The sequence below is a fragment of the Electrona antarctica genome (assembly GCF_951216825.1).
Source record: "Electrona antarctica genome assembly, chromosome: 13".
Taxonomy (NCBI): domain Eukaryota; kingdom Metazoa; phylum Chordata; class Actinopteri; order Myctophiformes; family Myctophidae; genus Electrona; species Electrona antarctica.
In genome coordinates this window covers 42,257,442-42,401,268 of record NC_136794.1, presented here as the reverse complement: position 1 = coordinate 42,401,268, position 143,827 = coordinate 42,257,442, and the positions used below count along the sequence as shown (strand labels likewise).

Genomic DNA, 143,827 nt, shown 5'->3' with positions numbered 1-143,827 from the left:
TGAAGAATAAAGAAGCATTTGTGAAAGTATGGAATAAGTAAGTAATGAATAAGTAAGTAAGTGATTTCCTCTGTGTTCAGGATGTGCCGTCACGTGCGGGGATACGCCGATGGAGCTGGTGTTCGTCATCGACGGCTCGGAGAGCGTTCGCGAGGAAGGCTTCGAGATGATTAAGCACTTTGTCTCAGAAATGGTGAAGCACTTCACGATTGGCCCCGCCGCCACCAGGATAGGCCTGGTCCTCTACAGCCAGCGCGCTGACCTCAAGTTCAACTTGAACGGCCAGCTGACCAAACAGAATGTCCTAGATCACATCAAGGCACTGCAATATATAGGTGAGCGGCCGTGGAAAGTCATAACTAAGTACATTTATTCAAGTACTGTTTTTCTTTTTCTTTTTTTTCTTTTCTTTTTCTTTTTTCTTTTAATGATGTTTAGGACACAAGAAACACTTTCCTGGGGTTTTTATGTGTGTAATATAATATATTTTTTAGATATTACATATAGTTTTTGGGTCCTTGATATGAAATAGTTTGAGAACCACGATATAGAAACGAGGTTTTTCAGAAAACTGTCATGATTTAGAAGACATTTTCTAAATTTGTAATCTGCCTCAGTCCCAAATGGGTTAAGTAAAACACACAAGTACTTTTTTCCCCACCGAAGGCGAGGGCACCTACACCGGCAACGCCATCAGAACGGCCACCAAGGAAGCTTTCTCCCGCTCCCGGCCTGGAGTGAGGAAGGTAGCCATCGTCCTCACCGACGGACAGACGGATCCGGGAAAAGACTTAGAGAGGCTCAAGGAGGCCGTGCGGGTCGCTCGCTTGCAGGACATCGATATGCACGCCGTGGGCGTTTTCAATGCCTCTCACCCTGAAATTGACAATTTCATGCAAGAGCTCACACTCATTGCCTCGGACAAAGAACACGTTCACCACATCGAGGACTTCAGTCATTTATCAGGTGATTATGTTCCTGTACTGTTCAGATTTGTGGTTCGTTACAAGATGTATAAATGCTGTTGCACAATATAGGCTATGTGGTGTATGTAGCTTTGTTCTGATGCAAATCTCAACACGCCTTACGTGAATATCTCTGCTCTCGGGGGAAAAAAACACATAGGCCTACTGTAACTCTAAAATGTTCATTGTCAGGAAATGAAAAATATATTTTTTTCAGGAAATGAAGAAAACCTTATTTTTAAAACAAAGCAATACTGCCTCATCAAAGTTGGTATTGTGACTTTATATATTGTCAATTACATGCATGAGAAAGGGAGAGGTGGTGGAGTTAGTTGCTTTAGCAGACAGTTTGAGGTAACCTGACTCCGCCAGATTGCGGCAGTATTGAGTTCACAAGCCATCAGCTGGCGGAGTCAGGTTAAGTTTGAGGGTCCACTCAAACTGTTATTAAAACCTAAAAAATGGAGTTAGGTGGTTTCCTCCCGACAGCAACGACATATGAATTGGTTGACCTCAAAGCGATCTAAAAATGTTTTCTATTGTGTTTTTCAGCACTGGAGTCCAAACTTCTCAATAAGATCTGCGTGGAAACTCATGTATATGAGCAGTTACAGGTAATTTACAGCGGTAAAATATCTACTCGGACTGTTTTACAGTCCGAGTAGATAAGTTACAAGTAAAAGTCTAGTATTCAAATAATGTACTCGAGTAACATACCAGTAACAACAGTACTCATTTCACAAAATAATGTATTCAAAATATAAACTTTGTAACGTAACAAAAAATAATTTAAAAAAAAGTCCAAACCTCAGTACTTCGAGTCGATGTACATTCCACCACTGACCATCATCTACTGCACGTACCTCTGAATTTTGAAATCAGGATCAGCCGCAGGGCGAATATGGTGGCTTTATCCGTCGCCACAGCCGCAGGCATGGAAAAACATCATCCCCGTCATCACCATCATCATCATCACCGTCATCATCATCACCGTCATCATCTACCTCTAACGAGATTCAGCCTGGGCTGACTCCTGTCCTGCCTGAAGGTAATAATCGGCAGCTTGAATCAAATTATCAAAAAGGAGAAAAACACACTATTTCATTCACACTATTTTTTCTCCATCAGTGTCAACTCCTGCTGCGTCCCGCTGTGACCAGCCCGTGAAGCCTGGTCCTTGTCGTCAGTACACGGCCCAGTACTGCTATCTCAAAGAGACCGACGCCTGTGCACAGTTCTGGTATGGAGGCTGTGGCGGAAATGACAATCGCTTCAAGACGAACGACGAGTGCAGAAAAACATGCGTTCTATCGAGAACAGGTAAACCTTGTGATCCTTGGTTTTTGCCACTTTTAAGTTGGTGTCCGAGTTATTATTATTAATAATAATTATTTATTTATACGGTATCCAATTTGCCTTGTGGGTGGACGGTGGACGTCACAAATGCGCATCAAATGTAACATGCCCATCCCCCCCCCCGCGCGCGCGCGTGCGCGACCCGATTGTGGATACATGGTTGAAGATAGATGGATGAATGGATATCCCTTTAAGTCCTCAAATTAATTTTGTTTTTGTTTTCCTTCAGCTTGAAAAAACATATGAAGAGACCCCGGAAGGCAAACCATGGGAGTGGATTCTGTGGACTCTCTACTTCGGTGGAATAAATCCGAGTCAAAATCCATACATGGGTTACCGATAAGAAACTATCACTACACCTTGGTAAAACAGAATCTATTCTTTTCGGATCCAAAAATATTCCCTTACTATAGGTTAACGTAAATGATTTCAAGGTGAAACTTGATGACATAGTAATCTCCATAACATAGTAAAAAAAGAAGAGATTACATATTTATTGGGCTGTATTTTTGACAACAAGCTGACAGGTGAAAGCATGGCAACAAAGGTGTTCAAAAAAGTAAATCAAAGAACAAGATTCCCGAGCAGAATTGCCTCAACAAAGTGCTCTAAAACTCTAGCGGGAGCTCTAATTCAGCCCTCCTTTGACTATGATTCCACCTCTTGGTTCCTCTTGGGCAAAAAAATATATTTTTTTAAATCTGTAGTCTTGCCACTCAAACTAAAATTGTTCTATAGGCCATTATCTACAAATTAGAAGTGAAAGGTAAACTTTTACATGAGTTGTAAATGACGGTAAATGTAAATAACTCTGTTGCTGTTTTTACATTTATGTCTAATAAACGAATCAATCAATCACTCAATCAATAATTGTATCACTTTCACCTTTGTTTGTTAAACCATGCTGGTTTCATATGCAAATGAATTATGGGTCCCTTTGTCATCCTACAATTCTTGTAGGGATTTAACAGTGCTAATGGGAAATGAATTCATAAAAAGCTGCTATATTATCACTGTTTATCTACAACTACTACTAAAATCACTGTGGAATTGTACAGCCGCGAAGAAAATATTCTGGTAAATTGGAAATCTGAAAAGTCACCTTCACACAGAGACACTGTCTGAATGAAGTTTCATCATACTGTACTCCAGAACAGATACTGTACAATGTAAGGAGAAAACTAGCTACTTATGAAACGATCATGGGATAGGTTCTTTGAGGTTCTACCTTCAATATGATTTTACTATCTAAGTTGTTATTTATTCTAGATTTGTTCAGTGTGTCTTGTCTTTTAGTTTTGTTTTTCAGTACGTCTTGTTTTTTTTTTAAAAGAGAGAGATTCTGTGATGTGATAATGTGTACATTGTCAATAAATACATCTTTAAAAAGATTGCTGTAGTAGAATTATTATTATTATTGATAGCGATAGAATGCTTTATTAACATGTTTGTTAACAGTACATGTTGTACAGTTGTTTGACAATAATTTAACTTTTGAGAGCGCAAAACCAAATGGGCCTGTATGGGTCCATTTGGTTTCAATTAATTTGACACTCTCAAGAGTTAAAGATCTATAAGGGTCCATTTAGTTACCAAAACTCTCCATCATTTAGCTGGGGGCCACCTGGAACCCCCTCAAGGACCACTGGTTGAAAACCACTGCTATACATAGAATAATAGCCACACCTTTTTTTTGTACCGTAACAAAGAAAAAGGAGAAGTAGTCTATTGGCATTTTTGAGAGCCCAATGCATCTTTTGGTCTGAGTCACAAAGTGGTAGCACCTTCTAGGTGGTGTGTTTGGAAATTCAAATTTGATCTGAGAATCTGCTAGTTAGGTAAAGTTACCTTAAGTTGTGGCAAATCTGGGAAAAAAATGCTTACCACTAGCTTTCTTCACAGATGTGTTCATAGATGTGTTCCAACCCAACTCCCTTGGGAAACTTTGTGACAGCTGCTGAAAGTTGGGGTACCATTATCAACCAATATAAGGCAAAACATTCCAAATTTCATTATACTTTAAGTAGCATGTTACATGTCAAACTAGGGGGTTTTCATGATGCTGAATCCATTGCAAGCATTAGTTTTGCACAAAAAAACACTCCTTTGCCTAAAAATGCCCATAGCTGTCATCACAAATGTGATGAGGTCAGCACATTTGGGCACATTTGGGCAAGTGGCTATGGCTGAATTTAGCCCAAGGAGTATTTTCGTGCAAAACTAATGCTTGGAATGGATTCAGCATCATGAAAACCCCCTAGTTTGACATGTCACATGCTACTTAAAGTATAATGAAATTTGGAATTTTTTGCCTTATATTGGTTGATAATGGTACCCCAACTTTCAGCAGCTGTCACAAAGTTTCCCAAGGGAGTTGGGTTGGAACACATTTTTCTGTGATAGTAGACACCTTTATGAACACATCTGTGAAGAAAGCTAGTGGTAAGCATTTTACTTAAGGTAACTTTACCTAACGATATGCTTTGACTGAATTCCTGAATGACCTGAATTCCTTCTCAAGAGCAGAGCGCAATCACATCCATGTGACAAGTCATTAATATCCCTGACCCCTGACCTCTCCTGCACCCCCCCCCCCCCCCCCCCAAACACACAGAAATGCATGCATGCATGTGCCAGAGCCTGCAGAAACAGCCTACAATGAATTGAATACACACCGCACACAACAATGTCTTGTCTATTTGCTTGTATAGGATACCATGAACACATGATCCTTTGGAATGGGATGTACTGTATAGAAAGATCCTCTGAAGAATTTAATCTCCATGTTACGTATGACTTTCCTCCTTAGGAATTACTTAGCACTGTGTTATTAAAACTACATTTAAATAGAACTGCTCCAGCAGTACATTGGACTGGTAATTACCAGGTATATAATCAATTATAAACGTACATCCATTGTAGCCCAGCCTACATTCTTCGCCAAGTTTTCTGTAATCTCACAAACGATGTACTTTTGCCAAATTAATCTTAAATTTCCACACATCTTGGTTTAACTATTTGACATTCCCCATCAAATAATGAGGCATAGTGTATGGTTACAAGTAGAATTTATAGGAACTTGTGAACCCTAGTATTTTTCATTTTCAAAAACATGAATTAAAAAGAAATGTAAAAAGTAATTGAAAACACATTAACACATTAGGACACCATCGGTCACCAGAACCAATATGTTTTCGATGGGTCTTACATGGTTAAAATTCCGTTTGACGTTCAATTGGCATGTGTGTCTGTCTTGTCTGTCTCAAATTGTTGTTTATACGTTACTACAGAGATATTGGTATAGCAATACGAATACATGTAAAGGAGGTTAGGGTGAGATTAATCACTTTTTAACTCATAAACCAACTAAATGGAAAAACGGCACTCCAAAATAAAATATGCAAGACTGGCTCAGATGCAATTTCTCATGTTTATTTGAGAACGTGTTTTGTATGAATCTGATCATACAATGATTCCCATGATTCTATAATCTTCATAGAATAGCAATTGTCCAAATTAACTGAAAACACTTTCTCCCTCTACAGTAAGAAAGCAAAGTGGTGTAGCCAGCGTAAGTACTTAAGTAATATTTTAAGTACAAGTAACAATACCACAATGTAAAAAAGACTCAAAAAGTAAAAGGCCTGCGTTTACATTTTTACTTGAGTATATACTTAAAATACCAAAGTAAAAGCACTCATTTGTCCAACCTTTTCAAACATAACAGATCTATAAGCTTGTAGATCAACTATTTTCACCAAAGTAACTTGATGTATCGGAGAAGTATACAATATGAAAATAATTAATACACAAGTAAAGTAAAAGTCCCTAAAAATTGTACTTAAGTACAGAACCTGAGTTAATAATGTATTTAATAACCTTCCACCACTGGAGATAGCTACAATCATTTCTTACTCAAACCCAGTTGCTCATCTTACCCCATAGCCATAGCTACACATACACACTGAACAAATAAATGCCTAAGAATCACATCTCAAATCTATAATAACCTGTTACTAGCATAAATAGCCTAACTAACCTAATACGTACTTTTATCTACTTTCCCAGGAGAATCATTCTATCAGAAGCTCAATAAAATCACTAAACATGGCAAAAAAGGTGAGGTGAGATAATGTGATGACGAAGATGACGAAGTGAGATGGCGTTTTTATCATCATACATCGTCCCATTCCGGCCAATCTTAATGTTTGTGTCATGTATGGTCAGATGTCCAGCTCAGCATTGCGTACAGACATGCCCTCGACTCTGGTCCATTATGTCCCTATTGCCCACTCCCGTCATGGGTGGGAAATGGAGATGTAATAATAATGATAATGGGGCGGCAGTGGCTCAGGGGTAGAGTAACCGGATGGCAACCGCAAGGTTCCCAGTTCGAACCCGGGCTCCCCCAGGGTTAGTGTCGAAGTGTCCTTGAGCAAGACTCTGAACCCCTAATTGCTCCTGATGAGCACGTTGGTGCCTTGCATGGTTTCCTCCACCTGTAAAGCTATATAAATGTACCATTTATCAATGATACAAATAAAATCACAGTTGTGTGAAGCGAGGAGCACCGTCCTTTTATCACGATGAACGTGTATTGTGATGAAGTCACAGGGGGCACACACACAAAGCCACATAATTAAGGGTCTAATAACTAATAACGGCAAGTATAATGCATTGCACACCAATCATTACCACGCATTGACATGTCACAGTGGTACCCACCCACTGTGGCTGCCACATGACGTTGCGCGGGGCACGCACAAGCAAACATAAAAAAGTCCATAGACTTGGCTGCCACATGATGTGGCACAAAGCCAGGCCGGGCGTAGCCCCTCCAGCGCACAAAGCCAAGCGTTGGAGGGTGCTCGCACCCCTCAAAAAACCCACACCATGATATAATATTACGATAACAAGTCCACAATACAGTATTTATCACAATGCATAATAATAAAATAAATTAATAAAGAAATAATGAAAGAAATTGTTACAAATGTTTACTTATTATGCACAGGATATGGATGCTTGTTTGAGGCTTTGTGCCACATTTAGCTATAGTGTCTCTTAGTTGCTACCATTTATAGCACGACTAGTTTACAATTTACAATTTACTTAGGCATTTCAGACGCTCTTTAATCCAGGACGATTTACAATAAAGCAAGGACAATACACAAAGTAATGCACTGAACGCATAGAAATAGTAATCCAGGAATATAAGTAAACCAAGAACCTATCATCGGTCTAACAGTATAATATCCAAAAACAATAAAGTCAATAGTCTGTACATTGAAACTATAAACACTATATGATGCCAGGTCAACAATGACCCGATCTACAGTATAGCGGAGGGAGAGGTTCCATACGGGGCTAGTGAATAACCAAAACAATCAGCGAGAGAGTTGCTAGAAAAGTATTGGCAGGCTGTTTCACTCTCATTACTCCTCTGCTGTTCAAACAAAATGTTAGTTTTCAGGCTGAATAACTGTGGTAGATGCCATCCTTGGCCCACGATAATATTGAGACATTTATTATTATTATGATAACACGATAATGGAAATATTGTTAAATCCCAAGTGGAAAACAACAACTTATTTTCTTCACCCAAAAAAAGGTTGCTCCAGCTTAATGTTTTTTCTCTTATATAATTATCCTGCCCTTGTTTTGACTCTCCAGTTTCTTGTTTGATTGAATACTTTATTAGATGAAAATGTAAACAGCACGGAAGTAGGCTACAGTAACACACTTGTCCTGGGGACTTGGTTTACATTGTGGTCCTATTCAATTCATCAACAGAGCAAAAAATATCATCACATGAATAGGCCTTCATGTCATTGAAAAATACAAATATCGGTAGCTATAGTTTACAAAGGAGAAAATACAGGAAAAGGGTAAAAGGCGGCTTGAAATATTCTGGCAGATGCTTTTTCAGGCCAGAGATTCACATTTTTTGAAGGATGATGTTAGGGACTGTAATGACCATGTTTGTGCTAAATTTGGGGGTACCAGATCGGAGGAGCTCCCTCTGGTGTTCTGCCTGTGGGTGTCACTCACTCTGGAGACGTAGTTAGAGGTATGTGAGCGCTGATCCTCAGAGTATCTTAAAAACCAATCCAATTGACATTTGCTTAATCCTGTCTTCTACCCTGTGCCATCCCAAACTAGCAAAGTGAGTCGGTGATAGGTGAGTCATGGTCTCGAGGCCGAGTAGCAGTCGTAGCAGTTTGTTTTAGGTCTTCAGAACAGTAATGCAGCTTCCAATTTGAGGCACTGCAGATCCTCATTCCTCAGCCTAGACTAGAAGCTTATCAATCTGGATGTCGATCCAGAGGTCGGTACTGGAGTTTTCCATTCTCTTTATCCGAAGTCTCATTTTCTCCGGCTAGTCTCTCTCTCCCCTTGTCCACTTTCTCCTGTGGCATGATGCGCCAACAAGTTTCTTTGGTTCCTCAGCTCGTCCAACACCAACTGCAGTTGGTATTGGAGTTGCTCATTCTTCTTAGCCAAAGCGTCCTTTTCTCCAGCTAGTGTCCGTCTCTCCTTCCCCCATTTCTCCTGCTCCATGCTAAATGCCAAGAACCATTGAGTCTCTTTGGTCCGCAGCTCCTCCTGGATAAGGTCCAGTTGTTGTTTGAGCTGTCTGTTCTCTGTGGTGAGCGTTTCTTTGTGAGAGCTGTCGCTGCTTATTCTCCACAGGCCTATCAGCTGCTCACATTCCTCTTTCCAGGTGTTGTCTTTCTCAAACAAGCCCCTTCTGTTGCTGTCCTCTATCTCAATGCAGTGATGCTCTTCCTCCTTCCCTTCCAACCTCTTTTGGAGTTGAAGGAGGGCCATGTCCATCTCCTGGAACTGTTGCTCTTTATCTGTATTCTCCATCTCCATGGCTTTGATCATTTGCTCTGCAGAGACTAACCTTTTAGCCGATGTCTGCAGCTCCTCAACCAGTTGTGTTTTCTCCTCATCCCAGATCTTCTGCTTTGCAAACATCTCTTCTTTGAGGCTCTCTAACTGGCGTTTCATCAATATTTGATTATCCTTAAACATTAAAATGTCGTTGCCAGACGCGCCGTGACGAGCAATCCGTTCGGCCACATGTAGCAGTGTCGTTATATATATGCTTCGAAGGTGACGTAACGAAGACAAGCGCAAAACCTATGCCCAAATATGGACGTTAGCAGAGGTAGCTATGTTTCACCCATTTCAATTTATAACGTGCACGCCATCAAGGGGCCGCCGGCACTGACTGTGACATCCGAAGGGCCCGAGTTATTGTGTGCAGTGTGTGTGCAGAACTGTTCCCGCATGCAGAAGGTTTGTACGGCTCACATTAGGCAGCCCAATCGACAATGAAAGGTTGTCATATAGAGCAGTGATTCCCAAAGTGGGGTCCGGGGACCCCCAGGGGTCCTTGAGACTGAGTTCCAGGGGGTCCCCAGCTAAATGATAGTTAGGAACCAAATGGATCCATGTACAGATGGACAAATGGACCCGTTAGGTTAGGGTCCATTTGGTTCCATTTGTACACGCTCAGAGTTAAATTAACATTGATTTTAAAATATAAATTGGGGTCCCAGAGATAGAAATTACATTAAATATGGCATATCTCTTCAAATGGGGGTCCGCGTTATAATTAGTGTCAATTTGAGGGTCCTTGACATGAAAAAGTTTTTTTAGCCTATAGGCCGGCCTAATGACAAAATGAAAACCATTTGAACGGACCCCAGCATACTGTATTCTGAGGTGAAGATTAGCCCAAAATAGCAGATACACACAAACACATGCACGCACACACACACGCGCGCGCGCACACACACACACTCACACACGCACACACACACACACACACACACACACACACACACACACAGTGATGTAAATAGGTTTTCAATGTAATGAGTCCCGGGATGCAGGGATGGTCTTTTAGATGAGTCCCACTTCAACGACGTTAGGAGTCATATTTTGCCATTTACAAATTGCAGCATTTAACTCCCATTTCATTTTATATGGTTATAATGTGGTTATATTCATGTAGAAAACAGAAGAAGAAATGATTATTATAACTAAAGCTAGCAAAATAAACTAGAATAAAAAACTGTTTGGGACGCAACACACACGCACGCTCTCCTTACGTCATCACCTAGTGCCTGCCCGTCTGCGATTGCGTCACAATTGTGCGCACGTTATTATTGTTTGGTTGCTTGCTGCAGGTTGCCATTATTTTTGTCTCCGTTTAAGAAGTAATTTAGAGCGTCACATTTATTTATTTAAAGACATCTGAAAGAGATTGAAGTTGGTCGGTGGCGTGTGTTTGAGTTTAGTTTAGTTCATTGTTCATTCTCACATCATGGCAAACGAGAGACTGCGGAGTCTGGAGGAGGTGGAGAAAGAGATCGCCACGACTCTACAGTGCGCTGGTTAGTTCACGTTTCACACCAATTAATGAGATTACATCCATTAACACAGTGGTGGTGTTCAACCTTTTTCATCTCAAGGACCCCCAAATTGTCACCAATTAGCCCGCAGACTCCCCATTTGAAAAGATATGCCAGGGACCCCCCATAAGCCATAAGAGAAGATTTGTGTCAGCAGTGATTGTCAACCCGTTTAATTTCAAGGACCTCCATCCATGCAGTTTACTAAGCACTGGACCAGGGCTACATGCAGTTTGACATGCATTAGTCTACGGACCCCCATTTAATTGTATTTCTATCTCTGAGACCCCAATTTATATTGTACAATCAATGTTAATTTAACTCTGAGAGTGTACAAATGGAACCAAATCGACTCGTTTGGTTCCATGTGGCAGCGGTGGCCGAACGGATTGCGGAGCGGTCTTGATACCGGAAGGTCGCCAGTTCGAATCAGCGGTCCGACACGTTAAAATTACCACCGCTGAAGTGCCCTTGAACAAGGCATTGAACCACTACGATGAAATGTTCTATGAGCAGGGCCTGGCTGGAAACAAGTTCTTGAGCTTAGCCCAGATACCCTGGGTAAATATAGTAATCATTTAATTTCATTTCATTTAATTTGTACCTTAGAGTATATACTCTGAGATTTGTAGGCTACACTCAAGAGTTATAGACCCATAAGGGTCCATTTGGTTCCAAACTATCATTTAGCTGGGGACCCCCTGAAACTCCCTCAAGAACCCCACTTTATGAACCACTGCATTAACACAGTGATTTTCAACCCTCTTCATATCAAGGCCCATTATTTATTCTGCATTTGAGCCACGGACTAGCTCTGGTCCATAGCTCTAATGCGTTGAAACGCCATTTGGTTACCAACTCTCCATCTTGTAGCTGGGGACCACCTGGAACTCTAGCTCTGGTTCATAGCTCTATTGCGTTGCATTTAGAGCTATGTTACTCTCGACTTCCGCCGCTCGCATGAATGCAGACCAGCCTCTCGTCTTTAGCGTAAATAAAAATAACCTTTTCGCTACTCCACAAAACAAAGGCGGGTTGTGTCATTAGAATGCCTACTTTCCTTAGTGGGAGCACTCTGAGCCCCCCACCACTCGTATAAACGGTACTTTTTGGTCAAAAGGGGATTTTGTTTCCAGCGGGAAAGAAATACTTTGTTACTCCACTGCGCCTTCTACCGATATTGCCCAGAGAATTGCCTCAGAGAATATTTTTCCTCCGGTGAAAAAGAATCCCTTTCTGGCCAAAAAGTACAGTTTATACGTGTGGTGGGGGGCTCAAGCAGCCATTGAATTGAATCACTTGGGTCGACTTGCGTCTCTCTCGACCCATTGGTGTGCACTGGGCAAACAGAAATACAAATTTTAACGTTCCAGTGTTCAAAACAAAATTAAATCGTTAATCACAATTATTTGTGTCATTGTGTGTCAACTTAAATGTGTAATCGTGACAGCCCTTGTAGATCAGAACGCTGACTGTTTGTGCTTCCAGGTAACATCGTTCTGGAGCTGTCCAAAGACAAACACAATGCCAGTTTCCTGGACAGACAGCTGGTGCAGTTCCAGAGCTCCATCAACCGGGTGGAGAGTGAACTGAGCTCTCAGATACGATACCTCACACAGGTAGGCAATTATTATTATTTTTATAAGGTATTTTTTGTGGCTTTCACCTTTATTTTATTTTATAGAGGGATAGGTATACAGTAGGCTGACAGGAAATGGGGAGAGAGATGGGGGGAGACACGCAGTAAAGACCGTCGGGATCGGGAGTCGAACCCGTGGCATCCTTTCCAGGTAGAAAATGTTCACACTTTTTCAAATGTTTTCCAAAAATAGTAAACATAGCTATTTCAGCACAGACACAAGGAGACGTTTTATGTAATGTTTTTATTTTATTTTCTAATATCAAAAAGTGGACCCAAAACAAATTAGATCAACTTAAACAACAGAACTGAACAGCACAGCCGATATAACCAGAATGACAGATATGTGTATATGCCATAGTGCAGGCCACTGCAGGGGTTCTCAACGTTTTTGACTGGGGACCCCCGGAAATGCTTTGGCCATGTCTCGCGACATACTGAAATACCAAAAAACACATTTTGTCCAAAACCTAATGACAAAAATCAAACCTATGAACCCTTGCCCCTCCCTATGGTGCAGCAGAGAGAATGTGGTGCAGACCACCTGTCCTCATCAGAGCGGGCCCTCAGAGCAGGGCCCCAGAGCTGGCCCTCAGAGCAGGGCCCTCAGTGCGGGCCCCCAGAGCGGGCCCTCAGAGCAGGGCCCCAGAGCGGGCCCTCAGAGCAGGGCCCCAGAGCGGGCCCTCAGAGCAGGGCCCCAGAGCGGGCCCTCAGAGCAGGGCCCCAGAGCGGGCCCCAGAGCGGGCCCTCAGAGCAGGGCCCCAGTGCGGGCCCCCAGAGCGGGCCCTCAGAGCAGGGCCCCAGAGCGGCTCTGAATCGGTGAAGTTGAAGTACATGCACGAGCAAAATAGCGAGCAGCTGAGGTTCAACACAAGGCAGCCGTTCATGAATCTATTCAGGTCGCGTTCATGGAGCTTAGCACTTCCGCATTTGGGCACCAAATGGAGCGTTCTTCCGGGTGCTTCAAACGCCGGCCAGTGAGCAAATTCCATTGAAATGAATAGCTGGGGGCGGGGCAGACCGCCCTCTAGTTTATATGCATAAGCTCTTTTATAAGCACATATGGAGCAGCTGGTTCCCCTTTGGGCACGGGCGGACATAACGCTTCAAGTGATGTCAAGTTAGTTCCATCCACTCTCACTGTCTCACTGTGTGGCTGCTAGGGTGGCCATCACAATAATAATAATAATAATTAGGGATACACCGATGTATCGGTCACATATCGGTATCAGCCGTTATCGTTCAATATCGGTATCGGCAAATAAAATTAACCGATGGCAGTAGCCGATATTTATCTGTTGTTGATAAGCATAGATTCTGAACATTTATTTCTTGTATTGAAGATTTGTTATTTGTTTCCCTGGCACAAAAGGGGGAAATAAAAACAACAAAAACTAAAATAAACATATCGGTACCAGTATCGGCTATCGGCTAAATTGTTATTTTCGGTTATCGGCCAAGAATGTCCATATCGGTGCATCCCTATAATCGATGAAATTGAATGGATCAGTTGGATTAAGTGCTGCACCCCTACCTACTCTCGCCCCGACCCAGGTGGCTACAGGTCAGCCTCACGAGGGCTCCACGTATTCGGCCAGGAAGGACTGTCAGATGGCCCTGAACCGCGCAGAGTATGCCAAGGTCAAACTAGGAGAGCTGGGCTGCACCTGTGAGCTGATGTTGGACCAGCAGACGTGAGACAGAGAAGGATGGAGGGGGGAGGGGGGGTCGGTGTGAAGAAGTCTTTCATTTTGATACATACATGGGCAACTGGTGGCCCGAGGGCCACGTGCGGCTCCAACCCTCACTTAATTCGGCCCTAGGGTTAATATCAGACTACTGATATATTATTGATTTCAGCTGTTACAATTCCAAATATGCATGCATATGACCCGCTTTGAATTACTTCAGTATTAGTAGAGAAGTATTCAAATTGTCCAATTTATTTGTATTTAGTTCATTAACATAACTATAATTAAAGGCATACATTTCAGGATTCCAATTCAAAAATACCAAAAAATAATTAAGAATTTCAATTCAAATAATAGCAAAAATAGCTGGTGTATTACTGGTGTAGCAAAAATATCCGATCTACAAGCGCCGCACAGCGGTGCATTTTGAGCTTGTAGATCGGATATTTTTGCTACACCAGTAATATGCAATGTGGCCTTCTGGAGTGAGTGTGGAACTAGAGTGGCCCTCTCCATCGTGCGCATGTTTCAATCAAGAGGCTATACTGCAGCTATCCATACTCAAATGGACATGTATACATACATGGACCGTGGACGGACGGACGGACAGACATAGCTGTTGGTCACCATAGACATCATAAGCCCGCCCGTCTGTCCGTTTAGAGTATGACCTATATACCCCTTACGGCCTATTGACCTCTGCAGATGCTGGGCCATTCACACCATGCACTAACCCATTGACCACTGCAACACACACACACACACACACACACACACACACACACACACACACACACCCTGTGCTTGACTCCAAAGGCACCGCTCGACTTCACATTATGGTGTGATTTATTTTTTATTATTTTTGCTGTTTAGTTCACTGTAGTCCTGTAGGAAGTAGTGAATGAGTGACAGAATTTGGACACAGGCAAATGGCAGACCCAACTTGCCCCGGCACAAGTCCTTTGTTGTAGCCGTTGGGACCCGAAGAAAAGTGATCTTGTTTTTACAGCACAGAATGCATTGCATAACGTACAATACAAACTTCAATAAACCGGATGGTCCTGCGCGATTCAGTGTTTAGATACAATATGTACAGTGCATGGTTTAAAAGAGTTTTGCAATGTAGCAAATTTGTATTTTTTTTGTTGTTGCAGATAATACAATTGTTGTTGTTTTTTACTCTGGGAAGAGTTTAAGGAACTTTTGTATGCTTTTGAAAAGGAGTTAGGAATCCAAAATTGGTTTGATGTAAATACATACATTGTATCAATTAACTTTTAAATTAAAACTGCTTTAGATTAGAAACTATTAAATTCATGTGTTTTTTGGAAATCAAAATAAAAAAATGCCAACAAAATAGCCTTTTGCAAATGATTTATTAAAATAAATTGGAGGTTTTGCCTATATTCTTCCCACAATGCTCTTTGTGTTTTTATAATTTTTATAACGCATTTGTAAATGTATAAAATTACTGTCCTGATGTATGAAAATCAATGTTCTTGAACAATGCGTTTGCCCACTTTGCCGATGTATGTAGAAAAGACCACACTCACTCCAGAGGGCCACTATTGTTCCACACTCACTCCAGAGGGCCACTATTGTTCCACACTCACTCCAGAGGGCCACTATTGTTCCACACTCATCCAGAGGGCCACTATTGTTCCACACTCACTCCAGAGGGCCACTATTGTTCCACACTCACTCCAGAGGGCCACTATTGTTCCACACTCACTCCAGAGGGCCACTATTGTTCCACACTCACTCCAGAGGGCCACTATTGTTCCACACTCACTCCAGAGGGCCACTATATTTCCACACTCACTCCAGAGGGCCACTATATTTCCATACTCACTCCAGAGGGCCACTATATTTCCATACTCACTCCAGAGGGCCACATTGCATATTATTGTTGTAGCAAAAATAGCCGATCTACAAGCTCAAAACGCATTGCACTGTGACACGTTTTTAGCTTATAGATGTAGATCGGCTATTTTTGCTAAATCCTGAATAATTCTTTGCTATTTTTGAATTTCAAATGCATTTAGTTATAGTTATGTTAATTTTATGAATTAAAGGGGCATTCCACTCATTTTCAACATTTTACTATGTCATTAATATACCTTAGAGCTGTAATTATGAAAAAAATCATTAACATGGTGAAACACATCTTGATGACATCATCAAGATGTGTTTCACCATGTTAATGATTTTTTTCAGACCTTTAGTTCTAGGAAACACAGAATGGGGGAACCTTTTTATTATTTCCACACAACAGCTCTAAGGTATATTAATGACATAGTAAAATGTTGAAAATGAGTGGAATGCCCCTTTAAATACAATGACTACACCAGGTGATTATTTGATACGTTTATGGGTTTCTTATAAGTAGCATAAAAGAACATTGTAATTTTGTACATTCTCTACTGATGTTCAACAGCAGCCCACACTGGGGGAAGAGGCAGTTGGTACGTCCTTCCTGGCACTTAAAAGGTTGACCACCACCTTTTGGGGGTTTGCCCCCAGCCAGGCCATTACTGTGGCACCCGGCCGCTTCATGTCAAGGACCCCCAAATGTATTATGTTAACTTCTTCTTTTAACTTCTTCTTTTCAACCTTTGAAAAGACTAGGAACCCCCTCCATTTGAATATTTGGCAAGATCTGTCTACATTTATTTTGAAATAGACCTTGCAAAAGAGTGTTGCAAGGTCTTATTTAGTCTGATCAGCTATGTCAGTGACGTCACACACTAACCATAGTAACCATGCTCACCTTTGCACGGACACGTAGGGACACAGGTACACAAACATACAGACAAAGCTGGTTGTTGGAGTGGTTTGCACCACTCAAAAATTAACAGAACTTTTTGATAGATACATATTTAACAGTTAAACTGAACTCTACTTTATTTAATCACTTTTGTATAAGTCCTATTCAAAACCTTTAAAAATAAATTGCGACACATGAGATTGTAGAATAGATCTTGCTGATCAAATGCTGAAAAATACAGGGCCTTGATACGAAAAAGGGTTGAAAACCACTGCACTAAACTACAATTACAATTTAGGCATTTAGCAGCAAACTATACCTCTAAACGCCTCCATTCACCTTGATAGCGGTGTGTGTGTGTGTGTGTGTGTGTGTCCCTTCTGGCCCCAAAACTGTGGAATGCACTCCCCGTTGCAGTCAGAACTGCAGCATCACTCCCAATCTTCCGCCGTAGTCTGAAGACCCACCTTTTCAGACTCCATCATGGCCCATAGCACTTATCCTACCCCCTTAGATAGCACTTTTTAGACTTAGATAGCATTTGAAACAGACTTATAGCATGTCATGTAGACAACACAATAATTGCATTGTATATAGTCATAGCACATCATAGTAGCCTACATATGTATAGCATAGTATATATGTATAGTTAATATGTATAGTGTCATTATATAGATATGTTCTAGTTACGTTCTTAGCTTACGCATGTTTCTTGATAAATGCATTTTATATATGTGATGTATTCCCATACTTTTGTTCCTGCCTAATGTAAATCGCTCTGGATTAAGAGCGTCTGCTAAATGCCTAAATTGTAAATTGTAAATTGTGTGTGTGTGTGTCTGTGCTGGGCAGGAAGCACCGTCGTTACCATATAAAGACAAAACATCTTTCATTCCTCTTTCTGAAGTGTAACGTGTCACTTCCTTCCTCGTAGAGAGATTTGAATAGATGCTGTGCTGCTGTGGCCGCACTGCACCGTGCCTGTCAGTCATACGTATACGTACGATACGTACGGGGAGCAGCGCTTCAGCCGAGCACAACGCACCGCGAGGGAGCTGAAGAGCACGCACAGACGGACATTCGACAGGGCCCCACCACCACAACGCACACCCAGCCAACCCAGAGCTCAACCCAGCCTCCTCATCTCACCTCTCAGGTAACTTAAAGATGTGACACTTGTCTGTCCGTCTTGGCCCTAAGCGCCTCGCAGAGGAGCGCTAATATTGTGTGTGTGTGTGTGTGTGTGTGTGTGTGTGTGTGTGTGTGTGTGTGTGTGTGTGTGTGTGTGTGTGTGTGTGTGTGTGTGTGTGTGTGTGTGTGTGTGTGTGTGTGTGTGTGTGTGTGTGTGTGTGTGTGTGGGGGGGGGGGGGGGGGGTGTGGGTGGTTTACAGCTTTGAATAAGTTTATAGGCTTCAGCAGATGAGAGAGAGAGTGTGTAAATCAATGTGATTGCACTTCCCCTTGACGGGACACTGTACAATCCAGAAAGTTATAAATGGGGTTATGGTGATGGTTCATTTGGTTGCATATGTACATTCCCGTGGTTAAATTGACACTGATGGTCATTACTGTGTATAGCAGACTGTGTGGTTTGTTGAAATAAGTGCTGTAGTAAATTAACCCAGACCTAATCTAGTGTAACTGCGACCCACACTGCGTATATTCTCAAATCCTGCTACATATAGAACGGCAAAAACGCTAATGAAAGACAAAAAATGTTAAGAATTTGGTTAAAACAATAGAAATAAAAAAGACATTCGGCAGTCCTAAATATTAGAAGAAGCATGGAGGCCAAATACAACCACCCCAGTTGTAAAATGTAATATTATATTAACATACTCGATACTAGATTTGGCAAAACATAACATTGTATTCACTTCACACACAGAAAAGGTTACGTAGAAGGGCTTTAAAGGAGAACGGGGCCCTGGAGAGAGAGGAGAAGTGCGACCATGCTGCAATGAGCTCAAGAGGAAGTTTGTGGGCAGACCTCTGTTCCAAGTTCCAACTGCTAACACACAATCCAAACGCGTATACCAGAAAACGCACTGTTATGAGAGCTTAGCCTTCCGTGTACCATGCACTGACAGATGACGTGAAGGGATTAAAGACGCATTAAGGCAACGAATGAGACCAAAGCCTTATTGTGCATAATTGTGCTGATAACTGCGATTTGTGATTGCCTATGCAAAGGTTTCCCATCATGCAAGCATGCAGCTCAAACCACGGCAGATGCCATCTTGTTGATAAGATAAGGCAGGCACTGTGCTGTTTTTATGGCCCACAAGTACCTATACTGCATGTTGTGTAAATTACTGTTATAAATTATCTCAGTCCTTTATCCAATTTAGGCCTGACTTCGAAATAAAAACAAAAAAGTGAATATATATATTCAAAGATTTGTGCCGCATTTTCACGATTTTTCAAAAATAGCAGACCTACAAGCTCGTAGCGCGCCACTCGGTGGCGCGCTATGAGCTTGTAGATCTGCTATTTTTCAATAGCTAAAGTATAACATAATGCTTAGTTAAAACACCAAAAGGGGTTCCCGCCCAGAATGGGTTATACCTGGTGTAAACTATTTCTCTGTTTTATTTTATTAGTTTCTTGAACAGGGGCCATGCACAACAAGTATTTATTGGGCCAGAGTTAGCCGTGATATAGCTAATTTGCATCTGCCAGTCTCTGGGCAGGAAGATGTCAAATGAAATACAATAAATACAATACAAACAATACAATACAGAGTAGACAATTTAAAATAATTACAGTTAACACAGTATACATACTGTACACCTATAAAACAGAATTATGCATTACATAATTATTCTCCATATTGGAGAACAGTTGGTTCCATACAAGGGTTTAGATTCAAGTTAGAGCAGTGGTTCTCAAGCTTTTTCAATATAATGAATAGAGTTTTACTTTTGGACCACGGTACCTCCATCTGAAAATATTTTGTTCCAGGGAGGGACCCCCATACAAGATTTGTGGGACCCCACTCTCTGAGAACCACTGCTTTAGACTAGTGATCAGTGATCACATGTGATGTGACAATAAAGCTGAGGTTAACTTGAAGTTGAAGAATTACACGGGTCAGTTTTAAATCAGTGATGCACCGAGTAAAGGCCAGTCCACGCCAATGAACATCCTTGCAACTATTATATCCCAATTTCAGTTGCAAGGAGTTGCATTGGTGTGTGGCCTTAAAACTGTTTTGTTGGAAGGAGTTACGACTAGTAGTTGTTGAATTGGTGCGGTCTGGCCTTAAAGGGAACACTTTCCTGGGGGTCTTTATGTGTGTAATATGTGGTTTTAGATATTTTAGATTTTAGCAGTGAGCCCAGTGTCTCTGATGTCATGGACACTGGGCTCACTTACTTCCTGGACTACAATTCCCATAATGCTTTGGTGCACTGCTCCTCCTTGTGGGTTGTCTTACTGAGATGTAGTCCAGGAAGTAAGTGAGCCCAGAGTCCATGACATCAGAGACACTGGGCTCACTGCTATATCTAAAACCACATATTACACACACGAAGACCCCCAGGAAAGTGTTCTAAATCTTCTAAACGTCATTAACATATATATTGTTCCCTCAGCCATATATTATGTTCTCTGGGTTTACGATTAGGCTTGGGGTTCTTTAGGGCTGAGGGAAGTAGGGAACTTACAGTAGGCATTAGGCACGCTCCCCAGTGTGCTTCTGATGTACAGTAGGTCTATGGATTGAAACATTGTACATCAAGCTACCTCACGCTTTTGTTTTTTGTTTTTTTGACAGAAAAAAAAAATGTACATCACATGTGTCACAATACAAAATTGTCACAATATTGATATCAAGGTATTTGCTCAAACATATTTTGAATGATATTTGATTTTGTCCATATTGCCCAGCCCTAGGTTTATTGTGCATTTCTATATGGTGCTGTGGAGGTAGTTTTAGCTCGTCACCAGTCTGTTCTTTCAGGGTTGTTGGCGTGTAACAATGACTGTCTGTGACTCATTTCTGTTCTTCACACCTTTGAGGACGCATGGGCCTAGTTTAAAGTCTGCTTTTTCTCACATGTGGTGTGGTTGTGGTTGGTTGGGCGCTGGAGAGGCCCAATAGGCCAGTCAATCTAAGCTAAAAAAGGGGCACGACCAAAAAGAAAATGCAATAGTAATCGTTCAAGCTTTTTTATGATCCTTAGGATCATCCAAATAACATTTAAAAAATGTGAATGAAATATTTAGTGGATCATGGTAAATTGAGGGGTTGAAAGTTGGGGGTACCAGTCCATTAGTCTCTCAAGACAGACTGTTGACTCACATCATTTGCGATGGGATTCTCAGATTGGGGTACCATTAACAACCTATATAAGGCAAAAATGTCAACATTTCGTTATGCTTTAAGTGGCATGATGTGACGTGTCAAACTAGGGGGTTTTCATGATTCAGAATCATTCCAAGCATTCGTTTTGAACCATTAACCCATTGATGCCTGGTGCAACCTATACGTTGTTCTACCCTTGATGCCGGCGCTCTCTCTGTGTCTCATCAGCTATTGTTATAATTTAGCTATCGAAAAATAGCAGATCTACAAGCTCATAGCGCGCCACCGAGTGGCGCGCTATGAACTTGTAGGTCTGCTATTTTTGAAAAAACATAACTATTTAAAAAGATAATGAATCAAAATTTGAAGGTTTTCAGAAACCTTAGGTCAGGCACTAGAAGGCGTTCCCAGATTCAGCCTCAGGTATCAATGGGTTAACAAACCTTAGATTGACTAGCCTACTAGGTATAAAAGTACCTGCCCACCACCGTGGAGTCCATGGGTTCAAATCCACCGCGGTGCATCCTTTGGCCGGGTGTCTATATCTACACACAACCACAAGTGGCTCTGTGGCTGTGTTCGGGGGACAGAAGCTGTGTTCATTTATTTAGCCCAGAGAGCGTAGATTGTAACCAAATGGACCCGTTAAACTAACACTGAGTATTTTACTGTTATGCATGAGTTAGCAATGCATAAAAAGCAAAGCAAAGTTACTATATTTACCCAGGGTAACTGGACTAAGCATCAGATGCTTGTTTACAGCCAGGCCCTGCTCATAGAACATTTCATGGTAGTGGTTCAATGCCTTGCTCAAGGGCACTTCAGCCATTTTGCAGGGTGCTGCAAAAGAAGATGTGTAATGTATACTGCTTGCCAAAGTAGAATCATAGGGATGTTAAAGAGTGCTCATACACAGTGACTCATACACCATGAATCAATCATCACATACTGAAACGAAAGAAATGTCTCGTCCATCATGTGACCACCAACCACTTCCTGTACGTACAATACGACCAGGCAGCACTTCCTGCTCTGCTCCGCATTGCTTCATAACAGTGCGTTCCTCATCTGAGGTGTGAAACCTTTTGCCTCACGCTTCTTGCATCATGTTCTTAAAAATGATTTGTCACATAATATGAAGAGTGTAACTTGGCTGCAAAGTGAGAAATCATTGACGTGTATCGTACACATGCGCTGTGAGTCCGGTTGCTGCAGTGTAGTTTACTCTGTACAGAATGTCACACTATTATCATATATTTTTACCTGGCCACCGATGCTGTTTTATCCCCCTGCTTCTCGCGCTCATAGTAAGCAAACTGATCTGTAGTCTAAACTTTTAACCATAATTGTAAAAGGAATAGTTTGTTTTCCAGAGATATTGGCTATAGGCTGTGTTTTACCGGCCAAAAGAAAGAAAGGTCATAATCAACAATGAAGCCCCCCACTTATATCTCCCCTTGCAGGAAGTTAAACAAGACCACGCCAATGGGTCGCCATGCAACTCCTCGCAATCGTTTGGTTGCAAGGAGTTGCATGGGGACCCTTTGGTGTGGTTTGGGCTTTACACACCAGGAGCGGCACAAATAAACACTCCGAAAATGCATCATCATCAACTATTCCCTGTGTCCGGGGGAGAGAAGCCAGGCAGCTTATTTGACCGGTGTCTCCCAGGGTCTCCTGCTTCTATCCCTCTATAGCAAATCTCTTTGTGATCTTGTACTGTAGATCTAATTTGGTCTTAATGTTCACCCCCAGAATGGGGACACTCACTGGGGTTCAAGGGTTTAAACTAAACCAACTTGTTCCTCTGTTGTGGTGGTTTCAGATCCTGCTGATTTAATCAAGACTTTCAAGATGGCTGCCACCACCACGCCCATCTCTCCAGAGGAGATCGAGGAACTGAAAGAAGCTTTCACCAAGATTGGTAAGAAACGCTGCTGACCAGGAACAATGCATGCACGAGAGACCCCATTCCCTTTACTGAAACCAATATAGAAGAATTGAATGGATTCATCCATGCAACTTTAACTCTGCCGGTGTTATTGTATAGACAAATTGACCATGAACATCTATACATACCTTATAGCTTTTAACAACTTTATCCACAATTTCAAACTTTAGCTGTTGAAAAAGCTGTTGAAAAAAGATCTACAAGCTCGTAGCGCGGCACTCGGTGCTGCGCTATGAGCTTGTAGATCTGCAATTTTTGAAAAATCATGAAGATGTGTGCAAATCTTTGATGTTTGAATATAATATTATTTCACAGCGAACGTTTTTAACTCGAATATTAGCTTCTGAGGGGGTTCCTGGAACAACATATTTTCATATGGGGGTCGGCGGCCAATTACATATAATCTTTGGGATCCTTGACATGAAATGGTGTGAGCACCACTGACAGAAACATAGGTTTTTCAGAAAACTGTCATGATTTAGACGACTATTTGTAGAATCTGGTTTTAATGGATTAAGCACCTATATACTTTGCCGTTTGATGAAAAGCAAAAGAGCATGGGTATGTTTGTCAATTGTCACCATCGTCACAGTGCACTCACCCTTGAACTTTGACCTTTTCATCAAAGAATCAAAGAAGAAATAATCTGCAACACTCACAAAAAGTCCTTAATTACTCTATTAAGATCAGAACGAGCAACATGCAATGTGGACTTGGATCCATGCATTTTGGCAGAGGAAGTCTGCTGAAATGCCGTTTTAATGCTTTTCGTGAGTTGATTTTTGTGCCTTGATGAACTTGTTTTTGAGCCATGTTACTAGTAGCCAGTAGGGCAAACAAAATCCATTCAGGGATATATCATGATTTTTAATGCCACGATATTATTATTATTTTTTTTTTTCAGAAAGACTGACTGACTGATGTTGTTTGGTTGCATTGAAGTGTATGATTAGACTTTTCATGGTCTATATTGTTTAGAATTGTTTTAAAATGTTCTAGTATAATAAAGGCAAAGTAATGTGGGAGAAATAATGCAATAAATCACAATATCGAATCTAATCGCAATATATTTAAGAATCGCAATATAAATCGAATCGGCACCCTAGGTATCGATATCGTGAGGTGAATCGTGAATCGTCCAACCCCTGTACTAGCCAGTAAGTGACTAATTGGTGAGACATGAGTTGCACTCCTCCTACTTCTTCTTGAAGTCGTTTTAATACTTTGACCTTTTCGTCTCGTCCCAGATGTGGACAGCAATGGCTTCATCAGCAAAGATGAGCTCAACGCTCTCTTCAAAGCCGCCAACCTGCCGCTGCCCGGCTACCGCGTCAGAGAGATCATTCAGGAGCTGACCAAGACCGGAGACCAGCTCACCTTCGACCAGTTCACTGAAGTATGGTACCTTTGTTAGTACACGTACATGACCAGTTCACTGAAGTATCGTACCTTTGACCTTTGACCAGTTCACTGAAGTATGGTACCTTTGTTAGTACACGTACATGTATTGGGGTGCAAGCAACCAGTGTTGATTTCAAGATTGAATTGATCGTTAAATCACAATTTTACAAGAGTAAAAAAAAAAATAGTTCACTCAAAAACCTTATTGCCTTGAGGAAGATGCTATTTCACAGCCTACTACGATTACCAGGGGCCTTGTGGCTGCGAAGCCACTTGCCAAGTGGCATTAGGTGCCTTTCCATCAAGACTGTATATGCATTTTGAGGTGTTTCCATTTTTCCATCCATTTTTTGACATTTTTAACCATGTGATTTGCATGTATTGTCTTCAGGTTGTTCATGGACTGAAGAGCTCGGAGGTGTCTAAAACCTTCACGAAAGCCATCAAGAAGAAGGAAGGGATCTGTGCTATTGCAGGAACGTCTGAGCAGTCTGGCACACAGCATTCTTATTCAGGTCAGATAACTAGTTGACATCATGTATGGGTTCAGAGCAGTCTGGCACGCAGCATTCTTATTCAGGTCAGATAACTAGTTGACATCATGTATGGGTTCAGAGCAGTCTGGCACGCAGCATTCTTATTCAGGTCAGATAACTAGTTGACATCATGTATGGGTTCAGAGCAGTCTGGCACGCAGCATTCTTATTCAGGTCAGATAACTAGTTGGCATCATGTATGGGTTCATAAACTGCTAGCAGTGCCACTACAGGACAATCCATTTTGTAACGATTCACTGAGCAAATGGTTGTTCTCCAAAGCACCGCCAATGAGCTACATAACGATTGGCTTCCTGTTTTGGGCATGAGATTCCACTTCTTTGACTTGTCTTCTTCAGACTAGTCATTGACCAGATATTGCTTCAGTTGAATTACCGTGGGCTATGGGACTCTCCATTACCTGCTGCCTCATGACATGCAGGCGTAGCACAGCCTCTCGACTTCTGCAAAATACAAAGACAGGGTTTGTGATGAAAAAGCCTACTTTACCTGGTGGGTGCACTCTGAGCCCCCCCCCCCCCCCCCCCCCCCCCCACATGAAAATGTGTTTAATTTTCTGGTCAAAAAGTGCATTTTATACGTGTGGCGGGGCAGGCTCAGAGTGCGTCCACCGGGGAAAGTAGGCATTTTTTCATCACAAAACCTGTCTTTGTAATGGTTCTTTGTATTTTTGCAGAAGTCGAGAGGCTGTGCTGCATGTCATGCGGCGGCAGGTAATGGAGAGTCCCATATAGCCCTAATAATGCAAAATGCAACGGCATTAGGGATATGGAACAGAGCTACCAAAATGACCAATACTTAATGTTTTCTCTCTTTCTACAGAGGAGGAGAAGGTGGCCTTTGTGAACTGGGTAAATAAAGCCCTGGAGAATGATCCCGACTGTAGGCACCTTCTACCCATGGACCCCAACAACGACGACCTGTTCACTGCAGTGGGAGACGGAATCGTTCTATGGTAAAACTACCAAAGCTTCATGTCTCTTGTTTTAGGAGAATGAATGAGAAACGGACATCTGGTTCTCTCATCTGGTTTTCACCCTTTTTCATATCAAGGCCCATTATTTTTTGGGGGCATTTGAGCCACGGACCACCATTTGATGAAATGTTGCCTCGTAGACCGAAAACTAAAGAATGTTGTCCACAATTCCATGCTGTATTGATGTTGGTATTAGGAGAGACAAAAGGCAAACGTTGACCAAAATGTAGACTTCTTGTAAATTAAGTAATGCAGTTTAACAATAATTTAACTCTTGCGAGTGTAAAATGAAACCAAATGGGCCCATAGGGGTCCATTTCCTAATCATACATGAAGACATACAGACAGACATAGATAGGGACAGACATTGCTGGTCATTACGTCCCAAACTCTTCTCCCTTCTGGCCCCAAAACTGTGGAATGCACTCCCCGTTGCAATCAGAACTGCATCATCAGTCCCAATCTTCCGCCGTAGTCTGAAGACCCACCTTTTCAGACTCCATCATGGCCCATAGCACTTATCCTACCCCCTTAGATAGCACTTTTTAGACTTAGATAGCATTTGAAACAGACTTATAGCATGTCATGTAGACAGCACAATAATTGCATTGTATGTAGTCATAGCACATCATAGAACATATGTATAGCATAGTATAGTATATATGTATAGTTAATATGTATAGCGTCATTATATAGATATGTTCTAGTTACGTTCTTAGCTTACGCATGTTTCTTGATAAATGCATTTTATATATGTGATGTATTCCCATACTTTTGTTCTTGCCTAATGTAAGTCGCTCTGGATTAAGAGCGTCTGCTAAATGCCTAAATTGTAAATTGTAAATTGGAGCGGCTGCACCACTCAAAAAGAAAATAACAAAAATAACCATTCTACAAAGGATGTTATTATTATTATTATTATTACGTACTATTTCTGTTTTTTCCTAAAGTTTTAGGTTATGGAATGTTTCTGGCTCACCCTTCGTAGTGGTAAAAGAGCCATTATTTATTGAAGTGTGTTTTCTCTTGCTTGTGTGTTTAGTAAGATGATCAACCTGTCAGTCCCCGACACCATCGATGAGAGGACCATCAATAAAGAGAAGAAAGAGAAGAAACTCACACCCTTCACCACACAGGTAAATCCTAGTGCTGATCAACGGCTGGTGACAAGACGATACTGTTTTTGAGCGATACTGTGTCGCCATAGCTTTTAACCACTATGGCCACTATGATCTACAAGCTCGTAGCGCGGCACTTGGTGCCACGCTACGAGCTTGTAGATCTGCTATTTTTTTTAAAAATCTTGAAAATTTGTCTTTGATTTAGTCTTAGTCTTATGAATAACACACAGTGGCGTGCACAGATAGACACTAGGGGGTGCTAGAGCACCCCCTGCCCTTTTGGCAATGTGCCCTTTTGAAAAAAAAGGGGAAAAAAACTTTTTTTTTTCTTTTTTTTTTTTCCCCCCCGAAAATAGCAGACCTACAAGCTCATAGCGCGCCACTCGGTGGCGCGCTATGAGCTTGTAGATCTGCTATTTTTCAATAGCTAAAGCATAACATAATGCTAACACCAAAAGGGGTTCCCGCCCAAAATGGATTAAGGCAACCGGCCGGTTCCACGCGCTGCACAAGGTGCCCTTTTTTAACTTGAGCACCTGCCCCTCTAAATGTCTGTGCACGCCACTGATAACACACTATAGTCTCTAGTCCCATTTAGTCTTCTGAAATTATTTAGTCTTAGTCTAGTGTTAGTCGACTAAATATCAAAAACCTTAGTCGACAAAATGAACACTGAATATATATTCTTTCACAGCAAACATTTTTAACTCATATCTTTGCTTATGTGGGGTCCCAGGAACAACAGTGTAACAGTGTTTCAATGCTGCCGGCCTAAAGTCAATTTTATGAATATCAAAGGGCTGCATATAAAAACAATCAGTAATAAAACTAAGTACTGCAATACAACACCTGACCTACAAGTTCACAATGTGTTGCAGATGCGATGATGCGGGTACGTAATTTATTCTAATTGTTGTTATTGCAATTTACGAGCTGCGTTCGCTTCCCACGTTTGCGTCTTACTTGTAGTAGGGTTGTCCCGATCCGATTTACGTGACAAAACTGCAGATCTACAAGCTTGTATTCAATATTCTATATCATCATGATATTAGACTGGATATTGTCTGTGATTTTGGATATGTACTATTGTGATATGGCTTAAGTGTTCCATAAAAATATAAATATCGGATGGGGAAAAATCTGTATCGGCAGATACTCAAAATCAAATGATCGGGAGCACAAAAAAAAACATGATCGAGACATCCTTAGTTGATAGCATTCATTTGGAAGAGATAGATGTAGTCTGTAGCTTGAGGGACTATTAAATATACTGTCCTGTCCACTGTCCCCCTAACAGGAGAACTTGAACCTGGCTCTTAACTCTGCGTCAGCCATCGGCTGTCACGTGGTGAACATCGGAGCTGAGGACCTAAAGGAGGGCAGGCAGCACCTGGTCCTTGGTCTGCTCTGGCAGGTCATCAAGATCGGACTGTTTGCTGACATCGAGCTCAGCAAAAACGAAGGTGTGTGTGTGTGTGTGTGTGTGTGTGTGTGTGTGTGTGTGTGTGTGTGTGTGTGTGTGTGTGTGTGTGTGTGTGTGTGTGTGTGTGTGTGTGTGTGTGTGTGTGTGTGTGTGTGTGTGTGTGTGTGTGTGTGTGTGTGTGTGTGTGTGTGTGTGTGTGTGTGTGTGTGTGTGTGTGTGTGGGGGGGGATCGGCTATTTTACATTTCAGTTGAATTTCAGAAGCCAGTAGCATCCCTTATGAGGCCAAGATTGTTTCTCCCTCATTCAATTCTATATGATTACAATTGTATAGATTTAGATTGTCATCATTCTATATATAATCTGTGTGTGACAATGCCACATAAAGCTACTTAAATAACTAAAGACAAAATGTATTTCTAGTCGCTTGAATCACTCCACTTTGGTCGCGCTAGTCAGTGTTGTTTGGGATTTTACAGCTTGAGAGAAGATACAGTACAGAGGCGGCGGAACGACTGGAGCTCTGCAACACTGTTAATTTTGACAGCATATTCCGATTTAGTCATAGTCTTTTGAATAACACGCCATTTAGTTTGAGTCCTATTTAGTCATCTGAAATTGTCTAGTCTTAGTCAACTAAATTCACACACACATATATCATATACCGATGGCAGAGGAAACCATGCAAGGCACCAACCAGCACATCGGGAACAGGATCTTGCTCAAGGACACTTCGACACTAAATCTGGGGGAAACGTGCGGTTCCCATCTGGCCACTCTACCCCTGATCCACCGCCGCCCCATTTCTTAGTCTTAGTAATTAACACTGCTCTGCAATGTTGCAGCAAGTCTCGTCTTTGTATAGCTTCCTAGCATGCGGGTAATGGTGTCGCTCAAACAAATATTTGATCTTTTCAGCTCTGATCGCCCTGCTGCGTGACGGCGAGACTCTAGAGGACCTGATGAAGTTGTCCCCAGAGGAGCTGCTGCTGCGCTGGGCCAACTATCACCTGGAGGAGGCCGGATGTCCCAAGCTCAACAACTTCAGCTCTGACATCAAGGTAACACAGGAGGACACGTGCATGTTGTACTCTCCTGTAAACATATAACATATTGTATGTGTGGGGTATGTGTATGGGGTATCAACGTGTTTATGGGGTATCAACCTTGGGCCCGGGGACCACCAGGGGTCCAAACTGGATCCTGTAACTCAGAGAGGAGACCCATTAAGGGTCCATTTTTGTTCTATTTTGTACACTCTCGGAGTTAAATGATCACTGAGGATGTTACAGTGTAGATTGTGGCTCATGCCTAGAAAGGTGCTATATAAATAAAGTTATTATACTGTATCAAAGTAAGGAGTCCGTACCGTAGCATAAATGTTTAAAGTGGGTTCCTTGAAATTGATTAAAAGGAATCACTGCAATATGTCAAGACATACAGTGACACGCATGAATTACTGGTGGGCGACTGTGGCTCAGGAGGTAGAGCAGGTCGTCCAATGATCCATGGGTCGGCGGTTCAAATCCCGGCTCCTCCTGTCTACATGTGTCCTTAGGCAAGACACTGAATCCCAAATTGCTCCCGATGTGCTGGTTGGTACCTTGCATGGCTTCCGCCGCAATCGGTGTATGAATGAATGTGTGTGAATGGGTGAATGTAATGCACAATCTATGTAAAGTGCCTTGGATAAAGGCACCATTTACCATTTTACTGTTGAATCTCAAGATAAGAGCCAATAATGTGTTTAAATTGCAGGACTCTAAGGCTTACTACAACTTACTGAACCAAGTGGCTCCCAGCGGAGATGAGGAGGGCATTCCACCTATTGCCATCGACATGTCAGGAATCAGGGTAAGTGTGCAAGTTTTTCACTTTAATTCCATGATGGAAGTCAAATGGGATCTGATCAGGCTGCAATGCCAACTTTGTCCAAATGTCAAGATCTATATATGAAGCCACGCCGGTGTTTATAGTTTATTTATCTACCTTGATTTCATAGATTGTAGTTCTGGTATTTTTGCTATTTTTCTGTTATAGTGTTGTACGGCCAAGTATAAAATAGGGCCTACGTGGTTAAACATACTGATTGTTTTAGTCGATTTTTTCTTTCACGTCAATTCATTGATATATCAGAGAATCTCGCTTCTCATTTAAGTAACCGCTAGAATAATCGCTAAGTATTATAAATCGATGCAGCCCCACATATACTGTAGGACCACATTGGAAAGCAGTGTCTATCCTGGTTCTAAGTGGCGTTTAACTAGTAGTCTACTTGCCAGTCCATAGAGCCCCAATGTGAACTCGGGCATTTTGAGTACCCTAAAGTTTTATGTTAGAAATGTTGAGTATGGGTCCCCAGCAACTAGAAACTGCCGGATGCTAACTTGTATAACGTTGAGCAATTTCATCATGCTTTAAGTAGCATCTGACGTGTCAAACTAGGGGGTTTTCATGATTCTGAATCCATTCCAAGCATTAGTTTTGCACAAAAAACACTTTTAGCCGAAACACTGTTTAGCCCAACGAGTGTTTTATGTGCAAAACTAATGTTTAGAATGGATTCGGAATCATGAAAACCCCCTAGTTTGACGCGTCACACGATACATAAAGTTGTTAATGGTATGGTCACATATTTGTAACATAAAACCTTAGGGTACTCAAAATGCCGGGGCTCACATTCTGGCAAGTGGACTATTGTATAATTCTACTACAGCAGTGGTTTTCAACCAGTGGTCTGGGGACCACTAGTGGTCCTTGAGGGGGTTCCAGGTGGTCTCCATGCAGCTAAATGATGGAGAGTTGGTAACCAAATGGAACCTTATTGATCTTTAACTCTTGAGAGTTTAAAATTAAACCAAATGGACCCTCACAGACGGGTCCATTTGGTTTAATTTTACGCTCTGAGAGGCTAAATGTCATCAAATGGTGGTCCATTGCTCAAATGCTGAGTGTACTACAGAATAAAATCAATCAATCAATCAATCAATCAATACCATTGCAGGAGCCAGATGACTTGCAGAGGGCAGAGTGCATGCTGGTCCAGTCGGAGCGGCTGGGCGTGCGTCAGTTCGTCACAGCTACGGACGTGGTGCGTGGGAACCCCAAGCTGAACCTGGCCTTCGTATGCAACCTGTTCAACAAGTACCCAGCGCTGAAGAAGCCAGAGAACCAGCCAGACATCGACTGGAGCTCCATTGAGGGTGAGTGCAGAGCAAGCGCGTATGAGGCGCAGATTATAGTTTTTTTTTCTTTTCTTTTTTTTAAACGTTTTTTATTTGTATTTTGTTCGTTCGCGTTTTTGTTAATTTAGTTATTATCAGTGGGCTGGTCATTTCAGTTTAGTTCTTTATAGTTTAGAAATATTTTTGAAAGTTTCAGTGTTAGTTTTAGTTTTTTGTGGAGACGTGAAAATCCAACATATGCACCAATGCCTCTTCATTCATGCTTTGATTGACGATTGTCCAAATTGACAATTACTAAAAAATATATGTTTATTCCGTTTTGCAAGTGCACAATATAATTTCTTCTAACGTCTAGTTTTCAGTTTTACCCCCCCCCCCCCCCCACATCACATGCATCTCATTAACGTATTTCCCATGGTCCTTTTTTCCTGTCAGGTGAGACCAGGGAGGAACGCACCTTCAGAAACTGGATGAACTCACTGGGGGTCAACCCTCGTGTCAACCACCTCTATGTGTAAGGACGCTCATTTAAGCGATATTGCACGAGAGGGTGTTCTTCTGCGATACCTTTCGGAACTTCCTACGGCACCGCAGGCGTGCATTAGGACTAGTTGTAGGAATTCAGCAATCCAGTCAAACCCTAGTCAAACACACAGACTTCATTATTATTCTGGCCATAGGGTGCACATTTCTAATTGTGCTACTGTTATCTACTAGTACTATTAAAATTGAGTGACAACAGTTTCTTAACTTTCTTCCAGCGGTGAAATGTCACTTTAAGAAAGAATCATGGTGGCAGTTATTCACAGGAAGTTGCTCATAACATAAATAAAACGTCTGGGTTTCCGAGGCTACTCATAACATGACAACAACCGCTATATGGAAGTTTGTGAGGGCCAGAATAAAAGGTGTTTGTCTACTTCTGTATTACTTCATTCTGTATACATCCATGTTGACTGTGTGTGTGTGTGTGTGTGTGTGTGTGTGTGTGTGTGTGTGTGTGTGTGTGTGTGTGTGTGTGTGTGTGTGTGTGTGTGTTACAGAGACCTTGATGATGCATTAATCATCTTCCAGCTGTATGAGAAGATCAAGGTTCCAGTAGACTGGGACAAAGTCAACAAACCTCCCTATTCTAAACTCGGAAGCAACATGAAGAAGGTACAAGGGAATCTAGTAGGGGTGGGACGATATGGGTACCTCCTCACGATACGATATATATCGCGATATTAGGCCCTCAATAACGATAATATCACGATATTCAATATATTGCGATATTTGCGATATATCAATATATTGTATGAAATTTCATCAACGATATATCACGATATCTGCAACTACAAAATATTTGGAACTGAAAAAATGCAGCATTTTGTATTCCCACAAAGCTGTTTGGAGACTTTGGACAAAATCACCATCCAGTAATTCAGTACTTCTGGTTGCTGTGGAATCTGAGTGGGATTTGCTTTATTTTAGCTGTCATTTCCTCCTTTTCTAAACATGTTGTTCATCACTTCATGATGAACAACATTTCAAATTTCAAAAAAAAAAAATATATATATATTCTTTCGCGTGGAACGCGTGTGTCGAATTTTAAGTTGGTGGTGTTCTCGAGTTATGTGCATTGCAGACGTACAGACGTACGTACAGAGACGTGTTGCATTTATAGATAGATAGATGCCCTCATGTTTTAAATATTTTGTTCCTGTTTCCTGTTTAGATGTTTTTAGTGGTGTGATGTTTCTTCTGTTTTTATGCTTATGCATTTGCTCATTGTAGCACTTTGAGTTTCTGTGTAAAGTGTAAAGCGTGATAAAATCCATTATTACTAATATTCATTATTTGTACAGTATACATGTGTGCTTTAGTACAGGGTTTCTCCAACTTTTTATGCCAAGGACCCCTAAATTAATGTGTATGTGGCCGCGGAACCCCATCTGAAAAGACTTTGTGCCAAGAACCCCAAGATTTGTGGTGCTAAAAATGTCAAAAAATATTCTAACATTTTCAAAGAAAGTCATTTTTTTGGGGAAAATAAATAGATGTATATAGGGCCCTGGTGGTCCCCGGACCCCACTTTGAGAACCCCCGCTTTAGACCACATACCACCATAACTCTGAAAGCGTACAAATGAAAGTGTACAAAATCATTTGGTTCTAGCCTGACATTTTCATTATTCATCGACTGAATCGCCAGGACATATTTTTAATGGTAGCGATTCAGGGCGGGAGCCAAGCTAATTTGGTTCCATTTGTACACTCTCAGTTACAGCCACATCAGTGTCCATTTGGTTCCTATTTCTATAATTATATCCATCATTTATCTGGGGGCCCTCTGGAACCCACTCAAGGACCCCACTTTGAGAACCACTGCTTTAGTATAAATCAGGCATGAATGAACCTTGACCCGTCCATGTCCTGTAGTTGGAGAACTGTAACTACGCGGTGGCGCTGGGCAAGAACGAGGCTAAGTTCTCTCTGGTGGGCATCGCGGGACAGGACCTCAACGAGGGGAACCGCAAGCTCACCCTGGCACTGCTCTGGCAGCTCATGAGGAGGTAAGAACGTCGCTCCCGCCCGCCACTTCCTAATCACCAGTGTTGATTTTGACAGCAAATTTAGATTTTAGTTTTTTTAGTCTTTTGAATAGTTTTAATTTTGCTTTAGTCACATTTTAGTCACCTGGAATGTTTTAGTGTTGGTCAAGTTTTAGTCAACTAAATATAGTTGATTTAGTCGACTAAATTCAACTAACAATAAGATAATGTTATACGGAATATGATGCTTTGCTATTGTCACACCAAGCACAGACACAGATCTTTTTTTTTAAATGAAGCAACCAACCAGCAATCAATTTAATGTTTCTCTTTTGGTGTCTGGTTAAACCCATAATATAAACAAAGAGGTGAAGTTTTTCTTTAATATTACGGCGTCCACATGTTTAATTTAGACTCTTATCATAGGTGTCGGTGACACGTTGATAACTTGATAACTTATATTTGCTGAGTGACACCATCTTATGTAGTATAACTGAGGGACAGGTGTGTAAGTGATACCTTTTTGTAGCATTGAGAGAGAGAGAGCTGGCTCACTGGAGCAAAGTAATACATTACTTGGATTTAGGCACATAACAAGCAGCAGACCAGTGCATAGCCTATAGACTTTGTGCACCAATATGGTCACTGGTCAATGAAGTGCAGAAGTGCTTAAAACGTTCTCAACAATTGTGTCGTCAACAACCCACAGTCAGTGACATAATTAACCAATCGGCGGCCTGGGCCATGGCTCAGTGGTCCAGGCACCTTGGCTGGCAACCCAGCCTGGCAGTGTGCCGCGGGTTCGACTCCCGATCCCGACGGCCTTCACTGCATGTCTTCCCCCCATCTCTCTCCCCATTTCCTGTCAGCCTACTGTCTGTCTCTCCATAAATAAAATAAAATAAAATAAAGGCGAAAGCCACAAAAAAAAAAAACGTATTTTCTTTACCAATCGGCGGATGGGGACTTTTACAGTTACGTGGTCATTCTCATGCATTTTCTTCTTCAGTGGCTCGGTACAGTACATCGATCTGAAATTGATTTTATTCGATTTATTTATTTTATTTTTACTTTCACCAAATACAAAACATATGTAGAAAATACACAAAATACAGTAGAAAAAGTTTCACAAAATTACAGAAAGAAAATACTATAAATAAGGGGAGGACACAGCAACACATGATAAAAAGAGGGGCATATGGTATTAAAAGGCCAGGGAGAACATGTGTGTTTTTAATCGAGATTAAAAAAAATTGCCTATTGGCCTAGTGCCTGGCACTAGGCCACCCCACTAGCCTAGTGGAGTCGGGGGGATAGATGAGGGCAGATATATATTAGGGAGGTGCCAGGCCAGGAAGGGCTTTAAAAACAAACATTAAAGCCCTAACCACACTAAAGGGTCAAGGCGGTTTTAGCGTTGTCCCAGCGGTGTGATATGTCCTGTTGCACGTTGACCCACGTTGACCCTAGTGATTCAACTGGTTGAATTCAATGTCTCAAACCACACCAAAGGGTCACCATGCAACTCCTTGCAACCGTTTGGACCCAAGGAGTTGCATGGCGAGCCTTTGGTGTGGTTAGGGCTTAAAACCTTCAAATTAAATCGCAGGTCAGTGTCCTCTGTTACTGAATGCTGTCCGCGTCTCCTCAGGTACACACTGAACATCCTGGAGGACCTGGGGGAAGGGAACAAAGTGAATGACGACATCATCGTGTCCTGGGCCAACGACATGCTCACACAGGCAGGAAAAGCCACCTTCAGGGGCTTCAAGGTGAGCTCCTTCTGCTGATGCTCCCTGTTTTCATGACGATTATACAGTAATATTCTGTCTCTAAATTCAATCTAAGAGAACACAAATGAAACAAGTTAAATCTCATGAAAAGGGCGTTGTGGGATTGTTTTTTTTGGGGGGGGATTAACCACTTTAATCCTACAGTATATAGACATAGTTGACACGGGGGGTCCCTGACTGGAACAACATATTTTCAGATGGGGTCAGCGGACAAATACATATAATTCTGGGGATCCTTGACATGAAATAGTTTGAGAACCACTGATATAGAAACATGATTTAGAGGACATTTTGTAGAATCAGGTCCCAGACCTATCCGGCTGAATAGCTGTGCATTTCATTCTAGGTACACACAGTAAGTAACATCCCGAGTGCTCATTTATTTTACGGATCACTTTGTATGAATTTACACTCACGATTGTTACTTTGTGTACTTCAGTATGTGTCCCTCGGACCCCATCAGCACCATCCGCCCTGGTTCTTAAAGGTGATTTACTGTATACTACTGTACGTACCAAAGACATGTTTTTGTATGTGTGTATAGGATGGCGCCATCAGCAGCAGCATGCCCGTTCTGGACCTGATAGACGCCATCCAGCCTGGCTCTATTCGCTACGACCTGCTGAAGACAGAGGACCTCACGGAGGAAGAGAAGCTCAACAACGCAAAGTAGGTGTACTACTGCTAGCCGCTCCTATAGACTGCTTTCTGCGTTTCTGTGTGTACCACGGAATTGAGGATACAAAAATCACACCTCACGTACGTCAATGGGAATTTAATCTTTGTGTAGGACAAAAATGGCCGATTTGCTTGTCTACATATGACGTAAATTCTCCATTCATTGTCAATGGCATTTAATGTTTGCGTTAGGACAAGAATCTACAGTATAGCTGAATCTGAATATAGGAGGGGCTAGCACCCCTCAAAAAGTGAGGACAGAAAAGTGAGGATGCCAATTGTGAGTGGCCGGATAGTGACGATGTAATATGATGTACTGTATGATGATAAGAGCACCCCTCACTTCACTCAAGTGTGCTTTTATTCTTAGGAATTGCAGCAACTTTTTTTTCCTGTCTTAATGCTTAATGTTTTATTTAAAGCACTTTGAATTGACTTGTTGAAATGTGCTATAGAAATACACTTGACAAAGTTTTTGGAGGTCAATAAAATGCCTGGAAACATGTTTGTGGACCTGTCTACTGCTTGGAGCCTCCGACCATCGGCTGGCATCACAGTTGCCATGCCTTACTTTAAAATATATATACAGTGTATGTCCCTCTTGTTTGCCACTGCTAGCTATATATATATATTCTCCCCCATTTAATTGTTTTGTATACTGTATGTATATCTGCCCAAGCCTGCAGTTTGACCAAACTGCGTGATAGATTTGACGATGATAAAAGTACACCCCGATGTAGTAATGCACTAACGCCTGAACGTTCCCCTATCCTTGTGTATCTCGTTGCCACTAGGTACGCCATCTCTATGGCGAGGAAAATCGGCGCGCGGGTGTACGCTCTGCCAGAAGACCTGGTGGAGGTGAAGCCAAAGATGGTGATGACGGTGTTCGCCTGCCTGGTGGCGCGCGGCATGAAGAGAGCATGAGAATGTTAATAAAGTATTCAATCAATCAATAAATAGCATTTACTCTTTTCCAAGTGTCTGTTTTCACAACTCAATGACTGAATGAGATGAGTACACACATTAAATATGTAGATTTGTTTTTTTGCTGGTGAAAACTGATTAATCTGTATTATTTTGAGACGGCATTTTTATGGCCGATATGGCTAATTCCGATTATGCTACCGATTGATCGTGCATCCCTAGTTAGTCCAAACATCAAAACATCCTCATAATGTGCAAAACGAAGGGAAAAAAAGAGAAAGTGGTTAAGTGTGTGTGTGGTTATATTTAACCCATTCAGGACGGGAACCCCTTTAGGTGTTTTAAGCATTGTTATACTTTAGCTGAAAAATCGTGAATTTTTTAATATATATTCTTTCAGAGCAAACCTTTTTAACTCAAATCTTTGCTTCTGGGGGGGCGGGGGGGGTCCCTGGAACAACATATTTTCAGATGGGGGGTCAGCAGCAAATACAGATAATTCCGGGGGTCCTTGACATGAAAAAGGTTGAGCACCAGCACTGACATATAAACAGGTTTTTCAGACAACTGTTAGGATTTAGAAGACTTTTTTTTTTAGAATCGGCCTCAGTCCTAAATGGGTTTTAAATACATTGGATCCATTTGGAACGCAGGTTATTTTTTTCCATTTACTGAAAAGTAACCGTTTTGGACGTACTACAGTAGGTTTCCATACGACAGGGACGATATGTTAAAGGACCACTTCACCACTTTTCAATTTCAACCCATCTTCATATAATTGGTCCATGATAAAATACCACAATTCGTTTCCTACTCGGTCTGTGTCTCATAGGAGGGGCGGGCTGTGGGCAGTTCAGAAACCCGTCCACCAGTGACATCGTTAGGCAGCTTTTTTTTTTTAAACAAGATTTAAAAAATATATTTAGATTATTAGGAGAACGATGGCTTCCATTTTCGTATTGCAACTTTTCAGGAATAGAAAGCCTGTGGTTTCTATTAGCTTGGATTGCCCATCGAAGATGTGGACGGGTTTCTGAATTGCCCACAGCCCTCCTATGAGACAGACTTAATAGAAAAGAATTGTGCTCTTATTTATCATGATCATTAGTGAGAACCAATTATATGAAGACAGGTTGAAAAGTCGTGACGTGGTCCATTTTGGGCGGGAACCCCTTTGTGTTAGAATTATGTTATGCTTTAGTTATTGAAAAATAGCAGATCTACAAGCTCATAGCGCTACAAGCTTGTAGGTCTGCTATTTTTGAAAAATCAAAGAACGACTGACATAAACATAGCTTTTTCAGAAAACTGTCAGGATTTAGAAGACATTTTTAGAATCTGATCTCAGGTCAAAATGGGTTCAGTGGCAGAGAGCATTCCTCTCCCTGTCACGCTCCCACTAATCTCATAAGTAGTACCATTGGAAATAAGTCTTTGGGTGAAAGATCACATAAGGTGTTGAAACAAAGTGATTGTGTCCACGCAATTATTTTTCATGGGACATCTTCCTTGTTTATAGGTCACTGCCGCCATTTTATATTGTTTAAAGATTCTTTGGCCTACTACTTCCACTGATTTATGCAAATGTGAAATAAATATGTTTTCTATTAAACGGTGCTGATTTGTTTCCAATGATCAAAGGATGACCACGAACCACCACATTGACCACAAGCCTCCCAACACCTGAATCACTAGGTCCATTATTACCTGCCAAGGGCGACTTTGACGACTTTTTTTCAATGGTGTCGGAGGAGCAAAAAAGAAAGTGAGGGGTGCTCTTATCATCTATTGCTCCGTTAATGGTAATTTAATCTTGTGTAGGACAAGAATACCGATTTGCTCAGACACAGCATCGACGTAAATTCTATTCATTGTCAAATGGCATTTAATGTTTTATTGAAGAGTTTGTTGTTCATTTAATTGCTGACCACCCAAAAGTTCTCCCGTCAAAGAGTTGACATCAACAAGGTTCAAGTGATTGTTGTATTTATTTCCACATTCCAGAAACCATGGTTCTGTCAAAAACAGGGAAAAATGGAGCATATCAATACTCAGCGTTTAAACGATAAAGGTCAGATGTTGGAATAAATCAAAGAAGTCAAAACATATAACTCAAAGCATAATAAAGTACTTAAATAATACAATAAAGAAACAAGCTTACGTTTTGATCAGTAAAAGCAAAGCAAAGTTCTTTGTTTACCCAGGGTAAGTGGACTAAGCTCGAGATGCTTGTTTACAGCCACGCCCTGCTCATAGAACATTTCATGGTTGGGGTTCAATGCCTTGCTCAAGGGCACTTCAGCGGTGGTAATTTGAACGTGTCGGTCCGGGGATTCGAACTGGCGACCTTCCGGTTTCAAGACCGCTCCGCAAACCGTTCGGCCACCGCTGCCACTGTCGAACGCATGGCTTGGGTCTGGAGCGGAGAACTGTATGTGGAGTGAGTGTTTGTAGGGGAGCACCTTAGCTGACAGTGGCAAACAGCCCAGAGTGCTGATGGCAGACACCTGTGGGTGATTGGTGTAGGCCAGAGCCTTGGTGTAGGCTAATAGTGGTGGTGGAAGGGGAGTTGAGTTGTGAATGGGTTTGTCCACCAGAGGCTGCCATTTGTATTGCCTGAGGAAATTCTCAACAGTTTGTGGTCTACATAATTATGATGTAAATTATCCATTCATTGTCAATGGGAATTGATTGGAATTGAATTGTGTAGGACAAAAATACAGATTTTCTCCGACACGACGTAAATTCTCCATTCATTGTCAATGGCATTTCATGTTTGTTAGGACAGAAATCTACATTTTAGCTAAATATAGGAGGGGCTAGCACCTCTCCTATACAGGGGGCGAAATAAATGTGACAGTCAAGAGTTCTAAAAATATCGGTGACTTTGCACTTTGTGCACTCATTTTCCATCTAACTAATTCTAACTACTAAAGATAATGTAACCACTTTCAACCTTGCATTCCTTATTTGAGCAAATTATAGGCAAGAATTTTACATTCAAATGCTTTCACGAAAATACCCAATCTACAGCTCTACAAGCTCAACGTGTTGCATTGAGGCGTGTTGTAGGCTTGTAGATTGCTCTTTCACAATGAACACAACTGTGCCTTGAGATTTACGATGGCACCCAGTTTGAGAATGGCTGGTGTAGTGTAAGTATATTGAGGTAAACCAATGGAAGCACAAGCAAGCAAGCTGAAAAACACTTCTTTTCAAGTCTTTGTTTAATGTAACAATAACATAGGCATCAGTCTCTAAAAGGAGAGAAAAAAAAAACTTTCAAATCAAGTCCATAGTTTTTCTGTTATTCTTCCAGATAAGGGATAAGTAAAAATAGTTAAGTTTTGAATGGAGCTGCAAATGACTTGGGAGAGAACAGTAAGATCTGAGTCTGATGATTATTACAGTAGATTACTAAATATTTACAATATTGAGCCTCACTTCGGCTAGTGTTCCCCCCCAACTACTGAGCTCTCCAAAAGCATCTGAACTAAAACATTTATTTTTACTTGCATGAGAATAAAGCCCTTAATCAATATCAAAGATGCTTAGAGCAGTAATTCTCAAACATTTTCATGTCAATAACCCCCAAGGTAATATGCATTTGGCCACGGACCCCACATTTGAAAAGGATTTTGTTGCCAGGGCCCCCCATAAAATATCAGTTGTAATGTTAGATTAGTTTAAGTACATAATTCTACAGTACAACTGTCTAGTTAGTGTACAGTAGGTGGAGAGACCTGTAATCTGAAAAGTCATTCTTATACAGTACATTCTCTCGCCTTCCAGCTGGTAAAATTATAGTGAAATTAACCACTTTGAACCTGGGCGTCCCCATTTTGGACAAAAATATTCAAAACCAGTGAAAATAGTCGATTTACAAGCTCACGTGTTGTGAGCTTGTATATATCGGCTATTTTGGGGTATTTTACATAGGACTTAAGTGCCGTGGTTAACCTGTTGCTGTGGAACACCTTCAAGGACCCCTACGGGTCCTCTGACCCCTCAAGGACCCCTACGGGTTCTCTGACCCCTCAAGGACCCCTACGGGTTCTCTGACCCCGCATAGAGCAGTGGTTTTCTAGCCTGGGTTCCAGCCTGATTCGCTGCGTGCCGCGGATCTGAAAATATCACTGCGCTACTCAGTCTGGACAGTCTCCTATTCTCCAAGGTAGGCGAGGATCATGAAAGGTTGAAATGGAACCATGGCTTCCGATTGGTCTGTGGTGCGGGTTGAGGGAAAACACCAGTTTGACGCCGTATCAATGCGCACTGCGCAGCTACTGCTGTTGCCCTGCAACGTGCGTCCCCTTATCATTCACTAAAGTCACCCCACACAGCTACTGCTAGGTTTTTACTCTCGAGTCTCGAACGGCGCTATTCTTTTCAACAGTGAAAAGCATGGACAGAGTGGCGCTGGCTGATGACGTATCAGCAACAACGGCGCTACGTAACAGGTGACGTTATGAAATGCGACTCAAACAGCCTCTGTCCACACTGAGTAGCGCAGTGACATTTTCAGATCCGTGGAACGCAGTGAATCAGCCTGGAACACAGGCTAGTGGTTCTCAACCCTTTTCATATCAAGGTCCATTATTTATTCGCCATTTGAGCCACGGACCACCATTTGATGAGATTTAGCCTCTCGGACCCAAAACTAAAAATAATATTTTGTTGTGGTTGGATACGATTGTGTCCACAATTCCATGCTGTATTGATGTGGTACCGTAGGAGAGATAACAGGCAGACCGAATCGAAATAACAAATTCTCTCTCTCTAATTGTGTGTAGACTTCTTGGACGCGTAGGGTTTGGTTTCATTTAACACTCAAGAGCTAAAGACCTAATAAAGGGTCCATTTGGTTACCAACTCTCCACCATTTAGCTGGGGACCACCTGGAACCCCCTCCAAGGACCACTGGTTGAAAACCACTGGCATAGAGGAAACCCAATAGTCACCGAGTGGATGAGGGGGTGTAGGGGGGCCTACTGTACGTGCCACTGTGTGGGCGTTCTCAGGGGGGGCATGAAAATAATGGCAACTATAGGGCCCACTCTTCCCGCCCTCTGTAGGGAGCTTAGTTATTTGACAGGCTTGGCCCCTTCCGTGGGGTTGTCGCCCGTGTCCAGGGTCTTGAGGAGGCGGAAGAGGCCGGCGGCCTCGCGGATGCGGCTGAACTCGATGCAGAAGGCCTGCACCTCGATGAACAGGTCCTGCACGTTGATGATCTTGTTGCGAATCAGCGACTGGAGGAAGACGCACACCAGGCGCACCAGGCGGTTCTGCAAGGAAAGGAAAAATATGAAATTGATTTCACCTTTTTAAATGTACTTTTGCCTTGTTGTATGAGACTTGAAGCGGTCCTGCTGTTCTCCTCACCTGCATGTACTTGTCTTTGATCTGCTCACATGTGGAGATGCAGTTGGAGATGTAGAGGTGGATGAACTCTGGAGGGAGGTCTACAGCTGTCGTCAACCTGAAAAGTACACACACACACACACACACACACACACGCGTAAGAAATTCAATAAAAAATGTTATTAAAAAAAAAAAAAAACAGGTCCCAGACAAACACACCATGGTGTAAAAAATGTTTACGGCCTGGGACCAAAGGAGTCCGTCATCTACAACATTTTGTCTGCATGGCATGCGCCGCCAACTTTTTCCCAATATGGGAGCTCCACAAGTCATCAAATGTGTGCCCAAAAAGGAAAATGGACAGACATACAAAATCAATAAGTTTACCAGTGATTTTTTTAATACTAGTTTGTGTGCTAGCGTCGTAGATTGTATGACAAGGCACACAGCCATGTATAAGTCAGGCTTTCTTTACTTGTCCCACTACCTCACTCCCAATCTTCTGCCGTAGTCTGAAAACCCACCTCAGATTCCATCTTAGCCTGTAGCACTTGCCCTAGCCTCGACGACCTTACAGGCGTATGCAAAGGCTCAACTTATGTAACTTAGATAGCATTTTATGTAGACATAAATATTTCACTTGTTCTTAGCTTACGTGTGATTCATGATGACTATTTTTATGTACACTGTATATTATGTATTACCATGTTTTTGTTCTTGCCGCTCTGAATTAAGAGCGTCTGCTAAAGGCCTAAATTGTACCTGTTGACCACCTCCATGGAGTGCAGAGACATGTCCATGTTGACCAGCACAGAGAAGTACTCTGTGATCTGACTGCTCTGCATCAGTTTGAGCAGCATCTCGATGGCCACCAGCGGGTTGTTCTCCACCAGGTCGGGCAGCTTGGCCGGCGACAGGCCGATGTGGTACACCAGCTTAGGGTCCCTCTCTAGCTCACCCAGCAGCTGCAGGGGGGAGTGGGGAGAGGAAGGAAGAGGTTACATTTATTCTTTTATTTAAAGTCTAACATCCAAACTTTTCAGAAACGATATACTGTACATTCCGGACACATTTTTGTTCATTCCGGACTAGAGACCAGCGGGTGGCAGATTTAGCCGCGGTTGCCACGGGTAACTGCAGTTTAGGGTGGATTTGGGTCAATTAAATATATTATAAATTAATATTAGATAAACAGCGGGTGAAATAATGCGGGAAATAAATTAATGGCAACTATCTATATGCTTATTAAATTATAGCTTTTAAAACTCAAAGAATATGCTGTATGAAAATACGTTGCGATGTGAGAACGTGGACGGCTTGTTACCATGGAAATGGATATATACAACCGCTATGTAACATTGGTGGACTGTCGAGAGTGGTGAGTGACATATTGTTTATACAAGTACGTATAAATAGCCAATCTACAAGCTCACAATGCGTCGCAGCGACGCGTTATGAGCTTGTAGATTAGCTATAACGTATACACTTCCCTGCACAGCGGATTGCGGGTGGTGCAGATTAATAAATTGGATGAATTAATTAATTCCGTCAAAAGCAAACAACGGTTGGATTTCTAAAGGCATCAAATTGGTGTAGAGGGGAACAAAAGGAGAGATGCATATGGTTATAATACTGCACCGGAAATAGCATATAAGCTGGTCGCGCTGCAGTGCACCCTACCTGGCACCCATACCCATCCCTCCCTCCCTCCCTGTACTAACCTGAGACTGCTGCTGGGCAGACAATGGGCTCTTGAAGGCCTTGGACATGATGCGTTTGATCTCCACTCCGGTGCTGTTCTTCACGCACATGGAGCGGTCCCACTGGACGCTGTGGTCCGGCTCCGTGGGGTTCAGCCACGCCAGCTCGTCCTCGCACACGTGGAGGGGAGGGGGCGGCCGGATGAACTCTGGACGGAAGTGGCCTGGGGAGGGAGACAGATGGTCGTCAGATTAGAACTGCAACTATCGATTACCCTATTGTGCTGGATATAAGACTATGTTTTTTTCCCCCAATGGAAATATGCTAAAAGAAAACGGGGTCGTATTATAATCGGGGACTAGACTATTTGACATTCAATGTTCTTTTCCCACAAATGAGTCTTGAAAAATGGGGGTCGTCTCGGCACAATACGGTATTTTTCTTAGCGATTAATGTTATCGATTACTTTAGCGATTAATCAGGTTCATGATAAAAAAAAAACTGGGAAATGGCAACAGCGTCAACCACCCATTTTTGCGACCATGTCTCGTCACTCGTGTACATTCTTTTGTCCAACATTCTTTTGTTAATTAACCACTTTTCTCCCTCTATATTCAGTAAATGTAATACTTTGCTAACCGGGGTCGGCGCTGTACTTGGTCCGCTAGCTAAAAGGGATGCTGCTAGGTTCTAAGTGGTTAAAAGCTGACAGCAATGCTCTTTACTTACTTTCTAGTGGAGGGCGCGGCCCCGTCACCAGAGACTCTGTGATCTGATTGGCCACTGAGCTGTCGAAGCCCGAGTTGGACGAATCAGGATCGGGGTCGTTCAGGATGCTGGGGAAACTGGCCTTGCTCTGTGTGGGAAGCTCCGACTGGCGCTCTGTGTGTACGAGCGCACCCGCACACGCACACACACACACACGCACGCACACACACACACACACACACACACACACACACACACACACACACACACACACACACACACACACACACACACACACACACACACGATTACAAACCTGGACAGTGTGAACTATGCTAAATATTTAGCGAAACATTATAGTGTTTAACATATTAAATATTATTATAGCATTATTAGTGTCAGGTAGAAACCGTGTACCTCCATATTTCACCTTTTTACGTGTTTTTTTTTGTTTGCAAATGTAATCCCATGGCCTACTTCTTCATACAGTGTCACACAAATGTAGTGACAATATCCAATAATGCTCGCGTCGCATGTATACGAAAAACAAACAAAAAAAGTTCCTGCGTGTTAAAAAAACAAAGCAAAGTCTGTGTTATTTGAAAGGGTTCAAATTGACCCTTACAGGTCTGTGACTCTGAGGGTGTACAAATGGAACCAAATGGGTGTCTGTGGACTAACTGATACCAAACTTGGGGTCCTTGAATTGTTTTAAGTTTGAGAACTACAGCTTTAGATGTTTAGTTCCATGTCCACTGATCCGTCTATTCATGTATTGTACAGTACCTGCTAAGGCTAGCTGTAGTCCACTGATGTCTATTCATGTATTGTACAGTACCTGCTAAGGCTAGCTGTAGTCCACTGATGTCTATTCATGTATTGTACAGTACCTGCTAAGGCTAGCTGTAGTCCACTGATGTCTATTCATGTATTGTACAGTACCTGCTAAGGCTAGCTGTAGTCCACTGATGTCTATAGACTGGGGCATGTTACTGACGTCCATGCAGGACACCTGCCGCGGCGTCTTCTTAAACAGCTCTCTGGGTGGGGCCAGCATCAGCTGGGACAGGAAGAACTTCTCTGGCTGGGTGATGGGTGGCAGGAAACCTGGAAGGGATCACACAGTCAGTTACAAAGGGAACACACAAGTTGAGCCCGCCTGATGCCAGATTGAGGTTGGCCGATGCCGATCCCGATTTTCAAGGTTCAAGGTTCAAGGTTCAATGTTTAAGCACAGAACAAAATTTGTTTACCCAGATCCTGGTCAGGCAAAAAGGATAAAAGTAAATAAAATCTTTTAGCGTTTGGAGAGTCCTTAGACTACAGATTACCGATATTTTGTATAAAGAAAAAAAGACAAACTCTGGTTCAAAGTTAAAAACATTTCACTTATAAGCAAAACATAAATAACAGCTACTAAGTACTAATAGCCAATCTACAAGCTTGCAACGCGTTGGTCAGCAACCAATCTACACTGATGTTTTCCAAAAAGTGACATAATGGCTTGTAGATCTGCTATTTTCACCAAATATCCGTACCAGAATAGGGGGATGCTAGGGTTCAAGAGGACCGTTAAATCAACATTAAGGATTCTGTAAGAGCCATTCTGACTTCTGTTATACTAATTGATGGCATCACAGCAGAGCATGGTCAAGGCCAAGCTTGCCAGGGTTACGCAGGGTATACAGTGTCCCTGATTAAGTGCAGGTGTTGGGAGGCAAACAGTTTTTCGACTGCGTTTGTTAGGCTGGTGGTCTAGTATATACGTTTGTGAGGGGCGCTTGCCCTTCCTATGCCCAGCTTTCCGGGTTTGTGTAAACACAAACATTGAAGACAAAAGGAAAACGGAAAAGGGAGGACGCAAATTGTGATAGCCGCAAAATGAGATGATGTATGATGATAAGAACGTCCCTCACTTCACACGGGTGTGATTTTATTGTATTTATTTAGTATACTGAAGTATAGGGCTTTGGACAGAGAATAAATAGCATTTAATACCAACTGAACGGAAACGTTTTGGACATCAGTTCTTTAAGCACACGCCTGAACCTTAATCCCTAGCCGTCGCCAACCAGTAGTGCCAGAGTTTAGGACTTGGGCACTACAGATTCTTTAGCATGTCTACTTCTACACATAGATATTAAAAACAATATATAGATGCCTCATTGGCCACTGCAGTTCATTGGAGCGATGTCTGTCTCCAACGGGAGGAGGAAATCAAGCGGATGTGTGGAAGGCACGCTGTGTCGCTGCCACTCAAATGACTACTGGCCAATCACAGCGCGTCTTTTTCCGGGACTTATCGATTCAATCCAAGGGAGCTTATTGGCACGAGGAAACAAACGTTTACATTGCCAAAGCAAGTGCCGCTGGGAAAGAGTCGCCTCTGATTGGCCTACCGAACCTCCCCGCTCATGCTTCCGCTATGCTTCGCAAGGAATCTCAGGGAAAGCTTGCCTCCCCTTGAGAGACACACGCCCCAGAGCCGAAGGAGGCGTCTACCTTTTTATGTCTATGCTTCGGGTACAGGCTTTAGTCCCGAGATACTATTGGTCCGACTGTCATTAGACAGACAGACACCCTACCCAAAACCCTAACCGCAAGCACGGCGCAACGCATGTCGGACCAACGCATTGTCGGGAGCGACGGGTGACTTCCGCATGTCGGATCTGCATGTGCATCCCCTATGCTTCTACATGGCGTTTTCTTCTCAGACCTCACCAGAGTGCACCTTCTCGTGCTCCAGATCCCCGCCGACTGGCGAGGGGTTGAGCAGGTGGGCAAACACGGCGGCGAAGGGGTTGGCGGCGAGCGGCTCTGTGCGGTACATCTCCCACAGCAGGTAGAGGGCGGTGAGGCGCTGCGGCGAGCTGGGCAGCAGGTCGGGCTGCTGCAGCAGCATCACCAGCACCGAGCCCACGCGGAAGTGCTCCGCCTTGCCGAAGTAGTGGTGGAAGGCCGACGACAGGCTCTCGAAGGTGTTGGTGCAGGCCTCCTCCGAGATGATGCCCAGCAGGTTGGACAGCTCCTTGGGGGCGAGCGTCATGTCGTCGACGACGGTGGTGGTGGTGGTGGTGAGCGGCGCTGTGATCATTCAACACTTTGGTTGGAAGTCATAACTGTGTGTCACTTCCGTCCGCCTCCACCGCTAGCTACGTGGTCATCACAGCGTCTGTCTGGTGTGCGCTGCGGTTCTCAATGTGGGAAGGGCAGGGGGGGGCGGACACTCACTGCTAAAAATAAAGAGAGAGAGAGAGATAGAGACTCAGTCTGCAACTCCTGCAACACAACATGTAGAGTTATTAGGAATGAAAACAAAGTAGCGCCACCGGAAGAGGAGGGCTGAAGCAGTCAATGGGCCGACATCCAATCTCTAGTACACTGTGAGTTTGGCGATGGTTTTTTTTTTGCTGATGGGTTCCCAGATTGTTGCTAGTATATTTACTTTGCGCACTTATTTATCTATTATAATCTAAAGTACACGGTCATTAAAATCAGCCCCACCTTGACCAGCTTCAACATCAAAGTGATGAACACATGAATCCATTATATTACAACCCAGTAAGATGCCATCCTGCATAATGAATGAACTGCATGTACACTGTCATATCAATGCTTTTGTACTTTTACCCAAGTGGAAGTTTGTATTTATTTACACATTGTGAATGTGGTGGTATTGGTAATTTTACTTATTAAAAAGTACTTCTTAAGAGTACTTCTTCCAGCACTTTGCTAATCCTATTAAAAGGCACTTCCCCCAAACAAATTTACAAACACTCTATAACAATGATTACTGAATAGTTTACCTTTTTAACTTTGTTTTGTTTTAAAAAAAAACACACACACACACACACACACACAATACAATACAACTTTATAATAATAGTACTTACAGCACATTTAAGTGCAGAGGACGAATTTCAAGTAGTATGTGTAAGTAATGTACACTGATAAATAAAATAACTAAAGATCAACTAACTATATACAATAAACAAGTTAACAACAGAGATATTCTGCCCTCCACACACTGGAAACACATGTCAAAAAAACTCCATTCCATTCATTCATATTTTTATTTTTTGAGCACAACGTATAAAGTTAGCAATAGCATAGCTAGCTAACTCTTGGAAAACCAGGGCGGTCATTTTTGTGGCTGAAATCAAACCAAATCGTTATGACAAAAGTCATAACCGATCAATTCAAAGGGTACATAATAGACTTACAAAGCCGATACGTGTCCACCTTGAGGCGTTTTGGGACGATTTAAGTCAATTTCGTAGCTGTCAAAAAGGTATAATAATGTTCGGTCCGTTCACAACACTATGGCTGTCTGATAATGTCCGCGCTGCGCGCAGCGAAAATAGCATATCTGTAAGCTCACAACGCCTGGCGCTGCGACACGTCGAGAGCTTGCAGATCTGCTATTTTCGCTGCGCTACACACCGGCGCGCGCGCAGTACTGCATGCGACCTCTCTCGTTCGGCTGCGTGGCATTGTGGGAAATGCAGTCAGTGTAGTGGTTGGCTCCGTAGTCCTTAATCGCAAAATAAGTTAAGTTTGTTTCAATTTAGTAAGGACGTTGACACTTCCGACTGTGCATCTAAAATGGCACCTTTAAGAATATTTAATAGTATATACTATCTTTAATATTTAATACTGCGAAAAGGCATTTAAAGGGCCAATGGTCCGCGTTGCTTTCAGGAGTATATTGAAGAAGGAGATGTATTTGTCATCATGAATCAGAACACGGTCTAAGGGGGAATTATTTCCTGGGCCACTCGTCGTTCTGAAAGGGGGCGGGACTGATACGCTTTATAGAAATGGATTTATTGGAGATTCTGACTTTCAATTGTACACGTGTGAATTTTGCTTTGATGGTATTGTTCCACTTTTTGCTTTGGCAATGTAAACATATGTTTTCTCATGCCAATAAAGCCCTTTGAATTGAATTGCATCTGGTTGCATCTGGTTAGGATGCCTCTCGGGCGTCTCCCCAGGGAGGTCCTCGAGGCACGTCCCACTGGGAGGAGTAGCCTGGCTAATAAGCCAGACTCAAATCACACTATCGTGTGGTATTTGAGTCTGGAGATGCTGTGTATGGATCTTGTTTCCCGGGGGGGCGGGTTCAAACATTTTCTCTTTGACGCAATTGGTCAGAGCTACTGTCAGTCAAAGGTCTCAAGCATTGAACGTCACTGTACGAAAGCCCGCCCATATTGCATACCGTGTCCCGATTGGCCACACCAGTTCTCTGGTGTAGGAAATGGGCGTACAATTGAGCCTCTCCAGACCGTAATCCGTAACCGGCAGGCAATTTTTTTTGCCAACGGCTGATTCGGTCTGGCTTATTAGCCAGGCTATGGGAGGAGACCCCCGGGGCAGAGCAAGGCACAGATGGAGGAATCACATCGACTCACAGGCCTTGGAACGCCTCAGGATCCCCCAGGAGGAAGTTACTAATGTTGCTCTGGAGAGGGAGGTCTGGAGCACTCTGGTGAGCTGTAAGAGGATAAATTGAATTGAATTTAATTGAATTGAATTGAATTGAATTGAATTGAATTGAATTGAATTGAATTGAATTGAATTGAACTGAACTGAACTGAACTGAACTGAACTGAACTGAACTGAACTGAACTGAACTGAACTGAACTGAACTGAACTGAATTGAATTGAATTGAGTGTGACCTCTCCTTCCTAGCATACTCCTTGGGAAAAACGCGGAAACATGGCGCTCCTCCTCTCTCATCATGGTTGGTTGGTGAGAAGCATCGCTCCAGTCCTCCTCCTCTCTCATCATGGTTGGTTGGTGAGAAGCATCGCTCCTCCTCCTCTGTCATCATGGTTGGTTGGTGAGAACAGAAGCAGCAGCAAATGTGGACGATCTGGACCATAGACATATGTTCATATAAAGGCTAGATGGCTCAAGGCGGAGTCGCCAGAGTCTCTGACGTAGTTCACCCGGCGGCCATCTTGCTTCGGTGCCACAGTACAGTATGTTTTATGGCAGCTCAAACAAAAATACTCATAACTCGCTCAAATCTTGACGGATTTACAAACGGCTTGATTTATTACAAACGTTATCAACGTGGCTATGATTCAGGATGCTTATCTGCTAAATGGTATTATTTTATATGAACGTCATATATAAAAGCATATAAGTATGCGGACGTCTCTGACGTTTATAACAAACCAAATCGTTTTAAAAAAATGGGTTGAAAATTGAGCAAGTTATGGTTATTTAAAAAAGTGCATGCCCCATATACATGTTATGCTGCACCCCAGCAAGATGGCAGCCACGTAACGACGTCGCTCTCCATTGGCCAGCAGCGCGGGTGAGTCATCTAGCCTTTCTTATGGATCTGGATTCTGGACGCTGGACGGACGGACGGACGGGAGGGGAGGAGACAGACAGACAGACAGACAGACAGACGGGAGTGACAGTAGAAACAGAAAGCATGAACCCACCACCAGCACACCGCTGCTGCTGGAAGAGGAACTACCGCACACCGTATCATGGACGTCCCGTTGACTATTAGACTATATAAAGGCGTGTTCTTCTGGAGCGGCTGCTGCTGACAACAACAACAACAGGAAGATTTGTTTTACTTTCTTGCTGTCGTCTCTCTCCCTCTCTTCCTCTCGACTCTCGCACACGCACGCACTCTCTCTCCCGTCTGGTCTGTGTGTGTGTGTGTGTGTGTGTGTGTGTGTGTGTGTGTGTGTGTGTGTGTGTGTGCGCGTGTAAATGGTTTCATAAAGTAATATGTGGCTCAATCCGGAGGAAGTTTTGCTGAAGAACGCTCTGAAGCTGTGGCTCACGGAGAAGTCCAACGATTTCTTCCTGCTACAGCGCAGAAGGGGACATGGGGACACCGGGGGGAAGATCTCAGGTAGGCTACAACTAACAAAAACAAACCACCTCCCTTCTCACCTCAACCCCTGTCCTGCATGTTCCCATATGGCAACGGTTCCCAAACTTTTTCATGTCATGGACCCCCAAATTGACACTAATTAGCCCCGTGCCCCCATTTGAAAAGATATGCCAGCCCAGGGAGACCTTATAAGAGAAGATGTTTACAGCAGTGATTCTCAAGTCTCAACCATTTTAATTTCAAGAACCCCCAGTTTGATATGCAATAGGCTACGGACCCCCATTAATGGCATTCCTATCTCGGAGATCCCAATTTATATTGTAAAATCAATGTTAATTTAACTCATGGAACCAAATGGACTTGTTCCATTTGTACACTCTAAGAGTTACAGACCCTTAAGGGTCCATTTGGTTCCAAACTATCATTTAGCTGGGGGCCCCCTGGAACTGTCCCCGGACCCCACTTTGGGAACCACTGTCCTACAGTACATACACAATGTGCATAGGCCAAGGACCCCCATAACTCTGAATTACAGACAGACATGTAAAGCAGTGGTTCTCAAAGTGATGTCCAGCCATCCAGGGGCTCTGCGTTCACTGTTACAGCCGTAAAAATCTTCTCTTTTGGGAGTCCTTGGCATATATTTTCTAATGGGGGTCCGTGGGCTAATGAGTGTCAATTTGGGGGTCCTTGTCATGAAAAAGTTTGGGAACCACTGCTCTACGGCGTTCCTTGATGAGGATCTAAATGTCATGTCTACAAGTCTATATCTGTAACTCTGAGAGTGTACACCCTGACGGGTCCATTTGGTTCCATTTTGTATTCCTTAGTAGTCCTTAAATTGTCAACATTGAGAACCACATGCTACTGCTGTAAATGGTCCATTATTTGGTTCCTAACTATCAAGCTGGGGAGTGTGGAACCCCCTCAAGGACCCCCGGGGGTCCCCTCCTTTGGCTCTTTGGTAAACTTAGTTTTTCCAGGATTCGAACCCCCAGGTGGGTGGTAGAGCAAAGTATATACGTACTACCGCTTTGCCAAGAGGGAATGGGAGATGTGTTCTTTCAGGCAGGCAGCTTTCAGACAGTACTTGTCAACCAGTTTCCAAATCCTACCCGACACTTGGGTCAGGAAGAGTAGGGAGACCACTACAGATGGTCTACTCTATACCATAGACTAGACTAGATCATAGAATGTTTAAAAACAATAACGTTGTATATTGTCTTTTATTGTAAATATTTGTCTACTAGAGAATACCTCACTCTACTTTGTCATGTAATTACTTTGCAACTCAAATATGTATATTTTACTCATTGCTTAGCTTAACTCACAGGTCAGCCAGTTTCCATAATAATAAGGCCCTTGCATTGTATTGTATTGTATTGTATTGTATTGTACAAGTTGTACCCTGATTCTCTCTCTCTCTCTCTCTCTCTCTTGATCTGTGTCTGTCTCTCTACCACTATAGCCCTAGTCTGCCAATCTGCCTACAGTATTAATGGATCATCATTTGAACTGATTGTTGTTTTACTTGTTGAATTAGCCTACACGTGATGATAACGTTATAATACTGTACAGTGTAGAGTATGCTGACTAGATTCACAATCACTGTAGGTGGGGAGATAACAGTGGTGAGTGTGAAAACTGTGTACAGTTACTTACAGCTGGCGATAGTGAAATTGAACTGTTCCTCATTTTTGCTGGGGATTCCCCAGAACCTCCTATCCTATCCTATACTATGGGGATCCTGGGGGTGCCCCCAGACGCCACTTTGAGAACCACTGGGCTAGATAATCCATCCTGTTTTAGTCTTTCCTTCACCGGGACTTCCCTCATCTCGTAAAGGAGAATAGTAGCTCTTCCTGTTCAGGGACTGCATTGTACTGTATGCATGTTTGTCATGATGGTTTCCACCAGGGCTGGGCAATTTACCAAAGATTATATATATCAAAACCGAAATGCATAAGCTCAAACCGACTTAATCTTATTCATGTAGGTTAATCGAATAACCGAGAAAATGTTTTTTGGTTGTGTTTGTTTTTGCATGCATATCAACGAAACGTTCCAATAGATCTGCTATTTTCACCAGATATATTTTTTTATACTCCTTCGTTAATCGTAATCGAGGCAAAAGTGTGAATAATTGATATAATATAATAATTGGGATATTATTGATTTGACGTTTCGCCAAGCCTTAGTTTCAACTACTGTTTCACAGGTCAAAACCAGGTGACATTGGCGGTGTCTTGAAGTTATATTTTTAATTTGACTTTGTTTGTGTAGAGTTTCTCATTGTGATTGTGGTAAAAGTAAATATTGATGCCAATACTTTTGTACTTTAACTGAAGTCATATTTGGAGTACACTACATAGAACATATTCTACATAGAAAAACTATGTAGAATATGTTCTATGTAGTGGCATTGCTACTTTTACTTAGGTATGTAAAACATCTGAGTAACCGGTTATCACAGTCGGCATCAAAAACACTATTGGCAACGTATGAGACTCATAAAGGGAGTTTTTCTCCTAGTGCAGTGTGTGATAAGCTGACATTAAACAATTAACAAAGGAATACAGTTATATAGTTCATGGACAATACACACACAGCGGGAAATTGCAGAACTGTAAACCTTACAGTGCTAGACCACCAAATACTAAAATGTATAGAAGTGGTTAAATAAGTACAAATAGGTGAAAATGTGTTCATATCTTCACATATTTTCCATTTCCCATCACACCAATGATAACACATTTCAGGGCAGGGTTGGACAAGAAAACATCTTTGACTATACTCTTTCATCTCAACACTGTCTTCCTTATTGCTTCTTCTCATTTCAAACAAGGCAGGAGCCTAGATAACTGTAGTCATCTACAGTATTCTGTACTGTGTAGGCCCAGTCAGGTTCTCAAAGTGTGGTCCTGGGACCCCCAGGGGGCCTTGAGGGGTGTTCCAGGGGGTCCCCAGCAAAACTAGGTGATATACCATCAAAATGAGTTGTTATGCCATCGAAATCAGTTTAACCACTTTAATCTGAGAGAATATAGATAAGATGGGGCTATTTCAAAATATTTGATGGACAAGCTCACAAAGCAAATCTGAGGGCGATATAAAAAAAGAGAGAATGTGAAAATTGTGGAATATTATTTGAAACATTTGAATGCAAATGTTAGTGGAATAGTGGCAAAAAATGCATATTCGGTCGAGCACCGAAGTCTGATGTCAATATCGGTAGAGGGCACAAATCCACAGGTTCATGTACTTTTTTGAGTGGTGCAACCACTCCCTTACGGAGCTATGTGTGTGGGTGGCTGGCTGGGTGGTTGGGTGGCATTGCGTCTGAGCACGAAAACAGCATGGTTGTTTTTCACCACATGTGTGCAACCTAACACACACACACACACAAACACACACGCACATATTAACTGTATATATGGTGATTTCGGGTGTGACAGTACAGTACAGTGACAGTAGAGGGACCCCCACACGGTAACTCTGTCATTTCTCAACCGTTTCGGACGTGGGGCGGCTCGCCGGAATCGGGCCGGCAGCCTGGCTGCGTTCCTGTGGGTCAGTACAGTCAGTGACAGTACAGTACAGTACAGTAGAGGGACCCCCACACGGTAACTCTGTCATTTCTCAACCGTTTCGGACACGGGGTGGCTCACCGGAATCGAGCCGGCACCATGGGTTCCTGTGGGTCTGGAACTTCCTCCCCCCACACCCACAGGGAGTTGCACCACTCACTTCACACGGGTGTGATTTTATTTGCATTGTAATCCCCATAGGGGGATTTTAGATCGCCTCATATAAGAACGGTGTTTGAAAAATAAACATGTCATCCCGGCCGTTACACTCATATGGAATCTACTGACGCTATTGTTACTGCTGCTGTTACATTTTCGCTAGAAGCAGACTGTATCATATGAGTCACTAACGGTCGTAAACCATACAGAGACACCTCCCTGACAATAAGCAGAGACGGCTTGTTTATTTTTGGACCACAATGCTTATATGAGAAGATTTTAAGACGAGCCCATGTTATTCTCCATAGAGAAATGACTTCCGTGAACCAGGGAAATCGAGGGGATGAGAGAGTGACGTCAGGACTTCGCCGCTCTATTCGGTTCGGTTGGTTTTAAGAGCCCGAAACCATATAGTAAAAGAACCGGGGTTACCAATAGTTTCGGCCAAGAATTTCTCATTTGGTGCATCCCTAGTTGAATGAGACGAACCCTTACTGTAGGCACGGAGCCAAATTCCTTAGCTGCACTTTATTCTTTCTTCAATCTTGCACTTTTCTTCCAGACTGTTGTGAAGCCATTCTAGTTGGCTGATGGGGAGGGGGGCGGCAGATTTAGTGTCAACATCTCCACAGTGATAGCCCCAACAATGTCCCTGTATAAGCTAGTGAGCACAATGATTTCTAAAGACTGCCTTGCCTTTCTGGATAGTTTATGGTACTGTGCGGTGGAGTGGTTTGCAGGGTGGGAGACGGGGAGCTTTGTGTTGTCGTCGGGTTGGCAGACTTCAGATGTGGTGTGGAACGGGCTGCGGGACAGAACCGTGTGTGTGTGTGTTTGTGTTTGTGATTATACCTGTGAGCAGGGGTTCTCAACCTGGGGGTTGCGACCCCTTGGGCCCAGGTTGAGAACTCTTGGGGGGTCGCCAATATTATTTTGGGGGGGGTCCCCATATTATTATTATTATTTTATTTTTTTCAACTGCATGGCTGAAAAATAAATTTCAGAGTTTACATAGTACACATAGCACATGCATAAACATTCCTTAATGATTATATCTGGTTTATTTATGATGCATTTTCTCTATTATTAAGCCTATTGTAGCGGTCAATTTGTATTGGGTGTGGAAGGTGTGGAGCGGGGGTCGCAAGACATGGCCAAAGTAGAACATGACCTGTACCTGTCTCAGAGGCACTTGCCTCTGAGACCTTAGTGTCAACCCCTGTGTTGGTGTACTTGTGGAAAGGTGGAAATGGGAATGCTAAACACAACACGGATTGATAGTGATCTGACTCCAAGGCTTTTACTCACAGGGGGGCCGGATGACTAAAATGATAGAGGATGATGAAGGTTAAATGATTGCCGGCGAATATTTTGCATGCTCCATTCATACAGGTTGATTCAGAGTGTATGAACTCGGAAGAACCAGCAGCATCGTCCCGAAATACAAAAATTGGCGCGTGGCACAGTGGTAAATTACCTGCCATGTGCCCACCACGTGGAGTCTAGGCAGGGTTAGAATCCTTTTAAGTACCTGCCTAGGCATGGTTAGAATCCTTTTAAGTACCTGCCTAGGCAGGGTTAGAATCCTTTTAAGTACCTGCCCACCAACGTGAAGTCTTGGCGGGCTTCGAATCCATCGCGGTGCATCATCCGGCTTTGTTGAGCGTCTGTACGAACGAACACGACTGGCCCGTAACTTGGGGGAGAAAACAGAAAAGCCGCCGGCCGGGTGGGGAGGGTGATATTTATCACAACACATAGATGGACATGTACCCTTAGAGTATATATTAATAGAGACGTCACCGAGAGGAAACACTGAAGCGAAAAATACATGGTGGCCGAAAGTAGGTACTGCAGCTCGAGCGGCATTTGGTTCAATCACATGGACGTGCCAAGGCGGCCGAGCCAATACACAACAACGGCGACGCTCGCCCATGACTCACTCGCAGTGCACGCACACACGGTACTGACTCGTTCATGTGTTTGGCCCAAATGCATCCCAAAATGCACTCTGTTCCATTCCCGGAAGAAGGGGTGAAATCGCATCATGCACTGGGTGAGCAACTCGATGCAAGTGGATGGGAGGAGAAATCCGGTGACGTCTCTATTTTATATAACTCTATGCATGTACCCTTTCGGGCCGGGGAGGCAGCTGTCAGCAGGGAGCTGCTCTGCATTCTCCCTGACAACACACAGAAATGTGTGTGCGTGTGTGTGTGGGAAGGAATCAGCTGGCATAACAACTAGACTGGAGACTGTATAAAACATATTAGCTACTCTAAAACAAAAATAAATTCATGTTCTAACTTCTCTTTTTTTTTTTTTTATATATTTTTTATCCCACGATTTTGTAACCCATTGTTCACCTGTGTCTATTATCTAATGTGATCCTGGGCTCTACACACCCTCTGCCAACCTTTACACCTAACAGGGGAGTTTCCCTGGTTGGACGTAGCGCGTGGAAGGAACACGTTATTCCAACCAGTTCCTTTCCACTCCATCAGGCGCCCCGGCTGGCCAGGGGGAGGCAGTTTAGAGACCAGGATTATGTTCTAACTTCTAATACTTTTGAACTGCTGTTTATATCATGATGAACTTCTAATACTCATCATGATATAAACAGCAGTTCAAAAGTGTCTGGGTCGCACAAATAAGTGCCTCTGGTGTGTATACTAGACTTTCAGTCTGTTTTACACATTCACTAATGGGTTCAGGTTCAGAGCAAGACAGAAGACTCGTAGGAGTTCAGTGTCTTGCTCATGGACACTTCAACAGTGTTCCAGAGACAGTGGGGAGCCGGGGATAGAACCGGGAACCTTCCGATTCAGCCTGCCGTCTCAGGTAAAGCTCTCTGGAAGACAATAAAGATGGCCTGTTTTTCTACAGGCTTCTTGAAATGTTCATAATGGACATGATGGCCAGACATGGTCTGGAGACTGAGGACATGTATTTAGGATATAGTGAACAACGGGGCTGAGTGTGCTGCAACTAAGTTGTGCTGCAAGTCTTTGCTCAAGTGGAAAAGCGTGACGCTTATTAGTTGGTGGCTGAAAGACATAAAGGCAAGCATGATGAGAGCTGGCTCTGGGAAGGGAGGTTATTATGCGATTTGTATTTTTGCAGAGGTGTGGGTTTGCATGCGCACATGTGCCCATTGTGTCTTTGTGTGCATGTTTGGGCCGTTTGCATTTGTTCCATGACTTTGGGCAGATTCCTTGCAGTGTTTGTTTGGTTAATAAAACCATCTCTTCTCTGTAGTCAATTTATGCTAAATTGGTCGCTGGAGTATCTTTTATTTGTCATGCCCAATTTCACATTAACTAACTGCTGTTTTTAAATGAGACTCGACTAGATTAGTCCGAGAAAATCACCCCTCCCCTTCTCTCTGTTTCTGCCCTGTCTGATGTCCTCTACAATGGTTCTGTCATTCATTGTGATTTAGATTATGTATTGATTTGCGCCATATATGTCAAGTCTTTCTGTTAATGTTTAAAATCATGTCCCTTTATGTCACAATGCATTATTCCCTAGACTAGGATTGTAACAGCCACAGAGCTGGCAGTGACTCTATTTTCTTGGAGATGGATCATCGACAGTCTGTTGGAATCGCTGATAGGTACACAGTGATTGATAGGCTTGCTGCTGGTGCTCATGTGGTGTTGACTGTTGATCGTTCAGGGCTACATGTGATTCTGAAGTGCCTTTACTACGAACCATATTAACTCTAACATCCATATTCCGGGAGGCAGAAATTGCCTCCAAGCAAATTGTTTTGTTTGGAGGTTTGCTAGTATAGAGGGGAAAGTAGGAGGGCTAGTATAGAACTCTGGGGGACCCGGTCAATAACTACACTGTACATGTTGTTGTCGGACAAATCACGACCCACTATGATCATTTTAGATTCATAATTAACGGACAACTTTAGTTTTTTTCAACCAAGGTTCAGGTTTTAGTTTGCTATTAGAGAAAGTAAAAGATGAGTGTTATTTTGTTTTCATTTGCTGCTTTCTTTCGTTTTAGGGATTTTAGTTGTTTTTGACAGGGGGGCGGGGGCATTCGAGCATGGGGCTAAATATGTATTCTTTTACAAAATATTATGGCGATTTCTTTTTTTTATTATTTACTATAGTCCTACTAGACCTCAGGAAATTACATCTGGCCACAAAAGATCACAGGATCTATACTGAATGTGAAGGAGGCCTACTGGGGGGAAGCCACACTGTCATAGGCTCAATATGTCAGTTTGACACATTCAGTAGATCTCGTGATATTTTGTGGCCAGATGTAATTTCTTGGGGTCTAGTAGGACTATAGTAAATAATAAAAAAAATAAATCGCTATAAAATTTGGTAAAAGAATACATATTTAGCCCCTTGCTCGAATTCCCCCGCCCCCCTGTCAAAAACAGCTAAAATCCCTAAAACGAAAGAAAGCAACAAATGAAAAGAAATTAACACTCATCTTTTAATTTCTCTAACAACAACCTAAAACATGAACCTTGGTTGAAAAAAACTAAAGTTGTCCTTTAACACATTGAGAGCCCACGCAATACTGCCCAAAATCACTTTCACCTAGAAAATCCATTCACATTTTTTATAATTCAGCTGACTGTGGAGACACATGCTGGAACTTTTTACTTTGAAATGTTTTATAGTTTCTGAGTTATTTAATTTAAACGCCAAATGCATTCTCAATGGCAAACACAAACTTTGGCACCATGTGTTTTTTTGAAAGACGTCCACAGACGTCTTGGGCTATGCACGTGCGGTAATACCCAGGACGTCCACAGACGTTTTGGGCACAAAATGTGTTAAAAGAGATGAGGCATCTTGCAAATCAAATCAGTCATAATTTACATGGCTCGGACCAGACTCGAAATAATGCCACCCGATCTCCCAGTTCTAAGAAGGTGAAGTTCAACCCCTGCCTCTCTAACATCAGGCTGTGAAATGTCTTTCTTCTCTGTGCTCTGTCAGAGAGCTGATATGATAATAATAGACTCCAGTGTTGTGGCTACATGTGAACACTATTGATTTTGTGACTCAAGATGACTCCCTGCACTCAATGAGTCTGTTAGTTTCACATTTTGCGTTTGTGAGACACTCGACTAAAGATGAGCTTGAGTGCAACTGCAAAAACACAGCATACATCAAATGTAAATTGTGTAAAGTATGAAGTAGAAACAATTTAGGACCTGCCAATGAGTTTCAATTGGCAGGTCCTAAATTGGGTAAAACATAATTGGCTACTCTTAACAAAACAAGAAGTTACATAGTGCCCTATGTTATACAAAATTAGTGAAAATAGCCGATCTGCAGTCTCACAACGTGTCGTGATGCGACTTCTGGACAGCTCAGTCCCTACTGTGCCACGGCACAAAGTAGCAGATCCTTTTTCCTATTGGGAAAATGAAGAGGGTGTTTGTAAATTGTGACCGATAGCGACCCAGGTTCGGTCCCGCAGACCGGCAGGGAAAGAAATCTGGGTGGGCCAACACAGAAGGCACAGAACCCGCTACTGCTCCCGTGTAGTTGCTCTGCTCAGTGGTCAACAGTATAAGACTGCGGTTGTACTGGTCAGCTATATTATTATATTCTTACACTTTGGGTAGTCCGTGGCTCAAATGCCGAATAATTAATGGCTGGATCTTGATAGGAAAAGGGTTGAAAGTAAAGCCACTGCTTTAGAAGATGTGACAACAGCAGACTGAGCTCCTGCCATTGTGTTTTGTCCCCCTGTCGTGTTGATTCATTCAGGTCTCCTGGTGGGCGCGCTGGACACGGTGCTGGACTCCAACGCCAGGGTCACACCCTTCCGAATCCTCCTCCAGGTCCCTGGCTCCCAGATTAGCTGGGTCATCGCTAGCGGTGAGGCTAACGCCGTCCAAGGCTGACACAAAACATCTGTTCTGTTTTCTTTTGTTTCGTATTCTGTAGTTCCTCTCCATTAACCACTGACCACCCACCCACCCCCACATGCATTTAGTTAAAGGGATATTTCACTTTAAAACACTTCTGGAGTAATTTTACCTACTTTTGTGTGCAACTCGGGTTCAATATTTCAAATCAATTTTATATTGATTTGATCAGACACAAGTTCACACAACTTTATATTCCTATATAATATGGGTTCCATATTTTTTTATCCCACAATTTTGTAACCCATGTTTTCACCCAGTGTCAATTATCTAATGTAATCTCTACACTCCCTCTGCCAAACTCCATTTTAACTGTTGACAGTTAACAAACATTGTGAGCTTCTCAGCTTGTACAGTAGAGCTGCAACAGTGTGTTTTTGAAAAACATAAATCATTAGAGAACCCAGTTTGAAAGAGGTTAAGGGGATACTTCACTTTCCCTCACACATTAGGACAGTACTAGACAATTGATTGATTGATTGATTGATTTTTTTTTAACAGTTTGCAGAATTACAGTACATTTCAAGCACAAACTCAATACAAAGACTGTTAACTGTGAGTGGACGACCCAATTAAGAATTACACTTGTTTACAAGAGGGTCCACCTTGTTCAATTCATCAAAAACACTAGCACCAAGGTTTTCAATGAATCTGTCGTGGTTAAAATGAGGTTTTAAGTTATGGGAAATATCCCTTTTAAATATTGATGACACATGTGTACAGTATAAGCACAAAACCTTAAAGAATACTGTGTAAGTAAGGTAAAAAGCAGTAACGGCAGAAGGCAATGGAGCAGAAAAGTTAGGAAGTTAGTCGTATGCAGACAGAGATATAAAACCTGCATCATTAAACTGGAACACTCCTACAAATAGGAGTGGAACATTTCTGATTAACCGAATATCAAATATGTAATTATTGAATCAAGCAACTTAAAAACTGTCTGGGGTGCACACGAAAGCCAGATTAGATGTTAAAATGACCCAAGAAGTGTTTTAAAGGGTACCTAGGGTGTGGAACTCTCTTCCTCTCCATATCAGACTGGCAACCTCAGTTGATGACTTTAAGAAGCGGCTAAAACCCCACTACTATGACCTCGCCTTTAACTGATTTCCTTATCCTTCATGATTCCTTATCTTAAATTTACTCTTAATTTCAATGAATTCTACTGACCAGATTTGAAGCTATTACTTTTGTTTTTACCCTTGTTCTATTTTTTTGCATTTATGTGAATTTTTCTATTTACTGTATGTAAAGCACTTTGAACTACACTTGTGTCTGAAAGGTGCTCTATAAATAAAGATTATTATTATTATTAAAGTGAAATACCCCTTAATCCATTTTGACCTGAGGCTGATTTAGAAAGAAAACATCTTCCAAATCCTAACCTAAGTTTTCAGGAAAAAAATCTAAAATGACACTGATGCTTTTCCCGGTTTTAAAGGTAGAACGATATAGTCTTTCCCAGTCAACAATGGTAAAAGTTCTGTCCTCTGTTGTTGTGTTGTTGTTTTGTCCCTCAGGGGCTGCCATACAGGAAGTGAACAAGCATTGGGATTGGCTGCTACACCACCTGCTCCACTCACTGTCCGTGTTCGAGAACAAGGAGGATGTCGCCAGCTTCGTCAAAGGCAAAGTCAAAGTATGTTTAACCACTCTTAACCTCTTAAACCCCAGGGGAAAATCAAAAATATCGGAGTTGGAACCTAAGACCTTGACCAGCCCCATTTACCCGCTGAGAGCTGTTCATGAGGTGGAAAGCCTCTGCCCCCGCCGGCGGGGGATTGGGGCTCAAGAGGTTTTAAACCCTCTACTCTCGGTGGTCTAATACTTAGACGCCTCCTTTTCCGTCTACACCCAATATCTTCGCGGGGAATAGCCGCAAAATAGCCGCAGAATGTTCGTCCCCACAGTAGAGACGATAGGGTTCATGTGGTTAAAGGTGGTGTTAAGTGATATTAGAATACGTGATAGCTCGGTATTCCCATAGCAATCATTGCTAGAGATGGTGAAAACATTGAACATTTATTTTCTGTTACTTACTAACTGAACAAACTGTCTATAGCAATGATTATTATTTGAATATAGCTCTTCAAAATGTTATCCCATTTAGACCGTACGACGTGTGGGAACGTCATAACTAATCCAACTGACGGGACACACGTCCTAGCGCATTTTCATTGATATCAAACGAGAGGAAAATATTCTGAATTTTTGGCCTCTCCTTCTGCACCATACTCCTTGCTCTTTCGCGCATGCGCGTTGTCGTTCACTTCCCTGTTTACCGTTCACAAAGAAAGGCTCGGCGCGCGTAATCTAAGGAGCTCTCCGTGGTTTTGACCAGATGGATATACTAAGCTCTTCATTTCTGACTTCAACATGCCTCTCGTTCAAAATATGAAGCGAGCGATCATCAGTGACTTCATCGTAATCTTAGCGAGGTAAGCAAGCAAAAATATGTCTCCCGGTTTTTTTACAGAGTAAAAACGGCCATATCTTCCCGGCACCCGAGCTTCTATTTTGAAAGAAATCCCGGTGCTGATTGTGTTAACACAGTGAATTCAGTGATGGCACCTCCTGTGGGATGTAAAACATTAATCTTAGTGAAACAATCACATTAACTAACTAACGCACACATTGAATGCCATTGACAATGAATGGCCAGTTTTGAGTGTTTGTGTGAACACAAACATTGAAGACGAAGTTGAGGACGCAAATTGCGATTGGCCGAAATGAGATGATGTATGATGATAAGGGCGCCCCTCTCTTCACACGGGTGTGATTTTTAATTGTAAACATTGCTATAGATAGAGTGTTTGTTCAGTAGCCAGGGGTCTCCCCGTGTCTCCAGCTTTTTTAGTAATCAGAAAATGAATTTTCAGGTCGGAATACCATGTTCTATCCAATAAGGAGAGAGAACTCCATGATTATCAATCATTTATCAGCTTAACCCATTTAGACCTGAGGACGATTCTACGTACAAATGCCTTCTAAATCCTGACAGTTTTCTTGAAAAATCCATGTTTCTATGTCATTTCGTTCTCATACATTTTCATATCAAGGATCCCCAAAAATATATGTAATTGACCGCCGACCCCCATCTGAAAATATGTACTTCCCGGGACCCCCCAGAAGCAAAGATTTGTGTTCAAAACGTTCGCTCTGAAAGAATATATATTCAAAGATTTGCACTATATTTTCACGATTTTTCAAAAATGGCAGACCTACAAGCTCATAGTTAGCTATGAGCTTTGAGCTATGAGCTATGAGCTATGAGCTTTTCCATCAGTTCCAATTTCACTTGTTTATCCTGTCTCCTCTCCTCTTCTCTGCTCACCATCCATCCCAATGTTTTTCCGCACTCCTCCCCTCCAAAAGGGTCTGATAGCGGAGGAGACCGGGGGACGCCTGGCCGCCCAGGAGGAAGACCCGGAGAAGTTCCGGGAGGCGCTGCTGAAGTTCGAGCGTCACTTTGGCCTCCCGCCGTCGGAGAAGCTGGTCACCCACTACTCGTGCTGCTGCTGGAAGGGCCGCGTGCCTCGCCAGGGCTTCCTCTACCTCAGCATCAACCACATGGCCTTCTACTCCTTCCTGCTGGGCAAAGAAGGTCCGTCCACCTTAACCCATTTAGACCTGAGGCGGATTAAAATTAAAAAAGAACAGTTTTCTGAAAAACCCTATGTTTCTATGTCAGTGGTGCTCAACCTTTTTCATGTCAAGGACCCCCATAATTATCTGTATTTGGCCGCAGACCCCCATCTAAAAATATGTTGTTCCAGGGACCCCCCAGAAGCAAATATTTGAGTTCAAAACATTCGCTCTGAAAGAATACATATTCAAAGCGCCACATTTTCCACGACTTTTCACAAATAGAAGATCTACAAGCTCGTAGATCTGCTATTTATCAATAGCTAAAGTATAACAATGCTTAAAACACCAAAAGGGGTTCCCGTCCTGAATGGGTCCCCAGCCAATGTATACTAGAGGTGCTCCGATCACGTTGGTTTTTTTGGGACCGATCACCGATTGTTTTTCTCATGATCGGCCAATGGCGATCTTGTGCATAAGGGGAAAACTTTAATATTTCCAAAATTATTATGTCAGAAAACCACGTCAAACTGTTCCCGTGTGTGTGTGGGGGGAGGAGGAAGGGGAGAATGTTTAGCCCTGTCACAAAGATACAAAACGATATTCCCGGTATACTATATATCGGATTTACTTTTATACCACTTAAATTGTATAAAAGATCGGTTTCTCCAGATAAATTGCGAATCACCAATCGAGTCATTTGGAGTGAATATCGGCCGATCACCGATCGGTGGCTGATCGATCGGAGCACCTCTAATGTATACAGTGACACACGATATAGGGGCACGAAAACGTGTGTTTTCCGGTTCAGGTTAAAAACGACACAACACAACAGGCTGCATAAAGTTGACCATATCATTGAGCTATATTATGTCTGGACACTGCCCAGTGCTCGTTTCAAAGAAACTTGCTCAGCTGGTGCATACTCCTACTGCCTCCATGTGCAAGCCTTTGAGTCAAGCCCATTGGTTGAGCTTGTTTTGCTTGTTCAACATGCCCAAAATGTTGACGTCGAGTTGAAAGTGGTTAATATGTGCTCTGGCCAGCATGCCAGTTAAAGTACAGCATGTATGTATGTAAACATGAAGTACGTTCTCTTCCTGCAGTCAAGTTCGTGGTCCCCTGGGCGGAGGTGACTCGCGTGGAGCGCGTGTCAGCGGGCCTGATGACGGAGGTGGTTCGGGTCAGCACCAGGCAGCGCCAGAGGGACTTCTCCATGTTCCTGAGCCTGGACGAGGCCTTCGGGGTCATAGGTCAGCTGGCTGACATCGCCCTCCGAAGGCTGCTGGAAAGCGAAGGGCTGGAGCTGGACTATATCCTGCAGCAACCCACACGCATTACTAAGAGGTCAGGTTCCGTGCATTACTAAGAGGTCAGGGTGTGTGGGTGGGTGAGTGAGGCTGTGTGCGTGTGCGCGTGTGTATTACTTGTCCCCACGAGTATAGTAGATTTTGATAAATAGATGTTGTTCAGAGGACAATGTTGTCTTGGGAGCTTGAAAAATGAATATTTTGACCAGTGGTTTTCAAAGCTTTTCATATATATGGACCACCATTAGCCTCTCAGACCAAGACTTTTATGTAGACTTATTGTAAATGAATTAATGCAGATGTTTAACCATAACTTTACTCTTAAGAGCATAAAATGAATTGTGGACATTTTTCCCTCAAGGGTAAATTTTTTATTTAATTTTACACTCACTCAATAAATAGATCACTCAAGAGATCTAATAAGGGTCCATTTGGTTACCAACTCGAATCCCATCATCAAGGACCACTGGTGGTCCCCGGACCACTGGTTGAGAACCACGGATTTAGACGTCCCATCTTCGGTTCCTGCACTGAGATTTGTGCTAGCTAGGAGATATAAAAATATATCACTGTAGTGTAAACGATACGTCTCCCAAACGGCTCCCAAAACATCGAACAACCTGAATCCACAGTACATTTTGTAAAATGCTTATCATCATCATCATAACCTTTATTTGTACTCGGAGTACAGTTTAGGGTCAGGCAATCATTTTCAATGTAGCCGAGATACAGAACGCAATACTCAACAGATAGTCATTCATATACAGTAATAATTTTAATATATGAATACAAAGACAGAAAATACCCGAAAATGTTTTGTACCAGAGACGAGAACTGCTTCTGAAAGTGTCTTAACCCATTCTGGGCGGGAACCCCTTTTGGTGTTTTAACTAAGCATTATGTAATACTTTAGCTATTGAAAAATAGCAGATCTACAAGCTCATAGCGCGCCACCGAGTGGCGCGCTACGAGCTTGTAGGTCTGCTATTTTTGAAAAAACGTGAAAATGCGGCACAAATCTTTGAATATATATTCTTTCAGAAGACTTTTTTTTTTATTTCGACGTCAGGCATAAATGGGTTAAGCTGAAGTACAGGAAGTGCAGTCGAAGGAAGTTATTTTAATGCTGTGTCAACGCATGAATACTGTTTGGTCAAAAAAAACAGCCACTGGCGGAAGTACAGTACATAGAATGGAAGTTCCGCCCTATGGACACTTTGGGGCTGCAATTCATTTCCTAGCTTTTCTCCTTGTGAGATGAGAAATTGCTGGGAACGAGCTTAGTACTGAGTGCAGCCCACTCCTCTTAGCAATAGCATTTTGTCCCTTGAGATAGGCTAGCCGCTAGACCATACATGGGCAACTGGCGGCCCGGGGGCCACATGCGTCCCCCACCTTCACTTAATGTGGCCCTCAGGTTAATGTCAGAATACTGATTGGTTTCAGCTGTTTACAATTCCACAACATGCAAACATGACCCGCTTTAATTACTTCAGTCTAAATTAGTAGCTCATTGCTTCAACACAAGTATAATTAAAGGCATTTGAAATTACATAAGAATGTTAATTTTCAGGATTCCAATTCAAAAATAGCAAAAAAATTATTCAAGATTTCAATTCGAATATAGCAAAAATTGCAGATCTACAAGCTCAAAACGAGTCGCACTGCGACGCGTTTTGAGCTTGTAGATCTGCTATTTTTGCTAGCAATGTGGCCCCTCTGGAGTGAGTGTGGAAATATAGTGGCCATCGTCAAAGTTGCCCAAACCTGCGCTAGACTGTAGGAAAGCTGAGAGGTAGACATTGTAGGCAAGGTATCGGCACTGCTTTGATTGCCGGCTGGCCAGATTGGGAATGATTTTTTTAGAGAGTCATTTTTAACGTGAGCATTGAAAATGCACTGTGATGTTGAATTGTTGATACAAAAGTTGTCCTCACTGGTCAGAATCTTGACAGAAAACGATAGACGTGACAGGCAACTACTAACAAATGGTATACATTCTTGGAATTTAGCTAAAACATCTACCATAGACACCAATGGACTGGAGGCAAGTCACAACATGTTATTTAAAATTGTGGTTGATGTGTGAACATGGCGGCCTGAAACCATTTTAGACGATGAGACGTTACATTGTAAACGTGAGTGGGAACGTACATTTCCATTTGTATAATATTGTTTTTACCACTATCAACCTGGCGTTGATTGTTTAAAAAGAATTGCTGACAAACTTTTGGTTGTAGGCTATTGTTGTACAGCGTCGTACGCCAAAATATTAAATGGGGTTCAAATGGTTAATTTAGGGAAATGTGCGATTTTATGCGTGCACCACATCAGTGGTTCTCAAAGTGGGGCCTGGGAACCCCCAGGGGTCCTCCTTTTTTATTTCTTTATTTTTCTTTAGCCCAATTAAGAAATCTGGCAATTCGAACAAAGCCAAATCTACAATCTTGAGCTGTTAGATCTGCTATTTTGAAACGATTGGAAAGATTTTGAACCAATGGGGGAAAGATTTTTACAAATCTTCTCTCATGGGGGTCCCTGGCACAGAATCTTTTCAGATGGGAGTTCTGTGGCCAAACACAAATGAATTTGGGGGTCGCTGACAATGCCTGCAAGAGTTTGCACGGATTGAGTGTGCGGAGCCTCCCTTTATTTTTTCATAATACTCCCAACACCTCCAAGTCTACTGGCACATGAGCAGTGTTTTGTTTCTTTTCTGCATTTTTTGGGGGGTCGCCGACATGACTGATTGTGTTATAATGTTGCACACGTGGCGAGGTGTGTTGTTTGCACGGAGTCTCGTTTTAGAAGCTACTGCTCTGGGACGTCTACAGCACTGTTCAAACACACAACGTATACCATGTGACCGTGATGAGGTCATAAAGACGTGTTGTCAGCAGACAGCCACCCTCGGGACATGAAGGGACGACGTGGGTAGAATGCTGCGGCCAATTACACTGTCTCTCTATGAGACAATAAAGGTTTTTTAAGTGTTTGTGGAATCGGAAGAGTGCATACTGCGTGATGTACACAGTTTAGACCACAACAATGACGACGATTGTTAAGAGCACTTCGGGCCCATCTTCAACGTATCTTCATCTAATTGGTTCCACTACTTACTAATGCTCACTGTAAGATGGTACTTTATCTACTATCTGTATCTATCTTTATCGGTCTGAAAGGAGGGTTGTGGACTCCTCGTGCATTGGCAACTGGCGGCCCGGGGGCCACATACAGCCTTCACTTAACACATTCTGTTCTGTTTTTTTTTATTTGTCAGTTCGCCTTTCGGCTACCGTATGCTACGCTCTGCACTCAAATTAGCTTACCGTTGACTTAGCTGTTAGCGCGTGGCGGAAAGAATGACTCGTCTCTCCTAATCCAGGGTGCTCTCCGTGGTTTTGAACGGATCGATATACTGGCGCTTCATTTCTGCTCCTCATCCGTCTCTCCCGCAAAATATGAACGCTTTTTGGATCATATATCGTATAAATTAAAACGATAGCAATGTAATCTAGCAATGTAAAGTAAACTTTTTTTAGTAGATTGTCTCCGGGTCGTGGCGTTCAGAGTAAAAGCGGCCATGTCTTTCCGGCACCCCAGAGCTCCTATTTTGAAGGAATCCCGGCAACGGTTGTGTTAATGTGGCTCGCATGGTTAATATCAGAATATTGATATATAATTGATTTCAGCTGTTACAATTCCAAACATGACCCACTTTAATTACTTTGGTCTAAATTAGTAGGCTAATGAGTAGTATTAAAATGCTATTGTCTTTGTTGAATGTATTTGTCATCATCATCATATTTCAACCGCGGTCGAGATCATGGATTCCACAATGCTACGCCAGACTTCCCGGTCCTTCATTGCCACCCCCAGTTCCTGCCTACTGAAGCACCGGTCCTTCATTGCCACCCCCAGTTCCTGCCTACTGAAGCATGTGTCCCTAGCGATGACATCAGGGAACTACAGCTTTCTACTTCTGGTCCGCCCTGAGGCAGGACTCCAGAGAAGAAGGGAAGATATAACCTCATTGTCAGCTCTGTAGCAGTGGCCGGCAAACTGCGCTCTTCTGGATCGGACCAGTGAAGAAACACAGGCTAGGTTGCCGTATATTAGATTAGTCGATGGGTGGCTCTTCCAAGACAGATTTTGCGCTCTCATTAGAAGGCGGGTGTAAGTGCCATCCAACCGATTCTCTTGTTTCTTTGAAAGTGTCCATGTCTCGGAGCCATAGAGTAGAATCGGCTCAACAGTCGTCCTAAATATTTTTACTAAGCTGGGATGACCAGATCTTATACATGTCATTGCAGGCTGACCAGGCCATACCCTTCCTAGTTTGAAAGTCCTTTTGGGAAGAAGATATATATGAACCCAAATAGTCATCAACCCGTTTCAGAGGAGTGTTAAGTGTTTTTATAATGTGGTTATTGTTGGATTTGCATATGTTTACGTATTCATTTTTCGTCTCGTTGAGATAAAGACCAACACAGTTGGAGGCCTGCTCAAGAGACTGAAGGAGAGCCTGAGCGTATTCCAATGATTGACTGATAAGCGCGATGTCATCAGCGACGACAATGTATTTGTAATTAGTTCATAAAGTTAACATAAGTATAATAAGTAGGCATTTGAAAGTCATTTGAAATTAAATAAAAATGTTACTTTTCAGGATTCCAATTCAAAAATGGCAAAAAAACAAAAAATCTGCACAATTCAAATATAGCAAAAATAGACTATCTACAAGCTCTCAGCGTGTCGCAGTGCGGCGCTATTTTTGCTACGACAGTAATATGCAATGTGGCCCTCTGGAGTGAGTGTGGAAATATAATGGCCCTCTCCATCGTCAAAGTTGCCCATCCCTTTCCTACGGAAACCACAGCGTTTAAATGGATAGGCCACTTCGATAGCAGCACGTAGAACTGCAGAGAGGCAGAGACTGGAAGATGAGATTGGGTACATAATGGGTTTTTGTTTCTGCTGTGATTTCTGTTTGACCGTGAGAATGACTCTGTATATAATGGGCTGTGTGCAGGCAGGTATCGTCTCTGTTGGGTGGAAACCCCGTGAGTCCAAAACTGACTTTTCAGGGTTCAAATTCGATAATGGCGAAAGTAGGAGATCGACATCGACATGGCTCGGAACGTTTCTGGCTTGTGGCTCTGCTACTTTTGAAGCCTTTGTGTGACACTGCAGTATGACCAAGTAGGGGGTTTTCAACCAGTGGTCCGGGGACCACCAGTGGTCCTTGATTGGGTTCCAGGTGGTCCCCAGCTAAATGATGGAGAGTTGGCAACCAAATGGAGCCATATAGAACTTCTAACTCTTGAGAGCGTAAAATGAAACCAAATGGACCCTTATGGGTCCAATTGGTTTCATTTCATACAGCATTCAATACAGCGTGGGAAATGTGGACAAAATCCTATACCAACGATAACAACATATTCTACGTTTTGGGTCTGAGAGGCTAAACCTCATCAAATGGTGGTCTGTGGCTCAAATGCAGAATAACCAATGGGCCTCGATATGAAAGGTTCATGGTTGTGCTTTATTGTTGAAAACCACTGATACACAGGAACAAATGGGAGATAAGAGCTTTCTGCCTGACATGCATAATGTGTGTGCGAATTGAATTGGAGTTGAATCAAATGGGCTACCAGACGCCAAAGGAGGCAGGTCACAACATGTCATAGTATCAACTTAGTGGACCGAAACCATTTGACACTATGAGTGGGAAAGTCCATTGCCATTTTTGAGTGGTGTAAACCACTCCTACAACTGGCTTTGTTAGTTAGTCTGTTTGTCTGTCTGTCTGTTCGTACCAAAAAATGAGCATGGTTGCTATGGTCACCCAGTTCACACGGGTGTGATTTCATTACGTCAGACATTACGTCAGACCACAGCTGATCAGTCTATATAAGACCTTACACCACTCAGTTCACACGGGTGTGATTTTTGTTATAATAATACTAATAATAATAATTCATACAAAGCATGCAGCATTGATTGATTGATTGAATAGTTTATTAGCATGATTGTTAACAGTACAGGCAGTACAGTCAAAGGTTATGCTAACAGGATGACACAGACTCAGGGGCCTTGTTTCCATTCTGGTCCATTGTACTCATCTTTTCATATTGCATGTATGTAAATAATACATACAATACAATACAGAAGCACACTGTGCTTTAAATTTAAGACATTAAAAAAACAAACCTAGATTAAAATAATGCAAAGGGTGTTGCTTTGCATTTAGAGGGGGAAAAAACGTGCAGAGACTGTAACAATGTCTGTACGCTATAAATCTAAGTCTGTTTCACAGCAGCTAGGAGCCACTTAAGTTGGCACTGTTGTACAGTATGTGTGTCCTGTGGGAAATTATACCGTGTGTTGCATTTTTTTTGTAGGTGAAAGGTAACCTCTCTGCTTGTTAGCCAGCCTGACTCATCTTTCTCCCGTCTTTGTGTTAAGTTTGTCAGTCATGGAGGGAGGGGAGGGCGCTCTGCTTCGACACGCGGTTTCACAGTTATGACTAATTTAGTTGGTTAGTTAGTTTATTTATCTCAGTCATGGTTTATCACAGCAGTTGCATATACAGAATAAAGGTTAACATGTTGCAATTGGTCGAAAAGGTATAGGCTTAAAGGTGTAGTGAAACGGAAATGGTGGACATTTTATTATGAAGTTTCAAACGGTTTCAAGTTGAAACACCGGTCTGAAGTTTCTGAACCAATCAGAGCGTCGCATCCCTTCAGGCGATGGGACGGTAGCTAGGGAGTGTTGCTATGCTATACGCAGCAGCGTGGTGTGTGTTTGTTTACAAATGAAATAGACGGCCAACTCTACCAGTTTACTGTTATGTGGCTTATTTCTACCCTATAATGTTTTCAGATACATATTTTAGCGTGATGATTAAGTTGAAACCGAGTAATACACTGTCTGGATGTTATCTGGAATGGGAATAAAAACGGAGGATTTCTGTAATCAATAGCAGCTGTGCTGCACGGATGCGCACATATGGAGAGGATACGGGGGAGCTTCATTTTTATTGGCTTTTATCGATGTTGGCCTCGACACGTCATCACGCAGCACGTTTTCGTTTACAGGAAGTAATAAAAAAAATATTGTTATGGACTTTTGATATAAAAACACACAAAAATGAGAATTTTCCCATTTTTTTGGCATCCATTGTTAGGTATGCTCATATGATGACCACGGAGATGGTCTAAAAGTGTGAAAAACGTATTTTTCATTTCACTACACCTTTAAGCCGAAGCTTATTATGCCCACCTTATTAATATTTAAATGAGTTGTTGCATAGAAAAAGGAAACGAAAGCAAAATAAAACGTATCAACGTTGCTGCACTTTTTTAAGATTTGTTTCTGGCTTTTTTGATAGTATCAAGTGAAGACAGACAGGAAAGAGGGAGAGAGAGAAGGGGAGAGACATGCAGCAAAGGTCGTCATGAACGGGACTCGAACACGCAACGCACTTTTAGGCCAAAGCCTATATGTGGCATGCGCCTGGACCACTTGGCTAGTGGGCGCCCAACGTTGCTGCACTTCTTACAAAATTAATTTATGCTCCGTCTTATGGCGGTGTCACGTGCTGAAGATGGTAGCCCAACGAGCTCGCATCACCACGCATCCACTACGTCAGGGCTTTGTTTCCAAACGTTACAACGTCTCCCTGGGACCCAAACGTACAAAATCATATTAAAAGACATTCATTAAAAAATAAACGTATGCCCTATTTCAGAAATGATCAAAATGGCCGAGCTACAAGCCCTCTTGTATATTGCCTATTTTCACTACTTCTTAAACATTAAGGGGGGGAGGGAGGGGATTTTATTTATTTTTCTTTCAAAATTCAGAAATTCTTTTCCATCCATCCATCTCCAAACGGGTCGCAGGGGCAACAGCTTCACCAGAGAGCTCCAGACTTTTGTAACCTCTTTGTAACTTCATTCTGGGGGATCCTAAGGAGATCCAAAGCCATTTTGGAGATATTTTAAATTATTTTGAAAATTTTAACTTTGAGGCTTTCTAATTAATTCATCAAAATTATTTGCATGTTTAATCGCATATCAATATTTGACATGAGTTTTTTTTTTAATCTAAATTTCCCATCATCCACTCGGCCAATGCAAGCAAAGCAGTGTGATCGGCTTCTACTCCCATTGCGTACTCTGGGGTTTCTTGTCTGTTGGTGCACCGGTATGATCAGTATGCCTGCAATTTGTGAGAAATATTACTTTTTTTCCTACCAAAATGATAAAAATGTGTATATATATATATATATATATATATATATATATATATATATATATATATATATATATATATATATATATATACTCATAACCCATACAAATCTTTCTGTGACCCAAAAATGTTTGAATGGTTCACTCAACTGAAACGGATAAAGGGAGCACATGCCCGGCCCTATAGCCTACTACATCTGAGTCCAGAGAGTCAGTAATCCACCTCTTCCATGTATAAACACTATTATACAAGACTGGAGCCATTTGTGTCCGTCCCCCCGCCGCCATTCTTAGTAACTTAATGTAAATAAATACCTCAACCCCATAACAGGAAGTAAACAGCTGCCTGGCCTATTTATGATTGACCAGAATAGTCTCTGGAGTAACTCTCTCTCTCTCTCTCTCTCAACAATCTCTCAACACTGAGCTTTTAATGGTTGTCTGAAATTCACTGTCTCCATGAATACAGACGCTGTTGGGGGGGGGCTCGTATGTCCAAAACATTCCAGGAATTGGTAAAATAAACACCTGTGTTCCAATGCATTCAATGTACTTAGTATTTAGTCACAAGCTTCAAAGGTTTTCAAAAATAGCATATCTTCAAGCTCACAAATATTGTGAGCTCGAAGAGCTATATATAAACCCATTGACCCATATACCACAAACATGTTCTACAAGCTCACAATGCATCAGGTTGTGAGCTTGTAGATCAGCTATTTTTGCTACGTTTTCGCAACCCTCGACAATGTACGTCATTCATTTACAAAAAAAAGAAAGTTGAAATATGGAGATGCAAGGTTTCGGCCCGACCACATAAGCTCCATCAGTTCCAAGCAGAAACGGCACTTGTGGCTGTCAGTGAAATAGGTCAGTGGTGCATTACTGATCATAACCTATGCCTAGAGGCACACAACATGTCCAAATGTCTGTGTTCCTCCTCACATGCAAGGAAGCTCTGAGAAGGAAGGGAAGTGGTCACGAGACTGGGCTGCGCCATGACACTTTCATGGACACTTTCATGGGAGCCAAACTCACACTGGAAGTGCAATGAATACATGGCAGTGAATGGAGCCGGCTGGACCAGCTCATAACAAACATTATTCATGAACAATTGAGACCTTTTGTAAAGTAATCACTTCAGGTTGTTTTCTAATCACTTACTTTTCGATGTGCACAGAGTGCACAGTATATCATTTTATCTGAGGATCTAAACAGCAGCAGGTATCGTTTCTGGCTCCGAAGTATCGTGAGATTTGGCTGCCAGACAGGTAACGGTGGGAAGTCTCGCGATACTTGGTGCGTTCAGAAAGGTACTTTGTGCTCTTTAGATACCATACCTCTATAAAAATTACACAGTGTACTCATCAAATAACAACACAGCAGACAATAATGTGTTACATGTCTTCTGTTATCTTCCAGAAGTGATTACTTTACAAAAGGTCTCAATTGTTCATAAATAATGTTTGTTCATGAGCTGGTCACTGAGCTCTCATTGACTCCAGTGCATTCTGACTCCAGTGCATTCTGCCACGCACACGCGTGTGCGTGCGTGCTTGCGCGCGTGCGCGAGCAAGACAAAGGCAAGAAAGACATGGCTGCCGTGTTAAGTGGTCAGATGAGTGGGTCGTGTGCATTTTTAGTTTAGTTCATTTTAATGATCAATCAAACAGTTGTTTTCCGTCTTGGGTCGATGGACTAACGTAGTCTACTTTAACTCTTTTATTGCTAAGTACATACATATTCGTACCCTCCCCTATAGGTATATTGTCTGCTAAGTACCTAAAGCTTTACACCAAATACGCAACGGTTTAGCCGAAAATCAACTTTTAACATTGTCCCGGTTGCTAGGCAACGCCTTAGTCACCCCCAGCACCAGGATTTTTGCGCTCCGCCCCCATAGAGCTCCAGTCAAAGTAGGATCTTCTGTGCCTCGTATCTCTGAAACTACGAGTGCTGTCCGTGGTTTTTATCTGGCGAAAGGCAAACAGTGTGAGCTACTGCTAATATTAGCCAATCTTTACAATGGCGGCCTCCCCATCCGGGAAAGCGGAAATTAAAATGCTCAAATATAGGGAAATAGCCCTGGCAAGGCTTTACCTGCACTGTTGCGTGCAAGCTTATCACCCGCGGCGTGACGTCATGTTCCCAACCACCGCGGTGGTCACCTTATCACCCAAAACTGGAGTATAGTATGAATAGAAGTCTCCCCCTCCCCGGCTCCCTGTAGCGAGTGAAAGGCTCCCTTTAGGCTCTATAGAACAGCATATGTCAGCTAGTTTCTGCTTAAAAGAAATCGCCCCAGCCAGAGCAGCTTATTCTTCCCATCGAAATATCTATCTGGGTCAGACACACACACACACACACACACACACACACACAACCCATGGATTAAAGTTCTCTAAAGTCATTTGGTTTCCATAGGCTGGCTGCATTGACTTTACCACTGCTGCACCATGTGGCTGGTAAAACCAATCCCTGCAATAGCAATACTGTTTGTTTGTAAGATTAAACAGTATTTGAAGTAGTCCAATCTGGCAACCCATTCGTAAAATAAAACATTTTATAATTTGGCCTCTGGGATAAACACTGGTTTGGCTCCTCCCTTTTCTTAGTCCTTTCTGTGTTTATTCCTATTATTAACAATAACATTACATGTTTAAGGCAGTGAGTGGTGCTGACAGAATCTGTCGTGAGAGATTAGAAGTGATCAAACTAGCAATAGAATGCATCTTCCACAAAATCCTAATGACCTCGAATATTAGGTTAAAGTAGGCCTCAATATGTGATCTGTGTTTGGTTGGTTTGTATGCAGGAATGGCATGAGAATGATACAAACCAAAACGTCAATGTTTTACATATTGTGCCTATTGTTAACCCATTTAGGAAGGGAACCCCTTTTGGTGTTTTACGGATTATGTTATACTTTAGCTATTGAAAAATAGCAGATCTACAAGCTCATAACGCGGCAACAAGCTTGTAACAAGCTTGCTGTTTTTGAAAAATCGTGAAATGTGGTTCAAATCTTTGAATATAATATTCTTTCAGAGCGAACATTTTTAACTCAAAGCTTTGTTTCTGGAGGGTCCCTGGAACAACATATTTTCAGATGGGGGGTCTTTTTACGCCGTTTCACCAATCACAGATTGGATCTTGGCCTAACAAAACCTTTCAGTTGTGAGATTCCTTTTGTTTCATCAGTGTCAGGTCAAAACCTCACGTTTCATGTCCAAAACCGTTACTTTTCAGGAAATGTAAAAACAAAAAAAAGGAACCTGTGTTCGAATGGAACCTATGTAGTTACACAAGCTCTTGTTAATGCTTTTCATTGGTTCAATATTCATAAAACCCACAGACTGGGTTTATACTTTCTTTTTTATCCCACAATTTTGTAACCAGTTTTCTTTCACCCAATGTCACTTATCTAATGTAATCCTGGACTCTACACTTCCTCTGCCAACCTGGGGGGCAACGGACTGACCTCATGCTTCCTTCAATGCATGAGGAGTCCAAGCCGCTTCTTTTCACCTGACAGGGGGGGACCGGTTCGACGTAGCGCGTGGAAGGAACACGTTATTCCAACCAGGTCCTTTCCCCTCCATCAGGCGCCTCGGCTGGCCAGGGGGAGGCAGGTTTATACTTACACTTAAATAATTTAGCTATTTTTGTGTGAGACTGTAGTCATGTAGTGTGACGAAGTAGTAGGGCATACAATTACTAATTATTAAACATAAAAAGAAATGTGGAGTTCTGCCCGACGGCAAAATATTTGCTTTAATTTCCACCGCCGCTGCCACCTCGATTGTCTTTAATTCCCCAGGCCGCTGCCACCTCGATTGTCTTTAATTCCCCAGGCCGCTGCCACCTCGATTGTCTTTAATTCCCCAGGCCGCTGCCACCTCGATTGTCTTTAATTCCCTAGGTCGCTGCCACCTCGATTGTCTTTAATTCCCTAGGCCGCTGCCACCTCGATTGTCTTTAATTCCCAAGGCCGCTGCCACCTCGATTGTTAGCGTACGACTGCCTGCTATAACCTCTTCCCCGCTCCATTGTCCCCATACATTTAGGGTGCTGGAGGAGCAGGCGCTCAGGGAGTACGTGCTAGCTCTGTTCCGGCTGCCCCGCGGCGAGAAGCTCTACGAGGTGGCGTCCTGCTCCGTGTGGACGCCCCACAACCGGCGGCACAGCGCGGGGACCCTCTACACCACCGACGGATACCTGTGCTTCTCCAGCCGAGAGGAGGGCCAGTGCACGCTGCTCATCCCCCTGTCAGAGGTACACTACTACTACACACACACACACACACACACTAAGGCTGCACAATATACCATTATCGTATTGTTATCGAGGTATGAACATGCGCAATATCAGTATCGCAAAAAGGCAACGCTATCGCAATATATCATAGATATATTGTCAATATCACCCCATAGGATATCTAGTCTCATGTATCACAATATCAATAATAATTTAGATATTTCCCAGCCCTCTGTTATTGGGAGGCGCTAGCCACTCCAACGTCTGGCTTTTTCAATGCTGAGCACTGAGCAGGCTCTAGCGCTGGTTACTAATGTTACACCCTACCTTCTGACGTGTGGATTTTAGTTTGGTTAACTCAAAATGACAACAGCAAAGCGTAGACACTGGACAAAGTGAGTTGTCTTGTCTTGATTTTGCCATTACCATTTCACACACCCCCTAGAGAGCGTTCACGAGGGGTGCCGTGCCGCGCACCACTGTTTGGGAATCCCTGGTTTAGAGCACTTTAAACAAACATTAACAGGCACCCCTCACTTCACACGAATGTGAATTTTGTTAAAACAAATAGAAACCCTGACTAAGGCTAAACACATGGAGACGCCCTTGAATGGTTTGTGTGCTGCATGGTGCTCCTGTGTTGACTGTTCCACTCGCTGATTAACCCATTCAGAAGGGGAACGCATCTGTGTCACCATTATTTTAAACTTTAGATGTTGAAAAATAGCAGAGCTTGTAGATCTGCTATTTTTGTTAAATCGTGAAAATGTGTGAGAATATTTATTCTTTCACAGTGAACGATATCTTTGCTTCTGGGGGGTCCCTGGAACGACATATTTTCAGATGGGGGTCAGCAGCCAATTACATATCATTTTTGGGGTCCTTGACATGAAATAGTTTCAGAAACACTGTAGGCTATAGAAACATGGGTTTTTCAGAAAACTGTCATGATTTAGAAGACATTTTGTAGAATCTTATCCCAGGTCTTAAAGGGTTAAAGTGTATCACAAAGACGCTGCAGCAGCGTTTCTCAACCTGCGGGTCCGGACCCAAACTTGGGCCACAACATTTTCTAAAAAGGGGTCATGGCCAAGGCGCTCCCTTTTTGATTTAGAAATAAATGTGTCTTATCTGAAACCAGTTTTGCACGTTCAATATTTGATCATTAAAGGCAAATAAAATAAATGTATTAGCAGAAGCAGCCAAAGCAAAGTTACTATATTTACCCAGGGTAACTGGACTAAGCATCAGATACTTGTTTACAGCCAGGCCCTGCTCATAGAACATTTCATGGTAGTGGTTCAATGCCTTGCTCAAGGGCACTTCAGCGGTGGTCATTTTAACGTGCCGGTCCGGGGATACGAACTGGCGACCTTCCGGTATCAAGACCGCTCCGCAAACCGCTCGGCCACCGCTGCCATGAAATCTCCAAGCTCACAACGCGTCGCAGTGCGATGCTTGTGCTTGTTACCTTTTGCAAACACATTTCTACACAAGAGTTGTGGGGTTTTTTATGCAACCACAAGATAATTAATCCAAACTAGAGCAGAGCTGGAGGACCTGATGGCTGTCTATTGTTGGTTTGTCATGGTATCATATAAGAATCAGCTGGTATGCCTATACAGTGCTGTAGTTTAGCCTGCCCTAATGGCTGGCATTTTCTCTCTCTCTCTCACACACACACGCACACACACACACGCACACACGTACATATACAGTGTTTGCACTTTGGCAGACGTTCAGATAAGGTCACTGTTCAAATGTTACATAACAAGAGTCACAAGGGGTGCATATTCCCAGGCTGCCAGACTGATTGATTACGTTGATTAATCTGAGTCCGTTAATATCCTAGTTTATACAAACCTCACTTGTTGTGTAAATGGGATGTAATTAACCTGAACAAACCAAGCTATCAGTAAACGGTAAACGCACTGTTCTTATTTATGCAGGAATGCACAATACTATACTATAATACTGTACTGTGTGTACAAACAGCAGGTTTTGTTAGCCTCTTAAATCCTATTTTCAAAAACGGCACAAATAACGGATCTATAAACTCATGTTTCACAATGTGACATTGGATTTCCTTTTTTTTTTTTTTTTTTTTTTTCTCTTTCTTTTAGAAATGTTTAAATAACATGCCCAAAATACTGGGATCCCCCAGGGCTCTGTACTAGAGCCCTGGAGCCCTACTAGACATTCGGGTCTAACAACTCCCAGAAAAGACGCGCTGTGATTTTGGCCAGTAGTCACTTGAGTGGCAGTGTGGCAACAAAAGAAAAAAAGGAAACGGAGACAGCACTTGTTTCACCTGGCAGTTAAAGATGCACAACGGAGACAGCACTTGTTTCACCTGGCAGTTAAAGATGCACAACGGAGACAGCACTTGTTTCACCTGGCAGTTAAAGATGCACAACGGAGACAGCACTTGTTTCACCTGGCAGTTAAAGATGCACAACGGAGACAGCACTTGTTTCACCTGGCAGTTAAAGATGCACAACGGAGACAGCACTTGTTTCACCTGGCAGTTAAAGATGCACAACGGAGACAGCACTTGTTTCACCTGGCAGTTAAAGATGCACAACGGAGACAGCACTTGTTTCACCTGGCAGTTAAAGATGCACAACGGAGACAGCACTTGTTTCACCTGGCAGTTAAAGATGCACAACGGAGACAGCACTTGTTTCACCTGGCAGTTAAAGATGGAGTGCCGTGATTTTTTCCCACCCTAAAACATGATCATCAGGTACTAATATTATTATATAAGGAGGAAGATTTGTTTCAAAATATCACTCGTGTGAAGTGATGGGCGCTTTTATCATCATACATCATGTCATGAACAACTGAATTAATGTGATTGGTTCGCCGATTTGCTCGTCTACATATGACGTACATTTTCCCTTCATTGTCAATGGCATTTCATGTTTGTGTTGCCACAAATTTACGTCATATTTGGCGGACATTTGACCTAATTTCTCCTTTCATTGTCAATGGCAACTATTGACGTGTGAGGGGAAAAAGCTGTATATAGGAGGGCCTAGTGCCCCTCAAAAACGTCATTTTACAATGTATGAGGGACGCTAGCCCCTCCTATATTCAGGTTTAATGTTTGTCTTTAGTTCAATGTTTGTTTTGTAAACGCATTGACAACGAAGGGAAAAAGGTCATAATGTGTCTCATTACGTCATATTGTGTCTTTATTGTTAAAAGTGCCAGGGGGTGGACACCAGTTTTGGTCATGGGTGCCACTATTCCCATTATAAATAAAAGAAAGAAAATGTAATTCTATTGTGCATGTCATGTGCATGTCATCACCTGCACACCAGATTAGAGGAATTTTCAAAAATATAGATTTTTTTTTCTTTTTTTTTAGCTCGTCATAACGTCCCTGGCAATCAGTGCATAGTTAGATTCAGCTCGTCTTAATGTCCCTGGCACTTTTAATGGCGTTTAATGTTTGTTTTGGCACCGTTTGTTTTGCATCACCATTACATCACCTAATCAACATGAGTTAGACTATAATATATTAGCGCCCCTCACTTCACACGGGTGTGATTTCTTTTGAGGGGCGTACAGCTTTTGTCCCCACAAAATGTCCGCAACACAAACATTAAATGCCATTGACAATGAAGGGAAAATATACGTCATCTTGTCACCACACCTCTCATATTTGCCATCGACAATGAAAGGAGAAATTAGGTCAAATGTCCGCCAAATATAATATAAATTTGTGGCAACAGGCATTCTGATTGGCCAGTATGAGATGATTGATGCATGATGATGTACGATGATAAGAGCGCCCCTCACTTCACATGGGTGTGATTTCTATGTGGACACGCCCACCAGTTCATTAGGAAGCCTGGTTTGCCTGGTTGGTGTTGATGGGTGGTGATCCACCTGCACTGAAGCCGCACCCACAGCTTTATATGATAAAGGGGGAGGGGTTAGAGGAGGGGATGATATTGTGATGTCACCATATCACTGTTTTTTTCATTGGCACGTTTGACTGTCAAGGTTTCAGCCTCCAGGAAGAAACCCTACATACAAACGGAAGACATCATTGCATAGAACAACCACACCAAGGGATCTAATGAAGTACTGTCACCTCATAAACACACGAAACACTGGAAAAAATACAAAACTCACGGCACTCCATCTTTAACCGATTTAGACCTGAGGACCATTCTAAAAAAAAAAAAAAAGTCTTCTAAATCCTTCTGAAAAACCCATGTTTCTATGTCGGTGGTGCTCAACCTTTTTCATGTCAAGGAACCCCGGAATTATCTGTATTTGACCGCGGACCCCCATCTGAAAATATGTTGTTCCAGGGACCGCTCTGAAAGAACATATATTCAAAGATTTGCGCCACATTTTCACGATTTTTCAAAAATAGCAGACCTACAAGCTTGTAGCGTGGCACTGAGTGCCGCGCTATGAGCTTGTAGATCTGCTATTTTTCAATAGCTAAAGTATAACAATGCTTAAAACACCAAAAGGGGTTCCCGCTCTGAATGGGTTAATGATACGTGTGTCATTCTTGTGTCCATCTATGTTCTTTGCCACCACCAGGTATTGTCCATAGAGAAGGCGGAGAGCACCAGCCTGCTGCCCAACCCGGTCATCGTCAGCGTGCGCAGCAAGAAGGCCTTCCAGCTGATCGAGCTGCAGGACCGTGACGATCTGGTGGACAGCATGAACGCCAGGCTGCGCACGCTGCAGTGGAAGCACTCCATGTTCCGCAGCAAACCGCACGGCAAGAGAGCACTGGTATGTATGGACGGACGCGCTATAGTATACCCATCACCTTCATTTCAAGGACACCCACGATAACTCTTTGAGAGCGCGCAAATGGAACCGAGCGCTCGGTTCCATTTGGAGCGGCTCTCAGGCCCTTTCGCCACTGGGGTTGAACCGGTTCCGTTCTTTTTGCACGCTTACTTTTGAACCAGTTCAGAGTGTTTACACTGGAAATGAATTGGTTCAGAACCCTAAAAGTTGCTTCGGAACTGGAACTGGAACTGGTTCCGTGAAAGCACCAAGGTTCCAAGAATCTATAACGGAACCAGTTCTAGAACCAAAGTTCTTTTGGTGTAAAAGGGGCCTCAGCCCAGAGTTACAGACCTGGTTGGTTCATCCATTTCCATTTGGAACCAACCCAAGGAACCTTGATGTTCCCTGGAGTCGACCCCACTTTCTAATCCTATCCTATCTAATCTGCCCTGGGCTATCAGGTGTTTCTATTTGATTAGATTATACTGTATTCCGAGTTCAGACCAAGCCCCCATGCAGAGCGGCTGGCCAACGTTGAAGCCGTCGAGCCTACTGGTCAAAGCTGGAACTGCATTTAGCATGAGGAAACCCTGCGCAGCTGGGGTTTAACAGTGAGCGCTCGTTAGCACCAGATGTTGTTTGGCAAATGCGGAAAGTAGAGCGTTCTCCCGGGTGCTTCAAAACGCCACTGAGCAACTTCCATTGAAATTAATAGCAGGGGGTGGGGCTGTCGCGCCCTGTATGCACTCTATCCTTTTTTTAAGGATTTGTTTTGGGGCTTTTTATGCCTTTTATTGATAGGGAACAGTAGTCAGTCAGGAAAGGGGGAGAGATATGGGGAGTGACACGCGGCAAAGGCCGTCGGGCTCGGGAGTCGAACCCTTTTGGTGCTTTAAAACACCAAAAGGGGTTCCCGCCCAAAATGGGTTACTTAAAATCCATTGTACAGTATATATCGTCTGTTGTTGGGTGGAAACCTCGTACTGTATGTCCAAACTGTTACTTTTCAGGATTCAGATCTAGAGCTCCCCTGCTCCCTACTACACCTTCTAATGGCCCCCGTGCTCTGGCACCCCCTAGTGTCTATCTGTGCACGCCACTGCCCCTTTTCCACCAAAAGAACTTTGGTTCTAGAACTCGTTCCGTTCTAGATTCTTGGAACCTTGGCGCTTTTACGGAACCGGCAGCCTTTTTTTTTGGTTCCTGTTCCGAACCGACTTTTAGGGTTTTGAACCAATTCATTTTCAGTGGAATTTTCACTCTGAACTGGTTCAATATTAGGTGGGGGGAAAAAAATAACCGAACTGGTTCAATCCTTGGTTTATCTCCTCAGAGATCCCCTGCTCCGTACTACACCTTCTACTACGACACCAGTTTCGGTGACGACGACGAGGCGGAGGAGCAGGCTCTCCGTAACACCGTCAACAGCGAAGCTCTGATGACAGCCTTCCATCAGAGCCAGACTGGACCCGACAACGATGACGCCAAGGTGCGACCCGCTTAGTGCTGATCAGCAGTCTGTAGAGCAGTGTTAATTTTGTTGACGTAAGCCACGGTCATTTCAGAAGGGCAGCCATTAACGCGCCTAGTAATTCATTTTCAAGAAGTCGAGGGGCGACAACGCAAGCGTATTTACGTGGCCGCGGTCCCGGGAAATTGTCGCGCGCGTGCTCATTTCGTGCACACGCCCGTCGTGACTAGACGGATTAGACCTGGATTCTGTTGAGCTTCTTCTTTTCGCTTGCGTTGTCGCGCCCCTCATGAGCAGAGCTGTCGTTGATCCAGGCGACAATGTCTGTGTTAATCGATGCCCGTCTGAAAGTACCTTAAGACTAATACTAAAAGATTAAGATTTCGATATTTAGTCGACTATGACTAGACTAAGACTAAACAATTTCAGATGACTAAAATAGGACTAAAATTAAATGGTGTGTTATTATAACTAAATCTGTTTGGTGTCAAAATTAACACTGCTGTAGAGTCCCTCGTCTAATTTACAAGAAGTGATCTACTGGATTAGAAGATCAGCAAGATGCACCATCGTTTATAAGCTTAAATCTCAGTTAAGATCTGGTAGAGGTTTGGGTTGTGTAGTAGCCTGGGCACCATTCCATTTCGGATTCATGATCCAGTCGGGAGCGGATGATATCGTAACGTCATGTTGTAGTATTGTTTTTTAGTCATCAATCTTCCGGAACTTCCTTTTCCCTCAAACCGATTTTTCTCAATAAAAGCTGCAGGCTACAAGAGCTTTTATTGTTATTCTTCCGGTTTGAGGGAAAAGGAAGTTCCGTTTGATTGTTCCTGCCTGATGACTACAAAACAATACTACATGACGTAGTGATATCATCCGTTCCAGACCGGTTCACACAGCACTTTTGGAACAGAGACCAGGCTTTCCTCCGAGGTGGAAAGCCTGGTGAGGCGAGGTTAGTTGTGTAGTAGTTGACCTGCATTGCACAGTGGAACTGTGCGTATGTGTGCGTATGTGTGATAAGTCATTCTTATCACACATACAAAGGCAAGTGGAGCATAGCAGTGGGCGTGGTTTTCTGGACCCACTGAAAAATCTGCCATTATTTTTTCCCATAGATATTTACTAAAAATATTTATATTCATTATTTTAAGCCTAGAATCAAGCCATCCAGGATCCTGGTGAATCATGACCATAACACCTTTGATTCTGTGAAGACAGAAAAATTATAAATCTCTAAATAAAAAAGAGATTTATACTTAAATAAAGTGGATTTTGACATAACATTATGATTTATTTTAAATTTTGTTTTTTTTATTTGTTTTATAAAAATGTCAACTTCCTGTTGATTTTACTATTTGAATCCACAGATCTAGTCCGTGTCTTCATCCTAGTTCAAATGGCAAATCCAACAAGGTGTTTCTAATGTTTTATAATAAATGTCCGCTTTGTAGATGTACCTGGTTATGTTTCCTAGACTACACTGAAGGGGTAAACTGGGTGGAGGTGGATGGGCATGGGGCGGGTGGGGGGTGTGTGTGTGGGTGTGTGTGTGTGTGTGTGTGTGTGTGTGTGTGTGTGTGTGTGTGTGTGGACATGGGGTGGGTGGGGTGGGGGTGTGTGTGGCATCCATTATTTATCTCTCCATTGATCTCTGGGTACACTCACAGTGTTGAGTGACATGACCTTCAACTGCAGACATCTGTAACCTGCTGACAAGACACTTTGTGAGTCACTAATACTGCAATATTAGCCGTGTGCGGTAAGAATCCTCAGTGTTCATTTAACCCTGAGAGCGTACAACATGTAACCAAATGGACCCGTAAGAATCGGAGACTATTACAGACTGAGGATTGTAGTGTGTTGGTTGGTAGGTGTGCTTGTGTGTGTGTGTGTGTGTGTGTGTGTGTGGGTGTGTGAATGTCATCCCTGTTGGGTGGAAACCAAAACTGTTCAGGATTCATATCATTATTTTTTTTGCAGAAGTAGCTGATCTACAAACTCAAAACGGTTCGAGCTTCTGGATCTGCTACTTTTGAAGCTTTTGTGATGCTGTAGTACAGTGGCTTTATTATTAACATTTTTCGCCTGCATATGTCGCACAAGCTACAGTATATAGAGACATATATCCACATTCCTATATCCACATATGTGCATACTGTATATGCACATATGAACCTGAATATGGCATTTTTTCTGCATATACCTGCCATAATATGTTCATATATTTAAAATAAACCCATGGCACCACCATTAGCCTTTTCATGTCGCGCACCCCCTAGAGAGTGCTGTGTGTGTGTGTGTGTGTGTGTGTGTGTGTGTGTGTGTGTGTGTGTGTGTGTGTGTGTGTGTGTGTGTGTGTGTGTGTGTGTGTGTGTGTGTGTGTGTGTGTGTGTGTGTGTGTGTGTGTGTGTGTGTGTGTGTGTGTGTGTGTGTGTGTGTGTGTGTGTGTGTGTGTGTGTGTGCGTCTTATAAACAAGTGTAATGCTTTATGGTGTCGTCCACTCACTGCAGTTGACATTTTTTGTATTGAGTTGTGCTTGAAATTTACTGTAATTCTGCAAACTGTAATTAAAATACATCAATCAAGTGTGTTTCCGTCCTGCAGAGCCTAGACCAGGTGAAGGAGAGGCTGTGGGACGATCATTTCTCTGAGTTTGGGCGAGGGGTCCACATGTTCCGCACGGAGAAGATCCAGAAGCTGGTTTCCATGGGGATTCCCGAGTCGCTACGGGGGGAGCTCTGGATGACCTTGTCTGGTGAGTGTGTGTATTGTGTGTGTACACTAGTATTTGCGTTTGTGTTCACACATCAGCATTGATTGATTATTTTATTAGACAATATAAAAATCACAGCCGTGTGAAGTGGGGGGCACTCTTATCATCGTACATCATCATGACGTAAAATAGACACTATGACTATATTTGCTCAGACACTATGATGTAAAATTCTCCATTCATTGTCAATGGGAATGTAATGTTATTTGTTTTAAGACAAAGTTTGTGGACGGTAACCAAAAGCTGGATTAACCCATTTTGGGAGGGAACCCCTTTTGGTGTTTTAAGCGTTACGTTATACTTTCTTGCTATTGAAAAATAGCAGATCTACAAGCTCGCTACGAGCTTGTAGGTCTGCTATTTTTGAAAAATCGTGAAAATGTTTCCCATGTTGCTTCTGGGGAAACATATTGTCAGATGGGGGGGGGGGGGGGGGGGGGCGGAGGCATATTACATATCATTTTTGGGGTCCTTGACACGAAATATTGAGCACGACTGATACAGAAACATAAGGTCTTTCAGAAAACTGAATTTCTTTTTAATTTCGACGTCAGGCCTACATGGGTTAATTCACTCTGCGGCCTCATGCTCATTTCCTAGCACCACTATTTCGGTGGAGTGGAATGTTGATGTAATGTAAAAACCAGAGTGACAAGATTTCAGAGCGCGCACAAATAGACTATGATCTCACCACCATGTCTGAACGCGAGCCAACGGAGTGGAGAGCTGAGGGCAGGCCTTGGAGGGGGGGAGGGGGGAGAAGGGAGGGCTGCTACTATTTTCTTTGCTATTAGGAAGCACGTTTTCTTTTAGTAAAAAAGTATTTGTTGAAGAGATACATTTTCAAATGATATTGTTATTATGCTTAACACGTTAAACGCCCAGGGTTATTTAATCCATTAATACTTTTTTACAAAAAAATAAACGTGCTTCCTAATAGCAAAGAAAATAGTAGCAGCCCTCCCTGCTACTATTGTAAGTAAGTAACGAGAGATATTTAAGCCTTTTTATCGTGCAATAGTGTCGTGCAAAAATATTGTAAATGGCGTTTGTGAGACCGGCTATTTTTGAACATTTGTGAGTCGCCTAAGCTAAGTCGGAGACATCAGTTGAAATTGGTCATGAATCGGAATTCATCAGCTGTATAACAGCTGATACCGATGTTGTCAAACAGTGGCCAACGTGTGTGTGTGTGTGTGTGTGTGGGGGGTCTGGCTAGTCTAGATTAAACATGCCCACTAAACCCCAAGTTGTCAAATCTCCGTCCTGTAGACGCGTGCTCGGACCTGGCGTCCCACAGGGACTACTACACAGACCTGGTCCAGAAGTCTATGGGTCACAGCAGCCTGGCCACGGAGGAGATCGAGAGAGACTTGCACCGCTCCTTACCGGACCACCCGGCCTTCCAGAACCCCACGGGCATCGCTGCCCTGCGACGCGTCCTCACCGCCTACGCCCACCGCAACCCCAAGATCGGCTACTGCCAGGTACTGTATGCCAGGGATGGACACTGCGCAAAAAGCATGGAATACGGATGTGTATATTACAGGAAACTCCCGTTAAACTTTCCAACAAACTCCGGTAAACTCACGAATTGTACCATCACACCTGTATATTACCGTATATTACTGTATATGTCTTCTAAACTTGAGGTTTACGGGAAAAATACAGTGCCCATAATTGCCCGTTAACTCCTCTTTTCACGCAGTGGGATCTGTTCACTTGTTAAAGGAGAATTCCATACTAGAAGGCTTTCTTACCGTTATTTGTAGTTGTTACGTCCCCACCAAAGAGGTCCAGGTGTTATTTTGTGCAAAAGCACATTATTGGCTATTTCCCCTACCATAAGCCCTCAATGAATTGCATTGAATTGCATTGAATTGAATGGGGCTATGCTAATTCGCTTATTTCCATCGCTCAAAAATCATTTCCCCAAGGACCCCTGACTCTCTCCCCCTACAGTCTATGAACACCCTAGCATCCGTGCCTGTCTCTCTCTCATTCCCTGTCTCTCTCTCTCCCCTTACAGTCTATGAACATCCTAGCATCCGTGCCTGTCTCTCTCTCTCCCCCTACAGTCTATGAACACCCTAGCATCCGTGCCTGTCTCTCTCTCTCCCCCTACAGTCTATGAACATCCTAGCATCCGTGCCTGTCTCTCTCTCTCCCCCTACAGTCTATGAACATCCTAGCATCCGTGCCTGTCTCTCTCTCTCCCCCTACAGTCTATGAACATCCTAGCATCCGTGCCTGTCTCTCTCTCATTCCCTGTCTCTCTCTCTCCCCCTACAGTCTATGAACACCCTAGCATCCGTGCCTGTCTCTCTCTCATTCCCTGTCTCTCTCTCTCCCCCTACAGTCTATGAACATCCTAGCATCCGTGCCTGTCTCTCTCTCTCCCCCTACAGTCTATGAACATCCTAGCATCCGTGCCTGTCTCTCTCTCTCCCCCTACAGTCTATGAACATCCTAGCATCCGTGCCTGTCTCTCTCTCTCTCATTCCCTGTCTCTCTCTCTCCCCTTACAGTCTATGAACACCCTAGCATCCGTGCCTGTCTCTCTCTCTCCTCCTACAGTCTATGAACACCCTAGCATCCGTGCCTGTCTCTCTCTCATTCCCTGTCTCTCTCTCTCCCCCTACAGTCTATGAACATCCTAGCATCCGTGCCTGTCTCTCTCTCTCCCCCTACAGTCTATGAACACCCTAGCATCCGTGCCTGTCTCTCTCTCTCCCCCTACAGTCTATGAACATCCTAGCATCCGTGCCTGTCTCTCTCTCTCCCCCTACAGTCTATGAACATCCTAGCATCCGTGCCTGTCTCTCTCTCTCCCCCTACAGTCTATGAACATCCTAGCATCCGTGCCTGTCTCTCTCTCTCCCCCTACACTGCCTACAGTCTATGAACATCCTAGCATCCGTGCCTGTCTCTCTCTCTCCCCCTACAGTCTATGAACATCCTAGCATCCGTGCCTGTCTCTCTCTCTCCCCCTACAGTCTATGAACATCCTAGCATCCGTGCTGCTGCTCTATGCTAAGGAGGAAGAGGCCTTCTGGCTGCTGGTCGCTGTGTGTGAGAGGATGCTGCCCGACTACTTCAACCGCAGGGTCATAGGTGAGGGTCATAGGTCATAGGTCATAGGTCAGGGTCATAGGTGAGGCCCCGCGCTCCCAGCAGGGACGGGAACCCCTTTAGGTGTTTTAAGCATTTTGTTATACTAGATCTCCTATTTTTGAAAATGTGTGCAAATCTTGAATATATCTTCTTTCACAGTGAACGTTTTTAACTCAAATATTTGCTTCTGGGAGGTCCCTGGAACAACATATTTTCAGATGGGGTTCCGCGGCCAAATCTAGAAAATTCATTTTTGACATGTTTGAGCACCAGTGCATCACTGATCGGTTTTTCAGAAAATCTAGTATAAATGTAAGCATTGCGACGGTCCCCAAGGCTTTTGGACCACAGCCAAGCCGCTGAAGCACATGGCTAACTTCCTGTGCTTTGTGCAGCCGTTTATTTACGGCACGCATTTGAGACAATGTCCTCTTCCTTTTAAATGTCTGTTGGAAGGCGGATGTTTGGTCGTGTGCCTTTTGTACTTGTAGCTTTGAAATGGCAGTGGCGTGCGTGCGTGCGTGCGTGCATGGTTTTATTTGACTGTTAATCAGTCAACTGCAATGCAGTTGTTGCATAAGTCATCAAAGATAATAATAAAAAACACAATAAAGCAAGAAAACCAAACAAAAGACAAACTGTGAAATACGGAATGCAAACCATATATAAATACAAGGAGCAAAATGAAATGGCACTGTGTATTCCGTTTTAATTATTATATAAAAGCGTATTGAAACGTGAAGGAGGTGACATACTACACTACCTGCACACTAATGTTTTTTTAAGCCACTCTAAAATCACTTTCCGAGCAATTTCCCACAAAGTACCCACAAAGTTTGTGGGTACAGTTCCTCTGTAGTGGTGCCAAGAATAGAGAAATACATTTTTACCCATTGAATGGTTTACGCATATGGAATGACATTTAATGTTGGGTTTGTTTTATGTAAAGCACAGTATTCTAATACGTACATACACGTCGTTATTCACATCTGAATAGCGTGCCAACCTAAACACTTTGGCCTGGTTTCTGCTTGGTCATACGGCTGATCCTATACACATTAAAGGACCACTTTTCAACCTATCTTCATATAATAGGTCCTCACTAATATTCATGATAAAATGGCACGATTTCTTTCTACTCAGTCTGTGTCTCATAGGAGGGCTGTGGGCAGTTTAGAAACCGTCTTCCAGTGACATCATCATTAGGCAGATTATTTTTTAAACGAGATTTATTTACAAAAATGTTTAGATTTTCATTATCGTGAGAACGATGGCTACCATTTTTGCATTGCAACTTTTCAGGACTAGAAAGCCTGCAGTTTTTATTAGCTTGTATTCCCCATCGATGATGTCACTGGAAGACGGTTTCTGAACTGCCCACAGCCCTCCTATGAGACACAGACCGAGTAGAAAACAATTGCGCCATTTTTTCAAGATTATTAGTGAGGACCTATTATATGAAGATAGGTTGAAAAGTGGTGAAGTGGTCCTTTAAGCGTAGAGGCCTAATTTTAGGCAATAATGACATGACCACAATAGGGATGCCAGGGTTAACGTAGTTAACTCTCGTCTATCGTGATTTGTGTGTTCTTTTGTATGTCATATCATTGCTGTTGGGCTGAAACCTTGTATCTTCATATATTTTTTTGTTTAGTTCCATTACAATGTTATACTTTGTCCTATGACACAGCTAGCGAAAATAGCTGTTCTACACGTTTGAAAGTGGTTAAGTCTGTCTGTGGGTTTTATAACCATTTAACAAAACCGGGACGTGCCTTGGACGTCTCTAGGTCCTTTAATGATATAAAATGGGATCGCTGTAATCGTTTTTTTATAATCTGGGGACCCCCCACAATAATTTGGCGAACCCCAGAGGGGTCGCGACCCCCAGGTTGAGAACCCCTGCATTAGAACATGGGTATTGTTTTCCATTTTCTGAAAATTATTATTATTATTTATTTAGGTTTTCCAGCCACCAGCGACATTACGTTGTGTCTTTTCCAGGCGCCCAGGTGGACCAGTCGGTGTTCGAGGAGCTGATCCGCGAGCGCCTGCCGGTGCTGGCCGAGCACATCCCCGACCTCTCCCCGCTGTCGTCCGTCTCCCTCTCCTGGTTCCTCACGCTCTTCCTCAGCGTCATGCCCTTCCGGAGCGCCGTGTGCGTGGTCGACTGCTTCTTCCTGCACGGCATCAAGGCCATCTTCCAGCTGGGCCTCGCCGTGCTGGAGGCCAACGCGGAGGAGCTGTGCGCCAGCGCCGACGACGGACAGGCCCTCATGGTTCTCACCAGGTGATTTTGTTTGTTGTTGTGTAGTCCCGCGTAGCCAGACAACTTTTCCACAATCTCTGAATGCTATAGAGCGTCGCAGTCCCGCCTCCTACCCTGGACCAGGAAATGATTCTCCGTTCATTTTCCTCATAGACATTTCAGAAAGTATTTATTTAAAGACGTTTACGCCGTGGACAAAGCCAACTCGAGTCGTGACAAATCATGACAACAAACACAATTTTTTGGGCCGAACAAATAATTAGAAAGAAGAAAAAAATGGCAGGTTACAACACTTTTTTTGTTGTTTTTCTTCTTTGTAATTATTTGTTTGGTCCAAAATATTGTTTGTGTTGTCATGAGTTGTCACGACTCGAGTTGGCTTTGTCCGCGGCGTAACCGTCTTTAAATAAATACTTTAAGAAATGTCTATGGGAAAAATGCATTGGGTTTCATTTCCTGGTCCAGGGTAGGAGGCGGGACTGCGACGCTCTATATAGAGTCTGGGATGCGAACCACTCGTTTCTACATCACTCCGGGCAGCGCACCCCCCGCGCCTCCGCCTCCCAGTTCTTCTGCGTGTGTGTGTAGTGTCAACACACACACACACACACACACACACATACGCATTGATTTGGCTAAAACACTGAATTATGAAAAGGACCGCAATGGGGAAAAAGCCAGCCGCTGGGTCCCATTTGTTGACGAGAGATACATTTTCAAATGATATTGTTATTATGCTTAACACGTTATACGCCCAGGGTTATTTAATCCTTAGAATCAGAGCGCTCAGCGATTTATAGCAGCGGAGCACATTTAGCGACGCACCAGGCGCTATCTCACGGGGTGCACTGCCCAGAGTGATGTAGAAACGAGTGCTTGGCGTCTGGGACTACACCTCCCGTCTGGGACTACACCTCCCGTCTGGGACTACACCTCCCGAAATCCAAATAAGGAAGCTGCCATTTCCGTTCACGAAAATATTTTTTTCTAAATATCTTTTCATTTTTTATTTTTTTATTTTTTCACTTCTGCTAAGCAACAAGCTACTGTATTATGCTTAGATATTATGCTTATATTTATTTTAGGATACATTTGCGCGACTTTAAAGACGAAAAGGAAGTGGGGAGAAGGCTCCGCTTTATCGTTTACTCATGATCAGAGCTTCCGTTGCTCCAGTTCAGACTGTATGACGGAAGCGTTTGAAAAGAAAGCCAGTGCTGTTGTCCCTAATCGTCATGGTCTGGACTAGTTTTCTAATCTTACCGTCATGTGATCTGCTTTGTAGTTTTCTAATCCCGCTGTCATGTGATCTGCTTTGTAGTTTTCTTTTTTAATGTTTCAAGTCACATGAGTCAAAAATAGCATACAATTTTTTCTTGAACTTTTTTTTACCCCTCCCTCCCCCCCAGAGTATCTTGTACCATTAACAATGAAATAAAAGGTACATACAAATATACATATTCAAAAATAGAATAAATTAATCAAATATTAGACACAATATGCAAACAAACAATAACAATAAGCTTTGTAGTTTTCTAATCCCGCTGTCATGTGATCTGCTTTGTAGTTTTCTAATCCCGCTGTCATGACTTGTGATCTGCTTTGTAGTTTTCTAATCCCGCTGTCATGTGATCTGCTTTGTAGTTTTCTAATCCCGCTGTCATGTGATCTGCTTTGTAGTTTTCTAATCCCGCTGTCATGGGATCGATCTGTTTTGTAGTTTTCTAGACCAGGTGAGGAGTGAAGAGGAGTCACCGGCGCCGCCCTCTTCTTCGCCGTCTCCTCTCCTCTCTCCTCAGCCTGCTCTGGAGGAAACCCCCACTAGTGCGCCCCCTGCAGTACACACAAATATCACTGAGCTCATCAATGACTCATACGAGGTAAGGTGTGTGTGTGTGCGTGTGCGTGTGCGTGTGCGCGTGTGCGTGTGCGTGTGCGTGTGCGTGTGCGTGTGCGCGTGCGCGCGCGTCACTGTTGGAAATGATCACACACACATTTGTTCAAGTACAGATTATTTTCTTGCTTCCAGAAATTTGGAGACTTGACGGTGAGGCAGGTGGAGAGGCTGAGATGCAGACACAGAATCCAGGTGCTTCAAGCACATGAAGACACCACCAAGGAGAACGCTGTGAGGATCCTTTCTCCCCTCTGTCTGTCTGTCTGTCTGTCTGTCTGTCTGTCTGTCTGTATCTCTCTCTGTCTGTATCTCTCTCTGTCTGTATCTATCTCTGTCTCTCTCTCTGTCTGTCTGTATCTCTCTCTGTCTGTATCTCTCTCTGTCTGTATCTCTCTGTCTGTATGTCTCTCTGTCTGTCTGTCTCTCTCTCTGTCTGTCTGTCTCTCTCCAGTTACCTAACTGTATATCTATCCATCACTGAACATGTGCCCTTTCTTAATGTTAGCGACATTAATTACTCAGTTACTTTTCAAAAAGGGTAGGCAAAATAAGCCTGGGCTTCAGCCTACACCTTCTCAGTGCCACTAATTATTAGTGGACTTTTATTTAGCCCCTCCAACGTATGGCTTTCAGAAATGACGTCATATGGCAGGCAAGTCTGAAAGAGGAGGTGGGGGGAAGGGCTGCTTTCCTGTACTTGAGACATGAAAGGGAATCGGTCAAATTCAAGAGGCATCGGCGGCAGAGAGTATTGAACAGTGGAAGACTGCATTTACAGACAGAAACTGAGCAGGCAAAGCATTGATTGATGGGCGACACATCTGGGTCCAAACATCCCCAAAGCTGATTAACAGTTCAAAGAGCTTGGCTGAAACATAAGGGAAGTTAAAGTTGTCAGGGAAGCTTCGCTAAAAGCTCTGGAACAACGCTCCACACGTTCTAGACAATCCCAAACTATAGAATGAACTCCCCATTGCAATTAGAACTGCAGACTCACTCCCAATCTCCTGCCGTAGTCTGAAGACTCACCTATTCAGGCTGCACATTAGCCCTTATAGGACTTGCCTTAGCCTCGACTACCTTGCAGGCTTATGCAAAGGCTAAAAATGTAATTTAGACAGCAGTTTACGAAGACACAGATGCCAGGTCATTATTGACCTGGCATCCCATAGTGTTTATAGTTTCAATGTACAGATTATTGATTTTCTTTGGATATTCTACTGTTAGACTCACTTATCACTTACTTTACTTATCTCTCTCTCTCTCTCTCTCTCTCTCTCTCTCTCTCTCTCTCTCTGTCTGTCTCTGCACCAGCTGAGGGTGGTGACCCCTGATGTGTCCATCTCTCCAGAGGACCTGGCTGATGTCTTTGACCTCTTCAAGGTACTGTTGTCTTTGTATACTTAACGGTAGTCTAGTCTCAAAACGAAACCCATACCCCTGCCCTCCACACCTCACTCACTCAAACACAGTTGTTCTCAAAACCTATTCATGTCGAGGCCGCAGACCGCTATCGGAAAGATAGGACAGGGGCCCGTTCTCCTTTTTACGGAAGCCCATTTGGGACAAAACACTGCAGCGTATTTGATCAATATGAAAGAAAGAATTATAATCGATGGAGTTATGTAATTCTTCACCTGTACCACTTTTACGCCGCGGACAAAGCCAACTCGGCTCGTGACAGATCATGACAATAAACACAATATTTTGGGCCAATCAAATAATTAGAAAGAAGAAAATAAAGGCAACGTACAACACTTTTTGTCTAGTTTTTCTTCTTACCAATTATTTGATCGGTCCAAAACATTGTGTTTATTGTCATGATTTGTCACAAGCCGAGTTGGCTTTGTCCGTGGCGTAAACGTCTTTAAATAAATACTTTTTGAAAAGCCTATGGGGAAAATGAATGGGGAATTATTTCCTGGGCCACACGTCGTTCTGAAAGGGGGCGGGACTGCGACGCTCTATAACATCAGATGAAACAAATTTAGCTGGAGACCCCTGAAACCCCCCTCAAGGACCCCTGGGGGGGTCCCCAGAAGCACTGCTCCTAACAGAACATCTGTGAACTACCGTACTACAAGATACAGAACCTTGCCATGGAAAAAGGTCCGTTTTAGTAGGAGTTTTTGTCCCCTCAGCCATCGCGTCATTAAACAAACCTGTTTGTTAAACAAACCTGTTTGTTTAATGCCGATTAGGATGGCTGCCGATAGGATGGCTCTGTATACAGTGGGGACCTCATGTTTCTGTATTGTCTTGGTGTTATGTGCTACTGTATGTGTTGTTTTGATGTGGGTGTTTGAACGGGGACTGCCCATAATAACTCTGAAGTCCCGGTAGTCCGAACATGCGCTGCTCCCGTGCTTGCGGCTGTGGTTATAGGGATAGTTCTGATGTTTTAAACTTAAGCTGTATGAAATACTTGCCATTAATATAGTGGTTGCAACTGTATTAATTGAATGCCCGAGTCCCATGGTGGGAGTTCTGCTCTGGTTTTGGTCAATATTAAGTAGTTCCGGTCATTTTGTGGGGGGCACTGGGGCCACGCAGTAAAAGTAAATTAATTCACAAAACTAACGTAATTTGTATTGTTTTCTATCTACTAAATATTAGCGCAACCTTCGTTCAACTTTGACCCCTCTATCACATGGAACTATTTTTTGGGCGTAGTGATATGGACACAATAAGCATAGTTCCGTGTGATAGAGAGGTAAAACATTTTATGAATAGGTCAACAATACAAATTACGTTAGTTTTGTCGATTAATTTACTTTTAATGCGTGGCCCCCTATGCCCCCCACAAAATTACTACTTAATATTTCACCAAAACCAGAGCAGAACTCCCACCACGAGACTCGGGCAATCAATTAATACAGTTGCAACCACTATATTAAGGGCAAGTATTTCATACAGCTGAAGTTAAAAAAAATCTGAACTATCCCTTTAAGGTTAGGGAATAGGGTTAGTAATTTCGGAACAATGAGCCTTCGGACTAATGACACGGCACCGTTTGAACAGATCTGTGAAGACGAATATCCTTCGTGACAATAAAGATTATTATTATTAAACCTATTATTAAACCCCTCTCCTGCCCTCTCCGTCTCCCCCAGACAGAGCATTTCATCAACCTGTACTGGGGCGACGGGAGCACCTCCAAGGCCCTGCAGCACCACGACCCGGGCCGGCCCTACGTGGAGCAGTACCGCGTGGACCGCGCCCAGTTCAAGAGCCTGTACATGCTGCTGGCGCCCTGGCTGTGTGGGAGCCACCACACGGACACGGTGGCCAACCGGGCCTTCACGCTGCTGGACAAAAACAAGGACAGCCTCGTAACCTTCAGGGAGTTCGCTGGATGGCTGGGTAGGTCCGAGTCACCTTGTAGGGAGTTCGCTGGATGGCTGGGTAGGTCCGAGTCACCTTGTAGGGAGTTCGCTGGATGGCTGGGTAGGTCAGAGTCACCTTGTAGGGAGTTCGCTGGATGGCTGGGTAGGTCAGAGTCACCTTGTAGGGAGTTGGCTGGATGGCTGGGTAGGTCAGTCACCTTCAGGGAGTTCGCTGGATGCCTGGGTAGGTCCGAGTCACCTTGTAGGGAGTTGGCTGGATGGCTGGGTAGGTCAGTCACCTTCAGGGAGTTCGCTTGATGGCTGGGTAGGTCCGAGTCACCTTGTAGGGAGTTCGCTGGATGGCTGGGTAGGTCAGTCACCTTCAGGGAGTTCGCTTGATGGCTGGGTAGGTCCGAGTCACCTTGTAGGGAGTTCGCTGGATGGCTGGGTAGGTCAGTCACCTTCAGGGAGTTCGCTGGATGCCTGGGTAGGTCCGAGTCACCTTGTAGGGAGTTGGCTGGATGGCTGGGTAGGTCAGTCACCTTCAGGGAGTTCGCTTGATGGCTGGGTAGGTCAGAGTCACCTTGTAGGGAGTTCACTGGATGGCTGGGTAGGTCAGAGTCACCTTGTAGGGAGTTCACTGGATGGCTGGGTAGGTCAGAGTCACCTTGTAGGGAGTTCGCTGGATGGCTGGGTAGGTCCGAGTCACCTTCAGGGAGTTGGCTGGATGGCTGGGTAGGTCCGAGTCACCTTCAGGGAGTTGGCTCGATGGCTGGGTAGGTCCGAGTCACCTTCAGGGAGTTGGCTCGATGGCTGGGTAGGTCAGAGTCACCTTCAGGGAGTTGGCTCGATGGCTGGGTAGGTCAGAGTCACCTTCAGGGAGTTGGCTGGATGGCTGGGTAGGTCCGAGCAGGGGCTTCTCCAAGTTAGGGTGCCTTCACTGCCTTTACGCGGGTCCACCAGCAGTGCCTCAGAATACTTCATATTTGGAATGTATCAAGGCCACTTCAGTTTAATCACTTAAACCTGTGGTGTTTCATATCGAGGCCCATTATTTATTCTGCATTTGCATCGATCCGTATCCGATACACTTTTAACCGGTTACGGTTAGGTGATCCGCTCCCGGAAATGGTACGCAGCATTCACACTACCACAACATCTGCCAAGTGGTCCCGAGGGTACATCCAGGACCATAGTGTGAATCCCCCCTAAAATTTAACGACTCTCCATCATTTAGCTGGGGACCACCTGGAACCCCCTCAAGGACCACTGGTGGTCCCTGGACCACTGGTTGAAAACCACTGACTTAGACCCTCTAGACTTGTAAAACTGACCTAGAGTTGCACAGTTTGCACTGTACTTGAGTTCTTCACCAACTTTCTTCACCAAAAATCTACAAGCTCACAACGCGTCACTTGGTAGACTAGTCGTTGCTGCCCTCTGGTGGTCGCAAGTATTATATCACCAAGCCACACAACATTCTGTTAAACAGGTAGTCCCATTTTTTGGGGGTGAAAGCAAAACATGTTTTTGTTAAAAGGTTGAAGCATAGTATTCTTTGCTTTAGAGTGTTTCTTCAATAACGGCCATACTAATATCACACCACCGAAGGCCATTTTATTTTCCACCGGCAGATCCACGTCTGGCCACTGCAAGGCTATAACACCCCCCCTCCCCCCATATCTCCAACTCTTTAGTAACAGAACAGAGCTCACATTTTCAGGTGGGTTACACATTTTCAACCAAGGAAAGGAAAGAGTACCTACTGCATTTTCTGTTTAGTAAAGGGCTGTGGAGAGACAGGAAGACCCCTCCTGTTACTGAACAAACACTATAATTAGAATCAGAATATATTGTTATTTAGCACTTATTTTACAAAGGAAAAATACCTTGCCCTCCATTTTTAACTCTTGTAAACTGTTAACCATGTTGGATTCATTGAAAACACACATCCTGGTTCTGATGACTGATATTGATATTGCATGGTGAGACAGTTATTATATTTTTATTTCCCCCCCAAAACAATAAATAATATAGTCACATGACCAGGAAACGGGTAACAGGAAGCAGGTAACGGAAATCTTTAGACACACCCAATGTTATGTAACATAATGTTATGATTGAGACCTGGCCGGTCTCAATTGATTGAGAGGAGCGTCAGTTACTAAATAAAGGAACCAGCGCTTCTTTCACCTGACAAATATCACTATGTGATCATTTCTTGTTTCTCTCCTTGTGTCAGACACTTGTTACTGTGAGGACCTGAACCTGAAGATACGGCTGCTGTATCGTCTACACATACCACCAGGTACAACACACCGTTCCACTTCACATTCTGTATCGTCTACACATACCACCAGGTACAACACACCGTTCCACTTCACATTCTGTATCGTCTACACATACCACCAGGTACAACACACCGTTCCACTTCACATTCTGTATCGTCTACACATACCACCAGGTACAACACACCGTTCCACTTCACATTCTGTATCGCCTACACATACCACCAGGTACAACACACGGTTTCACTTCACATTCTGTATCGTCTACACATACCACCAGGTACAACACACGGTTTCACTTCACATTCTGTATCGTCTACACATACCACCAGGTACAACACACCGTTTCACTTCACATTCTGTATCGTCTACACATACCACCAGGTACAACACACGGTTTCACTTCACAGGCTGTATCGTCTACACATACCACCAGGTACAACACACCGTTTCACTTCACATTCTGTATCGTCTACACATACCACCAGGTACAACACACGGTTTCACTTCACATTCTGTATCGTCTACACATACCACCAGGTACAACACACGGTTTCACTTCACATTCTGTATCGTCGACACATACCACCAGGTACAACACACCGTTTCACTTCACATTCTGTATCGTCTACACATACCACCAGGTACAACACACCGTTCCACTTCACATTCTGTATCGTCTACACATACCACCAGGTACAACACACCGTTTCACTTCACATTCTGTATCGTCTACACATACCACCAGGTACAACACACCGTTTCACTTCACATTCTGTATCGTCTACACATACCACCAGGTACAACACACTGTTCCACTTCACATTCTGTATCGTCTACACATACCACCAGGTACAACACACCGTTTCACTTCACATTCTGTATCGTCTACACATACCACCAGGTACAACACACTGTTCCACTTCACATTCTGTATCGTCTACACATACCACCAGGTACAACACACCATTTCACTTCACATTCTGTATCGTCTACACATACCACCAGGTACAACACACCGGTTCACTTCACATTCTGTATCGTCTACACATACCACCAGGTACAACACACGGTTTCACTTCACATTCTGTACCGTCTACACATACCACCAGGTACAACACACCGGTTCACTTCACATGCTGTATCGTCTACACATACCACCAGGTATACCTGAAGTGTATGCTCACTAGGAGGCACCTCACAAGGCCACAAGGCCGGCATGCGTGCCTTCTGACCAGTGACGTTACGTAAAAAAGGCATGGCTGCAAAACCATTCGTTATTCAGTTGAGACTGTAACAAAATGAGCGCTTCCCCGGTTCCCCCCTTCGCCCAGCCCATCGGCAATGATGATTAAATTTTTTTCCTAGGGTAATGTTCACTTTAACCCATTTTGGACTGATGGCGATAAAAAAAAAAAGGCTTCTAAATCCTAATAGTTTTCTGAAAACCCCATGTTTCTATGTCAGTTGTGCTCAACCTTTTTCATGTCAAGGACCCCCAGAATTATCTCTATTGGGCCACGGACCCCCATCTCAAAATATGTTGTTCCAGGGACTCCCCAGAAGCAAATATTTTAGTTAAAATGTTCGCTCTGAAATATATATTCAAAGATTTGCACCACATTTCCACGACTTTTCAAAAATAACAGACCTACAAGCTTGTAGTTCTGCAATTTTTCAATAGCTAAAGTATAACGTAACGCTTAAAACACCAAAAAGGAGTTCCCGTCCAAAATGGGTTAAAATAAGGACTTGACTGAAAAGACCTTGGCAACAGAAGAACAGGGGGCCAAATAGATCTTGCATTAAATTAGTTAACTGCATCCGAACACTATATTCTACTTTTCATTCACATTCACCGTGACATCTACTGCATACATATATATCACGTACTGTGCGTGCGTGTCCTTTTCCTTGCAGCTCTGACAGAAATTGAGGAGGACCCTGCATCACTGAACAGCCCTCTACTGTCCACCACCAGACCCCTCTACGTAGACCTGCCCAAGGGTATGTAATCTGATCTATGTTCCGTTATGGTATTGCTACTTTTACTTACAATAAAGGTGGTTTGCAGCACACTGGTAGCCTGGCTAATAAGCCAGACTAATATCACACAACACTGTCGCGGTATATTAGTCTGGGCTGGCTCCACTTGGATTTCATTTCCCGGGGGGCGGGTTCAAACATTTTCTCTTTGACGCAATTGGTCAGAGCTACTGTCAGTCAAAGGTCTCAAGCATTGAACGTCACTGTACCAAAGCCCGCCCATATGGCATACCGTGTCCCGATTGGCCCGACCTGTTCTCGGTTGTAGGAAAGAGGCGTGCTACTGAGCCTCGCCAGACCGTAATCCGCTGGTAGGCAATTTGTTTTTGCCAACGGCTGATTCGGTCTGGTTTATTAACCAGGCTAGCACACTGGTACGTTTTATTCGCTGCTTTTTGCAAATCCGAAAGTAGAAGGCTATCACTAGCTGTCAGCCTGTCACCAGCACCCCACTAGACAGTAGAAAGTAGTAGGCTATCACTAGCTGTCAGCCTGTCACCAGCACCCCACTAGACAGTAGAAAGTAGTAGGCTATCACTAGCTGTCAGCCTGTCACCAGCACCCCACTAGACAGTAGAAAGTAGTAGGCTATCACTAGCTGTCAGCCTGTCACCAGCACCCCACTAGACAGTAGAAAGTAGTAGGCTATCACTAGCTGTCAGCCTGTCACCAGCACCCCACTAGACAGTAGAAAGTAGTAGGCTATCACTAGCTGTCAGCCTGTCACCAGCACCCCACTAGACAGTAGAAAGTAGTAGGCTATCACTAGCTGTCAGCCTGTCACCAGCACCCCACTAGACAGTAGAAAGTAGTAGTAGGCTATCACTAGCTGTCAGCCTGTCACCAGCACCCCACTAGACAGTAGAAAGTATTAGGCTATCACTAGCTGTCAGCCTGTCACCAGCACCCCACTAGACAGTAGAAAGTAGTAGTAGGCTATCACTAGCTGTCAGCCTGTCACCAGCACCCCACTAGACAGTAGAAAGTAGTAGGCTATCACTAGCTGTCAGCCTGTCACCAGCACCCCACTAGACAGTAGAAAGTAGTAGGCTATCACTAGCTGTCAGCCTGTCACCAGCCCCCCACTAGACAGTAGAAAGTAGTAGTAGGCTATCACTAGCTGTCAGCCTGTCACCAGCACCCCACTAGACAGTAGAAAGTTGTAGGCTATCACTAGCTGTCAGACTGTCACCAGCACCCCACTAGACAGTAGAAAGTAGTAGGCTATCAGTAGCTGTCAGCCTGTCACCAGCACCCCACTAGACAGTAGAAAGTAGTATGCTATCACTAGCTGTCAGCCTGTAACCAGCACCCCACTAGACAGTAGAAAGTAGTAGGTTATCACTAGCTGTCAGCCTGTCACCAGCCCCCCACTAGACAGTAGAAAGTAGTAGTAGGCTATCACTAGCTGTCAGCCTGTCACCAGCACCCCACTAGACAGTAGAAAGTTGTAGGCTATCACTAGCTGTCAGACTGTCACCAGCACCCACTAGACATTAGAAAGTAGTAGGTTATCACTAGCTGTCAGCCTGTAACCAGCACCCCACTAGACAGTAGAAAGTAGTAGGCTATCACTAGCTGTCAGCCTGTCACCAGCACCCCACTAGACAGTAGAAAGTAGTAGTAGGCTATCACTAGCTGTCAGCCTGTCACCAGCACCCCACTAGACAGTAGAAAGTAGTAGGCTATCACTAGCTGTGTTGTGTAGTTGTTGTCGGGGAGGTGAAGGACTAACATGTAGGTGTTGTGTGTAGGTGTTGTCGGGGAGGTGAAGGACTAACATGTAGGTGTTGTGTGTAGGTGTTGTCGGGGAGGTGAAGGACTAACATGTAGGTGTTGTGTGTAGGTGTTGTCGGGGAGGTGAAGGACTACCAGCAGCAGCTGAAGCAGATGTTACGAGACCTGGCTAAAGAGAAGCAGAAAGGCCCGGAGAAGCCACTACCACTCATGAACCAGGTACATGCATTACTAATAACGCCTCATTATCATTCATCATCATACAGTGTAGCGTGGTTGTTTATGTTTTTTAGTTTATTGATGCCCTGCCTCGTCATACAAGAGTGTCAAACAAAACAAGTGAAAATAGCCGATCTGCACGACGCATTGTAGATCTGCTATTTTCACGATTTCAGAAAAAAATTTGTTCCATTTCCTGAAAAGGAACTCTATTGGACATACAAGGTGTACGCCTGGCAGTGACAACATGATAGATAACTATCACTTATGTGTCTATGAGAGATTTTGTGCTTTAAGGAAAAGACAGACTTGTCTGACCCAGTGACTGGATTGCGTCTCTCTGGATTATTGGTCAACTTTCTGAATAAGACGTGTGTTCGACCACCTCCACAGTACGACTTGACCCATTTTGACCTGAACCACTGATATAGAAACATAGAATTTTAAGAAAACTGCTATGATTTAGAAGACATTTGTAGAATCTAAATAAGATGCGTGTGTCCCCCCCCCCCCCTCCCCTTCCCCAACAGTACGAGTTCATCCAGTTCTGCAAGACGCTGTGCAACATGTTCCATGGCGACCCCGAGGAGAACGACCTCTTCCAGGCCATCGCCACGGTGACCAGCCTGGTGCTGCAGATTGGCGAGGCGGGCCACCGCAGCCGCTCCTCCGCGGGGTCGGAGGTCAGCAGCGGCGGACAGGAAGAGGCGGCGGGGCTCGGCCAGGAAGCGGCTGCGGCCGCCACCCCCGTCGTGGGGCTCGCGGAAGAAGAGCACCCGGTGTTCGGCGCAGAGGGAGAGGGTGGTGAGGACGGCGGCGTCCGGCGTTGTCACAGCAGCACCGGTAGCGAACGCGGTGGCGCGGACAGCCGTTGGACGGTCAGCTACGCTCAGATACTGGCCTCTCTGTTGACGGAACAGGCGCTGGTGAACTTCTTCGAGAAGGTGCTGGAGCTGCCGACCAAGATAGCCGAGGCCAAGGAGAAGCAGTACCAGCAGCGCGCCGGGTTGCTGATGCTCCAACGGCGGACCAGCTGATGATCCCCAAAATGCCTACAGCGATGAAACGATACCCGGTTTAACTTTTTTTGGAAGTTGGGAAAATCTGCGATCGATCGGTAATGGTTTGAGTAAATATGATGCGACGTATGCCGACCGAACTGCCGTCCGTCATACAGTAGCTGTGCTACGGTTTGATTGGCCAGACTATACAGATGCAGACCAGGAAGTGCTGTACACTCCGTCCCGCCGGTGTAGGACAACGTGTTTAGCATTAGCCGCTTAGCCGGCAATCTTACTGAAAGTGACTTCCTGTACGTTAAACAGGGCTTCAATGTCTTGATCAGAGACATTGTGACTAGATGCGTGGCTAGCTGTAATGGTCTTGAACCTCCTTGACACTACTATACCTTGTATGTATGTATGCCCAGAGCCATAGAGTAAGACAGAGTTACGACAACAATATAGGGACACCGGAAGTCTACGGAATGCAATGGAGTCTATGGGCTCGCGCGAGTACATGAACAACGACCGGGCTGTTTTCTGCCCCCACAATGTCGCAACTCTGTCTATACTCTATGGCTCTGTGTATGCCCAGCCAATTTATTTTACGTATGGAGTATGGAGTGAAGCAAGAGTTCAAACGAACTCTGTTGCAATGAACGATACAAGTTGATACTTTGTATACTTTATATATGCTCTTGTTGTCGTAAGAAATTTACCAAAATTTAAGAAAACCTTGAGAAAACCTAACGAGGGTCGCGCTGTGTAGAATCTTAAGCAATATGATGGAGAGTAACCTAACGGACCCTTATTAGATATTTAACTTGTGAGAGCGTAACATGAAACGTAGAAATGAAAATGGACTCTTAATAAGGTGGTCTGGTTTCATTTTACGAGTTAAATTATTGTTAAACATCTGCATACAAGAAGTCTACACTATTAGAGAATGTAGAATAATTGTTATTTTGATCAACGTTTGTCTGTTATCTCTCCTAAATGGTACCAACATCAATACAGTATGGAATTGTGGACAAAATCTTATCCTACGACAACAAAATATGAATTCGGTCTGAGAGGCAAAATGTCATCAAATGGTGGTCCGTGGCTCAAATACCGAATAAATAATGGGCCTTGATATGAAAAGGGTTGAAAACCACGGGTAGGGTATGGATGGGTGTGTGTGTGTGTGTGTGTGTGTGTGTGTGTGTGTGTGTGTGTGTGTGTGTGTGTGTGTGTGTGTGTGTGTGTGTGTGTGTGTGTGTGTGTGTGTGTGTGTGTGTGTGTGTGTGTGTGTGTGTGTGTGTGTGTGTGTGTGTGTGTGTGTGTGTGCGCTTAAGTGAGTTGCTTTCATGGTCACATGGTTGAGTTGAATGTAAAGTGTGACCACTGTCGATTACACCTAGATGTGTGGGCGAGTGAAAATGGGAATCTAGGACTCGTTCACTGTTGAATCGCAGATGTCTCCAAAGATCATACCGGTATTATAACCTTCATGGATCAGCGCCATAATTTTAACACTTTTTTACCGCCAACAGCGCCATCTGGTGGTGGCTCAGGGCGCCATCCAGTCATTTAATAGGTGAAGCATCTTATTCTGAAAGCCGTTTCACTCGGAAACCGAGAATCAGGAAGTGAATTTTCGCTATGTAACGGGTGCCGCGATTTAATTCACCCAAAACATACATTTTGTAACCGAGGATCATATCATTCGCGTTTTTTTTTCTTTTTCAATTTCTTTTTATCAATTTATATTAAAACCCATTCTGGGCGGGAACCCCTTTTGGTGTTTTAACTAAGCCTTATGTTATACTTTAGCTATTGAAAAATAGCAGATCTACAAGCTCATAGCGCGCCACCAAGTGGCGCGCTACGAGTTTGTAGGTCTGCTATTTTTGAAAAATCGTAAAAATGCGGCACAAATCTTTGAATATATATTCTTTCAGAGCGAACTTTATTTTTATTTTTTTGACGTCAGGCCTAAATGGGTTAAAACAGTCGTCCACCCGAGGACTAACTTATAGTTGCCTTCCCCTGTCATATAGGGCAGTGGTTCCCAAAGTGGGGTCCGGGGACCCCTAGGGGTTCTTGAGGGAGTTCCAGGGGGACATGAAGAATCAACTGACTGAGAGAAAACGCTAATGTTACTGCTGCTGAATTAGTTACATTTTCGCTAGAAACAGGCTGTATCAAATATGAGGGACTGACTGTCATAAACGATACAGAGACACCTCCCCGACAATATCGCCGAGACAGTTTGTTGAACCACAATGCTTATACGAGACGATTTGAAGATGACCCCATGTTATTCTGTATAGAGAAAAACCTCCATGAACCAGGGGATGAGCGAGTGACGTCAGGACTTTGGGGCACTCTATAGTGGGCCAGTCTGTCCAAAAGTCACGTTGATGAGCGGCCCTCCTCTCTCAAAAGTTCAACTATTTTCCGCTTGAGATGCCCAGAGCACTCTGGCCAAAAAATGCTGGAGGTAGAGAGCATATAATTATAAATGCAACGCTCTCCAGCATGTCTGACTGTACCATAGAAATACGTGGCAGAAAAGCGCTAGCAGCTGAAGAAAGAAATGCTTTAGACCTCACAGGTGCACTCACTGTGAGACTGGTTTAAATACCAAGACAACATGATGATGAACAAGATGGCCTCAGAAGCTGCTGACACACAAAAAACATGCGTGATAATGAATGGCAAAGATGGATCTCAAACATAATCATTGCTTTCGGGCAGAAACCTCATTTACACATTTTAACTTTTTTCGTAAATAAATTGTCCAACTTGATCATACTACAGCGTCACACCAAAGGTTATAGGTTACCTTAGGTTTTATTTGAATCCTGAAAGGTTTTTTTTATGTTCAAAACTTTTCAGGACTTTTCAAATTCAAAAATGGCTAAAGTCTATAAGCTCAAAACTTGTGAAGTTTCCACCCTGCAGAAACGATATACTGTAGTACTGTACTTCACAATACTGAAATATATAGTCTTAATTTCTTGGCCAACTATTGGGATTGAAGTATGAATTGGATGGTATAGGTGAGGGAATCTTTCCTAGACGGAAGAGAGTGAAGGGGGCTTTAACTATTGGTCAATTTGAACACGTATAATTCTCTCTCTCTCGCGCTCTCTCTCTCTCGTGATTTGTGGGCCAGGATTCTGCCCAGAACCACAAAGCAGACCTGTAAAACCTTTCCTCTTTATTAAATGTATTGTTTATGGGAGTTATAGATATTTTATTTGTTTGGATTAACGGTGCAGGGCTACATAGGCTGCTGATTCACCATGATGCAAAATCAGTATGCTTCTATTAAAGCGTGTGAGCAACAGGTTCATAAACTTTATACCACCAGCGTACTGATTTAGCATAATGGCTTCTATCGTAGCCGAGTGGTATTAACCGACTCTTAAACTTAATTTATTCTCCGTCACAAGATGGTTTCGCTTGCTGCCAAAATTCCAATGTTCAAGCTAACGACGCACTATAACTTGAAAGTCAGTTCTTGGCCGCGATGTTTATACAGTATGAGGTCTCCGATCCCTTTCTAAAGAACATTCACTCACACATTTTCATAACTTTAACACAAATTCAAATGTTTAAAAAAAAGATTTAAGAAGTAGTGAAAATAGTCTTATCTACAAGCTCACAACACAACCTGAGCTTGTAGATTGGCATTTTTCACTAGTTTGGGTCCCTCTTTGGACTCTTTCCAAAAATGTGCCTCCGGAAAAAATTATCGATAGGATAATCACGAAAGGAAAGTATCATTTGTTGCAGCCCTGCACAGTAGCAAGCCTATTACAGCATGGCACAGTACAGTACAGTCGCCCTCTGGACAGACTGAAGGTGTAATGATGACTAATTCTACGTTTGTGTGCCTTAACTGTACCTGAAACAGACAGTATGCAAAACCAAACCTTACAATACTACGGTATAGTGTACTGTACAGAAACTGGTTCTGAACGCGGCTCCCGGGGGACCACCAGGGGTCCCAAAGAATGGACCATTAAGGGTCTGCAACTTTGAGAGAGTAACATGGAACCAAAATGATCCATTTTGTACACTCTCAGGGCAGAGTCACACCGAGTCCGTTTGATTCAAACTGTTCCCGAAATACGATTGCCTGGTCCCCGACTCCCCGCTGGCCATGATTCACATTGGCCTTGATTCTTTAGGCCTATCTCACAGCCCCCTTTCCACGCCCACTTCCGGTAGATAGTGGTGTCATTTAACATTAGGCATTTACACTTTTTTTCTCTGGAGAATCTAAGTACATTTCCTAATGTTAAAATGTCAAAGACCGATAATAATATGAAGAAAACAATGGTATAACAACTCAAATAAGTAGAATAAACCTTACCTTTACAAAACGGTAGTTTGTGGCTTGTGAAAATACCTCTTAACATGGAAGCCTATGGACCGCACAAAAAATAACACCACTATCTCCAAAAGGGGGCGGGGAAATGCTGTGAGATAGGCCTTGCAGCGATCCGTATCCGAGTACACTTCATTCGGTCCTGAGACTACCTCCATGCGGTCCCGGGAATGGGTTGGGTTATCCGCTCCGGGGAACGGTACGCAGCATTCACACTACCACGACATCTGCCAAGTGGTCCCGGGTGTGCACCCAGTACCATAGTGTGTGAATCTGCCCTCAGAGTTACATTAACGCAGAATCAACATCTAATCCGCCTAATGAAAACTGTTGGCCCTTGAAATGAAAAGGGTTGAGAATCACTGCTGTAGAACATGGCACAATTGTTGTAAGAAAATTGTGAAAGGGGTTCAGATAGACTGTTTTCGATGCGATAGACATGTTATCATGTCACACATGACAACTCAACTCCTGCCTACCCATTGGAAAGGGAAGGAGATAGTGTGCAGTATTTATAGACAAGTTGGTAAAATAAGCATCGTTGCTCTGACAAAACGGAAACAATCTTTTTTTTTTTCTTACATTTGTTTATTTTCATTGAGATGAAGCAGTACAACAGTGTTTTTTTTAGTACAGTAATCTTTAGGGCATCTATTTTAAAAGTACAGTTAAATGTGTTTTGGTGGAGACGATAAAGGGGTTAAGTTAATTCCTTTTAATTTACTGCCAAATATTTCAGTTGTGCCTATAATGACTTCAAAGAACATGTTTCTGAATGTGATACAGTGAAAATACACCTGGTTATATATTTTCTTGTATTGTACCGTATCGCTGAATGTTGAGTTCTTTAACTTGTTCTACAGTTTTCCTGAAGCATGATTTTGTGTGCCTGTTTTTCTCCTTCTTTCCAATCACCAAGTGTTCAAAAACAATCGCCTGATATTTTATATTTACCTCGCTGAGTACATGTACAGACTGACTGCTGTAACTGAATTTCTGTCCAATAAGGTTTGACCTTTGGATCAGTGAGGTGTTTTCATCCCTCCAACATTAAAATCGGTGAGATTAATCTACAGTGTGTTTAATGTTTCATTAAGGACAATGATCTATTTTCTTTAGCCCTCCATCTGCATTTTTCCATTATTGTTTAAACCAAGAGTGGGCGCATATTATTGATCCCTTGTATTCTTTATTGAGAAGGGAGAATATTTATATCTATCTTATCGATCTATAAATGCACCACGTCTCTGTACGTCTGTCTGTAAGTGTGTACGTCTGTAATGCACGTAACTTGAGAGCCGCACCGACTTCACATTTGACACACGCGTTCCACACCACCACAGGGGAGTGCAGTACCCGGTGGCGGTGGCGGACCCACGGTTGTCCAGAACCGCCACAAAAGGCCTCTGCCCAGGCTCCATATATGGAGCAGGCCTGTTCTGACATCACAACACTCCATATTTGGGCATGCCTGACACAGAACTCCATATATAGGAATAAAGGGACACAGAGAGAGAGATACAGAAATCTACATATATGGGCATAAACGGGACACAGATGTGTGGAGCGGGTACTCTGATACGGGTACAACAGTAGCATAATATGCTACTGTTGTACCCGTATATCAGAGTATGTAGTGGCTAATTCACACCATGAACAATAAAAACTTAAAAGGCCACTAAAGGCACCGGGCAGCGAATCTTACGCAGTGGTATAGGGAATAAGGCCATTGTCTAGTCAGGCAGCAGCATTTGATGGTGTTTTATTTCGGCTTCTCCAGACAGACAAAAAAAAACCCATGAACCCTCCCCGTGCTCACTGACTACCTGACACCTGTGTGTGCTCACTTGATTAAATAGACTCAGCTGTGCCCCCAGAATTGCCCATCACCTTCAAAATAAAAGTACTAGCTGAAACAGAAATAATGACTGTAAACAAACTAATTAAGCAAAGCAAACTAAATAATAAATGCATTAAATAATTATATAGAAAAAATACTGAAATACTAAATAGCTCCCACAGAGTATATATGCCATATATACTGTAGCAAAAGAAAACAAGTCTGGTCGGTGTCATTTGATATTTGTCCAGCACCGTTACCTATGTCAGTATCTTTATACACCATCAGTGTCGGAGCCTTAATTAACATGTTTTCATGCAGCTATCGATAATTGTTTTGGCCATTATTCTATTGATTACCTTTTTAATGAATTAAATATACGAGAACTGCAGGTTTTTAATATCTCAATGAATCGATTCATTATTTAAGCATTATGGTATGCATCGCAATGTGACTGGGCTACTTTCACTATTTTGCCCAAATATTTTTAGTGGTGCAAACCACTCCAACAACTGGCTTTGTACCCGTGTACCTGTGTTTGTTCGTACCAAGAAAATGAGCATGGTTGCTATGGTTAGTGTGTGACGTCACTGCACCACTCAGTTCACACGGGTGTGATTTTTGTATAATCGAATTAAGTTTGGTTAACTGATGCAGCCCTATATATAAGTGCATGAATTGATGAGTAATGTGATGGAACCACGGTAAAAGTTTTCAATTGTGACCAAGACATTTATTCATAATCTTAATCTGTCAAGTGCCATGTCATTTTGTGTGAAATAGATTATGCTGACTCAGAATGTTATTTACCAATCTTATCTGGATACTTTCTTTGTTGTTGATCAACTTGAATGTTCCACAATCCGGATTTTATTGGGGCCTCAAAGATAACCCAGGCCATTGTACAATCTCTCGAGTTACAGACCCATAAAGGGCTCACTTTGTCCGCTGGTGGTGGCCCCCGGGAATAGTTTTGCGACACTACAGAGCATCTTTGGTAGCCATCCTGCAGATGACTGCATCCAACAGAGTCCCACGCCTCTCCTCCTGCGCGGTGACCTTGTACATCTTCCTGATCTCGTCGAGGTCGCTCAGCGTCGATACGTGTTCCACCGGGAGCTGTCGTCCGTCCACCTTGGCCACGATGTCCGAGAGAATGTCACGCGACTCGTCTTTGGTGTGAACCACGGTAACGTGCACGGAGTCACCGCCGTCCCCAACGCCGAACACCTTGAAGGCCTCCGATATGTTGTTACCCGGAGACAGGTTGAAGATAACCTCGGAATATAAACCTCTGGTCTTCATCTTGCCAGTCTTCTGTGAGTGCACAGCCTTGTTTGCGGCTAGCAGCACTTGGAAAGGATTCACCAGCATGGTGGGGTTAACCAGGGCACACTTGATGTGACCCTCCACGGCACTCCGTCTCAGCTCGGCGGCGTTCCTCACGTCTTTGAAAAGAAGCTGAGTGACGCTGTGCTCTGGATAGAGCTCTAGCTCCTGTGTTAAATGCATGACCTGCTCATGTCTTCTTTGTATTTGGGGATCAATAACCGGACCTTTATTTACCAATAACCATCATTGATGATATCATCATGACTGGCTTCCCACTGTTGATGTCACTCATCAATGATGTCACATTCACAAGCTCACGTGTGACTCCAAATTTGGGCACTGTATCAACCCCCGATCAAAGCCCCATTGTCTTCCATTGTGGAAAAAATAATAATGTAATTATAATATGAATTCCCACCAATACAACCGGTTCTATAGAACGAAAGAACAAAACTACATTGCATGGATGCACCTTGGGACGTATCCTCAGTGATGTATCCCAAGGTCATCAGGGTTTCGGGTCTTGTGAACATCATACCCCTCACTCAGGTGACCCAGCCGAGGTGAAGAAGTCCCGACTTACGTCCCAGTAGCTACCCTCGAACAGACCCACTAGGGAAAGACCAGGGCCACTCCGGAACTATTCTACCGGGACTGGGAGGCACCATTCTGGCGCATGGAAGGACTATAGGCTCTGTGGGTTGACTCCTGTCCGGGCCCCTCGTACGTCTCACCAAGTCCACTCCTGCTCTCACCAGGTGCAGGATCTGTGCGTTGCACCAGACTCCCAGCACCAGACACTTCATTCAGTAGTGGTGGATTCTTGCAGTTTATTAAACGACCCTAACCCTCCAGCAATAAGGGTCCAGTGTCGGGTCCAGTGTTTTTTAGCTCAGTGGCCATGGACGCCTCTCGCTAGTCTGCCATGTTTATTTTCCTCCACATAATACTTATTTACCCATTTCATAATGACCACTTTATTTTGGTCTCCGCCAGGTCGGGTCTACAGTCCGTGTATCCGTCTGTCTGGACAGCTAATCTCCGGCACCGTTGGGCCGCTCGACGTGAAACTGCACACACACTCCCTGGATGTCAGAGCAGAACCTCTTTCCATTGGGCCTGTTGTAGCGCCACCAGGAGGTCTAATATTTGCAACGCTGCAATGTGATCAACACGGATCCGTTTTCATAATCGATCCTGATTAGCCAAGATTGGATGCATCTAATGTTTACAGAGCCATCAGTTTTCATAATCAATCCTGATTAGCCAAGATTGGATGCATCTAATGTTTGCACCCTTGTTTTCAACAAAATGCCTCTAATCATGAACGCAGTTGTTTTTTAATTTCTTAGTTTATTGCGACCAGAGGTCGCATTTACTATGAAATCATACATTTCCCGTCAGTCACTCAATATCCCCATACATGGGAATGCCCCCATATATGGTGCCCAGGTCTCGTGATATCATGGATGGAGATCCCTGATGTCATAATAAATGCCACCTGCTGTCGCAATTAAGTCTATATGGAGATCCCTGATGTCATCAATATTGGCCAGCAACTCTACATCTGACCTCAAACCCTTAGATCTCCATATATGGATATATGTCATAACCTGACATTCCATATGTTGATCCTTCCCCATCCATCCTTCCTCTTCGATGTCTCCCTTTTGACTGATACCTGTCCATTCAAATTCTAGACAGGCCTGCCCCAAAGTTATTAGTGCAGCCGGTGAAAACTAGAGTTCTCAACAGGCCCGGAAATTTAGGTCTGGCCCTCATCAAACCCTGTACACTCAAGAGAATGTCCCCGCTACCACCCTTATGCTGCATTCACATGGAATCAGACAAGCGGTAGACGGCAAAACCTGCTGGACGGCACGGAGCGGTAAAAAGATTAAATATTTTAACATTGATGCCGTCTGCGGGGCCGTCCTGTTCCGTTTACCATCCTGCTCCCGTCCACTAAAATGACTTCCGGTTTGCCGTCTACCGCTTGCCTGATCCCATGTGAATGCAGCCTTAGATCTACGGAGCTGACCTGTTCTGACATTCCATATGTTGATCTGACCTCATCAAACCCTGTACACTCGAGACATGCATGTAGCATGACCCAGCATCCAGTGACCCAGCATCCATGACCCAGCATCCATGACCCAGCATCCAGTCCCAACAGACATGACCCAGCATCCAGTCCCAACAGACATGACCCAGCATCCAGTGACCCAGCATCGATGACCCAGCATCCAGTCCCAACAGACATGACCCAGCATCCAGTCCCAACAGACATGACCCAGCATCCAGTCCCAACAGACATGACCCAGCATCCAGTCCCAACAGACATGCGGACAGGATTCTTTAAACTAAGCAGGGTTGATTTTGACAGCACATTTTGATTGTGTTGTGATTTGATTTTGAAATGAAGTGTTAGTCTAGTTTTAGTCGACTAAATATAAAGCTTGCGGCGCGTTGTGAGCTTGTAGATCTGCCATTTTCAGCATGCAACCAAGTGTAAAATGACTGGATATCTTGTCCACTATAGTCCAACATTTTAGTCTAATTTATTTGTTGACGAAATTATATATTTAGTCTTCGTTTTAGTCATGGCTTAGTTTTCATTCTGTTTACCTGTGTAAAACGGTAGACGAACATTTTCCGTCAGTTTGTCGAAATCAACACTGACACAAAGTAATTGTAGCTATAGGATATTAACGAAATGAACTCTTCTGGTAGGTGTCACAATGACCACACTAAGACTATATCCATGTTTTCTTCTAAAATATAGGCTTTATTAAAGCACAAAATTCACAAATATTAGTTAAGTTAAGATGGCAAGCCTTCTAAAAGTATAAACAATACTCAAAACTAGTGAGAGATAAAATCATAACTTAACACCTATACATTACACAAAACAAAACCAAATTCACCGATCTTTGACACAGCAGCAACCGTCACACATTGTAAAGTTCTAATTCCATACACATTCTTGCCACCCGATTGTGTAACGAGTCAATTTCAGTCCATTTTGGTGTAAGTTGGAGTCAATTAGGGAGACGCAGAGAAGGGGTGATGGTCAGAGGCTTGACATCGGATTGAGTGCACAGGTATGGATGCAGACTCTCACCAAAGCACTGGCCAAAGAACGTGTAGATGTGAGAGTCTGCGTCGGCGTCATAAAAAGAGACCTGTCCCACGTCGTAGTCTACAAAGACCCCGACCGCCTGGGGTTTGTTCTTCACAAACAGACTGCATGCGGAAGACACCGAGCCATATGCTCGATATTGGCCGGCGTTAAGCAGCATGACCCAGCATCCATTCCCAACAGACATGCCGACAGGATTCTTTCTGTTAACGGACACTCTCGCCACTCCTACAGCCCAACTAGTCTTTCCCTTTACCTGAACCTCATAATAAAACGTCCCTGATGTGAACCCTTCCCTTGACAACACTGCGTGATGTTTAAACCTCTTGTCAGTGTCGGGGACATTCTGAGGTGTTGCCCCAAGCATCACTGCTTTCCCATCTGGGGACACGATGAGGTTACAGTGTGCGGTGTCTGGGTCAAGGGTCACGTCCACTGCACTATCCTTCAGCCTCTTCAGATTGATTTCCTTAGACAGAAGAACTGCACATCTTCTCACGCAGGTGGTGTCGGGCAGGTTGAAGTCGACCACGGTGTTCGTCTGGTCCTTGTTTAGCAGAGTGGCCAGGCTCGACAGGAACAGGACAAGGCCATGGTGATCTTCAGAGTGAGAGAGATGCCGCAACTCGTCGCGTTTCTCGTTGAGCTCGGCGATTTCCACGTTCAGTTCTTTGATGAAACCCTCCGCTTGTTGCTCTGCCGTTTTACGCCGGTCCTCAATCACCTCAATCAGCCCTGGCCGGGAGCGGATCAGCTGCCCGCTGAAGACCCCCACCCTCTTGGTGGACCGTTTGATGTCACTGATCCGCTGTGACCGTGCATTTATCGCACTCTGAACTTTTGCCATCACCTCTGGTACTTTGTACCAGAGGTACGTTGCATTACATAGAGGACACTGGTACATGTCCTTGATGTCCCGGTAGTGTCGAATACACGCCTTGCACATGTTGTGTCCGCATGGTGTGGAGACCGGCTCGGTGACCACATCCAGACAGATCGCACAGAGAAAGTGCTCGTCCGAATGAAGAATCGTGGCAGTTGCCATATCTGGATAGAGAGAAGACAAAGCGTTTATGATATTTGACATATATGACATTTCAGTTGTAGATACATTTACACCTACAGTAGTCATTCCAGGGCTAACATTCAGTGAAAATAGCCAACATAGAAACTCACAAACACATAGCAAACACATATCGTTACAGCACTTGGGAGCTTGTAGATCAGCTATTTTCAGCAACAATATTTAAAACACGAGGGGGTCTAGTCTAGAGCCCTTTGGAATCTGTTCAACCGAGTATAAGGTTTAAGTGATTAAACCTTATATGTAGTACATTTACTGAAGTAAGTACTTGAGTATGTCCAATTTTCAGTACTTTCACTTCTACTCCATCTCAGCTGCAAATACTGTACTTTTTAGTCCACTACAATTTGACAAACTTGTACCTTAACCTTAACCACTTCAGCCATTTGAAAGTGGCAGAGCTACAAGCTCACAATGGGTCGGACGCATAATTAGTACTTTCTACTTTTTTCATTTTTATGCCAATACTGCAGTACCTTTACTCCACTACAATTATTTTAAAACATACTCTCTAGATGTATTACAAAATATAGATTAACACGTACTTCAGCCCTAGATCAGCTTTTTTTCCCCTAAAGACTTATACATTTGAAAACTTGTGAAATGGGACTGTCTGCATAATGAGTACTTTCGGTACCAACACTTGTACTTTTACTTGTAACAAGAGCATTTCTAATTTATTTAACCTTTATTTAACCAGTAAAAAACACATTGAGACTGAAGTCTTTTAGTCTTGTGAACTGGCCAAGAGAAGAGGCAAAATAAGTAGCACAGCTCTGCCAGTAACAATGAATACAAGACAATAACAGGACAACATAACTCATAAATTACAGTATACCCACTACCAAAGAAGCTCAGAGGGAGAACAGGAACATCGAATAACGCAAACTTTTTGTTTGCGTTAACACATTTTGTTGCTTAGTTTGTATATATTAGCCTTTTTTAGGCTAATATACAAACTAAGCAACAAAATGTGTTAATAAACTGAAAAAGCAAGAGAACCAACATTTGCTATATGTCAAAGCAGGAGCAAGGAAGTGTGCCCATTTTAAAGCTCACTAAGGGAATCAAAGAAGCCAGTTTGAGTCTGGTCTGTAGGTCATTCCAAGACTAGGGTCCAAAAAAGCAAGGCTTTTTTTCCCCAGCCTCAGATTTAATATTTAATGGGGGGCACGACATATTACGTTCAAATTTAGAACAAATGTAAAGTGGGAGACTACCAAGAATGGCTTTATAAGTGAGAATATACCAATGTAGCAACCTGCGAGACATTGAAGAGTAGGCTACTACCCACTAGGGCGTACAGAGTTACAATGCAGTGATGATACTTGTACTTTGGGAGTTCACGTTTTCCATAACTTCTAGACCAGGGTCATCTAGGGCTGTTAGTATGTTTTAGTTTCTACAAGATTTGCAAGAATGTTTGTCCCAGAAGAGAAACACTAACTTTGTTTTCCCTTTGTTTTCCCATAGAGCACACGGTTTGAACAAGTGAATAATTTATTTTTCTTACCTCAAACTGTGGTGCAAGTTTCAAATCAAAACTAAATGCAGGGTTGTCATGTAACTAATAGAATACCTGTGGAAAGTATTCTGACTGAGCTTTTTTTAATAATAAACAGCTGAAAGTAATCACATTAATTGCGGCTTGCAGGTGTGTTTCATTTAGGTGTTGATGTGTGGCATTGTGTGCCAGGCACTGCCAGCATGCACAGCTCCTGCGCTGTTGTCTTCCTGCTGGCACACAGAAAAAAAGTAAATGAAACACAACCACAATTAACCTTCAGCTGGCAAAATAGCAGCTGTGAAAAGGGTCCATGAGAAGCACTCTAGGGTGAAGTTATCCAGAATGACCACAAGATGTCAATGTTGTTCAATATTCTGGGATGTAATTACTATAGACAGTAGACACACAGACGGGTCCCATCTGGTTGAAGATCACATCATTTTCACTTTGCAATTTTTTTGCATCTAAATCCTATTAGTTGTCACAAGAATCATAGTAGGCTACAGTAGTGGGCCTATACGTGCTCTGTTAACAGAAGATTCTTGGTTCAAATCTCACAATGATCTCAAAGTTTGTAAACTATAATATGCTTTACTGAAGAGCGTGCAATTTGGAACTTTCTTCTCCACTTTTTGTCACTTTTTTCACCTCTTTTCACTTTCTATAAACAGCTTTTGTCCCCTACACACGTCTCAAGATTTGCCATTGACCACGGTAAGAGAATTCCGGTCAAATGTCCGCAAAGTTTTGTCCCCGCCCGTCTCAAGTTTTGCCATTGACGATGAACGGAGAAATGACGTTAGAATTCCGCTAAATATGACGTAAATTAAACATTGACATTGAAGGGAAAATGTACATCACATGTAAATGAGCAAATCAGCTAACCAATCACAGGCAACGGGCATTCTGATTGGCCAGTATGAGGTGATGATGTATGAAAAGAGCGCCCCTCACTTCACACAAGTGTGATTTTTCTACATACCCTAAATAGTAAATACTATCAGGCTAAGTATTATTATGAGCATAAATGTATGTTTTCTTTGTCATAGTGTAAGACAGAGTTACGCAAACTCCGTTCACTTCATGGGGCCAGTCCAATGGCGGCTCTTCTACATAGACTTCTATTGAGCATGGGGACAACCGGAAGTAGACTGGTTAACCACTCCCTTTGAAAGTGTTCGAACCCAGGACACGGTCGTGCACAGGCCTTAAGCAGACCCCCACCCCGTGACTTCATGTGGCAGCCAAGTCTATGGACTTTAATTGTTGGCTTTAATCATGGCCCCCTGTTAATAAAACCCACAAAATAGAACCATTATTCCTAGCTGCGGTATTCAGGCGACTCGGGCCTGCTTTGAACACTATTGTCTTTTCAAAGTAAACGCTCCGGACCCCAAGCAGGACACTCAGCTAAGATTTATCTTGGCCACTGACCGTGCTTTTTTTTCCAGGGCAGGTTGTGTTGTTGTTTCTCTGTGAATAATGTGTGTCCACTGTCCGCGTGCTGTCCGTGTATATTGTTTTATAAAGGCGGGGTGACGCGTTATTATGGATCCCGCCGCAGTTCTATAGGAAAGAACCGCTGTGATTGGCCACTTATGGCCAGCCGCCAGTATAGTCGAAGGCCACAAAGCACAGGCGTAAACGGCACTTCTGCATGATCCGCAAACGTCACGGTCTAAGACTTGGCCACCCGAACTGCACACAAAGTTGTGCTCAATGCACACAAAATTGTGGATGTGGAATTAAGACTTAAGAGTATTGTAATATAGGATGAATTTGTACACTCTCAGAGTTAAATTGACACTGATGCTGTTATTAGTAGAGACTGGTCCGGGATTTAAAAAAAGAATGGCCTAATGCATGTCACACTGGGAGTAGTTGAAATTCTAAAGTTTGAGAAATACGCGACTGTGGCTGCCTTGTTTAAGAGCGGTTGTTGTCGGAACAAGGACGTTCAGTCCACAGCCTGGTGGATATTCTAGTCGACCTTATTGAGATTTTGATTCCTCCACATGACGATTCCGGTGAAGGCCCCGACACAGAAGAGAGCAAGTACCGCTGCGATACCAGGGATGATGACCGAGTACTCCCTGGGAAGGAAGTACCTGTGCAGGTCATGGCCACTGTCAAGGAACGGCAGAACAATGACCCAGGTGGAGTAGTAAGTAAACAACAGGAGACTGAAGCACACCAGTCCGAAGCCAAGGGCCTGATCAGTGCTGGGGGCCATTTCTGAGCAATGAGCGCTATGAGTCGACTACCTCTTCATTTGACCAGCCTGTGACGTCAGTCATCTTCAATCTATGACGTCAGCCCTCTATGACATATACTCCAAATTAGTACAACTAGAGCGGTGCCTATTGGGCACTGGCCTACTTGGAACGATGAACGTTTGAAGTAGGTGGGACGAACGGTTCTCGAGTTACGTACCTTCACATGTACAGAGATGTGGTGCATTTATAGATATAGATGAGATATTCTGTAGCCTACTGTACTATTTTTACTTCAATTGTATTTATTTCTCATGAACGAACAAACAAAACACACAAAGACAACAGACAAAACAAATAGACATCATATATGATGCCAGACATACATTCAAGTACTGTATACTTCTACTTCGACTCTCCATTACATCTTAGAGCCAAATATTGTACGTTTTACTTCACTACAATTGAAAACTTTAGTTACTATTACTTTGTACATGTAGGACTATTACAAAAATCACACCCGTGTGAAGTGCGGGCGCTCTTATCATCATACATCATCTCATTCCGGCCAATGAGAAATTGTCCTCACCTTCGTCTTCAATGTTTGTGTTGCAAATAATGTTTGTGTTTACACAAACACTCAAAACTGGCCATTCATGGTCAATAGCATTCAATGTTTGTGTTTGCACAAACACTCAAAGCTGGACATATAGGAGGGCTATTCGAAAATAACCAATCTACAAGATCAGAACCACATCCACATCGCAATTCGGACCCCGTAAATTCTAAATCCCCCACCCACCCCTTTTTCCTCTCACTGTTTGTTTTTTGAGGGGCGCTCAAAGTTTGTATTGTAAACGCATTGACAATGAAGGGAAAATGTCATAATGTCGTTTACGTCATATTGTCTATTGTTAATGGCGTTTAATTGTTTATTTGTACGTACGTCTCTACATGTACTGATGAATTGAAAATGGTGGACCCTATCGTAAACAAGTGTAATGCTGTCGTCCACAGTTAACAGTTTTTGTATTGAGTTGTGCTTGAAAATTTATGAAATGTACCATCACTTTGATGAATTGAATAAGGTGGACCCTCTTGTAAACAAGTGTAATGCTTAATTGGGTCGTCCACTCACATTTAACAGTCTTTGTATTGAGTTTGTGCTTGAAATGTACTGTAATTCTGCAAACTGTTAATAAATATTTCAATCAATCAATCAAAAACCGTAATTCTGCAAACTGTTAATAAATACTTTATTTGTAATAGAATATTACTTTTACAAATTTTTTTGTGAATATTTTTTATACTTCAGGTAGGGAAGAGCATAGACATTTCTTATATATCTATGGGGCAGAGAGGTAGGGATACCAATTGTATCCAATCAGGAGAGAGAACTCACACAGGAAGGGAGTGGGGGGTGGGAGTCATAGAGGTGGGAGTGTTCGCGCACATGAGGTGCTATGTATTTACAGCTGTTGTTGCCTCGCTGCCACAAATGGAACGCTGCTGCCGCTCAGCAGCTGCTGCGCTCCCACTCCATATATGGACATATCGGAGACCAAACGGATATATGGGTGGGTGCAACCATATTATTGTCCCCCCCAGTACCACCTCGGTGTTGAAGGTTCCCTTTAACTACTTTTTTATGACAAGTTGTTACGGAGGGGAAGCATTAAAACTCAAAGTAATAACTTGCCAGACAATGACATTTATCACCGCGTGAGTCGCGTGACACAAATACAAAAGGCATTGGGGTTTTATAATTTGATTTGTTTCAACATGCCACAGTTTTCTTGATGGCTTATTTTTTAGGATTCCTTCAGCGTCGTTATTTCTTCCGGAGCGTTTAAGGTGACGCGCCTTCTGTTTCCGCGTGTGAAGCGAGGAAGCAACCCGGGTTGCCATGCCCGCGTATTATAAGCGACTTTGGTCTTGTTTTTCTGTAAAGTTGCTTATAAATATTAGTTAGTTACATATTTGCGGGTTGCGTTTCTTGGGGCTTGTTTGGTCTTGTTTGTTTGTCACATCTTGTCAAGGACCTCCATATTAATGTATTGTAAGGAAATGACACTACAGGCACGTGTTTGTGCCAGGAGGAACAAGATTTGTGTTGCTGTTAAAATGTTTCAAAGAATATTCCACATTTTGTCACATTTTTCCATGATAGTTTTGAAAATAGCAGATCTACAAGCTCGCAATGCGAGAGCCATAGAGTAAGTTTTCATGGACCCTGGTTGCTTGTTTCTCTCACACAATGTGGCAACACTGGAAGCGACACAGGAGGACAGCAGCAGCGGTGTGATTTTCATTTTCACAGAACAGATTCAACAGCACTCTCTCTCTGTCTCTCTCCGTTTGTGTCACAATGCAGGTTTGTAATCTTTCGTTACATTCTTTTTCATTCATTTTAAACATCTTTCACGACGCTTGTCTATAATGTGTGTGTGTCATTATCATTACATTCGGCTAAAGAAGTCCTATGATGCTAGCCGCTATGGGTGGCTAAAAACTAATTTATCTGTGACTGACTGTCTAATATATCCGTTTGTAGTATCTCTATTCTCTAGCAGTGGTGGTTCCCAAACTTTTTCGTGACAAGGACCCCCACATTGACACTAGTAATTAGCCTGCGGACCTCCCATTTGAAAAGATGCATTAGGCTACGGACCCCCATTTAATGGCATTTCTATCTCTGGGACCCCCAATTTATATTGTAACTCAGTACAAATGGAACCAAATGGACCCGTACACTGGGTCTCAGAGTTACAGATCTATGGGTCCATTTGGTTCCTAACTATCCATCATAGCTGGGGGACCCCCTGGAACTCCCTGAAGGACCCCTGGGTGTCCCCGGACCCCACTTTGAGAACCACTGATCTATAGTATTTATGTATCAGGCACCTCCATTTGACATCATTGTTGTTTTATCTCTTGGACCTAATCGGTTCAATCTACACTTTAAAGTCCCCAGTCCTCTTTAACTCTTGAGCGTCATGGTTCCATTTGTTCTATCTCAGGGTTACAGACTGATGAATTGAAAATGGAGGACCCTATTGTAAACGAGTGTATGGTGTCGTCGACTCCACAGTTAACAGTTTAGAGGACACCACTCTCACTAGATGGAATCCCTGGCTACAGACAAATCATCACTTTTTGAGATAATTTGTGTTGTGCGTTTCTCTGTTTGTACAGAAAGATCAAATGTGTTGCTTTTGATTTAGTGATAAATACATATTATTAATGTCTTGTTTTGTATTTCCTCCACACAGGACCCAAATGAAGACACCGAGTGGAACGATATCCTGCGGAAGAAAGGCATTCTTCCTCCAAAAGAAACTCCCAAAGATGATGAAGAGGAGCTGGCTCTGGCTCTACAACAGCAGTCTGTTGGTAAGACAGCTGTTTCTTTGTTTGTTTAGGGGGGGGGGGGGGGGGGGGGTGTGCATTGGAGTAGTGGTTCCTGTACTTTGAGGAACCACGGCTGTAAAGCGTTATTATATTCTGTTATATACTGTAGTGTGTGTGTGTGTGTGTGTGTGTGTGTGTGTGTGTGTGTGTGTGTGTGTGTGTGTGTGTGCAGTACTTTATATACTGCATAATATACAGCATACAACATGTATTCTGTGTCATGGTCTAATTGACTCTACTCCCTGCCTTGTTGTTGACTAGTGAAAGCGTATGAAAGCATGACACTGGATGAGCTGGACGACAACGAGGACGAGTTTGAAGAAGAGGACGAGGCTGCCATTGAGATGTACAGGTAAAGGGCTTTACTGAGGACGAGCTGCCATTGTGATGTACAGGTAAAGGGCTTTACTGAGGACGAGGCTGCCATTGTGATGTACAGGTAAAGGGCTTTAGTATTCAAAAAGATTTGCGCCAAAAATAGCAGATCTACAAGCTCGTATCGCGGCACTCGGTGCCGCGCTATGTAGATCTGCTATTTTTCAATAGCTAAAGTATAACATAATGCTTAGAACACCAAAAGGGGTTCCCGTCCTGAATGGGTTAAAGTATCACATTTGTTTTTCCTTTGTTTCTCTGCCAAAAAGAGTTTTGAAATTACAATAACAGATGGTATTTGTGTTAAATTTGTCACTGTAGACACAGAGGTATCCTCTGTTGAAAGTGGAGGTGTCTGTCAACTGCCTTAAGAAAACAGATTCAAACGAGCCCCGGACAACAAGATCCAGGGAGGAACTGATTCTCACAGCTTGTTAATTACAGAGTATTAACAAACACAGAATTTGTCAGTGTCTCTTCAGGCGTTTTTTATTTTTTTATTTATTTTCATGTTAAATGATTTATTGATCGTGGCAGATCATTTCATTCTTTAAAATGTGTATTTTTTGAGTCGTGCAACCACTCTTAGAACCAGCAATGTCCGTCCGTCCCTATGTATGTTTAGGGTGCTATTGCACCACTCACTTTTTTTTTTAAGTTACTTTAGGATTTCTAATTGTCTTATTTTGCCATCTCAGACAGAAGCGCCTTGCGGAGTGGAAAACGATGCAGATCAAGAACGTGTTCGGGGAGGTGGCGGAGATCTCTGGCCAGGACTACATCAAAGAAGTTAACAAGGCCGGTGAGGGTATCTGGGTGGTGCTGCATCTCTACAAGCAGGGGTAAGACATCCAACTAGATAGACCCTTTTTATACCCGTTAATTCTTTCTGTGCCGCTAGCTTTCAGCATACATGTAGTTAGCCTCTGCCACCATTGGTGTTCACTTTATGGACAGCTCTCCTGTATTCCGACTTATGGAGGTTTGAAAATTTGTTTGTAACCGAGGTAAACGGACATCAGATTTAACGTCCCATAGCTGGTGGTGACGGAGGTGTTGGAACCCCCTCAAGGACCACTGGAGGTCCCTGGACCACCGGTTGAAATCCACTGACTTAGAGCTATTACTATTTTGGAGCGAGATCTGAATACCATCTGTGTATTTGTCTTGTCATCAGTTGGTTTCAGTGTCATGAGTTGTTTGACTTTATATTTTTATAATCAAAGTCAATGTGACATTGCCCAAATTTGCAGTCATACATAGATGTATGTCACAGACAATTTACACCACAAGATGCCTGATATCATAGGCTGGCCACATGAAATCCAAGATCCACATTGGAGCCGCACGGTTCACATGTGGACCCCTGGTATTATTTTAAGCATTTTAACAAAATTAATGGGGCTGTTTTAATGTAACGGTCTCAGCCAAGCACATCTGCTAAAGTTGGAGTCCACAGCTTAAACTTCTCATTGGTCGAACAAGACTACTTGACCAACAAGACAGAAATGCAAACGGGTGTACATGCTGAAAGAAATGGGCTGGTAACCGTTTCCTTCTCTGTTCTCTCTGTCGCGGTCTCCCAGCATCCCTCTGTGCACGCTGATCAACCAGCACCTGTGCATGCTGGCCAGGAAGTTCCCCCAGACCAAGTTTGTCAAGTCCATCTCCACCACCTGTATCCCCAACTATCCCGACCGCAACCTGCCCACCATCTTCGTCTACTTTGAAGGAGAGATGAAGGCTCAGTTCATCGGCCCTCTTGTCTTCGGTGGTATGAACCTCAAAGTTGACGGTATGTATGAGACCCCCCCCCTACCTTGTATCTAGGCCTGTCACAGTATAGTCAAGTGATTAGTGAGCTAATCCTGATTCTTTTGCATAATGGTTAGTATTGTTTCTATTCATCTGTATAACAAGTTAAAAGTAATGGGATTAACATAAATGTCATCTATCCATTATTATTTCCACATTCATTCTTCTTATGTACATGTTCCAGTGATAAATTAAACAATTAAATCGTTAATCAAAATGATTTGTGTGACAATTAATCGTCAAGTAATGGCCTATTCTTACTCCAGTTTGATATGGTGAATGGTGCATTTATATAATGGTAAACGGTGAATTTATATAGCGCCTTTAGCCCTTTATCTAAGGCACTTTACATAGATTGTGCATTACATTCACCCATTCACACACCGATGGCGGAGGAAACCATGCAAGGCACCAACCTGCACATCAGGAGCAATTCGGGGTTCAGTGTCTTGCTCAAGGACACTTCGACACTAACTCTGGGTGAGCCCGGGTTCGAACTGGCAACCTTGTGGTTACCATCCGGCCACTCACTGTGACCACCGAAATGGCGGTTGGTTAAAAACAAGGTGTTTGGGTGAGCGGTGAGCCGCTTATCACCGCCACGGCTTGACGTCATGTGCTTGACGTTGATATGGTGGTGACGTCACTGCGTGGTGGTCACCGTATCACCTAAAAGTGGAGTATGAATATAGGCCTCATGAGTTCATCATTGTGACGGCCCTAATGCTGAGGTCTTACATGCTTCTCTCTCTCTGTCTGTCGTGCACCTGTGGCATCCAGAGTTGGAGTGGAGGTTATCAGAGAGCGGAGCCGTGAAAACCGACCTGGAGGAGAACCCCAAGAAGCAGATCGAAGACAAACTCATGACCTCGATCAGATCGTCACTCCCCACGCGGAAAGACAGCGACGACTCCGATGACGAGGACTATTAGAAAAGAGCCCTGTCCTTCCCCGAACGTACACACACACACACACACACACCCCAGTCACAAGGCTCTGTCACCACTATGTGGAACATACGCAGGCATTATGATTTCAGTCGAGGACGATTGGGGACAGGTTTTTTTTTATTTTTGTCAAATATCCACATCTTGTTAACAATACGTTTTACATGCAGCCGTTTTAAAACTGAGAAACGGAGAATATAATGTGTTCCAGCACCACAGCACCACACTTCAAATTATGCAAACTATTAACATGGTATATAATTATACTCTTACTCAACCTTTTTCAGTTGAAGGACCACCAGCTTGATATACATTAGGCCATGGATCCTTGTTAGATTGTAGCTTTTTTTTTTTTTTAATCTGGTTACAGACCCATAAGGGTCCCTTTGGTCCCCTCGTGGTCCTCCTCAGACCTGACATTGAGAAACGGTGATTATACGTGTGCGTTAATTGTGCGTCCCTATGCATCATGTTCAGCCATAAGGATGGTCATTGCCAAATAAATGTAATAAGTTGTTAATCTGATATTCATCCTTTGTTTTAACACCCCTCCTGAATAGAAGCAGAGGCAACTCTGTCTGGATCCTTTATACTTTATTTTTTACTTGTAAAAAGTAATTGTCACAGAATGCACTGTATACATTTTCTAATCGTTCAAATACAAGTGAAATGACCTGATACCATCATCTATGCCAGTTTTTTGGTAACTGCTTTTTACTGATTCTGTCATTTGTCTGATTTATTACAAGATTTATTCTATAAAAGACTTGGGTTTTCTTTGGACATTTGGGTGTATTTTGAAAGTTTCTGTCCATCTTTGTCTTGTAGACGATACGAAATGTAACATTACTGTAAACCATTCATTCACACAGTAATGCGTCTCAGATTTGTAATCGCATGAATGCTAACATCCCAATCCTGGGCATGTCGTAACACAATGGGCTACAATTCAGGGAAAATGGATGAAGTAGAATCTCACGGCATGTGAGCTAGCTTCTACATTGGCCGCTTTCGGCTAAGAATTGGTTTGTATATAGAGGTGAGAAAAGTATAGACCCCTGGGAATCAATGAAGTATATAGGATTTATATAAGTGGTTATTCTGCTGGGGTTGAAAACAGGAGGACACACGGAAGTCATGGCAGTGCATGTCTACCTTTTACAATAATTTATTTTCCGAAAAGCGTCAAGTTCTGTTTGAATAGACGACGTAAAATACTGCATGTTGCTGCCACGATGCCACAGTGGTGATGACTTCCTGTTGCGACTCTTCGGTGGCTCTACAACATCCCCTCCGGGAGATCGCGGATCTTCTGTATCGTTAGCCAGATGGGAGGAGAAAAAGAAACGTTTTGTCAGTGTGAGTGAGTGTCCATGTATCTGTTGGTCTTAACCCATTTAGGCCTGACGTTGAAATTTAAAAAAATGTCTTCTACATCTTGACAGTTTTCTGAAAAAGCTATGTTTCTATGTCAGTCGTTATTCGATTTTTCAAAAATAGCAGACCTACAAGCTCGTAGCGCGCCACTCGGTGGCTTGTAGATCTGCTATTTTTCAATAGCTAAAGCATAACATAATGCTAACACCAAAAGCGGATATCTTTTCAAGGTTTCTCGATTTTTCTTTTGGCATTTCAAGGGCCACACCAAGAAAGATAATCATAGATCTGCTATTTTACCAAGTATAAATTGGGGCATAAATAACTAAATATATAATTTTACACATTCAACTTGTTGCGGGGGTTCAGTTTAATAAACCTTTTTCACAGCAGCAATTTATGCAGTGCATTTGGATCAGGAGCAGTGGGCACTAAGAGCTCTATTCTTGTCCATGCTAAACGCCTTATCCCTAAACTACTTTACCTTTTTTTTTTTTTTTTTACTATTTTGAAAACTATTTTTGAATAGTTAAAATAGCCAATCTGCAAACTCACAACGTGTCGATGTCGATTGGCTATTTTAACTATTCAAAAATGTTTTTCAAAATAGTAAAAAAAATACTAGTAGTTTGAAATTTGAAGTAATGATAATTATATTTAAAAAAATCACACCCGTGTGAAGTGAGGGGCGCTCTTCATCATACATCATCTCATTCTGGCCAATCACAATTTGCGTCCTCACTTTTCCGTCTTCACTTTTTTCTTCAATGTTTGTGTACTGTTTACACAAGCCCGGAAAGTTGGGCATAGGATCGGCTAGGGCCCCTCAAAAAAGCAACTGATATGGTGGTCTACTTAATGTAGAAAAATATCTAAAGTTGTCCCTGAGGCTATCTGTTGCCCTACCTTTTAAAGTTGCGTTCCATTCAGGTCAAACAGAGTCGAGGGTGCTTTTTGTGCATGTTGTCTCACTGGAAAGGCACTGTGCTACACTAAATAGAATGGAACAATTAGTGTCATTGGTGTCATCTGGTACTATTATATGACAACATGGCTGCCATGAAAAAGGTCTATTGCACAAGATAGTGGAGGGAAAAGTATAAAGGGGGGGGGGATAACAAGCAACATCATTTGAGTTGGATTTGAACACTACGGCACCGAGTGCTGCGCTATGAGCTTGTAGATCTGCTTTTTATTGAAACATTGTGAAAATGTGCCGCAAATCTTTGAATATATACTCTTTCACAGCGAACATTGTTTTGTTATATCATATCTTTGCATCTGGGGGGGGGGGGGGGGGGGTCCTTGGAACAACATATTTTCAGATTGGGGTCTGCGGACATGAAATAGTTTGAGAACCACTGATATAGAAACGTAGATATATTTGTAGAATCAGGTCTCAGGTCTTAATGGGTTAGACTTAGAGACATTACGGCCGCCATATTAGCTAGATCAAGCAGTGCCTCCTCTTATGCACGTTTTCTGTTTGAATGTCTATTGAAGCAAGAATGTAACTATCTCCACAATAAAAATCATAACTTGCGGAGTTCTCAACCTAACCAACCAAACGTAACGGTTTGGTTTGTTACTTACAGCCTTACAGGCATGTAGTCCTGACTGAGTCCTGATGATATAGCATAGAAGGGATACGTATACCAAAACACCTTATTTTACATAGAGAGTAGTGGTTATTAGTATCAGGTACTTCTATACAACATATTTCTTGCATTGGAGTTATAGCAAGCTGACCTAGATAATATGGAAGAAACGTTTAATGTACCACGTAAGGTCAGGGGCCAATGCAGCGTATCGTCTATGTGGCATGCATGCGTCCGGCCTGGCTGAGCCATCAGGATGCCTTTACCTGTTTCAGTGCGTTTAATATCAAAACATATAGGCAACTTTAACAGTTAAGGTCCCTGCAGACTAGTTGCTGCGTTTTTCTGATTTCTTTGCAGCGTTTTTTCCGCTGTTTTTTCCGGAAAACTAAAACGGCAGCAGCCTGCAAGGATCTTTATGGTTTTATAAATATTGTAAAATGTTTTACCAGGAGTAGCAGCTGTTTCTTTCTCCTCTGGGTCAGTTTGGGGGACAATCGCATCAAGGGATGCACTGAATGGGACTAGATGAAGCATATAGTTAATTAATTCACTGTACATTGGAATAATGAATTGCATTTTTAATGAATTGCATTTTTATAGCGCTTTTCCAAGTGCTCAAAGCACTTTACAATGGTTCATTCATTCATACATTGGGAGGTGAAGCGGCGAACAGTCGACGCCAGCGTCCTCACTTCCCACATTCACACACCAATGGTGGCGAGCTCACACCGACCGACTCATTGGAGGCAATGTAGGGTTCAGTGTCTTGCCCAAGGACACATGTGGACAGGAGGAGCCGGGATTCGAACCGCCGACCCAGGGATCATTGGACGACCTGCTCTACCTCCTGAGCCACAGCCGCCCATGGTTCCATGTCTGCTACTATGTTACTACCATAATGTCTTCAAGGCCTTTTTCAGGTGTGAACAAAACGCTGCATAGTGTTTTCATATACCGGTAATCCTATGGCCATGATGGATACATGTGACATCTTACAGCAAACAATTAAACAGTTCCTCAAACCAAATAACCAGTAAAATATGGAAAGGAGAGTGGAGAGCTCCATTATGTTCACCTCACTCACACCCATCTCAATTATTAATTTATTCTGAAGGAACAGTTTGTCTAATATCTTCAATCCTTTTAAATGAATGTAAGTAACTAAAGAAAGTTGCTTCTGTCATAGCACCCGTTTTAACTATCTGTCTGTGGCCATACTGTATATGGAGATCTCTGTATCTGTCTGCCTGCCTGTGTCTGAAGAGTGCAAATTGACTGTGAAAAGTGGAATCAAATGGCAGGTATGGGGTTGCCAAAACTTGCCATGTCAATCAATAGAGAGTATGCGCGTGACATCATCATCAAACCAGGAAGTTATGCAGGAATGCCTACTGAGTGGCAAAACACTACTTTCTGGCTTTGACAGCCAAACAGAAAAGTCCTATCTGATTGCATTAAACAACGTTAAACAATGTTAAACTCACTTTGCATGTTGCTTTGCCACTCGATTTGCCACTCGATGTGCCATTCACTTTAAGCATGCGCATACCCTCTATTGGCTGAGGCAGGGACATTTTACAGGTGAGGGGACTAAAGGCCTATTCATAGTAAATTTTTTCGGTCAAGAGGTGGTAAAAACAGAGAAATGTGTTTGCAGATCCACGTAACATACAGGTACATACACACATACAGAGACGTGGTGCATTTATAGTAGGATGGTGTGAGCCTCTGCTTGCTTACCACTTGGTGTACTGCATTCACAGCCTTGTGTGCTTTGGAGTAATGAAACAGGAACTGAAAGGAGAGACAATATGTCAGTTAGGGTGTAAGGACACTTCACACTTGCATGACTGAGAGGTCATTTTGACCTATTTTTTGAGATTTTGAAGTTGATTATCTTTATTCTTTGCCCATGAAGTTTTGTTTTCTTTTGATATTTTTGCCTATAATGACATATGTCCAAAATAGGGACACCAAAGTTGAAAGTAGTTAAAAGTCAGAGGTATTGTAAATTAACTTACTCTTTTGAATACATTCTGAGCCTCCTCCTGTGAACACAAACAATCATACAGTAATAAAAGTATTATTCTGTATCCTCAATGATCTTGATATTTGTATTAGTTGCATATTATTTAAGTATGTATTTAACATTGTGGAAAGGATTGATTTAATTTCCTTTAAAACTTTACAAATAATCAGTTTCACACAAAGTTTGTCAATGTTTCATCATCATTTAAACATAGATGGCAGTAAAATAAATGCTTCCATCTTCCACTTCTCTCACACATCGATAGTGACTGTAGTACCACTGCATACCCCTAGGGGTAGACATACCCCCATTTGAGAAAACCCTGTTTCAAGAACTTTTTGAAATATAACTGCTACTAGAGTTGGCAAAGTCCTGAAAGATACAGACAACTTAGGGTAGTCGGTAGAATTGGAACAGTTAATCGAACTAATCGATGTAATCAATTATAAATGAACAAATTGTTTAATCAAATAATGTATTATAATACTTATTTGCCTCTCCACTGACTTCCAGTACAAACTTAAAGTTTTTAAATGAAAAGAGATCTGGCACTGATTGACAACTGTTAACTGTAGTTATCAAGATTAGCCATATGGACACATGCGCACTCACGCACGCACGCACGCACGCACACGCACGCACACGCACACGCACACACACACTATACTAATATTTATTGTAACAAGGTAACAAAGATGTCCTTCTCCCTACTGCCACTACTACAGGTCTGTTCTGTTACACTGGTTCTCAACGTGTGGTCCGGGAAACCCCAGGGGTCCTTGAGGGGTTCTCGGAGGGACCAAATGGATCCTTACGGGTCTGTAACTCTTTGACAGTGTTCAAATGGAACCAAACTCTCTCACTGTTAGATTAACCCCAATGACTTTACGCTGTAGATTTGAGTCCAAGAGATAAAACATTTTTATTACTGGGGGTCCGTGGCCTAATATGCATGCATATCAAACGGGGGGTCTTTGAAAAAACAAAAAAGGTTGAGTATCAAGTTACAACTGACCTCATTCTGGTCTGCCAGCTCAATGTCGCCAACATCATCACCCTGGACATCAGGCACCTGGAGAAGAAGAAAAACACACTTTATTAGAAATTAGGGGTGCCAGCAGTTAATCAAACTAATGAATGAATCAGACATATCACAAATAGTGTTCTGCTGTGTTGCTTTTGATGTGTACACTGTATTGAGGTATCTAAACTCTGCACATGCTTTCTGAACGTGAGAATGTTGATCAGTGATAGTCAGACAACCAAATCTCGTAATACTGCAGAGCACCCGAAATGGCACCGCTTATAGATGCCCAAAATAAATTACATATTCAGTGTACTGTGTACATCAAAAAACAAGTGATTAGAAAACAGCCTGTGATATGTCTTCTTTTATATTCATGAACCGATAAAGGATGCTACCGGTCAGAAATAGTGTTTGTTCACAATTCATTGACTTCAATGTATTTCAATGCATTTCCGGTTCCAGTTTTGTCTCCCATGCATGCCGTTCAATAGCGACGTAAGACAACTATTCTACAATCTCCCAATAGAGACAGAGCTATATAGAGTCTGGAACTACACCTCCCAATAGAGATAGAGCTATATAGAGTCTGGAACTACACCTCCCAAAATCTGAGCAAGGAAGCTGCCATTTCCGTTCACGAAAATATATTTTAAAATATCTTTACTTTTTTTTTTTTTTTTTTTACTTTTCTGCTAAGCAACAAGCTATATATGCTTAGATGATTTCTATTTATATTAGGATAAATTTGCGCGACTTTAAAGACGAAACGGAAGTGGGGAGGAGTCTCCACTTCCGCTTTATATTTTACTCATGATAGAGCTTCCGTTGCTCCATGGCATGATCCATTGTCCAGTTTTTCTTTACCACAGTTGACAAATGCTTGCTCAACTGGTGAAGTTGCACTATTCATAGTTATTTGCCACTATAATACTTTTTATTTATTTTATTTGTATTTATCGTTGTCTGTTTACTCTCACCTGTACCTCTCCTGTGTTTCATCCTTAGTGCTGTTAAAGGACCACTTCACCACTTTTCAACCTATCTTCATATAATTGGTCCTCAGACTCCTCACTAAGTAATAACCATGATAAAATGGCACAATTGTTTTACTACTCGGTCGGTGTCTCGTAGGAGGGCTGTGGGCCGTTCAGAAACCCGTCCACCAGTGACATCATCAATGGGGAATCCAAGCTAATAGAAACTGCAAGCTTTCTAGTCCTGAAAAGTTGCAATGCGAAAATGGAAGCCATCGTTCTCACGATAATAATAAAAATCTAAACATTTTTGTAAAAAAAATATTGTTTAAAAAAAGTCTGCCTAACGATGCTCGGGCAGAGACCTTTTTGGGCCGGTGCTGGACAACCGTGGGTCCGACCGTCTCGACACCGTGCACTGCACCCCCTGTGGTGGCACGCGTCAGTCGAATTTGAAGCCGGTGGGGCGAACGATTCTCGAGTTACGTGGATTACACACAGACAGACAGATTTATAGATAGATGTTGTACTTTAGCTAATGAAAAATAGCAGATCTACAAGCTTGTAGATCTGCTATTTTTGAAAACTCGTGAAAATGTGTTGCAAATCTTTGAATATATATTCTTTCAGAGCGAACATTTTCAACTCAAAGCTTTGCTTCTGGGGGGGTCCTTGGAACAACATATTTTCAGATGGGGTCGGCGGCCAATTACATATATTTTTGGGGGTCCTTGACATGGAAATGTTTGAGAACCACTGACATAGAAACAGGATTTAGACCAGGATTTAGAAGGCATTTGTAGAATCGTCCTCAGGTCTAAATGGGTTAAAATCCCCCCCATGCCTTTCAAGCTCTACAAAGATGTGTAGAGCTCCATGCAGTAGATTCTACTTTGGGCGGGAACCCCTTTTGGTGTTTTAAGCATTGTTATAATTTAGCTATTGAAAAATAGCAGATCTACAAGCTCATAGCGCGCCACCGAGTGGCGCGCTACGAGCTTGTAGGTCTGCTATTTTTGAAAAATCGTGAAAATAAAATTTTAAAAAATATATATATATATTTTTTTAATAATAATTTGGGGACCCCCTAAAATAATTTGGCGACCCCCCGAGGGGTCGCGACCCACGGGTTGAGAACCCCTGCAGTAGAAGGCCACACGTGGCCCCTGGTGTGGCTGTATTCTTGTGGCAGACCCCGGTACCCCCTGAACTGAAACAGGTTTGGTGTGAATTGGTGCAACGGGGGGGCTCGCTAGTCCGGATAATTACGTTTGTGATGTCCAGTGTCCACCGTCGGGCCACCCACCCTCAAGGCATTTTGAATGTAGGGTCAAAAAGTGAAAAAGCAGCATGGAACAGTTTTGAAATGAATCTCTTTAGCACAGAATTGTAAATGCATAAAGAACAGGAAGCAATTCCACTTTTGCTGACTAGAATATGATCATAGTGATGTGAAAATATCACTATCAACATTAATGCATTAAAAATAAGCATGCGTTCATAGAATGATTCATATCATGGATTAATTTAAAAAAATATATATATTACCTTTCTTAAAGTAATCCCATCTTCCCATTGACTGAACTGATTGCCATAGGACTCTGAAAGAGGGATTAAATGCTCATCATTGATCACTGATTTGGTAATATAGGCCAGTGCTAGGTTCTCAAAGTAAGGTCTGAGGACCCCCAGGGGTCATTGAGGGGGTTCCAGGGGGTCCCCAGCAAAATGTCAGTAGTTAACCACTTTAAACCTATTTTATACTTTTTTATACTATACAGAAATAGCAATTATACAAGCTCACACGAGTCACACTTGTGGATCAGCTATTTTTTGAAAAATGAATGAATGAAACATTTTATACTTAAAAAAAAAACATATCTTCTTCTTGTCCCTAGCACAAAATATGTTCAAATGGGGGTTCACGGACAAATAGTTTACAGTTTTCCTTTCCCTTGACATGAATTTGTTTAAGAACCACATGATAATTAATAAAGGCTACTGTACCACTGATATAGGACTGTAATCAAGGTAGAAAAATCTAAGCTGAATAAGAGCTTATACTAAATCAATTAATTTAGCCATCATCTCAATAAACACATCTAAGATTTAATTGCGTTGTTTGGCAACAGTAGACTACTAGTTGAAACTAAGTTGCAAAAGAATAAGAGCTGACATAGCCTAATCAAGCCTAATGTTCTCTGCTTTAATTGCGTGTAATTGTTCTCACCTGCTGTCGCACAGCTCCAACATCCAAGACACCAGACCAAATGTAACAGGAACAGTTGTCTCACAGCGGGGATGGACATCTCTTCTCTGCGTTCTTTTGCGCGCCTTGGAGAGAAAGATGGAGAGAGACGGAAAAATAGAGAGGCACGGAACTTCGGAAGCTTTGCTGCTCCAATTAAGCAAGTTCTCCCGCACCGATCGAGTGATTATTCACTCACTCACAACAACAAGCACAAACTGTGAGCAGGTAACGGCTCTCTGCCACAGTTAAAAAGGCTCCAACTTGACGGGGTGACAAACATCATCTCCCACGTTTCCACGCAAAGGGTGACCAATCACCAATCATGTCCCCACGGCTCTCCGAGGTGACTGCCTTGGTCATCAACAGAGCCCTCGTGCGCGAGTAAGTGCCCCCCTCACTCACTTACACACACACACACACACACACACACACACACACACACACACACACACACTCTCTCTTTTCTAGGTATTATAGCCAGTAAACCTAAAATACTTATAGTAGGCCATTTACATTTATTAAGGTCATTATCCTGACAGCATCAACATCATCTGGTCAGGAAATGCTCATTTCCCTCATAGGCTATAGATAGGTACAACTGTGTTATGAAAAACTGTCATCTTTTAAACATATTCAACTAGAATTGTCCATATAGCACTAGAGTGTTTCTTTGATTGATTGATTGATTGATTGACATTTTATATTTCACAGTATGCAGAATGGGTAGGCTACATTTCAAAGAAAGCACAAGTCAATACAAAAACTGTTATGCAGAATGGGTAGGCTACATTTCAAACGAAAGCACAAGTCAATACAAAAACTGTTACTTTGTGGATGAACCATGATAAAGCACTAAACTTGTTTACAACACGGTCCACCTTTTTCAATTCATCAGAACATTTAAAGACGTACACTACACATATACACTTACTTTTTCAATTAATACATTAGAATGATCAAGAAGCAGATTTTTAAATATATGTATTACTTGTGCAAGCAGAGCGCGCAAGTACTAGTTTCGCCCGACGATGCGTATGCACCGTCCCAGCAAATTACGTAATGACTACTTGTGCCTGATACGGCAGTGGTGCCAGACTACATACATGTATACATAGGAGCATTACCTCTAATCCTCCCGACACTAAAACATATCGTCATTAAGTCACCATCGAAAACCAATTACACTCTGGCATTGGGACCTTTAATCCACATCTTTATTACGTCATCATTGAGAGCTAGTCATCATTGAGAGCTAGCATATGACGCCAGTTATACCCTGATGTCATATGCTGGGACGGTGGCACGGTGCATACGCATCAAAAGTAACCACAGTATACCACTAATCAACTTACAAATTACATATACATATACATATACATAGAGGCATTTCCTGTAATCCACCCGACATTGATCGAGATATACGTCACCATCGAAGGCATTGGGTCCTTTAATCCACATCTTTATTACGATATACTTCATAATACTACTTTTTTACGTGCAAAAAGTAGGTACGTAGCAAATAGCTAAACCTAATAATTAAATATTTCAAACGTTCTTTCACAGAGAAGCTGAGATTTGACAGTTTGTAGCGGTCGAGAGTACTTGCGCGCTCTGCTTGCGCACTAGTAGGCCATTTATGGCCTACTTGTGTGCAACAGGCAAGTAGGCAAGTAGGCACTCGACAAGAGTGCAGTTCTAGTTATTATTATTATTATTAAAATACTGAAAGTACTGAAAATAGCCAATTTACAAGCTCACAGCATCGTGGCACATTGCGAGCTCTTGAACAGAGGGCACATCCATTATAAACTTACTTTTATTAAAGCATGATGAGTCAGGTGATTCATCAGAAAAGCTCAATATTCTTCTTGTGTTTGTTGTTAAGTTTTACTGCTGGGCTCACTGTGCTTGTATGACTTCTTTATTAAAAGTGCCAAACTTAAAGGCCAAGTTAAATGAAAACCTTCAGGAAAATATAGATGTTGTTGTGAGGTGATGTTATTGATATTTTTCCTCGTAACTCAGGCGTTGCGGAGACTAGTCGGAACAGCAGCCCCGGCCCATACACCCCCTGTAAATTAACGTGGCGCCTTATAAAGACGTAATTTAGTCATATATAATCATAAAGTTTTACGTCAAATGGAGCGTGTACCGAAATGGCATCTTTGTGGTTTGTGGCGGAGGTCAAATGGAGTCATTTCTTGGAATATTTTCCGGAGTGTTCTTTCAAGTGACAAGCCACCATATTGTCAACAAACAATAATCCTCCGCTGATTGTTTTCCCACTTCTGTCACAATCATTTGAACAGACATGACGCCTTTTCCTTGTTCTATCAGAGAGCAAGATGCCATTTATACAACCCCTCTTGTGTACGTTTTCTCATGTTATGTTGAGGTTGTTATCCCCGTAACCACTGGTAACCATTCAGAAAAACATTTATGGCAGACCCTCTATTCAGTTTGGCATTACAGAACAACTTAACAATACAGAGAATGTTGATTGTTATCTCTAGTGTGGAAACACTTTAAAGATCATAGCTGCACAGTAGTGGTTTTCAAACTTTTCATGCACAAAAAAGCGCAGGTGAAATTCAAGGCACAACTCTCACAAAAAAACGTGCAGTAATCCTGGTCTCTAAACTGCCTCCCCCTGGCCAGCCAGGGCGCCTGATGGAGGGGAAAGGAACTGGTTGGAATAAGGTGTTCCTTCCACGTGCTACGTCCAACCAGGGAACCCCATCCCCCCCCTGTCAGGTGAAAAAGCGGCTTGGACTCCTCATGCATTGAAGGAAGCATCAGGTCAGTCCGTTGCTCTCCCCAGGTTGGCAGAGGGAGTGTAGTAGCCTGGCTGATAAGCCAGACCGAATCAGCCGTTGGCAAAAAGAAATTGCCTGCCGGTGTGGCCAATCGGGACACGGTATGCAATATTGGCGGGCTTTGGTACAGTGACGTTCAATGCTTGAGACCTTTGACTGACAGTAGCTCTGACCAATTGCGTCAAAGAGAACATGTTTGAACCCGCCCCCCAGGAAACAAGATCCATACACAGCATCTCCAGACTCAAATACCACACAACAGTGTGATTTGAGTCTGGCTTATTAGCCAGGCTAGGAGTGTAGAGCCAAGGATTACATTAGATAATTGACAATTGAAGAAATGGTTTACAAAATCGTGGGATAAAAATGTTAATTAAAAAAAGAAAATCAAGGCACAACTTCATACAGTACATGCCCCCCAGCAAATCATTGCGGTCGGGCAGAAACCAATGTTTTCACGTGTGCGTGTGTGCGCGAGCGTGCGTGCGTGCTTGTTTTCGTCTAATCTCTGTCAACCTTGGATTTCTTGGAACTTCACGGAATACTCCAAATAAGCCGTGCCCATTTCCACCTGACAAGTTTACCACCATGTTGCATTTTCTTTGCAAAACACAATTTTTGCTACTACCAATTTTGTCCTAACCTCACCTCATCAAATTGGTACACATTATCTCTCTAGTCATGTTATCAAAATGTATAGGTTTTGATTTTTCAGATCCCATTCCAAGTGGCTATATGACCAAAGTTTGAGGTTTGAGTTAAACTTTTAATTTATTCCTTCCATTTGTACCGTTAAAGTAAGAGTTAAATTAACACTAAGACTTCTATACAGTGTATAATTGGGGTCCCAAAGAAAGAAAAAAAAAACATTACAGTTACAGACCTGTAACTAAGCATCCATTTGGACCCTTGACGTGCCCCCCGGACCAGACGGTGAGAAACAGTGAGTTAATGGAGCGCATTCATCTCCACAGCAATTTGTTGCTGGCTTGACATGTTAGCCCCCGGGGGAGGAGCGGCTCGATCGTTATGAGACTCCACAACAACAACGACAACGCAGCGACGCACCAACACCCACAGGAATGAGCCAGATCAATTCTGTGGCCTTATACGTAAACAGGAACGTTCAGTGCATGTTGAACTCACAGCCAGTAAGTGACGCCATGCAGTTTCACTGATTCCAGTGAGGAGAGAATTGGTGCACTCGTCATCACCGATGAGGTGCGTGCCAAAGCATGCCTCATCATAAGGCTAATTTATACTAGTTGCGCACCGGCATGGTGCACTGAAAATAGCAGATCTAGTATACACTCATAAGGTGTCACAGCTTTTAGATCTTCTATTTTCGGTGCACGACATACTGCACCATTATACTTACTATTATACTAGGCTACTATGAAACATATATGTACTATTAAACTTGGTTACGCGCACACACACACACACACACACACACACACACACACACACACACACACACGCCAATCAGACTACAATACAAAACTGACCACCAAGCTCATCGAAGTTAGTACTTTTCAGGGAAAAACTAGATTGTATCTCACAAAACACAACAGTCATTAGATTAGACCTAAACGGTGCCTTTCGTCATTTGGGATGTTTTAACGTTTCCTTAGACGATACTTGTGGCAATGTGGTCACATCGACCGCGTGAGCTTTAGCACCAATAAGGGTCATTTTAAAGGTAGGGTTGGCTGGCAGGACGGCCAGATTTATTGGGTTAATAAAGGAGAGAGCATTGACGTGGTATCCAGTAAGGTGGACGTGGCCATTAACTACGCAGGGGCTTGAAAGAGTGCCCTTCAAATAGTGTAATTATTCCACCATTATGATACAAATAGCATAAACGCCACAAGAAATGTCGTCTTTTTGTTCTTTTTTGTTCTTTCCATACTATTTGCAGTTCAATGCGTCAGAGATATAAAAGCTGGTTGGTTTTCCATGCATGGGTTGACCAAGGGATTTTAGACAAGAAAGACATCTTGTAATTGTTTGGCTCTTAACATTCTGATGGCATATTCTCCACAAGAGGAATGGTGTATCTAGCCCCTAGGATGACCCGAGGCCCACCACTTAAAAACCACATGCTACGGTGCCCAAATCTGAATTTAGGTGCTCAAATGAACTCAAACTGAAGCAATTCAGTAAAGGCCAACACTTCCTCCTGGGGTCATTTTAGGGGCTGGGACCTCCAGTAAAAGGCCTAAATACTCTCCAAGAGTTGGGGAACAACATATCAAGAGAGTGGAGTGGTAGGCCCTTGGATTGACCCAGGACCAGTGATTAAATGTACCCCACTGAAAAATAGCAGATCTACAAGCTCGTAGCGTGGCACTCGGTGCCGCACTACGAGCTTGTAGATCTGCCCAAAGTTGAAGGGCTTCAACCTTGGGTACTGGGTAGCTGAAGTTGAAGCTCTGCCCTTCAACTTTGGGCACTTTTACATGTAGGCTGACCCAAAGTTGAAACAGTTGCAAGGGGGACATCTTTGGGCATGGGGTCCTCATCGTTGGATATGTTGTTCCCACAACCAAGAAGAGTATTTTACCCTTTACTGGAGGTCCTAGGCCCTAAAATGACCCCATGAGGAAGCGTTGACCTTTACTGAATTGCTTCAGTTTCAGTTCATTTGACCACCTACCTTCAGATTTGGGCATAATTACACCATTGCTTCAGTTTCAGTTCATTTGACAACCTTCTTTCAACTTTGGGCACTTTTACATGTAGGCTGACCCAAAGTTGAAACAGTTGCCAGGGGGACATCTTTGGGCCTGGGGTCCTCATCATATCCCGAGAAGAGTATTTTACCCTTTACTGGAGGTCCTAGGCCCTAAAATGACCCCATGAGGAAGCGTTGACCTTTACTGAATTGCTTCAGTTTCAGGTAATTTGACCACCTAACTTCAGATTTGGGCATCCTAACATGTGGTCTTTAAGTGGTGGGCCTATGTGGTCATCTTAGTGGCTAGGAGGTCCAGTGAAAGGCCTACATACTCTCCCAAGATGGAGGAACAACATTTTACAATCTGGGAACCCTAGGCCTTTGTATGGCTACAGTGCGACTGGTTCAATCCTACCCTAAATCTAGGCCTAAAACGTGACACCTCAAAGTGGGGTACATTGCATCCACTGGTCAATCCAAGGGCCTACCACTCCACTCTCTTGATATGTTCTTTCCCAACTCTTGGAGAGTATGTAGGCCTTTCCCTGGACCTTCTAGCGGCTAGAAGGTCCAGGGAAAGTCCTACATTGTAGGACTAGTAGCATGCCAAAGTTTGTGCTATTGCCATTGAGAATGCATTGGGCGTTTAAGTTAAATAACTCAGAAACTACAAATCATTTCAAAGTAAA

At 43.0% G+C, this 143,827-nt stretch overlaps 9 protein-coding genes across 16 annotated transcripts; 4 read left to right on the top strand and 5 right to left on the bottom strand.

The window, feature by feature from the left end:
• Positions 1–10,450: 10,450 nt before the first annotated feature.
• med11 (mediator complex subunit 11) lies at positions 10,451–14,487 on the top strand. Its single transcript, XM_079518076.1, has 3 exons — positions 10,451–10,732; positions 12,239–12,369; positions 13,944–14,487. Exons 1-3 carry the CDS (start codon positions 10,663–10,665, stop codon positions 14,085–14,087), a joined length of 345 nt encoding a protein of 114 aa, XP_079374202.1. The 5' UTR covers positions 10,451–10,662; the 3' UTR covers positions 14,088–14,487.
• A 3,338-nt stretch (positions 14,488–17,825) lies between these two features.
• On the top strand, positions 17,826–37,737 carry lcp1 (lymphocyte cytosolic protein 1 (L-plastin)). Its single transcript, XM_079519163.1, has 16 exons — positions 17,826–18,003; positions 22,982–23,080; positions 24,355–24,503; positions 24,900–25,023; positions 25,888–26,020; positions 27,084–27,177; positions 28,460–28,625; positions 29,503–29,645; positions 30,343–30,438; positions 31,589–31,787; positions 32,205–32,283; positions 32,813–32,927; positions 34,190–34,323; positions 35,954–36,074; positions 36,640–36,764; positions 37,568–37,737. Exons 2-16 carry the CDS (start codon positions 23,011–23,013, stop codon positions 37,698–37,700), a joined length of 1,881 nt encoding a protein of 626 aa, XP_079375289.1. The 5' UTR covers positions 17,826–18,003; positions 22,982–23,010; the 3' UTR covers positions 37,701–37,737.
• A 3,172-nt stretch (positions 37,738–40,909) lies between these two features.
• cnot11 (CCR4-NOT transcription complex, subunit 11) lies at positions 40,910–49,840 on the bottom strand. 4 transcript variants are annotated; one of them, XR_013791358.1, is made up of 9 exons: positions 49,694–49,840; positions 48,192–48,703; positions 46,413–46,577; positions 45,492–45,644; positions 44,783–44,985; positions 43,824–44,026; positions 43,083–43,179; positions 41,764–42,985; positions 40,910–41,718 (listed from the first exon to the last, which is right to left on the bottom strand). XR_013791358.1 is itself a non-coding variant. In XM_079518011.1 (8 exons), exons 2-8 carry the CDS (start codon positions 48,562–48,564, stop codon positions 42,785–42,787), a joined length of 1,395 nt encoding a protein of 464 aa, XP_079374137.1. In that variant the 5' UTR covers positions 48,565–48,749; positions 49,694–49,840; the 3' UTR covers positions 40,910–42,784. The 4 variants fall into 4 exon arrangements, 3 of the variants coding, with proteins under 3 accessions (XP_079374137.1, XP_079374136.1, XP_079374138.1); XM_079518011.1 differs by having other exon boundaries at positions 40,910–42,985; positions 48,192–48,749; XM_079518010.1 differs by having other exon boundaries at positions 40,910–42,985.
• A 2,079-nt stretch (positions 49,841–51,919) lies between these two features.
• Positions 51,920–111,792, top strand: tbc1d8 (TBC1 domain family member 8). 3 transcript variants are annotated; one of them, XR_013791381.1, is made up of 21 exons: positions 51,920–52,360; positions 61,845–61,955; positions 63,526–63,644; positions 65,381–65,609; positions 66,697–66,937; positions 79,226–79,433; positions 83,985–84,182; positions 85,519–85,674; positions 88,268–88,418; positions 89,709–89,923; positions 91,433–91,550; positions 93,555–93,840; positions 95,540–95,699; positions 95,849–95,947; positions 97,031–97,099; positions 98,830–99,079; positions 101,285–101,350; positions 103,251–103,337; positions 105,223–105,332; positions 105,863–108,136; positions 108,208–111,792. XR_013791381.1 is itself a non-coding variant. In XM_079518329.1 (20 exons), the coding sequence occupies exons 1-20, from the start codon at positions 52,234–52,236 to the stop codon at positions 106,367–106,369; spliced, it is 3,507 nt and encodes a 1,168-aa protein (XP_079374455.1). In that variant the 5' UTR covers positions 51,920–52,233; the 3' UTR covers positions 106,370–111,792. The 3 variants fall into 3 exon arrangements, 2 of the variants coding, with proteins under 2 accessions (XP_079374455.1, XP_079374456.1); XM_079518329.1 differs by having other exon boundaries at positions 105,863–111,792; XM_079518330.1 differs by lacking the exons at positions 105,223–105,332; positions 105,863–108,136; positions 108,208–111,792 and adding an exon at positions 105,131–105,200.
• A 1,746-nt stretch (positions 111,793–113,538) lies between these two features.
• Positions 113,539–114,069, bottom strand: LOC306935869 (EKC/KEOPS complex subunit TPRKB-like; the record flags this gene model as incomplete). The annotated part of the gene is made up of 1 exon (XM_079519162.1): positions 113,539–114,069. One exon carries the CDS (start codon positions 114,067–114,069, stop codon positions 113,539–113,541), a length of 531 nt encoding a protein of 176 aa, XP_079375288.1.
• Positions 114,070–116,652: 2,583 nt separating this feature from the next.
• Positions 116,653–119,877, bottom strand: LOC306935715 (E3 ubiquitin-protein ligase TRIM39-like). Of its 2 annotated transcripts, none has more exons than XM_079518893.1 (2): positions 119,629–119,877; positions 116,653–118,078 (listed from the first exon to the last, which is right to left on the bottom strand). In XM_079518893.1, exon 2 carries the CDS (start codon positions 118,074–118,076, stop codon positions 116,931–116,933), a length of 1,146 nt encoding a protein of 381 aa, XP_079375019.1. In that variant the 5' UTR covers positions 118,077–118,078; positions 119,629–119,877; the 3' UTR covers positions 116,653–116,930. The 2 variants fall into 2 exon arrangements, with proteins under 2 accessions (XP_079375019.1, XP_079375018.1); XM_079518892.1 differs by lacking the exon at positions 119,629–119,877 and adding an exon at positions 119,444–119,618.
• A 1,726-nt stretch (positions 119,878–121,603) lies between these two features.
• dpm2 (dolichyl-phosphate mannosyltransferase subunit 2, regulatory) lies at positions 121,604–121,855 on the bottom strand (the record flags this gene model as incomplete). The annotated part of the gene is made up of 1 exon (XM_079517817.1): positions 121,604–121,855. One exon carries the CDS (start codon positions 121,853–121,855, stop codon positions 121,604–121,606), a length of 252 nt encoding a protein of 83 aa, XP_079373943.1.
• A 2,200-nt stretch (positions 121,856–124,055) lies between these two features.
• On the top strand, positions 124,056–129,166 carry pdcl3 (phosducin-like 3). The gene is made up of 6 exons (XM_079518027.1): positions 124,056–124,209; positions 125,108–125,228; positions 125,508–125,598; positions 126,320–126,463; positions 127,208–127,416; positions 128,217–129,166. The coding sequence occupies exons 1-6, from the start codon at positions 124,204–124,206 to the stop codon at positions 128,366–128,368; spliced, it is 723 nt and encodes a 240-aa protein (XP_079374153.1). The 5' UTR covers positions 124,056–124,203; the 3' UTR covers positions 128,369–129,166.
• Positions 129,167–129,299: 133 nt separating this feature from the next.
• On the bottom strand, positions 129,300–138,017 carry nms (neuromedin S). Of its 2 annotated transcripts, XR_013791359.1 has the most exons (8): positions 137,622–138,017; positions 136,940–136,992; positions 134,406–134,462; positions 133,383–133,409; positions 133,102–133,155; positions 131,808–131,882; positions 130,667–130,752; positions 129,300–129,695 (listed from the first exon to the last, which is right to left on the bottom strand). XR_013791359.1 is itself a non-coding variant. In XM_079518028.1 (7 exons), exons 1-7 carry the CDS (start codon positions 137,698–137,700, stop codon positions 129,663–129,665), a joined length of 378 nt encoding a protein of 125 aa, XP_079374154.1. In that variant the 5' UTR covers positions 137,701–138,017; the 3' UTR covers positions 129,300–129,662. The 2 variants fall into 2 exon arrangements, 1 of the variants encoding a protein (XP_079374154.1); XM_079518028.1 differs by lacking the exon at positions 130,667–130,752.
• Positions 138,018–143,827: the final 5,810 nt, after the last annotated feature.

Bases quoted from the DNA above. Each gene is read 5' to 3' on its own strand.
- med11 (XM_079518076.1), top strand. From the start codon at position 10,663: ATGGCAAACGAGAGACTGCGGAGTCTGGAGGAGGTGGAGAAAGAGATC. The intron at 10,733-12,238 runs GTTAGTTCACGT...TTGTGCTTCCAG, and splicing joins CACGACTCTACAGTGCGCTG to GTAACATCGTTCTGGAGCTG. The intron at 12,370-13,943 runs GTAGGCAATTAT...GCCCCGACCCAG, and splicing joins AGATACGATACCTCACACAG to GTGGCTACAGGTCAGCCTCA.
- lcp1 (XM_079519163.1), top strand. From the start codon at position 23,011: ATGGCTGCCACCACCACGCCCATCTCTCCAGAGGAGATCGAGGAACTG. The intron at 27,178-28,459 runs GTAAATCCTAGT...TCCCCCTAACAG, and splicing joins TCACACCCTTCACCACACAG to GAGAACTTGAACCTGGCTCT. The intron at 28,626-29,502 runs GTGTGTGTGTGT...TGATCTTTTCAG, and splicing joins CGAGCTCAGCAAAAACGAAG to CTCTGATCGCCCTGCTGCGT.
- cnot11 (XM_079518011.1), bottom strand. From the start codon at position 48,564: ATGATCACAGCGCCGCTCACCACCACCACCACCACCGTCGTCGACGAC. The intron at 46,578-48,191 runs GTGAGGTCTGAG...GATCCCTTCCAG, and splicing joins GCACGAGAAGGTGCACTCTG to GTTTCCTGCCACCCATCACC. The intron at 42,986-43,082 runs GTGAGGAGAACA...CTTTCCTTGCAG, and splicing joins TCAAAGACAAGTACATGCAG to AACCGCCTGGTGCGCCTGGT.
- tbc1d8 (XM_079518329.1), top strand. From the start codon at position 52,234: ATGTGGCTCAATCCGGAGGAAGTTTTGCTGAAGAACGCTCTGAAGCTG. The intron at 65,610-66,696 runs GTCCGTCCACCT...CTCTTCCTGCAG, and splicing joins CTTCCTGCTGGGCAAAGAAG to TCAAGTTCGTGGTCCCCTGG. The intron at 85,675-88,267 runs GTGCGACCCGCT...TCCGTCCTGCAG, and splicing joins CCGACAACGATGACGCCAAG to AGCCTAGACCAGGTGAAGGA.
- LOC306935715 (XM_079518892.1), bottom strand. From the start codon at position 119,471: ATGGAAAACGTGAACTCCCAAAGTACAA. The intron at 118,079-119,443 runs GTATCATCACTG...CTCTCTATCCAG, and splicing joins CGTGAACTCCCAAAGTACAA to ATATGGCAACTGCCACGATT.
- pdcl3 (XM_079518027.1), top strand. The intron at 125,599-126,319 runs GTAAAGGGCTTT...TTGCCATCTCAG, and splicing joins GCTGCCATTGAGATGTACAG to ACAGAAGCGCCTTGCGGAGT. The intron at 126,464-127,207 runs GTAAGACATCCA...GCGGTCTCCCAG, and splicing joins CTGCATCTCTACAAGCAGGG to CATCCCTCTGTGCACGCTGA.
- nms (XM_079518028.1), bottom strand. From the start codon at position 137,700: ATGTCCATCCCCGCTGTGAGACAACTGTTCCTGTTACATTTGGTCTGG. The intron at 136,993-137,621 runs GTGAGAACAATT...TCCCTCTTTCAG, and splicing joins TTGGAGCTGTGCGACAGCAG to AGTCCTATGGCAATCAGTTC. The intron at 129,696-131,807 runs GTAAAACATTTT...CTAACGATACAG, and splicing joins AGAAACAGCTGCTACTCCTG to AAGATCCGCGATCTCCCGGA.